At 40.7% G+C, this 144,179-nt stretch overlaps 1 long non-coding RNA gene across 1 annotated transcript; it reads right to left on the bottom strand.

Annotated features, from left to right (window-relative positions):
* Nucleotides 1-42,906: 42,906 nt before the first annotated feature.
* LOC138815462 (uncharacterized) lies at nucleotides 42,907-131,941 on the bottom strand. Its single transcript, XR_011368327.1, has 6 exons — nucleotides 131,839-131,941; nucleotides 73,151-73,290; nucleotides 71,234-71,414; nucleotides 44,173-44,379; nucleotides 43,643-43,749; nucleotides 42,907-42,928 (listed from the first exon to the last, which is right to left on the bottom strand). It is a non-coding gene; the product is annotated as an uncharacterized lncRNA (long non-coding RNA).
* Between the last annotated feature and the right edge of the window lie 12,238 nt (nucleotides 131,942-144,179).

Here is a 144,179-nt window from a genome sequence, read left to right as displayed (position 1 = left end):
ATTACTCAAGCTCATTCAAAACTTTGGCAAAGTAGCAGGTTATAAAATTAACCCCCAAAAATCAATGGCTTTTCTGTATGCCAACAATGAGAAAAGTGTGGCTGAAATTAGGAAAGCAACTCCATTTGTAATAGCCCCACAAAAAATCAAATACCTAGGAATTAACTTAACTAAAGAAGTGAAGGACCTCTATGATGAAAACTTTAAAATCTTGAAAAAGGAAATCAACACAGAACTTAAAAAATGGCAAAACCTCCCATGCTCCTGGATTGGCAAGATTAACATCGTGAAAAGGGCAATACTTCCCAAGGCTATCTACAAATTCAACGCGATACCTATCAAAATTCCACCCTCATTCTTCAAGGAAATAGAAGAGGCAATCCAAAAATTCATATGGAACAATAAAAGACCCCGAATAGCAAAAACGCTCCTCAATGGAAAGAATATTGCTGGAGGAATATCAATACCAAATTTCAAACTCTACTATAAAGCCATAGTAATCAAAACAGCTTGGTATTGGCATAAGAACAGACCTCAGGACCAATGGAATAGAATTGAAAACCCAGAAATGAACCTACAGACCTATAGCCATCTAATCTTCGATAAGGGAGCTAAAACAATAGAATGGAAGAAAGACAGCCTCTTCAGTAAATGGTGCTGGCAAAATTGGTTAACTACATGTAGAAAACTAAAGCTAGACCCTTATATATCACCCTGCACCAGAATCAACTCCAAATGGATCAAAGACCTTGAACTCAAAGCAGACACTCTGAAAACATTACAGGATGGAATAGGAGAAACCCTAGGTCTCCTTGGCTCAGGCCGAAACTTTCTGAATAGAGACCCGGAAGCACAACAAATCAAAGAAAGGTTTGACAAATTGGATTGCATAAGGTTGCAGAGCTTCTGCAGGGCAAATGACATAGCTAGCAAGATCAATAGAAAGCCCACCGATTGGGAGAAGATCTTTACTAGCCATACAACGGACAAGGGTCTCATATCTAAAATATACTTGGAACTCAAAAAATTAAACCCCCCAACAACAAATCCTCAAAGAAACAACTGCCCAATGAATAAGTGGGCGAAAGACTTAAAGAGAAGCTTTCCTGAAGAAGAAAGAAGGATGGCCAATAGACACATGAAGAAATGTTCAACATCCCTAGCCATAAAAGAAATGCAAATCAAAACAACATTGAGATTTCACCTTACTCCAGTTAGAACAGCAAAAATCAAGAACTCTAACAACAACAGATGCTGGAGGGGATGTGGACAGAAAGGAACCTTACTTCATTGTTGGTGGGAATGTAAACTTGTTCAACCACTTTGGAAAGCAGTATGGAGGTTCTTCAAAAGACTTCACATAGATCTCCCCTATGATCCAGCAATCCCACTTTTGGGCATGTATCCAAATGTTTACAAACAAGACCACACTAAAGCTACCAGCACAACTATGTTTATTGCAGCATTATTTACCATAGCTAAGATATGGAACCAACCCAGATGCCCCTCAGTAGATGAATGGATCAAGAAAATGTGGTATATATACACAATGGAATTCTATGCCTCCATCAGAAAGAATGACATTTCCCCATTTGTTAGGAAATGGAAAGGTTTGGAAAAAATTATATTAAGTGAAATAAGCCAGGCCCAAAGAACCATAGGTCCCATGGTTTCCCTTATTTGCAATATCTATTATAGGTATGAGTCAAGCGGAAAAGGTCAGATAATGTGATATTAGGAAAATGAATCCTTAAATATGTATTTTAATGTTTTTGTTTCTTTCATGCATGTTTTCTAACGCATTTATAAGATTATTTCTTTGTTGCTTTGTATGTCCCTCCCCCACAGTGTAACCCCCGCTTTCACTATATTTGATGTCACTATAACATGTGGAGGAGATTTGGATAAACAAGTCATTTAAGGATTCAGGTGGACCTGTTGCAACAATGAGCAGTACAAAATGTCATGTCAAAACCAGCTTTACAATGTCGGTGTGGGGGTGGAGGGGGGTATAATTGGGTGGGGGGAGGGGGGAGGCTGGGAAGGGAGGTGAAGGGTAAACAAAAGAGGAGGCTGCAATGCTTGGTAAGAAATGTATGCATTATCCTGCCCATGTAATTGTAGCCCCTCTGTACAGTATATTCTCAAATAAAATAAAATAAAATTAAAAAAAATAAATGAAAAAGCTGATGTGTAACTGAAAAAAAATAAAAAAATAAAAATTATATGAAGATGCACATTTATGTGGTACTTATATTAATTTATGAAATAGTTACATAAGATCACATTAATGATATTCAATATTTTATGTTCAATGTTATGCTCATGAGTCTGCCTTTGGCAATATTAATTGAGATCTCCAACAACAAATGGAATTTCATTGTCAAATACTACAAATAGATTACTGATGCTAGTACCAAAATGAAAGCTGGAACAAGAAAGCTGAAAGTTTGAAGGGAAGGGATCAGTGGTAAGGGCGATGATGAAAGAGAAATTTTTCACCATATAATCTTGGAAGAATAGAATGTGTTTTGTTGAATTACTAGCTTTTTAAACCTTCTTAGAAAGCAGAACATTATTTTTTATTCTTGCTTTTTGGAAGCTCTTTAATGAATGGTTTAACCAAAAATTATCAAAATTACTATGAAAATTGAATTATGTGAATTATCAGATTAACATTATATTCAAAGTTGCCTTGAGATGCAGGAAGATTGGATTCTTTTCTATTAAATTAATGGAATAAGCTTCCTTTGAATGGTTGGACAGTCCATGACACTTGTTCCAAAACAATAAAAGATACTGGAGAGAAAAAAAAAGAGGAACGAGACTCAAGGCACCTGAAATTAGCATGTTCTCATTTGGATTTTAATGGTTTTTTTCTACAAAGAATAAGAATTTCATCTTAACAAAATAATTTCAAAATGGATGTGCTACAGGATAGCTTCTAAATGTAATATTTAATGTTGTTGGATTACTTGAAGACAAATGTTTACAGAAAACTTTAAATTCAAGAAAAAGTGTAATGTTCCAATAAACACCTAGAAGGAATATAATTTAAAAATTCACGGTTCAAAGCAAACCCTGGCAGGAAAGACTGTGAGTCACTTGTCTCCAAACAGGAAGTGGCACTGTGGCTCAAGTGGAAGAGATCTTCTCTTGAGCTGAAGAACTCAGGGATATGCTAAAACCCAGTCCCTGAGTTCAAGACCTAGGACTGACAAAAAGAAATTTAAAAAATTAAAGCATTAGGGCTGAGAAGGTGACTCAGTGGTAGAGTGCTTGTCTTGCATGAATGAGGTCCTGGTTTCAATTCCTCTGCACCACATAAGCAGAAAAAACTGGAAGTGGCGCTATGGCTCAATTGATAGCCTTGAGCTGAAGAGCTCAGGGACCATGCCCAGACCCAGAGTTCAGGCCCCCCTACCAACAACAACAACAAAAAAAAATTAAAGCATCAACCAACCTGAATATGTTGACCAGAATAATGAGTGAGGCATTATCCGTTTACATAACTTAGTGACTTGAAACCTAGTTTACCAGGGGAGGTGGTGGGCAATTTGTGTGTTTGATGAAACCTGCGAAATTATTTTGTACTCTCCCAAGGATGGAGAAAGGAGGGAATGGGGGAAGTAGGATAGGTGTTTTGCGGCCTTGCTTTTTGGTTCAGTGATTGTTTTCTGGAGTCAAATTCAGAGAAATACTGCTTGCAATCCTAGTTGCATGGGGAATGAAGAAGCCATTTCCTGGAAGTGGTTTTTGCACTGCCCTTGGCCCGGTTCCAACCACCACTGGATAATCCAAGTCCCATTTGAGGGCCAAGATACCTTGAAGACTACTAATCCACTGAGCAGGTGGACTTAACCACAGCCAGAAAAGGCAAAAAATTCAATGCGGAGGGCAGCACTGGAAAAATCCTGTACAGAGGGGGTTCAGTTACATGAGTAGGGTAATGAGTACATTTCCTATCGAGCATTGTTGCCTCCTCCTTGGTTTTTTCCCCTACCATCCCTTCCCTCCCCACCTCTCCAACTCCTCCTTCCACTATCCCTGCCTGACAGTGTAAATTCATTTTCTACATAGTGTCCTGTACATCTCTTCGTCACAATGGGTCAACCTGCAGCCCCATTTAAGCATTTTGCTACATCCTTTTAACTCCCCAAATTACAAAAGTGAATATACAAGATGCACAACATTGGAATCAAATACAGTGAAAACAGGGGTTATATCGTGGGGGGGATGAACCTACAAAAGAAACACATAGTGCCTTATAAGTATATTAAAAACAAAACCAAGACTGACTTGGGGTATATTTCAGTTAACATCATCTTATATGATCATATGTACATAACCTTTGATCTTCTCTGCTTGTCCTAGACATGTACTAGTCCTTGCAAATAAGGGAAACCATGGGACCTCTGTTTCTCTGGGCCTGGCTTACTTCACTTAATATAATTTTTAACAAGTCTTTCCATTTCCTAACAAATGGGGCAATGCCATTCTTTCTAATGGAGGCATAGAATTCCAGTGTGTGTGTGTGTGTGTGTGTGTGTGTGTGTGTGTGTGTGTGTGTGTGTGTGTGTGTGTGTGTGTGTGTGTGTGTGTACATACATATATATACACACATATATATGTATATATATTATATTTTCTAGATCTATTCATCTACTGAGGGGAATCGGAGTTGGTTCCATATCATAGCTATGGTGAGTAATGCTGCAATAAACATGGTTGTGCTGGTAGCTTTGGTGTGATCTTTTTTGTGATCATTTGGGTAAATGCCCAAAAGTGGGATTGCTGGGTCATAGGGAGCTCTATGTGGAGTCTATTGAAGTACTTCCATACTGCTTTCCAAAGTTGTTGAACAACTTTACACTCCCACTAACAATGCAGTAGAGTTCCCTCCAGCATCTGTAATTATTACATTTCTTGATTATAGACATTCTAACTGGAATGAGGTGCGATCTCAATGTTGTCTTGATTTGCATTTCTTTTATGGCTAGAAAACTTGAGCATTCCTTCATGTGTCTAAAGGGCATTTTTACTTCCTCTTCAGAGAAATCTTTCTTTAAGTCTTTAGCCCACTGAGTTATCAGGCAGTTGTTTCTTTGAGAATTTAATTTTTGTGTCCTAAGTATATTTTAGATATAAGACCTTGTCCATTTTATGACTCATGAAGATCTCCCAGTACGTGGGCTGTCTACAGTTCGTGTTAGCTTTTACCTTTGCCTTGCAGAAGCTCTGCTGTTTCATGCAATCCCATTTGCCCAACTTTTCTTTGATTTGTTTTGTTTCTTGTTTTCTATTAAGAAAATTTTGGCTTGCACTAAAGAGCCCTAGAGTTTCTCCTATTCCTTCATGTAATGTTTTCACAGTGTCTGCTTTTATTTTGAGTTCTTTTATCCATTTGCAGTTGATTCTGGTGCAGGGCGATATATACGAATCTAGTTTTAGTTTAATAGGTGTTTAACCAATTTTGCCAACACCATTTACTGAGAAGGCTGTCTTTTCCCACTCTATGTTTTTTAGCCCTTGTCAAAGATTAAGTGGCTATAGGTCAATGGATTCATTTCTGAGTCTTCAGTCCTTTTCCATTTGTCCTCAGGTTTGATCTTGTGCCATTATCTCTTTGTTCTTATTACTATGGCTTTTTAGTAGAGTTTGAAATTTGGAACTGATATTGCTCCAGTACTGTTCTTTCTGCTAAGGATTGACAAACCTACAGCCAGCATTATAGTTAATGGCAAAAAGTTAAAATCATTTCTTACAAATTCAGGAATGAGATAAGGATGTCTTCTCTCTCCATTCCTCTTCAACTTAGTATTTGAATGCCAGCTGGGGCAATAAGACAAGATGCAAACTTAAAGGGGATCTAAATAGGGAAAGATGAAGTAAAACTATCCCTCTTTGCAGATGACATGAGCTTGTATTTAAAGAACCCCATGGACTCCACTCCCAAGTTACTTGAGCTGATCAGAAACTTTGTCAAACTAGCAGAATATAAAATTAACCCTCAAAATTCAATGGCTTTCCTGTATTCCAATAACGATAAGAGTGAGGCTGAAAATAGGAACACAATACCTTTTTAATATCCCCCCCCCAATACCTAGGAGTTAACTTAAGAGTGAAGGACCTCTATGATGGAAACTTTAAATACCTGAAAAATAAAATTAAGGCAGAACTAAGGAAGTGGGAAACCTCCCACACTCCTAGATTGGGAAGAGTAACATCATTAAATTGGCAATACTGCCAAAGGCTATATCCAAATTCAATGTGATACCTATCAATATTCCAATCTCACTTTCAATGAAATAGAAGAAGCAATCCAAAAATTCATATGGAAGAATAAAAGACCCCGAATAGCAGAGAGGATTTATGTGATTCTCATTTGGTATTACCACTTTTATTCTACAAAGTAATCTATGGATTTTAACTTTCTTCCCTCCCTTTGGATAAACCTCACAAAAACCCTGGCTCTAGCTCCCAAGACACCTAACTCTTAGGTCTGGACAATTGTTCCTAGATAGTGAATTACTTAGTTGTATTTTGAATGCATAAAACATGCATATAAAACTAGCATATTTTGATCTCATGAGAAAACTGCCTTTTCCCTCTCTCAAATTCATTTCCTGATAGGCATTTTTAGAAAGAATATATTTTCATTTTTAGATGAAAGTATTGTAGGAAACTATGTTCATAATCTGGCTCCTCCTGCACCTCAACACCTAAACACAAATGTCACAAAGCATTTATAAGAAACAATACAAAGACCAAACACTGGGAAATGCTCAGATGCAGAAAGTTTTACAAAACCCAGAATATAACTCTGCTGTCTGAGGCAGGGGCTCTCTGTGTAAATTAACAAACCCCAAAAGAGCAGCCAGGAGTACCGGACATGAGTGTCCCTGGCTGATAATCCAAGGACAAGGAGCATGGAAGGGCACCCTGAGCCTGCAGGAGAGTGTCTGGAGGAAAGTTTCCTTGCCAGCCTGAGTACAAAAGTTAGCATCACCCCACCTGGGCCTGTATTTCTTGTCTTCTCCCCACAGCTGAGCACAATCGTCCACTGCTCCACGGATGATACTGTACAAGCTGATTCCCAGAGTGGCTTCTGTTTTGTCTGCACTCCTTTCTAGGTGGGTGCTCCCCCGCCCTGCCGTGTGTGTGTGCTATCACGGGCTGATCCTTAGGGCCCAGTCCCATGGGGCTGGTGGGTGCTAGATGTGGGTCAGTGGCACTGTGTCATTCACGCAGCAGCTTCCCTAGTCCAACAGCAGGTACACCCTGATATCCTCCCACAGAATCAGGCGAGATGCCCAGAAGCACCTGAGTTGGGCAGGCTGCCACTAGGATCCTACTTCATCAGAGGGACCAGGATGCCAGATGAAGTGGCTGCTTCCTCAATTAGTAATTATTTTATGGAGCAGTTATAAACAAATTGACCCACATTACTGTATGATATATAATGATATATCCTTGAGTCTCTAGTCTACAAAATCATTGAACTTGATACTAGCAAGAATGGATTTTATTGTATGCGTTTATAAGGCCTAATGGCAAACTGAAATAAAAGTACAACAAAACTCTTATCCAAAAAACACATTCTTAAATCTCAGAATTAAAAAAAATTGTATGTAAGTGGTGCAAATAAAGTTATACTAGAATAGTAAAATACACACAAAAATACTACATTCGTTACATTCCAAAGTAAAATAAGGAGGGGGGACCAAGATGGTGACGGGGCAGTAGGGAAACGCCACAGATCTCCCCAACAAAAAAGAGAGTTGAGTTCCAACGCTTAATCTCCCCAAGAGACCGACAACAACAAAAAGACGAACACTCAGAGAAAAATCAGAGGTGGAAAATAACAAAAAAAGAAAGAGAGGAAAAGAAGAATTTCAGAACAGAGAAGAGTGAAGACCCCTCTCCCAACCTTTACTGGCCGCATGGCAATGCGCCAAGCTGCCGGACAGCCAGCCCAGTGGGGGCTGCCGGAGCCCCAGAGACACAGGGGGCCGCTTGCAGACCACCCGCACAGAAGCGGCCTGAGGTACCGTTTTGCAGAACAACTGTTCGCCAGGAACAGAGAAACCTACCAGCCGGGTGTCTCTAAGAGGATCCCACCCCCACCCCTCACTCTCCACCCAAGCATAGAGGCTACATCCTGCCAAAGCCACCCGGCACTGGCAGCATGACAAAGGAACCTGTCTGCAGACCAACCGCGCAGAAGCTGCCGGAAGCACTAGACCCGCCCGTTCTTGAGCGCAACAACCCGGCAGGGGCCTCCCGGGTCCCAGAAGCACAGGGGGCTGCTTGCAGATCACCCGCACAGAAGCCACCTGAGCATGGACACTGTGGCCCCAACAGCTTCGATAGAGGCAGAGACAGAAAAGAATCACACAGAGCCACCACCGCCCAGCCCAGCCCGCAACCACCCCAACTGAACTAGGATTGCAAAAACAACTGATGACCTACACCACACAGAAACAACCAGCTCCAGGGTGAGTACCCCACAGGGGACAGTGCATCCCTCAAGGTAGACCAGAGCTGGAGGGAATCCCCAGACCCTGACCTAGACTCCCTACACCAACACCCGAACCACAGGACCCACTAAAATTGGGAACTGTTTGAGAGCTCCACCAGCCCATGGAGCACATTCCGATGGCCAGGCCAGAGAAAGAGTGCCCCTGGAAGGGAGCTTAAATGCCCAATATAACAGTAGAAGAAATTTGAACTGTGTCCTCCAGGCTGCATAACCTAGGTGGTATACACATCAGCACAGGCCTAACAAGTGCGCTCCAGGCTGGGGCCGGAACCAGGCCCGGGGATCTGGCGCCTGAACAACACAACCAACTCCTCCCAACTGAAGTAAAAAGCTGAGCATACGCCTCAACAGAGGGGAGAAAATCAGGAAACAGCACTCCCCGGAAAGCACGCCTGTGACAACAAAAGACCTGGAGGCCCAGGACAAGAGAAGCCCAAACCCCACCAAAACTCCACCCATATACCCTAGGCTGGGAATTGGGCAACACAGGCTGCCAGCACCTGATAGTAAGCAGGAGCTCAGACTGATAAGGCGGCTCAGCAATAGAGTGATAGTCTTGGATGTATGAGGCCCTGGATCTGATTCCTCAGCATCACAAAAGCAAAAGGTTCAGAAGTGGTGCTGTGGCTCAAACGGTAGGGTGCCAGCCTTGAGCTGAAGAGCAGAGGGACAGCACCCAAACCTAGAGTTCAAGCCCACAACCAGCCCAAAACAAACAAACAAAAACGCATCAGGAGCCCATAGCAGACTCCAGTATTTGGGAGAGTGCATCCAGAGCATCTGATCTTCCCAAGAGCCCCCGTAGGAGCAAACACAAGCAGTCTAGGCTGCTCAACCCTTCCAAAGGCGGGAATTGCCAGCAATCTACAGCAGAGAGCTGAGAATAGGCTCCCAACAGAACCCAGATCAGGCACAGACTCTCTCTACCAATACAGAATCAGCAACCAAGCAAAGACAGACACACCAAAACAAAATTGAAGAGTAGTCTCCTGAACCCCCATGCGAAAATCACAGAGAAAAATCACAAGGTTTACTACCACCCAGGACAGCAAGCTCACCTCAAAAGCCAGCAGCCACACAGGGGAGAGCCCCAGTGGGAGCAAAGCAGGAATGGAAGACAAAAGCTACATCCAAGGGTTGCTGGAGGCAATGACTCAAGAAATAAAGCGAGAAATTGATCAGAAATTGAAAGAGCACAAGGATGAACTATCAAAAGAGATACAGGATATCAAACAAAAGTTGGATGTAAAAATAGAAGCTGCACAAACCTCAGTAAGAAGTGAGATAAGGGCCAAATTAGAGGAAATACATACTGAGATCAGTACTCTGAGAACCAACATCGAATCCATAAAGGGATCCATTTCCTCCATGCAAACCACAATAGAAGCCACTGTCAACAGAGTTAATGAAATGGAAGGTAGACTGTCAGATACATAAGACAGAATACACCAACTGGACCAAAAAGTAACAGATTTGGAAAAATCACTCAAATTAAACCAAAGGGAAATTCAAGAGCAAGCAGATAATGCCAAGAAGTTTAACCTTCACATAATCAGAGTGGAAGAAGGTGAGGAATTACAGAGCAAGGGAATGCAACAAATTTTTAACAAGATAATCAATGAAAATTTTCCCCACCTCAAAAACGACCATCTTAACTACATTCCAGAAGCTTATAGAACACCCAACAAGCAAGATCCCAGGAGAAACACTTCTAGACACATTATAGTAAAAATGATAGATCTGAATAATAAGGAAACAATCCTGCATGCAGCAAAAATGAAGAAGGAGCTATACTACAACGGGAAAAAAATTAGAATCACTGCAGAGCTCTCCACACAAACAATGGATACTTAAAGATGTCCTACACATAGAAAACCAATAAGACCACAATAAAGGCCAATAAATGGCATCCAAGGGAATAAAATTAGAACTCAACACTAAAAGCCACCAAAGAAAAGTCCTGTAACACATGGAGGCTAAACAACACACTGTTGAATCACCAATGCGTCATAGAAGAGATTAGAAAGGAAATGCAAATGTTCGTGATATTCAACAAAAATGAACACATAAATTACCAGCTTCTCTGGGACACAGGAAATGCAGTTCTCATAGGCAATTTTGTACCTCTGAGTTTCTACATCAACAAATTAGAGAGATCTGAAAACAACAATTTAATTAGACATCTGAACCTTCATGAAAAAGAGCAACAAAATAAACACCAATCCAGTAGATGGGAAAAAATAATTAAATTTAAATCAGAATTAAACTAATTAGAATCCAAAAAAACCTAGAAAGAATCAACACAACAAAGAGTTATTTCTTCAAAAAGTTAACAAAAATTGACAGACCCTTAGCAAACCTTATCAGAAGAAGAAGAGCACACAAGGAAATAAACAAACTCAGATATGAGAATGGAAACATCACCACAAAAACAACCAAGATCCAGAACATTATAAGGGAATACTTCTCAAAGCTTTTGCTAATAAGTTTGAGAATCTGGTAGAAATAGACCTTTTCCTAGCAAATATTGACATGACAAAACTAAACCAAAATGAGTTAAACCAACTTAACAGACCCATATCAAGCATTGAAATAGAAACATCAATAAGAGTACTCTCATCTAAGAAAAACCCTTGACCAGATGGATTTACAGTGAAATTCTACAAGGACTTCAAAGCAGAGCTCACACCAATACTCCTCCAACTTTTCAATGAAATTGAAAGAGAAAGTGCACTACTGAACTCATTCTATGAAGACATCATAACCCTCATCCCAAAACCAGGCAGGGACTCATCAAAGAAACAGAACTACAGACCCATTTCTTTGATGAACATTGATGCAAGACTTCTCAACAAAATTTTGGCCTACCGACTTCAATTCATCCAAAAAATCATACAACAAGATCAAACAGGATTCATTTCAAGGTTGAAAAGCTGGTTAAATATATGCAAATCAATTAATACAATTTATCACATCAACAAAAGCAAGGATAAGAACCACATGATTATTTCAATAAATGCAGAAAAAAAACATTTGACAAGTTCCAAAACCCCTTTATGATGAAGGTTCTGGAAAAATTAGGAATCCAGGGAACATTCCTCAAAACAATAAAGGCTGTATATGACAAACCTACAGCCAGCATTATACTTAATGGTGAAAAACTAAAGCCATTTCCTCTTAGGAACGAAACAAGGATGACCAATCTCTCCACTTCTCTTCAATTTAGTATTAGAATACCTAGCTACAGCAATAAGACAAGAGGCCATCATTAAAGGATCCAAATAGGTAAAGATCATGTAAAACTCTCCCTCTTTCCAGATGATATGATCTTATATTTAAAGATTCCCACAGAATCCACTCCCAAATCACTCATGCTCATTGAAAACTTTGGCAGAATAGCAGAGTATAATGTTAACCCTCTAAAATCAATGGCTTTACTATAAGCCAACAATGAGAATAGTGTGGCTGAAATAAGGAAAACAACTCCATTCGTAATAGCCCCACAAAAAATAAAATGACTAGGAGTTAGTTTAACTAAAGATGTAAAAATCTTTATGATGAAAACTTAAAAACCTAAAAAAGGAAATCAAAACAGAACTTAGAAAGTGGAAAAACATCCCTGGATTGGAAAGATGATCATCATGAAAATGGCAACACTTCCCTAGGCTATGTACAAATTCAATGTGATACTTATGAGTATTCCAACCTCATTCTTCAAGAAAATAGAAGAGGCAATCCAAAAATTCATATGGAACAATAAAAGACCTCGAACAACAAAAACATTCCTTAATAGAATAGTGCTGGAGGAATATCAATACCAAATTTCAAACTCTACTACAGAGCCATAATAATCAAAACAGCTTGGTATTGGTACCAGAACTGATCTCAGGACCAATGGAATAGAAGTGAAAACCCAGAAATAAACCCACAGACATATAGCTATCTAATTTTCGATAAGGGAGCTAAAAAAATAGAATGGAAGAAAGGAAGCCTCCTCAGTAAGTGGCTGGCACAATAGGTTAATTACTCATAGAAAAATAAAGTTAAATGCTTATATATCACCCTGCACCAGAATCAACTCCAAATGGTTCAAAGACCTGGAGTCACAGCAGACACCTTAGGTCTCCTTGTCACAGGTCAAAATTTTCTTAATAGAGACCCAGAAACACAACAAATCAAAGAAAGGTTGGACAAATGGGATTGCATGAAATTGCAGAGCTTCTGCATGGCAAAGAGTAAATCTAGCAAGATCAATACAAAGCCCACGGATTGGGAGAAGATCTTCACTAGCCATACAACGGACAAGGGTTTCATATCTAAAATGTACCAGGAATTCACAAAAGTAAATCTAACAACAAATCCTCAAACAACTTCCCAATAAATAAGTGGGACTTAAAGAGAAACTTCTCTGAAGAGGAAAGAAGGATGGTCAATAGACACATGAAGAAATACTCAACTTCCCTAACCATAAAAGAAATGCAAATCTAAACAATATTGAGATACCACGTCATCCCAGTTAGAATGGCTATAATCAAGAACTCTAATAACATCAGAAGCTGGAGGGGATGTGGACAGAAGGGAACCTTACTGCATTGTTGATGGGAGTGTAAATTTGTTCAACCACTTTGGAAAGCAGTATGGATGTTCCCTAAAAGACTTCACATAGCGCTCTCCTATGATCCAGCAATCCCACTTTTGGGCACTTACCCAAATGATCACAAACATGATGATACTAAAGCTTACCAGCACAACTATGTTTATTACAGCCTTATTTACTATAGCTAAGATATGGAACCAACTCAGATGCCCCTCAGTAGATGAATGGATCAAGAAAATGTGGTATACTTACACAATCGAATTCTTGGCCTCCATCAGAAAGAATGACATTGCCCCATTTGTTAGGAAAAAATTGGAAAAAATTATATTAAGTGAAGTAAGCCAGGCCCAAAAAGTATAGGTCCCACGGTTTCCCTTATTTGCAATAACTAGTATATTTGTGAGACAAGCAAAAACGGTCAGATAAGTTGATGTTAGGTGAAATGAACCCCAAGATAAAGACAAAAATGTTTTTTTTTGTCTTGGTATTGTTTCTAGCTTATTTATAAGATGATTTATTTGTTGCTTTGTATGTCCCTCCCCCATGTTATAACCCGTTTTGACTGTATTTGATGTTGGTATAATTTGTGGAGGAGAAGGGAAAAACAAATTCTTTAAATAGGGATACAAGTGGACCCATTGTTTGGTGCATGGGTTGGTTTTGGGTGGGAGGGGATGGGAAGGGATGGGAAAGGGAAACAAAGTAGGGGGCAACAATGCTTGATAAGAAATGTAATCGTTACCTTTCTCATGTAATTGTAACCCCTCTATATGTATTTTCACAATAAAAATCATGAAATAATAAAGTAAAAATCCATGTCAATTTTTTGTGTTGTTGTTGTTGGTCGTGTGGCTTGAACTCTGGGCCTTGGCGATATCTCGCAGCTCTTCAGCTCATTGATTCCACTGAATCACTTGAGCTACATTGCCGTTTCTACTTTTCAAGTGGGTCATTGGAGATAAGAGTCTTACAGACTTTTCTGCCCAGGCTGGTTTTGAACCACCATCCTCAATCTCAGACTCCTGAGTAGCTAGGATTACAGGCATGAGCCACCAAAGCCCAGATGCAAGTCAATTTGTAAAAAGCAAGCTTATTGAAACTTCTGGCTTTTTCCAATAAACAATCTTACTTTTTAGCATTAGTTTATAACTATGAGTTATTTTTGATGTAACTGTAAAGTTTTTAATAGAAACAAACATAATTTTTACTATTGCTCAGTATCTCACAAAATCCCTTGTAATTGACTTTCCCCAAAGTCAATTATTACATACTATTACTCACTATTATTACACTCTATATTACATATAGTGTGAAGCAAAAATAGTTTGGACCATTTCATTTAAATTATTAGATGGTATTTTAGCATTATAAATTCGCATCTGTGATTTTAAAAGAAGGAAAGTATAAAAGTGTAGTGTGTCCTAATTAATGCAAAATTCATGAGTTCATACAGACAAAATTATTTTCTTTCCACTAAAGGTTTGAAAGAATACTATTGGAAATAGTGAGGCAAGAGGAGGAAGAATTCCAATCATGTCAAAGAATGTCTCTGTTATTCTGCTACCCCTTCCACTAACAAGACCTACCCGGTACCAGATGTCACAAAACTTCAAGTATCTCTCTTAGAAATCTATTTGGAAAAGTTCTAAATCACTGATTATTTATGTACTATCTGTTATATGAAACAAAATATAGACATATAACAATTGAAATAAAATGCACACATATGTTGAAGTCACCACACCTGGAAAAACAACCAACAAAGTAGAACTCCCCCAGGAACAAAAACATGTTGTGTCCGGTTGTTTTGAATCACAAAATCCTCAAATACATGTTATCCTTGAGTAGCTCCATAAAGATAACTGTCTCAGAAGTACAGTTGTGTTAATTTGTAATTAAATTCATCTAGATGAACCTAATATAGCAAATCATGTGCATGGATCAAATTGTTTAAAACAAATGTGACTGTATGTGGAGTGAGAGCTGCACATATTTAAAAGAATAAAATAAAAATCATCACATACTTAAAAAATTCAGAAATGCAACCAATAAGTCCAATAGTATCCATATTGAGACCTAAATCCTACTGATTTAACAAGAACAAAATATGCAAATAATAGAATCTGAGCCGTGTACCTGAGTGTACATAATTTTAAACTACTCCAAATTACACTTTGTAGAAGACTGAATGCGGGTTAATTAAAGGAAAAGATCAACCCATTATATAAATGACATTAAAAAAATCTCATGAAAAGAGAGAAGTAGTGGTGGTCAAAATCTTTCTAGTACAGACAAAATTGCATGCCTATTTAGTTAGATCCAAAAAAGATCCAAGATACTCAAAGTGATTTGAAACTTTGGCAAAATAGCAGGATACAACTGTAACATTACTATAAATGTTGACTCTGGCATGGAATTAATTTCCTCTTTGATCTGACAAATGATTATATGAAAGAACAGAATTTCAAATAAATATCAAGACCTAACTAAACATATAATCAGAAAAGTCATCATGCAAGCCATATTGCAACTGGGATAAAAGAAATACCAGTTATGCTGATTCTGTATTTATTGTAAATGTTGATTTTTTCATAAATTATTTCCTTTAGCTTGCATTTTTAAAATACTGTGTTAATTATGTATATCTTGGTGACTAATTTTGGATTCCTCCTTCAATTTAGTTCTGAGTATAATGTCTAACTTCAGTTCCTAACCCAAGAAATGATGTTGATTACAAAACAAATCTAATTACCACTGTTTTATTTATTTATTTTTTGGGGGGGTCCAGTCGTGGGGCCTGAACTCTGGGCCTGGGTGCTATCTCTCAGCTCTTCAGCTCAAGGCTAAGGCTCTACCACTTGAGCCACAGCACCACTCCCGGTTTTTTTTCCTTTTGCTTATGTGGTGCTGAGGAATCAAACCCAGGGCCTCTTGCATGCAAGGCAAGCGCTCTACCACTGAGCCACCTTCCCATCCCACCACTGTTTATAATACACAAAATCTCATAAGCCTGACACCAGTAAGCATTGGTTAACATTTTGATATCGTGGTCTCATGACTGATGAGGCTTACCTGCATGAGTATAGTTGTGCCTAGATTCCTCAGCCTAAATTTATCCACTGTTAAAAAATGTTTATATCTTTATTTGTCACCCATTGGAGATTAAACCTGAGTATAAACCTAAGAAAAATGATAAGGTGAGAATTTATCTTTATAGATATAAAGTAAACAAGATTCAGCATAGAGTAACTCACTAGTTTAAAGTCAACCTATTTCTCCAAAACTTTCTAAGCATTTCCTTACAATGTGTATTATTCTCAAGGGAATGAGGAATGTGAGAAGAGGACTAACCTAGCATTATCTTTAAATGCACATAATTTGGATTTACCTCTTTATTTTGCTATAGTCATTTTTGATTTAAAAAACTGTTTGAATAATTGATTTTCAGGTCAGCTATAATATATCCTTGTTGCATATTCCAAAGTACATTCAGAAAATTCTATATAGCAATTAAGTAAAGAAAGTCCGGGCAGAAAAAATGGCATCTCTATACTATGTGACACCCAATACTTAGGTAATTCATTATGCCCCCATTTAATGAATGTGATTGTTTAAATCTTCTTCAAGTATTAATTAAAATCAATCAGTGTCCTATAAAATAATTGTGTATAATTTTATCCTAGAATCATTCAAGAACTGCCCATTCAATCATGACATACATCACATTCCATTGGTATTCATATGGATAGGAATGAGTTTCTTAGGATCTCCCACCTGCCATTTGGAGGTGGCAGGACCAGGATTCAAACTGTAGGCTCCAGCTCCCACCACTTCAACCTGAGGATAGGGAACTCACCGGTCTGTCCAAGAACATCAGCAAGACCAGTGATTAGGCAGGTACCAGTGGCTCTCAGCAGTCCTCCTTGATACTTACAAGGCTGTGATAGGAGGATCATGGTCAAAGTCACCCTAAGCAGAAAAGTCCTTGAGACCCCTGTCTAACTTCAGTGCCAACAAAGCCAGAAGTAGAGCCGTATGGCTCCAGTGGCAGAGGGCTAGCCTTGAGCAAAAGCAGCTCATGGACTGTGCCCAGATCCTGAGTTCAAGGTCCGGGACTGGCAAGAAACAGACATACACAACAATCTGTGCAGCCATCCAGCTATACAGGTCACCCTTTTGTCCCCAACTCAATTGGACAGAGTTCCCTGGGAAAGGGGCTAGAGGGCCACTGTCATCTTGACTCTGCCCATTCTGGGTGCATCACAGGATTCAGCCACACCCCCATTATTTCATGGTTCTTTCTGACCAATGGGATACAAGAATTATTGCCACGCCCACATTCCATGCTGTCTTATAGATGGACTAGGTTCTGTTAGCACACTTGGAGGCTGAGATCCACAGGGGGAAAATCCTTCCACAGGAGCAGCAGGCCCGCTGTAGGCACCCGGGCCACCAGGCAGCTCAGTGCCAGACTAAGCTGGAGCCACAGGCCCTCTCCCCCATGAGCTGTCACCACAATATGTGTGGGGATGGGAAGCAGGACATATGGGTATCTAAGAAGAAAATCTGCTTCATCCATGACCTGCCTGATGAGGTGGACTTCCAGAGTCCAGCAAGTGAGCTCCACCATGGATACAGCCAGCTATCAGCACACATCTGAACCATCGAAGAGTCCCCTTTGGTGTGTAAAGAGCAGATGTTGGTCCTGCATGAGCTGTGCTGGGAGAAAGCCGAGTGCTTGCACTGGCTGTCCCAGGAGAAGATGGAGAAGAGGAGAGTGCTGCAGGAGCTGCAGTTGCTCCCAGCAGGGGAAGGCACAGACAGCAGTCTCCAGATGCCAGCACAGGCTGAGCCCCCAACCACCAACACCGCTTCAGATGCCTCAGGGCCGGTGGTGGGTGAAATGAGGGAGGAGCAGAAAGGTTTTGAAGAATTGCAACTTGAAGACAGCATGGAAACTGCCAGAGGAGAGGTCAGGGTTCCCGAACCCATAGTGGACTCCCCCAAGAAGCATATCCTGCCAAAGATGCCCCACATCCAGATCCACCCACAGCTCCCAGGCTCAGGGGAGGAGTGCTCCCTCACTTTCTTCTGTAGACTGATGCAGATGATGACTCTCTATGTGACATACTGACTCTCAAAAGCCTTGGCAGCCACCAGAAGTAAGTGGCCAGGTGCCCTTCTCTCAGGACTCCATCTGCCAGGTGACAGGAAGTTAAACTGGGGGTCGGGTAGGGCATAGGCTGCTGGGACTTGGCCCAAACTCAAGGGACATCTAATGGCCCATTGGTGGCCAGGAAAGAGGCCCATGTTATGCTTATCACAAATAATAAATTATTTACAAAGCAAAAAAAACCTGTCCAACAAAGATTTGTTCTTCTAGTCCTGGGGCTTGAACTCAGGGCCTGGCCACTGTCCCTGAGCTCTTTTTTGATCAATGCTGGCCTTCTATCAGTTGAGCCCCACCTCTCCTTCCAACATTTTCTGTGTGGAATCGAACCCAGGGCTTCAGGCATGATCGGCGACCACTCTACCACTGAGCCACATGTTCAGCTAAGATGATTCCCCCCCCAAACCCATATGGCCATTCCTCAGATAAATAGGGCTAGGATGAATATGAAGCACAAGTCTGGTTCACAACAAAATACTCCCCCGCCCCCTCTTCCCAAACCCTTAGTTGAAGTTTCTCTTCTAACATTGAGGGATGAGAAAGGGAGAAGGGAGTCCTGAGAGAGTACCAACAACAATGGCCCCCTGAGTCCTACATCCTCTCCCACACGTGGTCCTCCAGATTCTGATCTTACCTGATTCAATGTGGAGTCTACACTGTCTCCCCACCACTGCAAGGCTCAGGATGAGCTAAATGTCAGCCCTGGCCTCAGCCCACACCCAGGGTGGAAGCTCCTAGTCCCAGACCCACTTCCACCTCTGACTGCCACGAGTTAGGCCAGACCCACCACTCACCACTATGTTGGCGGTGATGACCTCATGCATGGATTACAGGAAGACAGTCTATGGCAAAGAGCAGAAGCAGCAGGGTGAGGAGGGCAGAAGGAGGAGGGATGATTGCTGTGGGACCTTCCTTGGAGCCCTCCTATCAAGCCACAGCCATGCTGACACAAAGCATGGACAAGGCCAAGGGGTGAGACGAGATGGAGGAGCACGGGACTAAAGCAGGTACTGTTTTGTCTTGGAGCACTTGAAAATTCCAATTATATTTGGCCCATGCCAATCCCAAAGCCAACATGCAATGCCTCTCCTTGTTGTTGTTGGCCGTGAGCGCTGTCCCTGAGCTCTTTTTCTCAAGGCTGGCACTCTACCACTTGAGCCACAGGACCACTTTTGTTTTCTGACTGTTCATCAAGGATAAGAGTCTCATACATTGTCCTGCCCAGACTCGCTTGGCACCATGATCCACCAGATCTCAGCTTCCTGAATAGCAATGATGCCAGGCATGAGCCACCAGTGCCCAGTATATGATGCCTTTTGAGGCATCTTGGCAAGTCTGTAAATGAGCCCCAAAGGGCCTGGATAGAACATGACCCACTCAAGGAGCTGGGATGGGGGAAGGCTGACCTCCTAGCAATTCTGTTTCCCAAAAATTAAAGATGTCAGGTGGTATATGCATCAAAGACCTAGGCCAGCAGCCACCAGGCTTAGTGGGGAAAAAGTAGAGAATACCCAAAGATTGTAGTGTAGGAATTTCTGATTTTGTATGCATGTGGGGTGTGTGTGTGTGTGTGTGTGTGTGTGTGTGTGTGTGTGTGTGTGTGTGTGTGTGTGTGTGTGTGTGTGTGAGTGTGTGTGTGTGTGTGTGAACTCAGGGCCTAGGCTCTATCCCTGAGTTTTCTTGCTCAAGGCTAGTGCTCAGCCCCTTGAGCCACAGCCCCATTTGCTTTTCGATGGTTAACTGTAGGTAAGAGTCTCAAGGACTTTCCTGTCCAGGGTGGTTGAAGCATGATGGGGGCCCCAGGGAAGCAAGAGTAAACACAACTCGCAGGTACAATCTCTATGGTGGGCGACTCCTGCTCCCTGGTGGCCAGACGCAGAACATGCGGCCCCATGCCATCATCCTCAAGAGTTCAATTTGGGGAAGTGACCAGGGCCAAGCTGACTTTTGCTCACCCTGATTGTTGATGCCAGAGCAGGTCTGTTCCACCCTAGGCCAAGAGAGCTCCAGGAGGCCCTGCTTACCAGGGACACAAGGAAGGGAGAGGTCAGCTCCAGGCTGAGCTAAGAACCTTTGCCTACGGATACCCCAACTTGGCCTTACTTATCACCATACGACCTGTCAAAGAACAACCCCACAAAACAAAATGGGAGCTGTGCCTCCAAGTGGTAGAGCTCTAGCATTGAACCAGAGAGCTCAGGGACAGGGCCCCCAAGCTTTGAGTTCAAGCCTCCCAGCTGAACTTTCCCCATAAAACACAGGTTAGCTAAATGTGAACTAGTAGGATTTGTGAAGTGTTTAAGAATGGTGATACTGAAGAAAGCACCCTAATTCTAATGACAGCTGAACTTGTGACATACAGCTTTGTGGTGAGTCCTTCAAAAGGCACAATTTCTGGGTCCTTCCTGCATGGGGGTTTTGTGCTGAGTCCCCAAAATGGTGCTGTTTGCTGAATCATCCCAAAGGGTGCTATGTGCTGAGTCCCTGAGAAGAGTGGGCTGTCCTGGGTTTTTCAAAGGGTGCTGTGTGCTGAGTCCATCACACAACATACTGTAAGCTGAGTCCTTCAAAATGTGTGGTATGCTAATTCATTCCAAAGGGTCGTGCTATGTGCTGAGCCCTTGAGAAGAGAGGGATGAGTTGAGCTTTTTGAGTGCAGTGTGCTGAGTCCTTTACACAGGGTACTCTGTACTGTCTTTCAAATGTTGCTGTGTGCTGAGTTCTTCCACAGTGTGGTATGTGTTGAGGCCCTCAAAATTGTTCTATGTGCTGAGTTTTTTTTTGTTTTTTTGTTTGTTTGTCTTTTTGGGGTCCGGTCATTGGGCCTGAACTCTGGGCCTGGGCGCTCTCCCTCAGCTCTTCAGCTCAAGGCTAGCACTCTACCACTTGAGCCACAGTGCCACTTCTGGCTTTTTTCCTTTTTGTTTATGTGGTGCTGGGGAACCGAACCCAGTGCCACCTGCATGCAAGGCAAGTGCTCTACCACTGATCCACCTTCCCAGTCCATGTGCTGAGTTTTTGAAGGGTGCTGTGCACTGGGTGTTTTACACAGGGTGCTTCATACTCAGCCCTTCAAAGGTTGCTGTGTGGAGTATTAACATGGTGTGATGTGTGGAGTCTTAACATGATGTCCCTGGGAAACAGTGCTACGTGCTGAGTTTTTCAAAGTATGCCATGCACTGAGTCCTTTACACTGCGGGCTATGGACTCCCTCCTTCAAAAGGTGCTGTGTGCTGAGTACTCTACCCAGCGTACTGCATGTTGAGTCCTTCAAAGGGAGCTGTGTGCTGAGTCCTTTACACAGGGTGCTTTGAGCTGTTTTTGGAAGTGCGTTGTGTGCTGAGTCATCCCAGAGGGTGCTATGTTCTGAGTCCTTGAGACGTAGTTATCCCCAACAATCACACACACACAAACACAAACACACATACATGCATGAGTGTCACCATGCAACTGCTTGGTGAGTGGAGTGGAGGAGGAAGCCTCAGGGCCCAGTCAGGGCTGTGACTGTGGGTGGGGGACTGGGCCCAGGGGAGGAGGGGGCCGAGCCCAGGTGCCCACTTTGGTGGCAGCAATGGCCAGGGACCCAAGGGTTCAGGGTCATGTGTGCAACAGGGATGGGGTGGCCCAGGAGAGGACTGTGGGGCCAAGAGAGAGCAGAAAAAAGAGTTAGCATGAACACAAGCACCAGTGGAAACGGCTTCAGTGGTGGTGGCCGCCCAGATCATAGCGTGGGATGCTGAGCCTGCATGGCAGGCACTTCGCTGGACGCAGCCCCTCAGAGTCGCGGCAGCCATGGCGGCAGGGAGCACAGCAGAGCAGAGGCTACTGAGATGGAGACATAGACGGTGGCGGAAGCCGCCTTCACAGGGCAGGAGGCCACTGAGGCGGCGGTGGTGGCTGAGGAGAAGGAGCAGAGGCTGCACACAGCCCCACCACGTGCCTGCAGATGCCTCCTCCTCCACCCAGCAGCACCGTGTTTCAAACATGGAGCTGACAGCACCAAAACTCGGAGCCTCTTGCAGGCACCTAGGGGAGATGGTGTGCCCCTGGATGGCTTGTGGCCTTGACTTGGTCCAGGCCTGTGGTCCTCAGACTCGGGGCACACACCCGGAGTTGCAGCTTCTCCCAGCAGCACATGTGAATGGCCGCCCTGCATGCCTGCACCCCACGACCCCTGCACCCTGCAACCCCCCTACTCTACCCTTCCCCTACCCGTGAGGACCAGGAACCGTTCCTCTCACCTCCCCTCTCCATCCCCCCCTGGACATCCCCTGCGCCCCACAGTCCACCCTGGCTCTGCCACAAATGCACTCCAGGGGTGGGGGGTGGATGTGGGTGTCTACCCAGGGATCCCACCCTCATCCTTAGTGGCCAGTGTTCCAGGAAAAGGGGAGCTGCAGGGATGGGTGGGGAGGGGGCACCACAGAACCCCTGGCCTGGAGCAGTGGGAGCCACATAGCCACGCATCTGCACCCTTCCCTGCTGGGAACCTGGTGGCTTTAGTCAGAGGTGGGAAGCAGCACCTCCACACCTGCCTTCTAAGGTCTTTTCCTTTTCACTGGGAGGGGGTGTTAGATGCAGAACATAGGCCCCCTTGATGTGTGAACCTTTGTCTTCTGTGCTCAGTCACCCTTTCACCTGAGGACATTCCCAGAAGAGCTCACTAGAGAGGTGAGGGCACTGGGGTCAGATAGAAGGTGGGTATTTGGCAGAGAAACACACCCCCTCTGACAAACATACACCTGGCTTGTACCCCCAAACCTGGGGGGGGCTGACAACCCCAGTTTTCAACAGTTCTGACTGGGTGATCACATTTCCCAGCTCTGCCAACCTCTGCTAGTGTTCCCAGGCCATCTGGTCTCCTTGTCCTACCCAAGAATCTGCCAAGTCACCCAGAAGTATCTAGGCTGGAAGTAGGGAGTCCATCCATATATATAGCCTTTAGGACCCCAACAAAGTCCCCAACAACGACCCCACCCCAGGTCAGACACGTCTCTGGAGGCACCATGACCTCCTACTTTGTTTTCTGTCCAGGCTCTGAGGAGCCACCTGTCTCCAGACTCCTTCACCCAGCGTCCTAGGGTTTTGGTGAATGGGGATTCAAGGCTGGTTGTTGCCAAGGGGAAGGGTCTGGCCCTAGAAAAAGGGGGAGGCAGGGTGGTTCTGCATTATTAGAGCATTGTTCCCCTTGGGTGGGAGCCCCTGGTTCTGACAAGGGAACCCCCGTGCTCGAGCTGGTACATGCCCAGATGAGAAACCAACAAACTCAGGAGAGGCACTGCTCTGAGTCTGTATGCTTATGTGTGTGAGTGAAAGAGAGAAAGACAGAGAGACAGAGAGAAAGAGACAGAGACAGAGAAAGACACAGAGAGAGACAGAGAGAGAGAGAGAGAGAGAGAGAGAGAGAGAGAGAGAGAGAGAGAGAGAGAGAGAGAGAGAGAGAGAGAGAGAGAGAGAGAGATCATCTTTCTCAAGGTACAGCCTGTCTGTGCTCAGGTGAATAATCAGTTGTCAAATTCATGGATAAGTCTTCTGTCACTGGTTTGGATTTTTGTGTGTTTGTGTTTCTCTCTCTCTCTCTCTCTCTCTCTCTCTCTCTCTCTCTCTCTCTCTCTCTCTCTGTGTGTGTGTGTGTGTGTGTGTTGGGATAGCAGGGAGATGAGAACAATGAAAATATATTTGTCACTGTGTCTAAAAAGAGCAAGAGCATTTTATTTGTTGTTCTTTAATCACTAATGTCCAGTATGAGCCCAGCCACAATTTTTGTATTCTCTTTCACCGTTTCATGGCTCCTTTAGGGAAGGTTTCAGTAGATGTTCCTTTCCACCTCTTTCTTCCCCTTTCCTGCAGTCCACAGTAGCTGCTGGACCTGTGTTGGTCTCCCTTAGGAGGCCTGTGTGAACTGCAGACCAGAGTGGACACCTGCCCTTCTGTCTTCAGCCAGAAGGCTCATGAGGCTACTGTGACAACAGCTGCACTCTTCCAGCCAGACAATATGCTCTGGTGTGTATAATTGGAGCTAATTCAAAGTTGGGAATGTGTCTGCCAAACATAAATAGGGAATGAGATGGGGGGGAGTAGGGCAGTGGCTGTGAAGCTAGGAGGGTTGGGAAGTGTCAAACGGTGTGACATGGCAGATGGTTCACCGTGACCGAGAATGAGAGGGGAATCTTACCCAGGCATTGGCAGTGTCTGTGGGCATCAGGGAAGGGGGCTCCGGGCACCCAATGGTGGTGTGGATACCCTCCCGGGGCAGTGCACTGGTGGGCAGTCCTCCCTGGAGTTCTGCAGACTCCAATCTGTGCCCTCCTGGGCTGTTTCCAGCTGGGCAATGATAAGCAAGTGTGTTCCCCATGCTGGAGCCTGCTTGGGATCAGGACATGGCAGTTAGCTAGGGCTCTCTGAATGCCATTTTCTGTAACCTGCTGTAGGCTGTCTGCAAGGAAAAGGGGACCACTGACTTTGGAACCCTTTAAGTTTGATTGGGACAAGTGAAATACCAGATTTTCCAGGGTTTTTTTTTCTTGAAGCTGGCAATTTCTACTAATGCCTGGGATTCTGGATTGGTCAAATTAGATGTACCATTTCAGCCACCAAACAATGACGTTCAAAGTGGCACAAGCAGAGTTCCCAAGCCAGATGGTCTCCTGCTATGAAGGTCATGCCTTGACTGCCTTTCTCCGGCAGCTGCTGATTCTCCTCCGGCTCTCTCTAGGGTGACCACTACAGTTGAGGATGTCATGGGGAGCACAGACTGTGACCTCACCATCCGCAGCAACCTGCCAGCTGTGAACAGAGACAATTCCCCAAACCTGTACGGGACTCTGGGAGATTCAGAGACCCGGGATGCCTCAAGGATCCTTTCTCTGCAACATGAAATTTGGGGGCCGGATATGGTGAACCATCCTTTCTGGCCCCAGGGAGTGGAGAAGAGGGCTCTTGAGCCGGGCATTCACTTCCCAGCAACCTTGTTCACACCAGAGTAGGGAATTGAGTTCCACAGAGCAGGTCAGTGGCTGGATAGAGATCTTTGAGAAGATAGGCATCCCAGAGACCCCGGAATCCAGTGAGTACATCATGGCTCACATCCTTGGAAACAAAACAGTTAAGTGGGTGGCACCAGGAGGGTAGGAAAGGAGAGAGAACAGTGAGAAAGCTACATCAGGCTTTGCCCCCACCAAGGATGCTTACCTGAATTGAATGGGACTTTTCTGTAGTATTGTTGTAGGCAAATGCTCATTTATTTATACAACAAACGGTTACAGTGTGTGCCAGGGCCGGAAGGGAAGGGGGCGGCATAGACAATGAAAGGTTCCAGTGCTGGTTCCACAGCACATGAAGAAATCTTGGTTTGAGTTGGATGCCGGTGCTTCACACCTGTCATCCTAGCTACTTAGGAGGCTGAGATGGGAGGATTGAGGCTTAAGGCCCAGGCAGGAAAGCTTGTAAGACTCTTATCGCCTAGTAACTACCAAAAAGAAAACGCCAGAAGTGGATGAGTGGCTCAAGCCATAGACTGTTGGCTTTGAGTAAAAAGGCTCAGGGACAACACCCATGCTCTGAGTTCAAGGCTTAGGAGTGACACAAAGAGAGGAAAGAGAAAGAGAGGAGGAAACAATGGAGGGAGAAAAGGAGGAAAGGAAGGAAGAAGGGAGCATGCAAGCTTTGGTTTGGAGTCCCTGGATCAAGGGAGCCAACCATTCACAATCTCTGTGGGGTCAGTTTAAGAGCCAAAATCCAGTATGTAGGACCAAGCCACAGACCCCTCAGTCACTTCATGACATCTAGAATCTGTATGGTCGCTGACTGCAGAGGGAAACAGTCTCGGGTAGACCATAGGGTTCAGGGTGGGTCACAGAGTTTCAATCTCCCCTGTCTCACCGAGTTTATTTTCCTGTCAGATAAGAAAGTGTCCAATGGCTAGAGAGGTATAGAGTGAAAGAGTGTCAAGAGGGGTTGTCAAGGGATAAGCATTGCAACGGACCAGCTCGGCCGGAGCACTGGGACCGATGGGACAGGGATCTCGGGATAGGTGGGCAAAGGAGTTGGCGAAGTGACAAACAGACATAGACTCAAAAGAGTTGCATCTGAGTGTATCTTTATTGAGGAGAATTAACATTTTTATACAGTGTGTGATCGTGACATAGATTTTTTGTTTATTTAAGCACGTAATCAAATTTTTAAAGGCAAAGCATTGATGAATTACATGAAAATTAATGACTATTCCACCAACTGTTTAAGCTAAGTGGTGCGAAACAAGTCTAGCATATTGTTTAATAGAATACGTCATCTATTCAGCCTTTTTTATGTTTAATAATTAACAAACCTAAGACAGGGCTGTACTTACATTATACTCTTTTTTTTTTTTTGATGGATTTTTTTTTTATTGTAGAGATACTATACAGAGGGTTACAGTTACATGAGTGAGGTAATGAGTACACTTCCACTTCCTCTTGAACATTGTTACCCCCTCCATTGTTTTCCCCCTACCATCCCCTCCCTCCCTCCCTTCCCCAAGGTTCTTTTTTTTTTTTTTTTTTTGATCGTGATTAAGTGATTACTTAATTTCCGGAAATTCACAGTATTGTGGAATAATGATGCTCATTTAAAGTCACAAGTTCATTCTAACTTTCCTGGAGCAAATTGTCTATCACAGTCTGTAATATATAACGGTGCTCATATGTTATATACCATATATGTGATCAGCAGCATGGGGATATTTAGTAGTGGTTCAAGCAGATGAGTGGGAGTTCTTTGTTTCTTTTTTTTTTTTTTTTTTAATTTTTTTTATTGTAGAGATACTATACAGAGGGTTACAGTTACATGAGTGAGGTAATGAGTACACTTCCACTTCCTCTTGAACATTGTTACCCCCTCCATTGTTTTCCCCCTACCATCCCCTCCCTCCCTCCCTTCCCCAAGGTTCTTTTTTTTTTTTTTTTGATTGTGATTAAGTGATTACTTAATTTCCGGAAATTCACAGTATTGTGGAATAATGATGCTCATTTAAAGTCACAAGTTCATTCTAACTTTCCTGGAGCAAATTGTCTATCACAGTCTGTAATATATAACGGTGCTCATATGTTACATACCATATATGTGATCAGCAGCATGGGGATATTTAGTAGTGGTTCAACCAGATGAGTGGGAGTTCTTTGTTTCTTAAGTCCTGTTAGTTTTGTCATATCACCTAATATTTTGGATTCATCATCCACTTATCAGGGAGACCATGTACTGTTTGTCTCTTCGTTCTTGGCTTACCTCGCTCAACATGATTCCTTCTAGCTCCATCCATTTCCCTGCAAATGCCATTATTTTGTCATTTCTAATGGCTGCATAATATTCCATTGTGTATAGATACCACAATTTTTGGATCCATTCATCTGTGGTGGGGCATCTAGGTTGTTTCCATATCCTAGCTATTGCGAACAGTGCTGCAATAAACATGGAGGTGCACGTGTCCTTGTATATTGGTTCCTGTTGTTCAGGGTAGATGCCTAGAAGTGGTATGACTGGGTCGTAAGGGAGGTCAATCTTTAGCTTTCTAAGGACCCTCCAGACTGCTTTCCAAAGTGGTTGTATGAGTGTACATTCCCACCAGCAGTGTAATAGCGTTCCTCGTTCTCCACATCCCCTCCAGCATTTGTCGTTGGCTGATTTGTGGATGTGGGACATTCTGACTGGGGTAAGGTGGTATCTCAGGGTTGTCTTTATTTGCATTTCCTTCACCACCAGGGATGATGAACATTTCCTCATGTGTTTCTTTGCCATTTTTATTTCTTCATTTGAGAAGTCCCTCTTTAGTTCCCTTGCCCATTTAGTAATTGGTTTGTTGGGTTTGGGAGGGATTAGTTTCTTGAGTTCCCTGTATATACAGGATGTTAACCCCTTGTCTGATATATTGCTGGTAAATATTTTTTCCCAATTAGTTGGTTGTCTTTCTAGCTTGGTTGCGATAGCTTTATCTGTGCAGAAGCTTTTTATTTTAAGGTAGTCCCATTTGTCGAGTCTCTCTCCAATTTGTTGTGACCCTGGGACTCTGTTCAGGAAGTTCCTTCCTGTGCCTATTAGTTCAAGTGTCTCTCCTACTCTGTCCTGCAGTAGTTTCAGAGATTCAGGTTTAATGTTAAGGTCTTTAATCCATTTTGAGTTGATGTTGGTGCATGGCGATAGGCTGGGGTCCACTTTTAGTTTTCTGCATGTGGCCGCCCAGTTTTCCCAGCACCAGCGGTTGAAGAGGCTGTGTTTCTTCCATTGTATGTCTTTGGCTCCTTTGTCGAATATCAGCTGGCTGTAGGCCTGTGGATTTATTTCTGGATCTTCTATTCTGTTCCATTGGTCTTCGGGTCTGTTTTTGTGCCAGTACCATGCTGTCTTTGTTATTATAGCTCTGTAGTAGAGTTTGAAGTTCGGCATGGATAGCCCTCCCATATTGTCTTTATCCCCTAGAATTGTTTTGGCTATTCTAGGTCTTTTGTTGTTCCATATGAATTTTTGGACTGTTTTCTGTATTTCAGAGATGTACGTCATTGGGATTTTAATAGGAATTGCGTTGAATTTGTATATTAGTTTTGGAAGTATTACCATCTTTACTATATTAAGTCGGCCTATCCAGGAGCATGGGAGGTCTTTCCATTTCCTAGTGTCTTCTGCAATTTCTTTCTTTAACTTTTTATAGTTCTCATTAAATAGTTCTTTTACATCTTTGGTTAGGTTAATTCCTAAATATTTTATTTTTCGGGAGGTTATTGTGAATGGGGTTGCTCCCTTTATTTCCCTCTCTTCCTGTACATTATCAGTGTATAGGAAGGCAACTGATTTTTGTGGGTTTATTTTGTATCCTGCTATTTTGCCAAAGTGATTTATGATTTCTAAGAGTTTGGGGATGGAGTTTTTGGGATCGTGGAGGTATAGTATCATGTCGTCTGCAAAAAGGGATAGTTTAACTTCTTCTTTTCCTATGCGGATCCCTTTAATGTCTTTTTCTTGCCTTATTGCCCTGGCTAAGGGTTCTAGGACTATATTGAAGAGGAGTGGAGACAGTGGGCATCCTTGCCTTGTTCCTGATTTTAGGAGAATTGGTTGTAGCTTTTCCCCATTAAGTATAATATTGGCTATTGGTCTGTCATAAATGGCTTTTATTGTTTTTAGAAATGTTCCTTCTATTCCTATTTTCTCCAGAGCTTTTAGCATGAATGAATGTTGAATTTTGTCAAAGGCCTTTTCTGCATCTGTAGCGATAATCATGTGATTCTTGACCTTGGCTCTGTTGATATGTTGGATTACATTTATTGACTTACGTATGTTAAACCATCCCTGTGTCTCTGGGATGAAGCCTACCTGGTCATAGTGAATTATTTTTTTTATGTGTTTCTGGTTTCTGTTAGCTAGAATCTTGTTAAGGATCTTTGCATCTGTGTTCATCAAGGAGATTGGCCTGTAATTCTCCTTTTTGGTTGGGTCTTTGCCTGGTTTGGGGATGAGTGTGATATTGGCTTCGTAGAATGAGTTTGGGATAGCTCCTTCCTTCTCTGTTTCTCTGAAGAGCTTGAGGAGTATGGGTATTAGTTCTTGTTTGAAGGTCTTATAGAATTCTGCTGTGAATCCATCTGGTCCTGGGCTTTTTTTTGTTGGAAGACTTTTGATAGCTTCCTGTATCTCATTATAGGATATTGGCTTATTTAATTGGTTAACTTCTTCTTTGCTCAGTTTGGGCAACTTGTATTTCTCTAAAAATGCATCCATTTCTGCCCGATTTTCTTCCTTTAGAGAGTATAGCTTTTGAAAGTAGTCTGTTAGAATTGTTTGGATATCTTGGGTACGTGTGGTGATGTTTCCCGTGGCATCCCTAATCCTATTAATATGGGTTTCCTCTCTTCTTTTTTTAATTAATCTAGCCAATGGGCCATCAATTTTGTTTATTTTTTCAAAGAACCAGCTTTTTGTTTGGTTTATTTTGGTTATGGTTTTCTGATTTTCTAATTGGTTAATCTCTGCTTTTAATTTGGTTATCTGGCTTCTTCTAGTAGCTTTAGGTCCCATTTTTTCCTGTTTTTCTAGCTGTTTTAATTGCAACATGAGATTATTTACTTGGTCTGTCTCCATTCTCTTGATGTGGGCACTGAGGGCAATGAATTTGCCCCTCAGGACTGCTTTTGCTGTGTCCCACAAGTTTCTTTGTGAGGTGTTTTCATTTTCATTGAGTTGTAGGAAATGCTTTATTTCTTCTCTGATCTCTTCTGTTATCCAGGCATTGTTAAGGAGTGTGCTGTTCAATTTCCATGTATTGGAGAAATTTCTGCGGTATGCTTTGTTATTGAGAGCTAGCTTGATTCCACTGTGGTCAGATAGGATACAGGGGATTATGTCGATCCCTTTGTATTTGCTTAAGTTCCTTGCATGAACTATGATATGGTCTATTTTGGAGAAAGTTCCGTGAGCTGCTGAGAAGAATGTGTACTGTGTTGTTTTAGGGTGAAATACTCGGTAGATGTCAGTTAATTCCGCTTGCAGTATGGCCTCTCTTAATTCGGTAGCTTCTTTGCCAATCCTCTGGTTGGTAGACCTGTCCTTTGGTGAGAGTGGTGTGTTAAAGTCTCCTAGTATTATCGTATTGGGATCTATTTTATTCTGTAAGTTTGAGAGCATTTGTTTGACATATCTGGGTGCACCAATATTTGGGGCATATAAGTTGATGATGGTTATATCCTCCTCTTGGATTGTTCCCTTTATTAATATGTAGTGTCCGTCCTTGTCTTTCTGTACTGATTTTAATGAAAAGTTTATTTTGTCAGATATCAGGATAGCTACACCTGCTTTCTTACTGGGGGCGTTTGATTGGTAGATCCTTTTCCACCCCTTCACTCTGAGTTTGTTTGTATGTTTGGCTGAGAGGTGGGTCTCCTGAAGGCAACAGATGGATGGGTCTTGTTTTCTGATCCAGTCCTCAGTTCGTTTTCTTTGAATTGGCGAATTCAGCCCATTTATATTAAGAGAAAGTATAGAGAGATGCATTGTTGTCCCTGCCACTCCGTTTTCCTAAGTTTTTCTTTTTTCCTTTCCTCCTGTGCTTGCTCAGTTAGACTTTGAGTAACGCCTGTTTGGGGCAGGCCCCAGTTCCTGGCTGCTTTCTTCAGGTTGTGTCCCCCCTCTTAGAATTCTTTGTAATGCTGGCTTAATGTTTATGTATTCATTTAGTTTTTCTTTGCTATTAAAAGTTTTCAGTTCTCCATCAAATGTGAATGCTAGCTTTGCCGGGTAGATCAGTCTGGGTTGGCAGTTATTGGCTCTCAGGGCTCGTATGGTGCTTTCCCAGGCTTTTCTTGCATTCATTGTTTGTGTGGAGAGATCTGCAGTAATTCTTATTTTTTTCCCATTGTAGTATAGCTCCTTCTTCATTTTTGCTGCATGCAGGATTGTTTCCTTATTATTCAGATCTATCATTTTTACTATAATGTGTCTAGAAGTGTTTCTCCTGGGGTCTTGCTTGTTGGGTGTTCGATAAGCTTTTGTGATGTAGTTAAGATGGTCGTTTTTGAGGTGGGGAAAATTTTCATTGATTATCTTGTTAAATAGGTGTTGCATTCCCTTGCTCTGGAATTCCTCACCTTCGTCCACTCCAATTATGCGAAGGTTAAATTTTTTAGCATTATCTGCTTGCTCTTGAATATCCCTTTGGTTTAATTTGAGTAATTTTTCCATATCTGTCACTTTTTGGTCCAGTTGGTGTATTCTGTCTTCTGTATCTGACACTCGACTTCCATTTCGTTCACTCTGTTGACAGTGGCTTCTATTGTGGTTTGCATGGAGGAAATGGATCCCTTTATGGATTCAATGTTGGTTCTCAGAGTACTGATCTCACCTCTCAATGAGGTATGCATTACCTCTAATTTGGCGTTTATCTCACTTCTTACTGAGGTTTGTGCAGCTTCTATTTTTGCATGCATCTCTTGTTTGATACCCTGTATCTCTTTGGATAGTTCATCCTTGTGCTCTTTCAATTTCTGATCAATTTCTCGCTTTATTTCTTGAGTCATTGCCTCCAGCAACCCTTGGAAGTAGCCTTTGTCTTCCATTCCTGCTTTGCTCCCACTGGGGCTCTCCCCTGTGTGGCTGCTGGCTTTTGAGGTGAGCTTGCTGTCCTGGGTGGTAGTAAACCTTGTGATTTTTCTCTGTGATTTTCGCATGGAGGTTCAGGAGACTGCTCTTCAATTTTGTTTTGGTGTGTCTGTCTTTGCTTGGTTGCTGATTCTGTATTGGTAGAGAGAGTCTGTGCCTGATCTGGGTTCTGTTGGGAGCCTATTTCCAGCTGCTATTCTGACTTACTTAGGATTCTCAGCTCTCTGCTGTAGATTGCTGGCAGTTCCCGCCTTTGGAAGGGTTGAGCAGCCTAGACTGCTTGTGTTTGCTCCTACGGGTGCTCTTGTGAAGAACAGATGCTCTGGATGCACTCTCCCAAATGCTGGAGTCTGCTATGGGCTCCTGATGTGTTTTTGTTTATTTGTTTTGGGCTGGTTGTGGGCTTGAACTCTAGGTTTGGGTGCTGTCCCTCAGCTTTTCAGCTCAAGGCTGGCACCCTACCGTTTGAGCCACAGCACCACTTCTGACCCTTTTTGCTTTTGTGATGCTGAGGAATCAGATGCAGGGCCTCATACATCCAAGACTATCACTCTATTGCTGAGCCGCCTTAACAGTCTGAGCTCCTGCTTACTATCAGGTGCTGGCAGCCTGTGTTGCCCAATTCCCAGTCTAGGGTATATGGGTGGAGTTTTGGTGGGGTTTGGGCTTCTCTTGTCCTGGGCCTCCAGGTCTTTTGTTGTCACAGGCGTTCTTCCCGGGGGAGTGTTGTTTCCTGGTTTTCTCCCCTCTGTTGAGGCGTATGCTCAGCTTTTTACTTCAATTGGGAGGAGTTGGTTGTGTTGTTCAGGCGCCGGATCCCCGGGCCTGGTTCCGGCCCCAGCCTGGAGCAGCTTGTTAGGCCTGTGCTGGTGTGTATACCACCTAGGTTATGCAGCCTGGAGCGCACTCGTTAGGCCTGTGCTGATGTGTATACCACCTAGGTTATACAGCCTGGGGGACACAGTTCAAATTTCTTCTACTGTTGGTAGTCTTGACCCAGGGGCGCTGTTCCTGGCTTGGGCATTTAAGCTCCCTTCCAGGGGTGCTCTTGCTCTAGCCTGGCCAGCTGAGTGTGCTCCACGGGCTGGTGGAGCTCTCAAACAGTTCCCAGTTTTAGTGGGTCCTGTGGTCCGGGTGCTGGGGTAGGGAGTCTAGGTCAGGGTCTGGGGATTCCCTCCAGCTCTGGTCTCCCTTGAGGGATACACTTCCCCTGTGGGGTACTCACCCTGGAGCTGGTTGTTTCTGTGTGGTGTAGGTTGTCAGTTGTTGTTGCAATCCGCGCTGGGTTGGGCGGTGGTGGCTCTGTGTGATTCTTTTTCTGTCTCTGCCTCTGTCGAAGCTGTTGGATCAAGAGTGTCCACGCTCAGGCAGCTTCTTCTCGGTACCTCTGGGGCCCAAGTGACCCCGCCGGGTTGTTGCGATCGTGATCGGGCGGGCGGGTGGTCTGCAGACAGGACCCTTTGTCGCGCCGACTGGCTTTGGCGGGATGGAACCTCTCTGCTCGGGTGGAGAGTGCTGGATCGTTGCGATCGCGATCAGGCGGGCCGGGTGGTCTGCCGCAGGTCCTTTTGTCACTCTGCTGATGCTGAGCGGCTTTGGCGGGATGGAGCCTCTCTGCTCGGGTGGAGAGTGAGGGGTGGGGGTGGGATCCTCGTGGAGACTCCCGGCTGGTAGGTTTCTCTGTTCCTGGCGATCTGCTGTTCTGCAAACCAGTACCTGATGTTCTGAGAGTGGTCCCCTGTGTCTCTGCTGTTTCTCTGGGGCTCCCCCAGCCCCCGCCGGGTCGGCTGGCCGGCGGCTTGGCGCACTGCCGCGCGGCCAGTAAAGGTTGGGGGAGGGGTCTTCGCTTTTCTCTGTTTTGAAATTCTTTTCCTCTCTTTCTTTTTTTGTTATTCTCCGCCTCTGGTTTTTCTCTGAGTGTTCGTCTTTTTGTTGTTGTCGGTCTCTTGGGGAGATTAAGCGTTGGAACTCGAACTCTCTTTTTGGTTGGAGAGAGCTGTGGCGTTTCCCTACTGCCCCGTCGCCATCTTGGTCCCCCCTCACATTATACTCTTTTTAATTTTATCCAATTAATTTCATCTTTATAAGCTCCTGTATAAGGAAATGGTTCTTGGTTGGTTCAGGAAATATGTCACTAACTTTATATTTTGTGTGAAAACACCATCTATTCCCTATAACGTAAGTTGGACTAAACTTAATCATAACTGTTGGGAGAATCTTTCTTTTTCTTATATAATCAGAGGTCCCTTCTTTTTTAGAACTCTCTAAACTACTGGGATAACTCTTTCTAACTTAGTTTAGTTTATTGATTTTGTCTGTTGGACATATCTAGAAATGTTAAGTCTCTATATTTACTATTTGTGAGCTGCAAAACCGCTTGTGAAGTTGTAGGAGTTTCTGGAGGCAACGTCACATCAGATGATAGATTGATTGGGGGATTGCCCACATTTAATCTTTGGCCTTAGTCTTTATTACTTAGAGAAGCCATCTCTATTGGACTTGAAAAATACAACATGCTCTGTTCACGGATCAATAGAAAAATAGCCAAAATGAGAATAAAGGCAACGAATGTACAGCCAAGAAGAATATAGTAAGAATAAGGGTAGAGGCTATAAAGGTGCAGCCAAGTGTATGGGAAGCCTTGAACCAACACTCCTTTCCTGGGGGCATGCTTCCTTGAAGCTCTTTGTCCAACACAATCTCTCACGCAGACTCCGCAGAAGGTGGGGTGGCACCCACTGGTCACAGAAAGATGTCCACTCAGCTGGAAATACCAGGAACCACTGGAAGTGAAGAAACTTAAGCGTTTGACCTTGTTTCTCTGGCCAGAGATTATTCATTGAACTTGCAGTCCCTTATTCTGTTGTCCATGTCAAATCAGAAGCCATTTATCCACCACAGGCAGCTTTATGGAAGTGCTCTGCCCACCTGCGCCGGCCTCTCTTTGCTGAACCCAGCTAAGGACTCATTGCAGACACATCTTCATGGCTGCTTTGCCTGCTGTGATCTCTGCTCCTTTCCAAACGCTTGCTTCGGCAGCTTTCTCTCCATTGTGCCTCTCGGACTGGGTTCCCATGGTGGTTGGATACTGAGCTGCTTGTTAGAGGAGGAAACAAGAGTTGTTGTATACAATGGCAGGTCTGAATTGGCCTGGAGGCAGGACAGACGCTCTCCCAGGTGGGACTTGTCAGGGCACAGGGCAGGCATCCTGCCACTGGGCCCTGGGACACTGTGGTGAGCAGCAGTCACACTGGAATGTCTCTTTCTCAGACAACAACGGGTTAAGTCTGACCAGATTGTCTTTTTTAGGGAATCCAGTTCTCCACCATCTCCTGGGGGATGCCTGGGGCTTGAGTCTATGCCAAGCTCCACTTCTGTCCAGAACCTTTCATTCCAAAAGTTTCAACCAAGTGTATGTGGCATGGCAAAGCATGAAGATGAAGAGGGAGGACGATCCCAGATCAGGCATGTCAGGCCATTGTAGCCATGACCTCAAATGACAACCTAGACCATCAGTGATAGAGCCTTCGACACAGCCACATGGCACTTAAAATCCTGGCACTCTGGGTTCACCATTGACGACCTGGTTGTCGTTGGCTACAGGATGCCTGTGCAGTACATCCTTGGGGAATGGGAATTTTGCTGGCTCAATCTGAAAATGACACCTGCAGTGTTCATTCCTGGACAAGAGACAGAGGTAGACATGCCACTGGCACAGGACAGCCAGGAAATGAGGGCGGGAGTCAGACCCGTGTTGCTCTGAGACTTCCTCTAGGGAACTCTAGGGCCCCGTGACTGCCACTCTCTGAGGTAGAGGTGGGTCTCTTTGCTGGCTCAGCCTTTATTCTAGAAGACAGATGTAGGATTCAGAGAGGGCCGACTGAAGGTCGAGGCTGGTTGGAAAACCAGAGGCACTGGGTTCTGAGCAGGGTTGTTTCTTTGAGGATACTCACAACCCAAGATCATTCCTGGGATGGATCAGCCCATTTCTCCTTCTCGAGAGAGAGGGACCTAGAGCCCTCCAGTCTGCATCCCATGGCTGAGAAATCTATTCATTCCCATATCCTTGGTTGGATAACTAGACCTCAACTGACTGCCCAGTGTTGAGGCAGGACAGGGAGAGATCTTGAGTCCTTGATGAGGTCATGGTCAGTATGAGATGTTTTTTAAAATTTTTTTATTGTAAAGATACTATACAGAGGGTTACAGTTACATGAGTGAGGTAATGAGTACACTTCCTCTTGAACATTGTTACCCCCTCCATTGTTTTCCCCCTACCATCCCCTCCCTCCCTCCCTTCCCTGAGGTTCTTTTTTTTTTTTGATTGTGATTAAGTGATTACATAATTTCCGGAAATTCACAGTATTGTGGAATAATGATGCTCATTTAAAGTCACAAGTTCATTCTAATTTTCCTGGAGCAAATTGTCTATCACAGTCTGTAATATATAACGGTGCTCACATGTTATATACCATATATGTGATCAGCAGCATGGGGATATTTGGTAGTGGTTCAACCAGATGAGTGGGAGTTCTTTGTTTCTTAAGTCCTATTAGTTTTGTCATATCACCTAACATTTTGGATTTAGCATCCACTTATCAGGGAGACCATGTACTGTTTGTCTCTTCATTCTTGGCTTACCTCGCTCAACATGATTCCTTCTAGCTCCATCCATTTCCCTGCAAATGCCATTATTCTGTCATTTCTAATGGCTGCATAATATTCCATTGTGTATAGATACCACAATTTTTGGATCCATTCATCTGTGGTGGGGCATCTAGGTTGTTTCCATATCCTAGCTATTGCGAACAGTGCTGCAATAAACATGGAGGTGCACGTGTCCTTGTATATTGGTTCCTGTTGTTCAGGGTAGATGCCTAGAAGTGGTATGACTGGGTCGTAAGGGAGGTCAATCTTTAGCTTTCTAAGGACCCTCCAGACTGCTTTCCAAAGTGGTTGTATAAGTGTACATTCCCACCAGCAGTGTAATAGCGTTCCTCGTTCTCCACATCCCCTCCAGCATTTGTGGTTGGCTGATTTGTGGATGTGGGATATTCTGACTGGGGTAAGGTGGTATCTCAGGGTTGTCTTTATTTGCATTTCCTTCACCACCAGAGATGATGAACATTTCCTCATGTGTTTCTTTGTTTTGGCTATTCTAGGTCTTTTGTTGTTCCATATGAAATTTTGGACTGTTTTCTATATTTCAGTGATGTACGTCATTGGGATTTTAATAGGAATTGCATTGAATTTGTATATTAGTTTTGGAAGTATTACCATCTTTACTATATTAAGTTGGCCTATCCAGGAGCATGGGAGGTCTTTCCATTTCCTAGTGTCTTCTGCAATTTCTTTCTTTAACTGTTTATAGTTCTCAATAAATAGTTCTTTTACATCTTTGGTTAGGTTAATTCCTAAATATTTTATTTTTCGGGAGGTTATTGTGAATGGGGTTGCTCCCTTTATTTCCCTCTCTTCCTGTACATTATCAGTGTATAGGAAGGCAACTGATTTTTGTGGGTTTATTTTGTATCCTGCTATTTTGACGAAGAGAGTTATGATTTCTAAGAGATTCGGGAAGGACTTTTAGGGATCGTGGAGGTATAGTATCATGTCGTATGCAAAAAGGGATAGTTTAACTTATTCTTTCCCTATGCGGATCCCTTTAATGTCTTTTTCTTGCCTTATTGTCCGGGCTAAGGGTTCTAGGACTATATTGAAGAGGAGTGGAGACAGTGGGCATCCTTGCCTTGTTCCTGATTTTATGAGAATTGGTTGTAGCTTTTCCCCATTAAGTATAATATTGGCTATTGGTCTGTCATAAATGGCTTTTATTGTTTTTAGAAATGTTCCTTCTATTCCTATTTTCTCCAGAGCTTTTAGCATGAATGAATGTTGAATTTTGTCAAAGGCCTTTTCTGCATCTGTAGCAATAATCATGTGATTCTTGACCTTGGCTCTGTTGATATGTTGGATTACATTTATTGACTTACGTATGTTAAACCATCCCTGTGTCTCTGGGATGAAGCCTACCTGGTCATAGTGAATTATGTTTTTTATGTGTTTCTGGATTCTGTTACCTAGAATCTTGTTAAGGATCTTTGCATCTGTGTTCATTAAGGAGATTGGCCTGTAATTCTCCTTTTTGGTTGGGTCTTTGCCTGGTTTGGGAATGAGTGTGATATTGGCTTCATAGAATGAGTTTGGGATAGCTCCCTCCTTCTCTGTTTCTCTGAAGAGCTTGAGGAGTATGGGTATTAGTTCTTGTTTAAAGGTCTTATAGAATTCTGCTGTGAATCCATCTGGTCCTGGGCTTTTTTTTGTTGGAAGACTTTTGATAGCTTCCTGTATCTCATTGTAGGATATTGGCTTATTTAATTGGTTAACTTCTTCTTTGCTCAGTTTGGGCAACTTGTATTTCTCTAAAAATGCATCCATTTCTGCCCGATTTTCTTCCTTTAGAGAGTATAGCTTTTGAAAGTAGTCTGTTAGAATTGTTTGGATATCTTGGGTACGTGTGGTGATGTTTCCCGTGGCATCCCTAATCCTATTAATATGGGTTTCCTCTCTTCTTTTTTTAATTAATCTAGCCAATGGGCAATCAATTTAGTAAATTTTTTAAAGAATCACCTTTTTGTGTGGTTTATTTTGGTTATGGTTTCATGATTTTCTAATTGGTTAATCTCTGCTTTTAATTTGGTTATCTGGCTTCTTCTAGTAGCTTTAGGTCCCATTTTTTCTTGTTTTTCTAGCTGTTTTAATTGCAACATGAGATTATTTACTTGGTCTGTCTCCATTCTCTTGATGTGGGCACTGAGGGCAATAAATTTGCCCCTCAGGACTGCTTTTGCTGTGTCCCACAAGTTTCTTTGTGAGGTGTTTTCATTTTCATTGAGTTGTAGGAAATGCTTTATTTCTTCTCTGATCTCTTCTGTTATCCAGGCATTGTTAAGGAGTGTGCTGTTCAATTTCCATGTATTAGAGAAATTTCTGTGGTATGCTTTGTTATTGAGACCTAGCTTGATTCCATTGTGGTCAAATAGGATACAGGGGATTATGTCGATCCCTTTGTATTTACTTAAGTTCCTTGCATGAACTATGATATGGTCTATTTTGGAGAAAGTTCCGTGAGCTGCTGAGAAGAATGTGTACTGTGTTGTTTTAGGGTGAAATACTCGGTAGATGTCAGTTAATTCCGCTTGAAGTATGGCCTCTCTTAATTCGGTAGCTTCTTTGCCAATCCTCTGGTTGGTAGACCTGTCCTTTGGTGAGAGTGGTGTGTTAAAGTCTCCTAGTATTATCGTATTGGGATCTATTTTATTCTGTAAGTTTGAGAGCATTTGTTTAACATCTCTGGGTGCATCAATATTTGTGGCATATAAGTTGATGATGGTTATATCCTCCTCTTGGATTGTTCCCTTTATTAAAATGTAGTGTCCGTCCTTGTCTTTCTGTACTGATTTTAATGAAAAGTTTATTTTGTCAGATATCAGGATAGCTACACCTGCTTTCTTACTGGGGGCGTTTGATTGGTAGATCCTTTTCCACCCCTTCACTCTGTGTTTGTTTGTATGTTTGGCTGAGAGGTGGGTCTCCTGAAGGCAACAGATGGATGGTTCTTGTTTTCTGATCCAGTCCTCAGTTCGTTTTCTTTGAATTGGCGAATTCATCCCATTTATATTAAGAGAAAGTATAGAGAGATGCATTGTTGTCCCTGCCACTCCGTTTTCCTAAGTTTTTCTTCTTTCCTTTCCTCCTGTGCTTGCTCAGTTAGACTTTGAGTAACGCCTGTTTGGGGCAGGCCCCAGTTCCTGGTTGCTTTCTTCAGGTTGTGTCCCCCCTCTTAGAATTCTTTGTAATGCTGGCTTAATGTTTATGTATTCATTTAGTTTTTCTTTGCTATTAAAAGTTTTCAGTTCTCCATCGAATGTGAATGCTAGCTTTGCCGGGTATATTAGTCTGGGTTGGCAGTTATTGGCTCTCAGGGCTCGTATGGTGCTTTCCCAGGCTTTTCTTGCATTCATTGTTTGTGTGGAGAGATCTGCAGTGATTCTACTTTTTTTCCCATTGTAGTACAGGTCCTTCTTCATTTCTGCTGCATGAAGGATTGTTTCCTTATTATTCAGATCTATCATTTTTACTATAATGTGTCTAGAAGTGTTTCTCCTGGTGTCTTGCTTGTTGGGTGTTCGATAAGCTTTTTTGATGTAGTTAAGATGGTCGTTTTTGAGGTGGGGAAAATTTTCATTGATTATCTTGTTAAATAATTGTTGCATTCCCTTGTTCTGGAATTCCTCACCTTCGTCCACTCCAATTATGCGAAGGTTAAATTTTTTAGCATTATCTGCTGGCTCTTGAATTTCCCTTTGGTTTAATTTGAGTGATTTTTCCATATCTGTCACTTTTTGGTCCAGTTGGTGTATTCTGTCTTCTGTATCTGACACTCTACCTTCCCTTTCATTCACTCTGTTGATCGTGGCTTATATTGTGGTTTGCATGGAGGAAATGGATCCCTTTATGGATTCAATGTTGGTTCTCAGAGTACTGATCTCACCTCTCAATGAGGTATGCATTACCTCTAATTTGGGGTTTATCTCACTTCTTAATGAGGTTTGTGCAGCTTCTATTTTTGCATGCATCTCTTGTTTGATACCCTGTATCTCTTTTGATAGATCATCCTTGTGCTCTTTCAATTTCTGATCAATTTCTCGCTTTATTTTTTAAGTCATTGCCTCCAGCAACCCTTGGATGTAGCTTTTGTCTTCCATTCCTGCTTTGCTCCCACTGGGGCTCTCCCCTCCGTGGCTGCTGGCTTTTGAGGTGAGCTTGCTGTCCTACATGGTGGTAAACCTTGTGATTTTTCTCTGTGATTTTCGCATGGGGGTTCAGGAGACTGCTCTTCAATTTTGTTTTGGTGTGTCTGTCTTTGCTTGGTTGCTGATTCTATATTGGTAGAGAGAGTCTGTGCCTGATCTGGGTTCTGTTGGGAGCCTATTTCCAGCTGCTATTCTGACCTACTTAGGATTCTCAGCTCTCTGCTGTAGATTGCTGGCAGTTCCCGCCTTTGGAAGGGTTGAGCAGTCTAGACCGCTTGTGTTTGCTCCTACGGGTGCTCTTTTGAAGAACAGATGCTCTGGATGCACTCTCCCAAATACTGGAGTCTGCTATGGACTCCTGATGCGTTTTTGTTTGTTTGTTTTGGGCTGGTTGTGGGCTTGAACTCTAGGTTTGGGTGCTGTCCCTCAGCTCTTCAGCTCAAGGCTGGCACCCTACCATTTGAGCCACAGCACCACTTCTGACCCTTTTTGCTTTTGTGATGCTGAGGAATCGGATCCAGAGCCTCATACTCCAAGACTATCACTCTATTTCTGAGCCACCTTAACAGTTTGAGCTCCTGCTTACTATCAGGTGCTGGCAGCCTGTGTTGCCCAATTCCCAGTCTAGTGTATATGGGTGGAGTTTTGGTGGTGTTTGTGCTTCTCTTGTCCTGGGCCTCCAGGTCTTTTGTTGTCACAGGCGTGCTTCCCGGGGAGTGTTGTTTCCTGGTTTTCTCCCCTCTGTTGAGGCGTATGCTCAGCTTTTTACTTCAGTTGGGAGGAGTTGGTCGTGTTGTTCAGGCGCTGGATCCCCGGGCCTGGTTCCGGCCCCAGCCTGGAGCGCGGCCAGTAAAGGTTGGGGGAGGGGTCTTCGCTTTTTTCTGTTCTGAAATTCTTCTTTTCCTCTCTTTCTTTTTTGTTATTTTCCACCTCTGGTTTTTCTCTGAGTGTTCATCTTTTTGTTGTTTTCTGTCTCTTGGGGAGATTAAGCGTTGGAACTCAACTCTCTTTTTGGTTGGAGAGAGCTGTGGCGTTTCCCTACTGCCCGTCGCCATCTTGGTCCCCCCTTATACATAAGCTTTAAAATGTTGCTTCCCCCCTGTTTTTCCTTTTTTGTTTTTCTTTTTCATGGTCATGGGCCTGGGCACTGTCCCTAAGCTCTTAAGATCAAGGCTAGCACTTTACCACTTGAGCCACAGGGCCACTTCCGTTTTTCTGGCTGTTAATTGGAGGTAAGAGTGTCACAGATTTCCTGCTAAGGCTAGCTTTGAACTACCATACTCAGATCTTAGCTCCTGAGTAGCTAGGATTACAGACATCAGCTACTGGCTCCCAGCTAAAATGTTACTTATTTTAAGTTCTGTGATTTAGTTGAGGGAGTAGCATGCGTGTGTAGAAAGGTAACTTACAAATAATCTCCAAATAATTTCAGAGTTTCATTTTCATAATACTTATTGCAATGATTAATAACAGAAGCTCACAAAGTAACAGAATGATCCTTCATTTTCCCCTTCCTATAGGTATTATTGGAAGAAAATGAGTGAGATCCAAGTCTAAGACAATATGTACTTGAAATTATAAAAAATTATTTTGATGACACATAAACAACCAGATTACACAACATCATTTTCATTTTTTAAAGAAAGGAATGTCATACAGGTATATTTATTGGCAGGTTTTTTCATCTGAAAAACAAAGAAAAAAGTATCATAAAAAAGCTGATGGGAATCAGCAGCTATGTAAGTGTAATTGGAGAGTTTAAGACATGAATTTATTCAGGTAAAATAATTATTTGGGAAAGGTATCTGTTCACTGAGTTTATTCATCATTAATTTTATTCATGTATCACTTAATATATAAACACATACATGTGTGTGTGTGTGTGTGTGTGTGTGTGTGTGTGTGTGTATCAGCAGTATCCGTCCAGTGAACTGTTTGGTTAGGTAATTTCATGTTAAGTTCATCAAAAAGATGGACTTCCATAAACTTTAACAACCCTGCAACACCACTGCACATGCAAACTTAAGGGTTCACCATTGTAAGCCAGACCTGTGTTTTACCAAAGCATATACAAAGCGTATATAGTTTGTTATTTTTTCATTTAGGCTTGACACAAAATGTGTTTGTCCCTAGAAATAAATGATGGTATTATAACTACAATAATTTATTGTAAATCTTTACATTGAACACATGTTCAACATGAGTTGTTCGTTCTTTCTTTTTCATATTTTAATTTTAGGAAGTTGATTTGAGTTTTGATGTTGTGTTTGCCAGACAGGTACTCCACCACTGGAGTCACTACACCAATCCTTTTTGTTTAAGTTACTTTACTCATAGATTAGCAATTTTTGCACCTAGCCTAAAAAGCAGGGATCATAATTGCATTCCAATATCCCTACCTAGTAGGTGGATATGGGTGATACTTTCCTTCCTAGAATGTCTCAGAAGTGTGATCTTCTCAAATTCTACCACTTTAGTTAATAGTGTGTGATCCAGTTCTGCCTATCTGTAGAAGACAGAAATAAATGATTACCGGTAATTTGAGTTAATCATTGGCTAATATAGGTGATTTGATATTAAAATGTAGGGTAAGTTTAAAAGTATAATCACAGTAGTCATATTTTGCTAAGTAAATTTTGTTTCACATTAAAAACACATCTTAACCAGAATTAATGACTTATTTTGCTGTCTGTCAACTGGTATGTCATTTGGGAAACCTCATGTCTTCCATGCATGATAAAGGACTTTGAATGATCTGATGTACTGGCTCACATCTATAATCATGGTTAGCAATCAGAAATAAATAGATCACAATTTGAACATAGCCTAACCAAAAATTTAGGAAGTCCCAGCCTCAACAAACTAGTGAATCATGTTGAATCATGCCATTAATCTCAGTATCACAAGAGGCTAGGTTTCTGCCCAGTACCTGAGTCACTTAGGTAACTGGTTCACTTCGAGGCAGTCACCTCTTCTGATGCAGAAACTGGGCTAAGATTTAGCCAAAAGGAGGGAGGAGTCTGCCCCACCTTCCCAGAGTGGACCTCACAGAATGCAGTGAAAACATGCTTGCTTTCCTCCTCCAAATAGCTTGAGATGGCATGCTGCTGAGTGTACATTATTTGATTCCAGTGATCTGTGGTAGAGATGTAAGGAAACATTAAACTAAATTTCATATTTGCCCATTGAGCTACTCTTCCCAGCTTGTGAGTTCAATTCAGCAAGTGTTCATTATTTGAGAGTTGAGAATACTGGGGTAGGGGAGAGAGGGAGGTTTAGTGAAGGAGAGGAGAGATTGGTAGAGAGAGGGAGAGAGGAGAGATGGGGAGAGAAAAGAAAGGAAGGAAGGAATGAACAAACGAACAAAGGAACAAAGAAGGAAGGAAAGAAAGAAAGAAGGAAGGAAGGAAGGAAGGAAGGAAGGAAGGAAGAAAGGAAGGAAGGAAGGAAGAAATGATTGAGAATGAATGGTTTGGAGTCAGGAATTACATGGCAGAGGTACTACTTGTATTTGGTATTAGGTCTGCCCCAGGCCATGCAGACCCTATGCAGACACCTCCCCATTTCTTTGCTAAGTTTCCACCCTTTATGTGTTACCTAGTTATCTGGGACTCCTGAAGGCAGCCACCTCACCCCTCCCCCCCATTAAGTCACAACCTGGTCAGCTACTGGTCACACTTTCCATCTGACCAGAGGAGAGTCCCAGGCCCCGAGGTCACATCCAGATCCAATGTGGTCAGACTTTTCCCCAACCTGGGCATACCTCATCTGGTCTTTGGCTTAGATACGACTTGGCCCTAGGTTGGGTCACCAACACCCCCCCCCCTTTTCTACATGCCTCTCCACCATGTATGGCATGGGCAGCAGTTCAGTAAATAAACTACTTTAGGGGCTGGGAAAGTGGCTCAGTGGTAGAGCACTTGCCTTGCATGCATGGGGCCCTGGGTTCGATTCCTCAGCACCAAATAAGCAAAAAGAAAAAAGCTGGAAGTGGCACTGTGGCTCAAGTGGTAGAGCTAACCTTGAGCTGAAGAGCTGAGGGACAGCGCCCAGGCCCAGAGTTCAGGCCCCACAACTGGACCAAAAATAAATCAATACATAAAAATAAACTAATTTACCTGACTGAATACCATGTGTTGTTTTCTTCATTGGCTACCTAATGAAACTTACCTAATTAATATACCTTACACTTCACAGTTTCTAGTTATGAATCCAAGGATATTTTTCTGACACATTTGAGTTCAGTATCTACAAAACATATGTACTAACTCATCATTTACCAGTATAAATCTGCCTGAAATCTTTTTTTTTCAATTTTTTAAATTGTGAAAATAACGTACAGAGAAGTTACAATTACATGAGCAAGATAATGAGTACATTTCTTATGAAACATTGTTGCCTCCTCCTTTGTTTCCCCTTCCCATCCCTTCCCATCTCCCACCTCCCACGCCAAAATTGTAAAGTTCGTTTTTTGACATAATGTGTTGTACATCTCATTGTTGCAATGAGTCCCCCTGTATCCTTATATGAAGAATTTGTATTTTCCCTTTCCCTCTACAAAGTGTACCAACATCTGAATCTTTAATAGCAGCATAATTAACCTTAAAGTTTATTTTGTTTGGTTTGCTTTCTTTTCTTTTTTTGCTTAAAGTAATCAAAGATTTGCTGGGCCAATCTGAAAAGATCTCTGCCTTCATACTTTCTAATCACCCTGGGCTATGTGATATCTGCTCAGATGATGGGATTTGAAATTCTGGAAAGCAGATGCACATCATAAGGCCCTATGGCTTTGGAATTTCCCACATTCTTTTTTAAATGTAATTGTTACTCAGGTGTGTACAGTGAGTTTACCATTTCACAAAACATGTGTACATTTTTCTTGTAGGCAATGCTATCCTTTCCTTAGCTTTCTCCCAGTTTCTGTTTTTTTGTTGTTGTTGTTTTTGATTGTTTTTGTTTTTGTGCCTGACTTGCAGCTTGAACTCAGAATTGGGTGCTGCCCTTGAGGTTTTGTAATCAAGGCTACTCTACCTCTGGAGCCCCGGTTCCCTTTATGGATTTTTGATTGTTAATTGGAGAGAAGGGTCTTACAGATTTTCTCACTGGAGCTGGCTTTGAACTGTGATCATCAGCCTCCTGAGTAGCTCGGATTATAGGCCTGAATTCCCAGTGTCCAGCTACTGAAGTGTTGGTTGCATGCTTCCCTGGTTGTGTTACAATTTTCCTCGACTCTTGCACTAATACTGAATATTGCCTGGCTCAAATCTGAACTGGTGGAAATGCTTGTATTTTGAGGAAGGCAGGAATAGGAAACTATAGGCTATAGGGACATATACGCTAATCAAATTATTTGGAACATGGCATAAAGACAAGTAAGTTTACTGCCAGTTGACTTTGTCCTGTCTTTACTGTTAATTCTGCATGGCCTGTGAATGAAGTCAGACATACCCAAATGGCCACTGGCAGAAAGAAGTTCACTCGTCCTGTTCTAAAAACAAAACAAAAAACAACCAAAAAGTACTACGTATGAGTGTAGCAATGTCCTCCAATTAGAGACCAGTCTGCCCTAGTTTATGAAAAAAATGTCTTTTGTTCAAGTGCTGCTACTTTTTCTAACTACAAATATAATTAAATCTGCAGTAGTCTGTAGAATTGTATACCACAGCTTTCATTTTAGTTCACAAGAAATTCAGACATTAGATGCTGGCAAAATTGATTAACTACTTGTAGAAAACTAAAGCTAGATCCTTATATATCACCCTGCACCAGAATCAATTCCAAATGGATCAAAGACGTCAGAGTCAAAGCAAACACTCTGAAAACATTACAGGATGGAATAGGAGAAACTCTAGGTCTCCTTGGCACAGGCCAAAATTTTCTTAATAGAGACCTGGAAACACAACAAATCAAAGAAAGGTTGGACAATTGGGATTGCATGAAATTGGAGAGCTTCTGCATGGCAAAGGATTTAGCTAGTAAGATCAATAGAAAGCCCACGGGTTGGGAGATCTTCACTAGCCATACAACAAACAAGGGTCTCATATCTAAAATATACCTGGAACTCAAAAAATTAAATCCCCCAACAACAGATCCTCAAAGAAACAACTGCCTCATAAATAAGTGGGCTAAAGACTTAAAGAGAAACTTCTCTGAAGAGGAAAGAAGCATGGCCAATAGACACATGAAGAAATGCTCAACCTCCCTAGCCAAAAAAGAAATGCAAATTCAAACAACATTGAGACACCACCTCACCCCAGTTAGAATGGCAAAAATCAAGAACTCTAAATAACAACAGATGCTGGAGGGAATGTGGAGAGAAGGGAACCTTACTGCATTGTTGGTGGGAGTGTAAACTTGTTCAACCACTTTGGAAAGTAGTATGGAGGTTCCTCAAAAGACTCCACATAGAGCTCCCCTATGACCCAGCAATCCCACTTTTGGGCATTTACCCAAATGTTTACAAACAAGATCACACTAAAGCTACCAGTACGACAATTTATTGCAGCATTATTTACCATGGTTAAGATATGGAACCAACCCAGATGCCCCTCAATAGATGAATGGATCAAGAAAGTGTGGTATATATACACAATGGAATTCTTTGCCTCCATCAGAAAGAATGACATTGCCCCATTTGTTAGGAAATGGAAAGACTTAGAAAAAAATTATATTAAGTGAAGTAAGCCAGGCCCAAAGAAATATAGGTCCCATGTTTTCCCTTTTTTGCAGTAACTAGTATATGTTTGAGTCAAGCAGAAAAAGTCAGATAATTTGATGTTAGGGAAATGAACCCTAAGATATGTATTCAAATGTTTTTTTTCTTTCATGCGATTTTTTCTAACACATTTATTTATAAGATTATTTCTTTGTTGCTTTGCATGTCCCTCCCCCACGGCTTTACCCCTGCTTTCACTGTATTTGATGTTGGTAAAATTTGTATAGGGGAAGGGCAAAAACAAATCGTTTAAATAGGGATACAGGCGGACCCATTGCAACAATGATATATACAAGTTGTTATGTCGAAAATGAACTTTATAACTTTGGTTGGGGGGAGGATTAGGTGGGAGGATTGAGGGAGGATGGGAAGGGATGGTAAGGGGAAACAGAGGAGGCTACAATGCTTGATACGAAATGTTCTCATTATCTTGCCCATGTAGTTGTAACCCCTCTGTACTGTATTTTCACAATAAAAAAATTCAGACATTAAAATGCTTTTTTTTGTCAGTTGTGGGGCTTGAACTCAGGACCTGGACACTGTCTCTGAGATTCTGAGCTCAAGTTAGTTAGCACTCTATCAATTGAGCCACAAAGCCACATTTGCTTTTTCAGTAATTAATTGGAGATTAGAGTCTTATGGGGACTTTTCTTCCTGGGCTGTCTTTAAACTGTGATCCTCATATCTCAGAATCATGAGTAGCTGGGATTACAGGCATGAGACACTGGCTCCTGGCTTCAAATAGTCATTTTTAAAATGATGAACTGCTTGGTGCCTCTGGCTCACATATATAATCCTAGCTATAGGTAGGATTACAGGTATAAGAAACAAGAACTACGTGTGTTGTTTATGATGGTTTGTATTAGCATGTTTTAATACTGTTTGTTTCTTATACTACATTGCTCTTATTTTTATTTTCACCTAGGTGGGGGTTATAGGTGCTGCCAGTGTTGAACCTTCTTTGGTTGAGATGGAGCCATATGGAAGTTCTTGCCTAGTATGGCATGAAATTGAAGTCCTCCTGCTCTCAGCTCCCCATGGACATGAGATGATAGATGTATTCCATTACGCATAGCTAGGTTTTGGGAGCATTGAAGGTAAAACTACACTGGTCTGAAACTGATGTCCCAAATAGCTAGCTTTACAGGCAAAACCTTGTATTCCGTTTCACTTTGAAGAATTGTAGGTACATACTTAGAGAGTACAATGATAGCACACTACATGTTTAATATATTAAATAGTCAATATAATTAGCAGGTTTATCTCCTAAAACATTGAAGCTAATGAATTTGGTAACCTGACTCTGCTAGTTATTTTGGAATATATCATAAACATGAATAAACTGATAATGTGCAGTAGAAGATTGGAAGTTGATAGAGATCGAGACAAATTAGACTATATTTAGTAAATATATATTTATCTATTGCTGCTCTGAAGAACATTATCATATATTCACGATGACAATACCACCACATATCCATCATGACAATAATTTTCCTGCAGTGTAGAATGTTCCATTTCATAATCTGCCATCGTTTATCTTTTTTACATTCTCCTAATAAGTATGAATGTTTTCCAGTTTATTATAATGTTTTGAAATTATTATATGATGGATTAAAAAATTTGGAGAGTCTACTGAAATTATCTCATTTTGTCTGGTTTTGTGATGCTAAATCATTAAGAACACAGATTCCTGAAAGTTATGCTAGCAGACTATATCACTAAATTGTATTCTAAGTATATCTTATTATTGTATTTTGATATAGGTTTTTACTGTTGCTGTTTTATGATATAGAATGTTATGAAGCTGGACTGAAACTTGCAACCCCACTGCCGCCAGTAACAGTTTTATCACCAGGTTCTGGAGGCTCATAATTAGAACTCTAGCTAATCAGGAGGTTGAGACCTGAGATTTAGTTCAGACAGCCTGAGCAGGAAATTTTATGAGTCTCTCCTCTCCAGTTCACTACAGAAAACTTGCAGTGGAACTGTGGCACAATTGTTAGAGCACTACACTCAAGGGAATGATGCTCGGGAATGTCATATAGCCCTTGAGTTCAAGTCCTAAAACACACATATGCACAAACACACATTCACATACATTCACACACCCTCCCACACACATGTACACACACAGATTCGCAGGCAATGTTATATCTTAAATTCTTATCCGGAGATTAGACAACAGCCCACTTATTTGTGAAAGTTTTTCCTGATTATTTTGAATGAGGAGGATAGTTCGTGGGACACAGATGACAAGACTTTAGTGAGGAATACTTTATAAACGACTAGCTTATAAAAAGGACAGGAAAATAGCTTTTATCTTTAAATCTTACATTCCTTCAACTATTGTATTTTGAATTATGAGAAGACAATGCAGCACCTCTTCCCTTCTCCCCCTCACCTCTGTCATAAGATATGAGAAAATTATCAAGAATAGTCTTTTATCTTACAAGAATGAACACCCATAAAAATGTCTGACTATAGGTGTAAGGTTTGTTTTTCAATACTTGTACGATTTTCCACATGACAGCACACACGGGCTTCAAGAGCAAACAGAAGATTAGGAAATAAAAACCTAACAATGTCCTAAGAAGTAGATGTCAAAAATACATCCAAGAATCAAATGGCAGGCTGAGAAGGCCCTGAGAGGCAAAATGATTTGTGAAGGATGAAAGGAATAGTGACAAATAAGGCATGGGTCTGACCTAGGAAGGGTTCCTTGTGGCTGAGATCATGCTGGCTTGTAGGCCTAGCTGAGGATGTTTGGATTTGATCATGTCCACATGTGTACAGAGTGATGTTGGAGGGGAGATTTCAGCCTCCAGGTTGTCTTTGGAATGTTCTTATGTGAGCAAGCAACTCTGATCATTGGGCTCTGAGAGATGACACTGCCTCCCTTACAATGGAATAGAATATGGAACTCTGAGAGACAGGCAACTGTAACCGACAGTCAGCTCAAGCCAGCTCACGTGGCCTGTAGCTCGGGAACAAGAAAGATGTTCCTGTGTTGTTTTCAAAGTTCAAGAGACTCAGGTCTCAGGCATGAGTGGTATGAGTGCTGCACTCGATGATACAGACATTGGATCAGTGCCAAACCATGAATCCAATGTCTCAGGCCTTTTTATAAAATAAACCAAGGGAATCACAAGGCAACTCAGGCCAGGTGTAAGTATGACAGGAAACCTATTTAATCTCATCCTAGCCTACAGTACAACCTTCTTCTTGTGTGCTTTTATATGTGTATACTGAGAAAAATTTACTATGCACTTTTCAATCCACTCTGTTACTCACTTTGAAGTGTACTCCATTTTCCATGTTTCAAAGATCCACTCTTTTTACCACCTCAGTGTGACAATGAGTCAGCCCAAAACCTGAATGTGCCTTATAATATATGCAGCTTGGATTCAGGCTTGTTGTAAATGTTGGCAATGGACCTGTTCCCTGCCTACCAGAAAGGTGATTTCTTCTGTGTTGGAAACTTCCTCCACCACTATAGAGAATTGGGAACAATGGAGCAGTTGCTGGATATTCTGTTTAAAAAATGAGTGTTCTTCTTTCAAACCCAGGGCTGATGATACCCCCCCCCGGCAGATTATTGGAATACTTGATACTTCTCTGAAACTGTTTCACTGAGGTCTTATCACAGGAAATTGGCTTGAGACAAAGAAGTGCACTCCAAGTTAATTCTTTAGGACTGGGCTGCCAGAATATTTCATTTGCCTCAGGAGCTAGTGGAGCCTTAGCAGTTTGCTTGCTGAGAGACTAGGATTAAAGAAATGAGTCAGCCCCACCCAAAGTCCACCCTCACCTAGGAAATCACTATCTTGTAGGCCTTTGAGGGAATATAGAAAGAAGCAAGGATGCAACTTGAATTTGGGGCCTGAGTGCTGTCCCATTCCTAGCACTCTACCATTTGAGCCCCAGTTCCAGGTCTGGCCTTGGACTGGTTACTTGAAGATAAGTGTCTTTAGAATTTTACAAACTAGACTGGGTTCAAACTGTGATCCTCAGATCTCACCCTCCTGATTAGTAGGATTAGAGGCATGAGCCATTGTGCACTTATTTGGACAGATGCATATAAACATCCTCACAGAATTTCCTTGAAATTGTATAGACATACCTCCACTTTTTGTCTGTCATGTTTACATTGCCATTTGGGACTTAGCCAGTCCCATGTGTGTCCTGTTAGTTCAGAAAAGGAGAAGCATAGAGTTAGCATCCTCCTCCCCTTCCATTGGTATAGATCCTTCTACTGTAACTGGGAGGAAGATGAAAAAGATGAAGAAGTAAGTAGATGTTGGCACAAAGATAAGTTCAGTCCTTGAAAACTGGGTATCTTTGAGGTTTCTGAATCAAAGTCAACTTTCTTCTTTGCACACCAGTTGTGATTTTTACCAGGGGGTTGAGGCTTGCCACTTCAGTGGATAGCAGATTACACAGTTGTGGATGTGTTTGTGGCTTTGGACTCTCATGGATGACAAGGAGGACTGTGTATAACAAGTCAGATTCAGTGGGGAAACAACTTTCTCTTCCTAGCACATGCAGAATTATAGAGGATTGTATTTGAGAAATTCCTAGAAGTGGGTTGTGAGGAACATCCTGCTTGCAGGAGTCTCTTCCCACTTCCCAAAATGCACGTCCTGCCAGAAAAATGCTTTAGTACAAGGCTCAGGATGGGGAGGGCGGGCTCTCATTTTCCTTATCACCAATATGCCCACAGCATGATTTGTTCCATCTTCCCTATGAGGATGCTCTTCTGCCCTGATGATTTCTATGACTACAAGAACCAAGAAACCCTGAAAGAACTTACACAGTATGTCAAGCTAAACATGCCCTCTTCAGACTTGCTCTTCTGCTTATATATTCTTCTGGAGCTTACAAATTCAGATGGAGGAATGCATGACCCATGAGACCAAGAAAAAGAGGGAGAAGTCCTTGTTTACATGCCTTAGAGCTGGTGAGTAGGAATGGAACCTGTGTCTCTAGAGATGTGCATGATTGGTCAAGAGCCTTTAGTACACCCTAGCTTGGCAAAATATCCTTTTATGGATATTCTTTAGATAATATCTGTTCTCCTTTTGAAAGAACTTGGGAGGGGGGACCAAGATGGCGACGGGGCAGTAGGGAAACGCCACAGCTCTCTCCAACCAAAAAGAGAGTTCGAGTTCCAACGCTTAATCTCCCCAAGAGACCGACAACAACAAAAAGACGAACACTCAGAGAAAAACCAGAGGCGGAGAATAACAAAAAAGAAACAGAGGAAAAGAAGAATTTCAGAAGAAAAGCGAAGACCCCTCCCCCAACCTTTACTGGCTGCGCGGCAGCGCGCCAAGCCGCCGGCCAGCCGGCCCGGCGGGGGCTGTGGGAGCCCCAGAGAAACAGCAGAGACACAGGGGGCCACTTTCAGAACATCAGGTACTGGTTTGCAGAACAGCAGATCGCCAGGAACAGAGAAACCTACCAGCCGGGAGTCTCCACGAGGATCCCACCCCCACCCCTCACTCTCCACCCGAGCAGAGAGGCTCCATCCCGCCAAAGCCGCTGGGCATCAGCAGAGTGACAAAAGGACCTGCGGCAGACCACCCGGCCCGCCTGATCGCGATCGCAACGATCCAGCACTCTCCACCCGAGCAGAGAGGTTCCATCCCGCCAAAGCGGCTCTGCGCGACAAAGGGTCCTGTCTGCAGACCACCCGCCCACCCGATCACGATCGCAACAACCCGGCGGGGTCACTTGGGCCCCAGAGGTACCGAGAAGAAGCTGCCTGAGCGTGGACACTCTTGACCCAACAGCTTCGACAGAGGCAGAGACAGAAAAGAATCACACAGAGCCACCACCGCCCAACCCAGCCCGGATTGCAACAACAACTGACGACCTACACCACACAGAAACAACCAGCTCCAGGGTGAGTACCCCACAGGGGAAGTGTATCCCTCAAGGGAGACCAGAGCTGGAGGGAATCCCCAGACCCTGACCTAGACTCCCTACCCCAGCACCCGGACCACAGGACCCACTAAAACTGGGAACTGTTTGAGAGCTCCACCAGCCCGTGGAGCACACTCAGCTGGCCAGGCTAGAGCAAGAGCACCCCTGGAAGGGAGCTTAAATGCCCAAGCCAGGAACAGCGCCCCTGGGTCAAGACTACCAACAGTAGAAGAAATTTGAACTGTGTCCCCCAGGCTGTATAACCTAGGGGGTATACACATCAGCACAGGCCTAACAAGCGCGCTCCAGGCTGGGGCCGGAACCAAGCCCGGGGATCCGGCGCCTGAACAACACAACCAACTCCTCCCAATTGAAGTAAAAAGCTGAGCATACGCCTCAACAGAGGGGAGAAAACCAGGAAACAACACTCCCCCGGGAAGCACGCCTGTGACAACAAAAGACCTGGAGGCCCAGGACAAGAGAAGCCCAAACCCCACCAAAACTCCACCCATATACCCTAGACTGGGAATTGGGCAACACAGGCTGCCAGCACCTGATAGTAAGCAGGAGCTCAGACTGTTAAGGCGGCTCAGCAATAGAGTGATAGTCTTGGATGTATGAGGCCCTGCATCTGATTCCTCAGCATCACAAAAGCAAAAAGGGTCAGAAGTGGTGCTGTGGCTCAAACGGTAGGGTGCCAGCCTTGAGCTGAAAAAGCTGAGGGACAGCACCCAAACCTAGAGTTCAAGCCCACAACCAGCCCAAAACAAATAAACAAAAACACATCAGGAGCCCATAGCAGACTCCAGCATTTGGGAGAGTGCATCCAGAGCATCTGTTCTTCACAAGAGCACCCGTAGGAGCAAACACAAGCAGTCTAGGCTGCTCAACCCTTCCAAAGGCGGGAACTGTCAGCAATCTACAGCAGAGAGCTGAGAATCCTAAGTAAGTCAGAATAGCAGCTGGAAATAGGCTCCCAACAGAACCCAGATCAGGCACAGACTCTCTCTACCAATACAGAATCAGCAACCAAGCAAAGACAGACACACCAAAACAAAATTGAAGAGCAGTCTCCTGAACCTCCATGCGAAAATCACAGAGAAAAATCACAAGGTTTACTACCACCCAGGACAGCAAGCTCACCCCAAAAGCCAGCAGCCACACAGGGGAGAGCCCCAGTGGGAGCAAAGCAGGAATGGAAGACAAAGGCTACTTCCAAGGGTTGCTGGAGGCAATGACTCAAGAAATAAAGCGAGAAATTTATCAGAAATTGAAAGAGCACAAGGATGAACTATCCAAAGAGATACAGGGTATCAAACAAGAGATGCATGCAAAAATAGAAGCTGCACAAACCTCAATAAGAAGTGAGATAAACGCCAAATTAGAGGTAATGCATACCTCATTGAGAGGTGAGATCAGTACTCTGAGAACCAACATTGAATCCATAAAGGGATCCATTTCCTCCATGCAAACCACAATAGAAGCCACTGTCAACAGAGTGAATGAAATGGAAGGTCGAGTGTCAGATACAGAAGACAGAATACACCAACTGGACCAAAAAGTGACAGATATGGAAAAATTACTCAAATTAAACCAAAGGGATATTCAAGAGCAAGCAGATAATGCTAAAAAATTTAACCTTCGCATAATTGGAGTGGACGAAGGTGAGGAATTCCAGAGCAAGGGAATGCAACACCTATTTAACAAGATAATCAATGAAAATTTTCCCCACCTCAAAAACGACCATCTTAACTACATCACAAAAGCTTATCGAACACCCAACAAGCAAGACCCCAGGAGAAACACTTCTAGACACATTATAGTAAAAATGATAGATCTGAATAATAAGGAAACAATCCTGCATGCAGCAAAAATGAAGAAGGAGCTATACTACAATGGGAAAAAAATAAGAATTACTGCAGATCTCTCCACACAAACAATGAATGCAAGAAAAGCCTGGGAAAGCACCATACGAGCCCTGAGAGCCAATAACTGCCAACCCAGACTGATCTACCCGGCAAAGCTAGCATTCACATTTGATGGAGAACTGAAAACTTTTAATAGCAAAGAAAAACTAAATGAATTCATAAACATTAAGCCAGCATTACAAAGAATTCTAAGAGGGGGGACACAACCTGAAGAAAGCAGCCAGGAACTGGGGCCTGCCCCAAACAGGCATTACTCAAAGTCTAACTGAGCAAGCACAGGAGGAAAGGAAAAAAGAAAAACTTAGGAAAACGGAATGGCAGGGACAACAATGCATCTCTCTATACTTTCTCTTAATATAAATGGGCTGAATTCGCCAATTAAAAGAAAACGAACTGAGGACTGGATAAGAAAACAAGACCCATCCATCTGTTGCCTTCAGGAGACCCACCTCTCAGCCAAACATACAAACAAACTCAGAGTGAAGGGGTGGAAAAGGATCTACCAATCAAACGCCCCCAGTAAGAAAGCAGGTGTAGCTATCCTGATATCTGACAAAATAAACTTTTCATTAAAATCAGTACAGAAAGACAAGGACGGACACTACATATTAATAAAGGGAACAATCCAAGAGGAGGATATAACCATCATCAACTTATATGCCCCAAATATTGGTGCACCCAGATATGTCAAACAAATGCTCTCAAACTTACAGAATAAAATAGATCCCAATACGATAATACTAGGAGACTTTAACACACCACTCTCACCAAAGGACAGGTCTACCAACCAGAGGATTGGCAAAGAAGCTACCGAATTAAGAGAGGCCATACTGCAAGCGGAATTAACTGACATCTACCGAGTATTTCACCCTAAAACAACACAGTACACATTCTTCTCAGCAGCTCATGGAACTTTCTCCAAAATAGACCATATCATAGTTCATGCAAGGAACTTAAGCAAATACAAAGGGATCGACATAATCCCCTGTATCCTATCTGACCACAGTGGAATCAAGCTAGCTCTCAATAACAAAGCATACCGCAGAAATTTCTCCAATACATGGAAATTGAACAGCACACTCCTTAACAATGCCTGGATAACAGAAGAGATCAGAGAAGAAATAAAGCATTTCCTACAACTCAATGAAAATGAAAACACCTCACAAAGAAACTTGTGGGACACAGCAAAAGCAGTCCTGAGGGGCAAATTTATTGCCCTCAGTGCCCACATCAAGAGAATGGAGACAGACCAAGTAAATAATCTCACGTTGCAATTAAAACAGCTAGAAAAACAGGAAAAAATGGAACCTAAAGCTACTAGAAGAAGCCAGATAACCAAATTAAAAGCAGAGATTAACCAATTAGAAAATCAGAAAACCATAACCAAAATAAACCAAACAAAAAGCTGGTTCTTTGAAAAAATAAACAAAATTGATGGCCCATTGGCTAGATTAATTAAAAAAAGAAGAGAGGAAACCCATATTAATAGGATTAGGGATGCCACGGGAAACATCACCACACGTACCCAAGATATCCAAACAATTCTAACAGACTACTTTCAAAAGCTATACTCTCTAAAGGAAGAAAATCGGGCAGAAATGGATGCATTTTTAGAGAAATACAAGTTGCCCAAACTGAGCAAAGAAGAAGTTAACCAATTAAATAAGCCAATATCCTATAATGAGATACAGGAAGCTATCAAAAGTCTTCCAACAAAAAAAAGCCCAGGACCAGATGGATTCACAGCAGAATTCTATAAGACCTTTAAACAAGAACTAATACCCATACTCCTCAAGCTCTTCAGAGAAACAGAGAAGGAAGGAGCTATCCCAAACTCATTCTACGAAGCCAATATCACACTCATCCCCAAACCAGGCAAAGACCCAACCAAAAAGGAGAATTACAGGCCAATCTCCTTGATGAACACAGATGCAAAGATCCTTAACAAGATTCTAGCTAACAGAATCCAGAAACACATAAAAAAAATAATTCACTATGACCAGGTAGGCTTCATCCCAGAGACACAGGGATGGTTTAACATACGTAAGTCAATAAATGTAATCCAACATATCAACAGAGCCAAGGTCAAGAATCACATGATTATCGCTACAGATGCAGAAAAGGCCTTTGACAAAATTCAACATTCATTCATGCTAAAAGCTCTGGAGAAAATAGGAATAGAAGGAACATTTCTAAAAACAATAAAAGCCATTTATGACAGACCAATAGCCAATATTATACTTAATGGGGAAAAGCTACAACCAATTCTCCTAAAATCAGGAACAAGGCAAGGATGCCCACTGTCTCCACTCCTCTTCAATATAGTCCTAGAACCCTTAGCCAGGGCAATAAGGCAAGAAAAAGACATTAAAGGGATCCTCATAGGAAAAGAAGAAGTTAAACTATCCCTTTTTGCAGACGACATGATACTATACCTCCACGATCCCAAAAACTCCATCCCCAAACTCTTAGAAATCATAAATCACTTTGGCAAAATAGCAGGATACAAAATAAACCCACAAAAATCAGTTGCCTTCCTATACACTGATAATGTACAGGAAGAGAGGGAAATAAAGGGAGCAACCCCATTCACAATAACCTCCCGAAAAATAAAATATTTAGGAATTAACCTAACCAAAGATGTAAAAGAACTATTTAATGAGAACTATAAAAAGTTAAAGAAAGAAATTGCAGAAGACACTAGGAAATGGAAAGACCTCCCATGCTCCTGGATAGGCCGACTTAATATAGTAAAGATGGTAATACTTCCAAAACTAATATACAAATTCAACGCAATTCCTATTAAAATCCCAATGACGTACATCACTGAAATACAGAAAACAGTCCAAAAATTCATATGGAACAACAAAAGACCTAGAATAGCCAAAACAATTCTAGGGGATAAAGACAATATGGGAGGGCTATCCATGCCGAACTTCAAACTCTACTACAGAGCTATAATAACAAAGACAGCATGGTACTGGCACAAAAACAGACCTGAAGACCAATGGAACAGAATAGAAGATCCAGAAATAAATCCACAGGCCTACAGCCAGCTGATATTCGACAAAGGAGCCAAAGACATACAATGGAAGAAACACAGCCTCTTCAACCGCTGGTGCTGGGAAAACTGGGCAGCCACATGCAGAAAACTAAAAGTGGACCCCAGCCTATCACCATGCACCAACATCAACTCAAAATGGATTAAAGACCTTAACATTAAACCTGAATCTCTGAAACTACTGCAGGACAGAGTAGGAGAGACACTTGAACTAATAGGCACAGGAAGGAACTTCCTGAACAGAGTCCCAGGGTCACAACAAATTGGAGAGAGACTCGACAAATGGGACTACCTTAAAATAAAAAGCTTCTGCACAGATAAAGCTATCGCAACCAAGCTAGAAAGACAACCAACTAATTGGGAAAAAATATTTACCAGCAATATATCAGACAAGGGGTTAACATCCTGTATATACAGGGAACTCAAGAAACTAATCCCTCCCAAACCCAACACACCAATTACTAAATGGGCAAGGGAACTAAAGAGGGACTTCTCAAATGAAGAAATAAAAATGGCAAAGAAACACATGAGGAAATGTTCATCATCCCTGGTGGTGAAGGAAATGCAAATAAAGACAACCCTGAGATACCACCTTACCCCAGTCAGAATGTCCCACATCCACAAATCAGCCAACGACAAATGCTGGAGGGGATGTGGAGAACGAGGAACGCTATTACACTGCTGGTGGGAATGTACACTCATACAACCACTTTGGAAAGCAGTCTGGAGGGTCCTTAGAAAGCTAAAGATTGACCTCCCTTACGACCCAGTCATACCACTTCTAGGCATCTACCCTGAACAACAGGAACCAATATACAAGGACACATGCACCTCCATGTTTATTGCAGCACTGTTCGCAATAGCTAGGATATGGAAACAACCTAGATGCCCCACCACAGATGAATGGATCCAAAAATTGTGGTATCTATACACAATGGAATATTATGCAGCCATTAGAAATGACAAAATAATGGCATTTGCAGGGAAATGGATGGAGCTAGAAGGAATCATGTTGAGCGAGGTAAGCCAAGAACGAAGAGACAAACAGTACATGGTCTCCCTGATAAGTGGATGATGAATCCAAAATGTTAGGTGATATGACAAAACTAACAGGACTTAAGAAACAAAGAACTCCCACTCATCTGGTTGAACCACTACTAAATATCCCCATGCTGCTGATCACATATATGGTATATAACATATGAGCACCGTTATATATTATAGACTGTGATAGACAATTTGCTCCAGGAAAGTTAGAATGAACTTGTGACTTTAAATGAGCATCATTATTCCACAATACTGTGAATTTCCGGAAATTAAGTAATCACTTAATCACGATCAAAAAAAAAAAAAAACCTTGGGGAAGGGAGGGAGGGAGGGGATGGTAGGGGGAAAACAATGGAGGGGGTAACAATGTTCAAGAGGAAATGGAAGTGTACTCATTACCTCACTCATGTAACTGTAACCCTCTGTATAGTATCTCTACAATAAAAAAAATTAAAAAAAAAAAAAAAAAAAAAAAGAAAGAACTTGGAAGCAGCCACTCATTAGAAACACCCTAACTTGGGGGGGGTGTTCCAGGAAGATGGCGGAGGAGAAGCTGGAATCTAAGCAAGCTCTCCCATAGAAAGCAGTTTTAGAGTTCCAGTGAACAGTCTTAAGCCAGAGAATTACACCAAGTGTGCCATCACAGGACAGAGAGTTAGGCCAGAGAGGGGAAACCCAGGCAAGGAGACACTTCTGAGCTCTTGCCAGCAGCTGCCGCGGCAGCGGCAGCTGTGGAGGTGGCGGCGGGTGAGCACAGGAGCCATACCTGAGCCACAGAGAGTCTGGGATGAAGAAGCCAGACGCAGCAGGCGAGCGGATTCTACTCAACACCAGCAAGAACTGACAAGGAGTGGACATCTTCATCCTGCAGTTTGCAGACCAGAGACAACCCAGGAACCAAGACTCGGCATGAGTAGAAGCCTGACATCTTCACTCCTTCTCAGGGAGCAGAGGAGGGAAGGCCACCCCTACCCCCAGCACCAGAGATCTCCATCTTGGATACCGACAAAGCTCAGTGGAGCTGCTAGCTCCAACTCAGGCATTGGAAGAAATCTAGAGTCCTTTAGCAGGTCACAAGAACCTAACTTGAACTGCCAGACTCAGCTCCACCCAGGGAAAAGTCACACAGCTCGGGCACCAGCCCTAGGAGTGACTTTCTTCACTGGGTAATCAGAGCCAGAGGCTGCCCCTTCCTCTAGCAGCCTCAACAATCAATTGAAATTCAGTAAACAGAAACCCTGAGAATGGCTCCAGGCTGGGCTCTGTGAGTTTTTCAAAAACTAGCCCCCGGGAAAAGCTACTGTCTGTTGAAAGGCCTCAACTCTACCCAGAACCTAGCCTCATCACTGCATCCCCCTCTTTTGTGATACTCGAAGTAGATCTGCCTCCAAATGAACTAACCTGGGAGGAGGATCGCCAAATCCTGGGTAAAGCAGAGCATTTGTCTGCCTGTTCGAACAAACTGACTTAAGAAACCAACCAAGCCACAGGACCACAAGCAGACCAGAGACTCCAACAAAAGGCTGGCTACAGACACAAGGGAGATACAGGATTTTTCCCACCCCTCCCAAAAAAAATCAAAGAACTTTTCTTCTTCTTCTTCTTCTTCTTCTTCTTCTTCTTCTTCTTCTTCTTCTTCTTCTTCTTCTTCTTCTTCTTCTTCTTCTTCTTTAAAAAAATTTTTTTTGGTACCTTATATAAAATTTTTTTTTTCTTTTCCAAAACTTTTTTTAATCCTTAATTTTTGCCTTTTTTGAAAAAAAATTGTTTTCCAGAAATTTTTTTTCCTCTTATAATTTTTATTTTAGGGATACGTGAGTGTGCGTTTTTCTTTCTTTTTTTGTTTTCTTTCTCTCTTTTTTCTATTTTAATTATCTCTTTCTTTTTTGTTTACCTCCACTGAACTTCTCATCTTTTTTCTTCTTTTCTTATCCTTTTCACGTTCTCTTCTCTTTCGTTCTTCTTTATGTGACTTAATTCTTGTCCTGCACATCCTCAGATAAACCCTTAGTTGACTATTAGACCCTATCCCCCATTGTGTACACACTTAATCCAGAAATTTATCACTCAATTCAAAACCTCTAAGACTTAAATTCCTTAATAGCAGTACTACCTCTTTATACCTATATAATATTTTAAGCATTTTTATTTTTAGGTTTTTCACATCTCCTTTATGTCCCTCCCCTTCTCTCAATATATTCACCTTCTTCTCTAAATAGATAGTTATCGGGTCTACATAATTTTATTAATTTTTACTTTTCTATTTCTTCTGGTCTCTTTTCTTTTCTCTTTCCTTTTCTTCTTTTTTTCTCCCTCTCTATTTTCATCCTACCCTACCTATTTCCTGCTTTGAGATTAGGACTTAGTAAACTCTCTTTGAGCCTCCCCACATCAATCTATTCCTAATTTTTATCCATATCTCTCCCTAACCCTAATAATTTCTGGTCTTCCAAATTCTTCTTTGCAGTTCGTAGCCCATTAATGTATAGTTGTTTGATGTTGAATAGAGGTATCTGTTGAAGTAGATTGTATCTGCAGACTATTGACTGTGCAAATACAGACTTTGGTTGATGCTTGCCTTAAGATAGTGTTCTAGCACAAAACTGGTGCTATTTTCATCTCAAATGGGCAGAGTAAGCCGGAAAAACACAAAAAAATGGCAAATCCGGGTATCTCAATAACCAATCTTGATAATCAGGGGACAGAACAGATAATGAATAATCCAGAGGACAATTTCTAAATAGCTCTACAAACACTGCTGGCAAACATGATAAAGGAAAAGATTGAAAACATAATAAAGGAAAAGATTGAAAACATAAAAAGGACTCTGTATGAGAGTGATAGGGAGACAGAGGAGGCAATCCAAAAGTTTATACAGGAATATCACAAGCATGAGGAAGCTACTCAAAAATTGATAAAGGATTTGCGTGAGCAGCTTGAGAATACTCAAAGAGAAAGGCAGGAATGGTGTGAGCAGGCTGAGAACACTCAAAGAGAACTACAGGACTCCCACGAACGGGAGGAAGCTAATCAAAGTGTAATGCAGGAATTGAGAGAGCAGGAAGAGAATACACAAAGATCACTAAAGGCATTCATGGAATCCATTAACAAAGAGCTGAAGGAAGTCAGGGAGACCACAGAGGGAATGCTGAATGGAGCCCAACAGAAGGAATGGGAGTACAAGGAAATCATAAGCAATCAACTAAGTGATTTGAGAATAAACACTGAACACCAAATTAAGGAAGTAAAGAACTTCATACAAGATCTAAAACAAAGCTTCAACAAAGAATTTGAAGCCATCAAAGCTGACCAATTAGAAGGAAAAGAGATAAAAAACAAAGTAGAAAGCTTTGACAGCAGGTTAGACCATGCAGAAGATCGAATCTCGGGGATTGAAAACAGCCTAGATATTATAGAGAAAGAACATAAAACCATCCAAGACAAGTCCAATAAATATGACAGATCTATCCAACACTTGGAAGACACCAACAGAAGGCCTAATCTAAGGATAATGGGTGTAGAGGAGCACCTAGAAACAGAAGTTAATGGTCTAGGAAATTTGTTTAACAGGATCCTAGCAGAGAACTTCCCAAACATGCAAAAAGATAGGCCTATTCAGATACAAGAAGCTTTTTGAACTCCAAATAGAATAGGACATCCCACCGTCACATTATAATCCACACAGGAACAACTCAGACCATGGAAAAGATCCTTAAAGCTGTCAAGGAGAAAACATTAATCACCTATAAAGGGAAACCAATTAGAATCACCTCAGATTTCTCAGCAGAGACAATCAAAGCAAGAAGAGCCTGGAATGATGTATGCCATGCCCTAAAAACAAACAACTATCAACCAAGAATACTGTACCCAGCTAAACTCTCCTTCATAACTGAAGGCCAAATAAAAACCTTCCATAGCAAAGAAAAATGGAAACAATACATCTCCACCAAACCAGCCCTACAAAAGATTCTTAAAGATGTCCTATACATAGAAAACCAACAAGACCACAATAAAGGCCAAGAAACTGCACCCAAACTGAGAATCCAAGAACGATAGGAAGAACCTAGTTTTTGCAGGCGCCAAGAAGGTGGATAACATGGCAGGAACCCCCAAATACCTCTCAGTCCTTTCTATCATCATTAACGGACTGAACTCTCCAATTAAACGACATAGACCAACTAATTGGATTAAAAAACAAGACCCTTCTATCTGCTACCTTCCGGAGTCACATCTTGCCCATAAAAACAAACACATTTTCAATGTTAAAGGCTGGAATAAAATCTACCAAGCAAATGGACCCCATAAACAGGCCGGAGTTGCAATCCTAATATCAGATAAAATAGACTTCAAATTAAAATTCGTGAGAAGAGATAAAGAAGGTCGCTACATACAAATTAAAGGATCTCTCCTTCAGGAGGATATTACAATTCTAATATCTATTCGACAAACAATGGAGCACCCAAATTTACCAAAGAAACACTACTTTCCCTCAAATGCCATATAGATCCAAAGACATTAATTGTTGGGGATTTTAACACACCACTCTCCCCACTAGACAGATCAACTGGGCAAAAACTCAACAGAGAAACCGCAGATCTAAACAGCTGCATAGATCAACTAGACTTAACAGACATTTACCGAACATTTCACCCAGCAGCATCAGAATACACGTTTTTCTCAGCAGCACATGGAATATTTTCCAAAATAGACCACATTTTAGGCCACAAAGCAAACCTGTCTAAATTCAGAAACATTGAAGTTATACCTTGCATTCTCTCTGACCACAAGGGAATAAAATTAGAACTCAACACCAAAAGCCACCAAAGAAAGTCCGGTATCACATGGAGGCTGAACAACACAATGCTGAACCACGAGTGGGTCATGGAAGAGATTAGAAAGGAAATTCAAATGTTCATGCTATTCAACAAAAATGAACATACAAACTACCAGCTCCTCTGGGACACAGCAAAGGCAGTACTCATAGGCAAGTTTATAGCTCTGAGCTCCTACATCAAAAATTGGAGAGATCTGAAACCAACAATTTAATGACACATCTAAACCTCCTTGAAAAAGAGCAGCAAGGTAAACTCAAATCCAGTAGACAGAAAGAAATAATTAAAATTAAATCAGAATTAAATGAATTAGAATCCACAAAAACTATAGAAAGTATCAACAAAACAAAGAGTTGGTTCTTCGAAAAACTTAACAAAATTGACAGACCCTTAGCAAATCTTATAAGAAAAAGACGAGCACACACCCAAATAAATAAACTCAGAGATGAGTATGGAAACATCACCATGAGAACAACCAAGATTCAGAACATTATAAGGGAATACTTCTCAAAACTTTATGCTAATAAGTTTGAGAACTTGACAGAAATGGACCTTTTCTCTAGCAAATATTGACATGCCAAAACTAAACCAACATGAGTTAAACCAGCTTAACAGGCCCATATGAAGCATTGAAATAGAAACAGCAATAAGAGACCTTCCAGCTAAGAAAAGTCCAGGACCAGATGGTTTTACAACGGAATTCAACAAGGCTTTCAAAGCAGAGCTCACACGAATACTCCTTCAACTCGTCAATGAAATTGAAAAAGATTTCAAAAGATCCCCAAACCAGGCAGGGACTCATCAAAGAAAGAGAACTATAGACCCATTTCTTTGATGAACATTGATGCAAAATTTCTCAACAAATTTTGTCCAATCAACTTCAATAATTCATCCAAAAAATCATACACCACGAGCAAACAGGATTCATTTCAGGGATGGAAAGCTGGTTCAATATACGCAAATCAATTAATAATATTCATCACATCAACAGCAGCAAGAACAAGAACCACATGGTTATCTCAATAGATGCAAAAAAAGCATGCGACAAGATTCAACATCCTTTTGTGATGAAGATTTTGGAAAAATTAGGAATCCAGGGAACATTCCTCAATACAATAAAGGCTGTATATGACAAACCTACAGCCAGCATTATACTCAATTGTGAAAAACTAAAGCCATTTCCTCTTAACTCAGGAACAAGACAAGGATGCCCACTCTCTCCACTTCTCTTCAATCTAGTATTAGAATGCCTAGCTACAGCAATAAGACAAGATGCAGACATGAAGGGGATTCAAATAGGGAAAGAAGAAATAAAACTCTCCCTCTTTGCAGATGACATGATCTTGTATTTAAAGAATCCCATAGACTCCACTCCCTAATTATTCAAGCTGATTCAAAACTTTGGCAAAGTAGCAGGGTATAAAATTAACCCCCCAAAATCAATGGCTTTTCTGTATGCCAACAATCAGAACAGGGTGGCTGAAATTAGGAAAACAACTCCATTTGTAATAGCCCCTCAAAAAATAAAATACCTAGGAATTAACTGAACCCAAGAAGTGAAGGACCTTTATGATGAAAACTTTAAAATCTTGAAAAAGGAAATCAAAACAGAAAATAGCAAATGTCAAAACCTTCCATGCTCCTGGATTGGAATGATCAACTTTGTGAAAATGGCAATACTTCCCATGGCTATCTACAAATTCAACGTGATACCTATCAAAATTCCAATCCAAAAATTCATATGGAACAATAAAAGACCCCGAATAGCAAAAACGCTCCTCAACGGAAAGAACACTGCTGGAGGAATATCAATACCAAATTTCAAACTCTAGTATAAAGCCATAGGAATAAAAACAGCTTGGTACTGACATAAGAACAGACTTCAGGACCAATGGAATAGAATTGAAAACCCAGAAATGAACCTACAGACCTATAGCCAACTAATCTTTGATAAGGGAGTTAAAATAATAGAATGGAATAAAGCCAGCCTCTTCAGTAAACGTTGCTGGCAAAATTGATTAACTACTTGTAGAAAACCAAATCTAGATCTTTATATATCACCCTGCACCAGAATGAACTCCAAATGGATCAAAGACGTCAGAGTCAAAACAGACACTCTGAAAACATTACAGGATGGAATTGGAGAAACCCTAGGTTTCTTGCCTCAAGCCAATATTTTCTTAATAGAGACTCGGAAATACAAGAAATTAAGAAAGGTTGGACAAATGGGATGGCATGAAGTTGCAGAGCTTCTGCATGGCAAAGGACATAGCTTGCAAGATGAATAGAAAACCCACGGATTGGGAGAAGATCTTCACTAGCCATACAACGCACAAGGGTCTCATATCTAAAATATACTTGGAACTCAAAAAATTAAATCCCCCAACAACAAATCCTCAAAGAAATAACTGCCCAATAAATAAGTGGGCTAAAGACTTAAAGAGAAACTTCTCTGAAGAGGAAAGAAGGATGGCCAATAGACACATGAAGAAATGTTCAACCTCCCTAGCCATAAAATAAATGCAAATCAAAACAACATTAAGGTACCACCCCACTCCAGTTAGAATGGCAAAAATCAAGAACTCTAACAACAACAGATGCTGGAGGGAACGTGGACAGAAGGGAACCTTGCTTCATTGTTGGTAGGAGTGTTGAACTTGTTCAACCACTTTGGAAAGCAGTATGGAGGTTCCTCAAAAGACTTCACACAGATCTTCCGTATGACCCAGCAATCCCACTTTTGGGCATTTACCCAAATGTTTACAAACAAGACCACACTAAATCTACCAGCACAACTATGTTTATTGCAGCACTATTTACCATAGCTAAGATATGGAAACGACCCAGATGCCCCTCAGTAGATGAATGGATCAAGGAAATGTGGTATATATACACAATGGAATTCTATGCCTCCATCAGAAAGGGTGAGTTTGCCCAATTTGTTAGGAAATGGAAAGGCTTGGACAAAATTATATTAAGTGAAGTAAGCCAGGCCCAAAGAAACATTGGTCCCATGGTTTTCCTTATTTGCAATATCTAGTATATGTATAAGTCAAGCGGAAAAGGTCAGATAACATGATGTTAGGAAAATGAGCCCTTCATTATGTATTTTTTTTGTTTATTTTATTTTATTTTATTTGAGAACATACTGTACAGAGGGGTTACAATTACATGGGCAGGATAATGCATATATTTCTTACCAAGCATTGCAGCCTCCTCCTTTGTTTACCTTTCACCTCCCTTCCCAGCCTCCCTCCTCCCCCCCCCTACCCAATCATACCCCTCTCCTCCCCCACACCGACATTGTAAAGCTGGTTTTGACATGACATTTTTTTTAATTTAATTTAATTTTATTTGAGAACATACTGTACAGAGGGGCTACAATTACATGGGCAGGATAATGCATACATTTCTTACCAAGCATTGCAGCCTCCTCCTTTGTTTATCCTTCACCTCCCTTCCCAGCCTCCCCCCTCCCCCCACCCAATTATACCCCCCACCCCCCCACACCGACATTGTAAAGCTGGTTTTGACATGACATTTTGTACTTGTCATTGTTGCAACAGGTCCACCTGAATCCTTAAATGACTTGTGTTTTTAAATGTGTTTTTTCTTTCATGCATTTGTTTCTAACGCATTTATAAGATTATTTTTTTGTTGCTTTATTTGTCCCTCTCCCACAGTATAACCCCTGCTTTCACTATATTTGATGTCGGTATAATTTGTGGAGGAGATGGGGAAAAACAAGTCGTTTAAGGATACAGGTGGACCCGTTGCAACAATGAGAAGTACATGTTGTCATGTCGAAAACGAACTTTACAACTTTGGTGCGAGGGGGAGGGGAGGATTGAGTTGGGGAGCCGGGGGAGGCTTGGACGAGATGTGAAGGGTAAACAAAGGAGGAGGCTGCAATTCTTGATAAGTAATGTACTCATTATCTTGCCCATATAATTGTAACCCCTCTGTATGTTCACAAAAAATAAAAATTAAAATTAAAATTAAAAGAAAGAATTAAATTTTTAGGGGCTGGAAAGGTGACTCAGTGTTAGTTCGCTTGCCTTGCATGCATGAGGCCCTGGGTTGGGTTCCTCAGCACCACATAAGAAGAAATAAAAGACGGAAGTTGCACTGTGGCTCAAGTCGTAGGGTACTAGCCTTGAGCTGGATAGCTGAGCGACAGCACCCAGGCCCACAGTTCAGGCCCCATGACCAACCAAAAAAAAAAAAAGAATGAAATGTTTAATTCCTTATTATATTAAGTCAGAACTATTGCTTACACATGAAACACATATTCCTGGATCAGAAAGGAATAAAGAAAGATCCCTACTCAATCATGCTTTGCTCACAATACCTAGAAACTTCCACTCTTTGCTCATTGTATAAAAAAGAAAAAGAAAAAAAAGAAATGTACTCATTACCTTGCTCATGTAATTGTAACCCCTCTGTATGTTATTTTCACAATAACAAAAAGAAAAAGAAAAATATATGCATGAAAAAAGAAGGATACAAACAGGAAATATGAAGACTTACCAATAGTTCATCTTTAATATTATAACTATTATTTAAATAACATTAAATGACCATACTCTTTGTCTCATGAGTTATTCTTCATAACTAAACTGAGGCAGTTTGCACAGCTTTCCATGTGCACTAGTGTTGTTTTTTTTTAATTTAATTTAATTTAATTTGTGAACATACTGTACAGAGGAGTTACAATTACCTGAGCAGGATAATGTGTACATTTCTTACCAAGCATTGCAGCCTCCTCCTTCACATCCCTTCCCAGTCTCCCCCCTCCCCCCAATCCTAATCCTTCTCCTTCCCTCCCTTCCCTCCCCCCCCCCGCACCGCCGTTGTAAAGCTCGTTTTGGACATGACAACTTGTACTTCTCATTGTTGCAACAGGTCCACCTGTATCCTTAAACAACTGGTTTTTCCCCATCTCCTCCACAAGTTATACTGACATCAAATATAGTGAAAGCAGGGGTTATACTGTGGGGGAGGGACATACAAAGCAACAAAGAGATAATCTTATAAATGCGTTAGAAACACATGCATGAAAGAAAAAAAACATTACACATCTAAGGGTTCATTTTCCTGACATGACATTATCTGACCTTTTCTGCTTGACTCATACATATACTAGATATTACAAATAAGGGAAACCATGGGACCTATGTTTCTTTGGGCCTGGCTTACTTCACTTCATATAATTTTTTCCAAGTCTTTCCATTTCCTAACAAATGGGGCAATGTCATTCTTTCTGATGGAGGCCTAGAATTCCATTGTGTATATATACCACATTTTCTTGATCCATTCATCTACTGAGGGACATTTGCATTGGTTCCATATCTTAGCTATGGTAGGGACTTACTGTGTAGCTTAGGCTGCTCTAAAGCTTACAATCCTCCTTGGTGCTGGGATTACAGGCATGTCTACCATTATTGGCTTTACTCAGTAACTCTATTTATAACATTTTCTGCAAGAAATTCATTCATGCTCATGAAGATATGTGGCTTAAAGCTGTTCACATTAGTATTCTACTGTACAAAATATAAATAATATAGCTGGACATGGTACTATGCTACCACATGGTAATGCCAGCCAATACTCAGGAACCTGACACAGGAGAATTACGAGTTGAAGAAAGCCTGGTCTACACTGCAGAACCTTGTTTCCAAAGTTAAGAAATTCTATAAATATAAATCTACTATGAAACATACAATATGTTAAATTTATATAATGGAACAAATAGATCTTTGTTAATGGAAATAAAATCTTGGCAGAAATTTTAAATACATACATATGTATATATATTTTAATTTGGAGAAATAAAATTTCAAGTGGTATTATCTGCATCTTTCAGTCTGTCACCTATCTATTTACTGACACATTGATTTCTGTTTAGTCTTCACAAAACACTGTTTTCTCACATAAGTACCAAAAAATGAAAAAGAAAAAGTACAAAAAATGCATTGTCATAAATACAAATGTAGTTTAATCCCTACCATAATAATTTGGAAAACGTGCATTAAGTTATTGACATTGAATACTGCTCAAGAAAGGGAGTCTAGGGGAATGTACATTGTGTGTATGTGTGTGTGTGTGTGTGTGTGTGTGTGTGTGTGTGTGTGTTTTCCATGAGTGAGTCCAAAGTAGACTAATTATACTTGGTTAGTCTTTTTGCTCAAAGCTGACACTCTACCACTTGAGCCACATCTCCACTTCTGGATTTTGGGCTGCTTTAACCCAAGATGCTCAGTTTTTGACCTCTAAAGTAGCTAGGTTTTCAAACATGAGCCACTGGCGGACAGTAACTACGTTAACATTTTTTGCATGTTTGGATAAATTTTAAAGTAAGACATATATGTTACATTTGAGAATGCTGGGAAATAGTAATGAATGTTTAACAGAATTTAAAGCATACAAAGCTGAGAATGGCAAGTAGCTGAGAATAGGCTGGAATAAATCAAACTTACCTATGACAGTTTTCAGTCTGTGCCCAGAAATGATTGCATTGTTGAAGTTCAAGGCCATCAGATAGCTGAGCTCCAGCTGGCTGCTATGCTCATGAGGCCAGCTAGTGCTATCCACAAGAATGTGGTGGTGTTGGATGGCAGGAGCAGCTTCAAGTTCAGAACCTGAAATATTTCAATTAATCTAGAAGGGGAAACATAACAGGACAAGGAATGTGATTAACAGTGCAGAATGCAAAAAACATCCAGTCCAAGGAAGACAGAATAACTCTTTCTATATCTGAAAAGAGTATTCTCTCACAAAGAATCTTGTGCCGACTATGGTGGTCAATGTTTGTAATCTCTGAACTTGGGAGGCTGATTTAGAAGTTAGCTTGAGACCAGCCCAAGTTTTAGGCCAACAGAAGGACACATAGTAAAATGCTATTTTAAAACAACAACAACAACAACAAAAGACCCAATGACTGGGAATGTGATTAGTGGTAGAGTGCTGGCCTCGCATGCATGACGCACTTGATTTGATTCCTCAGTATGACATAAGCAGAAAAATTGGAAGTGGTGCTGTGGCTCAATTGGTAATGTGCTAACCTTGAGCAAAAGAAACTCAGGGAGAGTGCCCAGGCCTTGATTTCAAACCCCAGGGCTGACAAAATTAAAAAAAAAAAACCAAGTGCAAAATGCTGTTTGTTGAAATAAATATGTTGAAGAATTCTTTTTACTCACTAGAAAATTGTGGTGCTGAGAATTCATCATGAACTTGGTTAGGAAAAAGTAAATTAATGATATATTGTCTGGCATTGGACAGGACATAGTGAGATCTAAAAATGATTGCTGCCTATGGTTACTTGATACAACTAATGTTACAGATACACTTGCCAGATTGTAAATTTTTAAAGATAGAATAATGGGTTTTTCTTTTTCAAAATAATTTTACTGCTGGCTGCCAGTGGCTCACACCTGTAATTCTTGCTACTAAGGAGGCTGAAAACTGAGGGTCTCTGTTCAAAGCCAGCACAAGCAGGAAAGTCTGTGAGACCCTTATCTCCAACTAAAGGTTCAGAAAATGTGAAGTGGCACTGTTGCTCAAGTGGTAGATTGCTAGCCTTGAGCTGAAGAGCTGAAGGACAATGCCTAGACCCAGAATTCAAGCCCCACAACAGACAAAAAATAATAATAGTAATAATATTAATTTTATTATTACAATTAAGGTGTTATATATAAAGGCTACCATTACAAAAGTTTGTGTATCTGCTCAAAGAAACATATATCCATATTCATTGCTAACAGCCAGGATTTGGCCATCTGCTTTCCAGCTGATCTCTGGGTGTAGAGGCAATGTGTAATACAAAGTAATACAAACCAGTTCTGACTTTAAATTATTTTTCTCTGCACATCTTAAAAATCAATGCTGACACATGAAATAAAAAATCCTTAAGTTTAAAACATTCTTCTAGACAAGTTAAAGAAATCGTGAGAACAAGTATTTTAATAATTATTTCAGAGAACTTGAACTCTGGACTTGGGTTCTGTATCTGAAATTTATTACTCGAGGCTAGTGCTGCCACTTTGAGCCACAGTGCCACTTCCAGTTTTTTTTGTGGTTAATTGAACAGAAAAGTCTCACCAACTTTCCTCTCCAACCTGGCTTTGAACTAGGCTCTAGACATCTCAGCCCTCAGAGTAGCTAGGATTATAGGCATGAATCCCTAGCACCTGGCTAGAATAATTGCTCACCTTTGACAGACGCCAGTTAGTATTCAATGCCAGTCATGTTTAACTTTGTAAAATAAAGTTAACTGAAATGCCTTACAGTAGAAATAAGGAATAAATTGTGTCTGTGGGTTACAAAGAACTTACAAAAAGCTACATATTTTCCTTGTTTTTTTATCTTCCAAAATTGTGTGGTTTCCAGAATCATACCTTATCTTTCCTTGCTGATTTCTTTATTTTATTTCATACAGGGCCACAGGTTCTTCAACTATCATTTATTTATATGAAGAGCTTGCACATATCTATTTCAGTCCAAATTCCTTGTAAGCATCTCTCATCCATATGTTCAACTGCCATAAAAAATTGTGAAGCACTAATTGTCTCTTTCCATTACTGGATATTAATGTGTAAATAAAATTTAGGAAAATAAAGAATAGCATCAATAAATATAACATGATTTTCATAGTAATGCTAAACATAAATTCAATGTTTATTATTTTCTGAGCAATTTAATAAAAACTTCAAGGAAAAGAAATCAACTTTTTTGAGTGCTAATATTTTGGTTTAAACTCAGGACCTTACCTTCTCACTTAAGCTTTTTCCCTAAAGGATGGTGTTCTATACTTGAACCACAGCTCCCCTTCCAACTTTATTTGGGGGATTATATAGAGATAAGAATCTCATGGAATAAAAACTCATTTGTGTCCATATCTTAGGGTTCATTTTACTTAACATCATCTTATATGGTCATATGATACCATGTACTAGTTACTGCAAGTAAGGGAAACTACAGACGGGACCTATGGTTTTGATCCTAACTTCAATGAGAAGGCAGGGATCTGGACATCTCACTTCAGTGTCAGCTCAGATAGGAAAGTCTGTGAGATTCTCATCTCCAATTTACTGCCAAAGAAAGCTGGAAGTGTATTCGTGGCTCGTAGCCTACAGCAAAAAGCTCAGGAACAGAACCCAAGCCTTGAGTTCAAGCCTTAGAATAGTGCATATACATACACAAGGGAAGTAAGTCACTCAAGTTCTCAATCTTCAATTTCCCTAATCCTAACTGTAATCCTGGTCAGAACCCTAAGAGTAATCTTCATGATAATAGTAACCCAATCCTAAAATTAATGGAAAATACTCGAGTTTAGATACATCCTTACAGATACGCACTGTCTTTGAAATGATTTGCAGTTTGCTCCAAAGACTACAGATTCCTAGACTTGGACTCTGATATCTATCTTGTTCCCTATTACGAATCATTAACCTCAAATCCTCATATCATGAAAAATACCATAGTTTCCACTAATCTTAACTTGTACAGAACTCCTATATCTCCAAAAAGAAGTCGCAGGTTTGCATAAAATCTACTCTAGTTCCTAACCCTTACTATATATCTAAACCTTACTAGAAACCTAACTCTAAATTTAACCCCATTGAACCCTGCATAGGAAACTTAGAGAAACTCTGTAGTTTTTGTTAAATTTCAAACATATTTTACTTGAAAATGTTAACAAAAAATTCAATTTTATTTAAAGCTTACCCTTCCCTAACCCTAAGCCTAACCTGAATTAGAAAAGTAACCCTAACACTGGAACTAATGTGCTTTGGATTTTAAAAGCCACACAAATACATTAGTTTTTATTCATCCTAACTTTGATTCAACTTATCTTTCTTAAAATAGTTTGTAGTTTTGCTCATTATCTTTCCATTATTGTAACCCTAACTCTAACTGGAATATTCAGGTTAACCCTCACACTAATCATACCCTAATCTTAATATTATTAGCCGTTTCCTATTTCACATTCATCCTAATTATAACTCGACTTATTCGAAGATTTACTTACAGTTGTACCCTAACTTTCCATTTCCCTAATGCTTACACTAAGCCAGCTGGAACTGAAACCTAACTTTCACCCTAATGATAGTCGAATTCTAATGTTTAAGAAAAAGACTAGTTTTTAATCATACTAATGAATACTCCAGTTTGCACTCTGGAAATTAGTTTCAGTATGCCCTAATTCCTACAAATTTTCTGACTCTACCTCTGAAGTTATCTTGTTCTCTATCATGAACGATTATATTACTTGTCCTCAAATTCTCTTATCAGGAAAAATTTTTTTATGTTAGAATATTTAATATTTATTGCCCTGTTCATAAAGTTTTGCTTCAGAAACAAAAACTATATAAATATCTTTAAAGAAAACATAAGATCTTATTTTTCACATTACTATAAAGTATGATATCAAAATTATAAACATTTTGGTAAAAATCAGCGTTTTGTGTCTTCTTCATAGATGATGGTAATTCAGAGATTATTGAGTCAAAATCCAAATGTGAAGTTTAGGGTTAAACCTATTCTTAAACTTTTTTATTTCATTGCAAAACCAGTTGAAAATTTTCCTGTCAGATTTGAGCCACTGTACCTAGTTTAAATCTTGATACTCTTAACTTAGATTGTTCCACAATAACTATTTCACGTTGGACAGTTAAGTCCCAGGCTTTTTTTTTAAATTTTATTTTATTTTATTTGAGAACATACTGTACAGAGGGGCTACAATTACATGGGCAGGATAATGCATACATTTCTTACCAAGCATTGCAGCCTCCTCCTTTGTTTACCCTTCACCTCCCTTCCCAGCCTCCCCCCTCCCCCCACCCAATTATACCCCCCACCCCCCCCCACACCGACATTGTAAAGCTGGTTTTGACATGACATTTTGTACTTCTCATTGTTGCAACAGGTCTTATCAGGAAAAATTTTGTAGTTTCCATTCATCCTACCTTTTCCACAAACCCTGTACCCTAAAACAGTTTCAGATTTACTTACCCTCTAGTCCATTACTTAATGCTAACTCTCAACCTAAACCTGGCTGGAAAACTCTCATTAATCATTACAAGAATGATCACTGAGAAATAAATATAATGATAATGCTCTAGTTACTATTCAGTCTCATATTTTTGCTTCTACTTGTTAGTGAGGACTGAATTTTATACTAAAAACTTTCTTATTCATAACAGTCATCATAATCAGACCAAAATACTGACCTTAATCTTAATCCTAATTGTATGACAATACTAACACTAACACAAGTACACTAGTTTTCACTCATCCTAACTTGATTCAAATAAGCCTTCCAAAAATGGATTTCATTTTTTCGAATATCTTAGTCATTTTCTAACCCTAACTTAATCTTAACTGGAACATTGACAATAACCATAAGCCTAATTGTAAGTAGATTCTAATATTAATAGCAATACTCTAGTTCACATTCATTCTAATTACCAGGCTTATTCTAAAATTTACCTTCAGTTTGAGCCTCATTTTCTTCTCCTTCACTCTAACGCTAACCATGGCTCGAATCCTAACCATAACCTTGATACTAATAGTATCCCAATTCTAAAATTTATGAAAAATGCTCGTTTTCTGCAATCCTAACTGAAATTCCACTTATAATTCTTGAAATAAATTTCAGGTTTTCTGTAAACCCTACAGATTTTCTCACTCTTAATTCGGAATATATCTTGTTCCATAACAGGAATCATTATACCCATTGATCTCAATTCCTGATATTATGAAATAAATTGTACTTCCATTATCCCAGTATTTCCTGAATTCCTAGAACCTAAAATAAGTTCAGCTTTACTCATCATTTAACACATTTCTTTTTTTTTTTTTTTGTCGGTCGTAGGGCTTGAACTCTGGGCCGGGGCACAATCCCTGAGTTGTTTAGCTCAAGGTGTGTGCTTTACCACTTGAGCCACAGCACCACTTTTGGGTTTTCTGGTGGTTAATTGGAGATAAGTACACGTACTTTCCTGCCCGGGCTAGCTTTGAACTGTGATCCTCAGAAATCAGCTTCCTGAGTAGCTAGGATAATAGGTGCAAGCCACTAATTTACCCCATTTCTTTACTCTATCCTCAACCCCGGTTAACCAGAAACCTAATCTTAATCACCGTCTGATTTAACACCAAATGGTTAATGTAAGGAAAATTGTCTAGATTCTATTTAATCACACATTTTTTGCTTCTACTTCTTAGTGTAAAAGTAAAATTGACAGTAAAGCTTATCCTTCCCTATCCCTAGCTAGAACAAACAAAGTATCTCACACTTTAAACCAAATTATATCTGAATGTTTAAAGTAACACTGGTTTTCATTCATTCTAACTTTGATGCCCTTCATTCTTCTTAAAATATGTGGCAGTTTTACACAATATCTTATATCTTTTTTCTCATCCTAACCCAACTCTAACTGGAACACCTTGCCTAATTCTAAGCCTACATATATCTGAATCATCATGTTAAGAAGAAGCCTTTTCACATTTATTCTAACTCTTGCTCAGCATGTAGGTCTAAATTTTAATTGCATTTTGAACCTAAAATTTTTAAGTGTTTTCCTATGTACTGGCAGGTTTTATTTTTCATTATTCTTTTAAAAAATTTATTTTGTTGTAAAGATGCTTTAAAGAGGGATTAAGTACACTTGTAACATAAGGAGTACATTTCTTGTTGAGCATTGTTACCCCCTTCTGTCTTGTTCTCCCACTATCCCATCCCTCCCCACTTCCCTTACTCCTCCCTCCCCAGGGTGTAAAGTTCATTTTCAACATAGTGTCTTGTGCATATCATTGTTGCAATGGGTCATCCTGTGTTGAACCTAAATTTTCTATTTCTCTAATTCTAATTCTAATTCTGTCTGGGATCCTAACCCTAACCATAATAATATTGATAACTCAAGTCAGAAGTTAACAAAAAATATTGAAGTTTTTATTCATCCTATTAATCCACTGTAGATCTTGAATTAAGTTGCAGTTTAGCTTAAATATTCCAAATTAGTTTATATGCACGTATATGAAGATGTAATTTTATGTGAAAAGCAGAAGATCTTTGGAGAAAGGAGCAATGAAAAGGAAATAGAAGGAGTATAATCAAATGCTTTAAATATATTATAGAATTGCCACTTCTGATAATTAATAACTATTAAGAAAATAACTAAAAATTAATAAAGAGCACACTGCTTTCTCGTGTTCCTTAAGAGAGCCATGATATGTCTTGTGAAAGAAATACTTGTGTTAGATAAACTTTGTTCATGCATAATTTATATTGTTATTGGCCAATTATTTAACTTAATGAATAAAAATATATCAAATAATATCCCATGACAAAAAATATAAAACAATTACTTAGCAATTGTTTGAGAAAAAGTTATAGTCATGAGTTTTAGGAAATTGAATTTCTATTTCCCAGAAAGTAATGAATTAGGTTTACTAATCTAGTATTTATAGTAAATTTAGAGAACATAATTGGCATGAAAAACAACTAACTGTACATCTTCTTTCTTGAATGAGTGATATTTTAAACATTGTCTTTTATTCAAATGAATACTTAGGTTTACATTTCAAAATAAATGCAATTTTATCTCCTTTCAGAACAAGTACTTACCCTGCAATTAAATGTACTAGCATATTCAAGTATTTAAAAGCTAAATTTTCTATGTTTGATATGTAACTCTACATATTCAGAACTACATGACTTTTTATTCATAAATGGCTAAACTCAGATTTTTGCTTCATCAATATAAATTGTTTCATGAGGTTGTAGTGAAGGCTCCAGTAACCAGAGTGGTCAAAACCATTTCCTGAATTCTAAATTTTAAATCTAATCATTTTAAGCCTTTGATTATATCATTTATTGTCTCTTCAGAGCAATTAAGCTAAAATAAATACTACTTTTCAAACATTTCACTCACATTGTAAATAATATTAACATAGGTAAAAATACACTAATTATTTCAGACTCATCATATTTGGTGATCTTAGTGTGAAAAATGAAGAGAGTAGAAGGACTTTATACTCAATAAATATTTTTGGTTAAATTAAATCATATATCTGGATTTCTAATTTGAAGTTTAAACACATGGAAACAGGAAAACAGTAAAAAAATAATTACTTTGGGATCATTTTTCTTCTTAAAATTATGAAGCAAAAATATCTCTAAGAAATATATTTTTCAATAAAATGTTTCAACCCTTAGTAAAGTGCATTATACTTTAATATGAAGTTTTTCTCAAAATAGAAATTTTGCACTAATCTAATGTATGTATTTATGCACAAAATGCTGTGACTTCTAGTCTTGTTATGTGATTTTATGTATATTTTTAGTTGTGACATGATTCCTACTTACATTTATTACAAACATCTGTAATTATACAAATCATGCCTATACACACTATTTTACATAAGATAATATTCAAACAAAATTATCTTTTTGCCTGTTTCCAACAGGGAAGGATGATGTGCTGAAGTATATTAAATGAAAGCACTCTAATGAAGAGTCTTTATGGAACGGAAATTTGCAACATGAGAATGGAATCATGAGCATTTTCTACTTGGCTGAAAAGGAATTCTTGCTTCTACTTTCTTACCTTTTAATCACATAAGGAAAGCCACAAAATTTGAAGTTCATATGAAGGAATTGCATTCCTAAATGATGTGGCAACCCTGCTCAAAAGTTTGATCTTTTCACTAGTTCTTTGTGCTTGCTGGCTGATCTATTTCTGTATCATATCTTTCATATTATTAAGCATATTAGTAATTCAGCTGTGAGTACATTGAAAGAGAGTCCTGAAAATCACAACTATTGCTGTGTAATAATCAGAAGAGAGGAAAAAGATTATAATAATCTCCAATACCTCCCTTTGGCCTTCAATATACCAATTAATTACCAAAACAATCCTGTAAGATGTTAGTTTATTTTTTTCTTTTTAATTAGAGATTAAGCAAGTGCTTTTAGCAGTTAAAAGTGATGACAGTGGTATCAGAGCCTGATATGAGCACCTTCTCCATAGCAAGTAATGCTCTATGGACTGTAAATATGGAAGATACACTAAAATTCTCTCTCTCTCTACACACACACACACACACAAACACACACACACACACAGAGCTGCCACCAGACACATCAGAGATCAGTTCCATTCATTTGTAATAATAGTTGATTGATGTTTGCTCCATTGCTTTATCTTGGCTTCAAAATCTTGCCTGGACCTTTATCTTTCTCTGAGATCAAGTACCTAGATCTTAGTATACTCTGTCTGTATATTCATAATATGTTCCTGGCTGCTTCAGGCCAAATCACAATACCCTGAATACAGGATCCTCAAACTTGACATCAAAGCAAACTCCATGAATTTATACTACTATTCCAAAATACTAAAATTTATTGGATCTAGAAATGAAAAAAAGACATAACTTGTTACTTTAGTAGCAATTGACATCATGCAAGTAGAAGAATATTGATCAGGACCTGAGGTAAGAGAAATTGGACTATGTCTAAAATGTAGAATACAGGATCTGTATTACAGATACAAAATCTTGTTCAATAGGCTCATGAATTGAAAACTTGTAATCTTATATTGGAAGCAAAATTTACATATACAATTTTCCAGTTATTTTGCTTACATATCACTTCTGATCACATATCCTCTTATGAATGTTTATCATATCTTTGAATAAATCACACAATTTGCGTGTACTTATCATCTTAAGGAAAGACAGTCTGATTTTATATCTTTCCTTATTTTTTGCTTCCCTGTTTGCTGAAAAAAATGTATCCCTGGAAACAGGATACTGACAGCAAATCTGGGTGTAATTTTCATTTTTTAAATTTCAAATATAATATAAACTTTGTTATGACTAGCCATTTTCTAACAATGAGTGATATTCATGAGCACTAATATTTTGGTGCCTTTAAATAAATTGAGACGATGTTCTGGTACCTCTTGGTTCTAATTGACTTAATCATTGGATCATTCATGTGCAAACATTTGCATTGTACTTTTTAATTTTTATATATATAATAGTCCCCAAAGTTTTACTTTAAAGTGATAATGGGAGGGTGTCTTCATGTTCAAAACTTTATATTTATTTCAATTAAAGTACTGAAAACACATGATGTTCACTGGAGCAATATGATGAGAAACATGAGAAAGATGAGAGACATATTTCTAGAAAAATATGAGAACATATTTCTAAAGAGAAGGGATATATTGATTAAAACATAGAAAAGAGTAAAATAGGAGGAGTTCCGGGAAGATGGCGGAGGAGAAGCTGGAATCTGAACAAGCTCTCGCATAGAAAGCAGTTTTAGACTTCCAGTGAACAGTCCTAAGCCAGAGAATCACACCAAGTGTGCCATCACAGGACAGAGAGTTAGACAAGAGAGGGGAAGCCAAGGAAACGCACCAGCTGCCGCTGCGGCGGCAGGGTCGCGGCGGCGACCACCGCCGCGGGGTCATACCTGAGACACAGAGAGTCGGGGACGAAGGAGCCAGACGCAGCGGACGAGCAGATTCTACTCAACACCAACAAGAACCGACAAGGAGCAGACATCTTCATCCTGCAGTTTGCAGACCAGACGACCCAGGATCCAAGACTCGGCGTGAGTACAAGCCCGATGTCCTCACTCCTCAGGGAGCAGAGGAGGGAAGGCCACCCCTCCCCCCCAGCACAGGTGATCTCCATCTTGGATACCGACAAAGCTCGGAGGAGCTGCGAGCTCCAGCTCAGGCCTTGGAATAAAACGAGTCATTTAGCAGGTCACAAGAACTTAACAGCGAAGTGACCTGCCAGAATCAGCTCCATCCAGGGAAAAGTCACCCAGCTCAGGCGCCAGCCATTGGAGTGCCTTGCCTCACTGGGTAACCAGAGCCAGAGGCTGCCCCTCCCTCTAGCAGCCACCACAATCAATTGAAAAACAGAAACCCTGAGAATGGCTCCAGGCTGGGCTCTGTGAGCTTTATCACAAAACAGACCCAGGGAAAAGCTACTGTTTGTTGAAAGGCCTCAACTCTACCCAGAACCTAGCCTCACCACCACATCCCCCTCTTTTGTGATTCTCAAAGCAGATCACCCTCCCAGAAAACTAACCTGGGAGGGGGATCTCAAAATCTTGGGTAAAGCAGAGCATTTTTCTGCCTCTTCCAAGCAACCCACTTAAGAAACCAATCAAGCCACAGGACCTCAAGCTGACCAGAGACTCCAACAAGAGACTGGTTACAGACAAAAGGGAGATACAGGATTCTTCCCACTCCTCCCCCCCCCCAAAAAAAATCAAAAGACTTTTTTTTCTTTTTTCTTTCTTCTTCTTTTCTTTTTTTTGCTTGTTTTTTGTTTTTTGTTACCATATATATATATATATATATGTAAATTTTTCCCTTCTAAAACTTTTATTAATCTTTAATTTTTTCCTCTTCTGAAAAAATAATCGTTTTCCAGTAACTTTTTTTTTTCCTCATCTTATAATTTTTATTTTAGGAATAAGTGAATGAGCGTTTTCCTTTCTTTTCTTGTCTTCTTTCTCTTTTTCTTTCTTTCTTAATTATCTTTTTGTTTTTTATCTAGCTCTACTGAACTTCTGATTTTTTCTTCTCCCTTTCCCATCCTTAAAGTTTTTCACATCTCCTCTATGTCCCTCCCCTTCTCTGAACATATTCACATTCTTCTCTAAATAGACGGTCTTTTAACCTCTATAATAACATTAATTTTTACGTTTCTATTTTTTTCTGGTCTCTCTTTATTCCCCTTTCCGTCTCTTTTTTTTCTCTCTCTCTCTACTTGCATCCTACCCAACCCATTTCCTGCATTGTGATTAGGACATAGTTAACTCTCCCTGTGCCTCCCCACACCAATCTATTCCTATTTTTTACCCACATCTCTCCCTAATCCTAATAATTTCTGGTTTTCCAAATTTTTTTCTGCGGTTCGAAATCCTTTAACATATAGTTGTTTGATGTTGAATAGATGTATCTGTTGAACTAGATTGTATCTGTAGACTATTGACTGTACAAATGCAAACTTTGGTTGATGGTTGCTTTAAGATAGTGTTCTAGCACAAAACTGGTGCAATCTTCATCTCAAATGGGCCGAGTAAGCCGGAAAAACACAAGAAAGATGGCAAATTCGGGTATCTCAATTCCCAATCTTGATAATCAGGGATTAGAACAGATAAAGAATAATCCAGAGGAGAGTTCCCAAATAGCTCTATAAACACTAATAGCAAACATGATAAATGAGAAGTTTGACGATGTACAAAGGACTCTGTATGAGCTTGATAGGGAGAGAGAGGAGGCATCCCAGAAGTTTATACAGGAATATCATAAGCGTGAGGAAGCTACTCAAAAACTGATACAGGATTTACGTGAACAACTTGCGAATATTCAAAGAGAAAGGGAGGAATGGCGTGAGCAGGCAGAGAACACTCAAAGAGAACTGCAGGAATCCCACGAACGGGAAGAAAGAGAACTGCAGGAATCCCACAGACGGGAGGAAGCTAATCAAAGAGTAATTCAGGAATTGAGAGACCAGGTAGAGAATACACAAAGATCACTAAAGGCATTCATGGAATCCATTAACAAAGAGCTGAAGGAAGTCAGGGAGACCACAAAGGGAATGCTGAATGGAACCCAACAGAAGGAATGGGAGTCCAAAGAAACCATAACCAATCAACTAAGTGATTTGAGAACAAACACTGAACACCAAATTAAGGAAGTAAAGAAATTCATACAAGACCTAAAACAGAGCTTCAACAAAGAACTTGAAGCCATCAAAGCTGACCAATTAGAAGGAAAAGAGATTAAAAACAAAGTAGAGAGTCTTGACAGCAGGTTAGACCATGCAGAAGATCGAATCTCAGGGATTGAAGACAGCCTAGATATCATAGAGAAAGAACATACAACCATCCAAGACAAATCCAAGAAATATGATAGGTCTATCCAACACCTGGAAGACACCATCAGAAGGCCCAATCTAAGGATAATGGGTGTAGAGGAGCACCTAGAAACAGAAGTTAATGGTCTAGGAAATTTGTTTAACAGGATCCTAGCAGAGAACTTCCCAAACATACAAAAAGATAGGCCTATTCAGATACAAGAAGCTTTTAGAACCCCAAATAGACCAGACCAGAATAGGACATCCCACCGTCACATTATAATCCACACAGGATCAACCCAGACCAAGGAAAAGATCCTTAAAGCTGTCAAGGAGAAAAGGTTAATCACCTATAAAGGGAAACCAATTAGAATCACCTCAGATTTCTCAGCAGAGATAATCAAAGCAAGAAGAGCCTGGAATGATGTATGCCATGCCCTAAAAACAAACAACTATCAACCAAGAATACTGTGCCCAGCTAAACTCTCCTTCATAACTGAAGGCCAAATAAAAACCTTCCATAGCAAAGAAAAATGGAAACAGTACATCTCCACCAAACCATCCCTACAAAAGGTTCTTAAAGATGTCCTACACATAGAAAACCAACAAGACCGCAACAAAGGCCAAGAAACTGCACCCAAACTGAGAATCCAAGAACCATAGGAAGAACCCAGTTTTCGCAGCCCCCAAGAAGGTGGATAACATGGCAGGAACTCCCAAATACCTCTCAGTCTTATCTCTTAACGTTAACGAACTGAACTCTCCAATTAAGCGACATAGACTGGCTAGTTGGATTAAAAAACAAGACCCTTCTATCTGCTGCCTGCAGGAGTCACATCTTGCCCTTAAAAAGAAACACATTTTCAAGGTTAAAGGCTGGAACAAAATCTACCAAGCAAACGGCCCTCATAAACAGGCGGGAGTTGCAATCCTAATAGCAGATAAAATAGACTTCAAATTAAAATTCGTGAGAAGAGATAAAGATGGTCGCTACATACCAATTAAAGGATCTCTCCTTCAGGAGGATATTACAATTCTAAATATCTATTCGCCAAACAATGGAGCACCCAAATTTATCAAAGAAACACTACTTTCCCTCAAATCCCATATAGATCCAAAGACATTAATTGTTGGGGATTTTAACACACCACTCTCCCCACTAGATAGATCAACTGGGCAAAAACTCAACAGAGAAACCGCAGATCTAAACAGCTGCATAGATCAACTAGACTTAACAGACATTTACCGAACATTTCACCCAGCAGCATCAGAATACACATTATTCTCAGCAGCACATGGAACATTTTCTAAAATAGACCACATTTTAGGCCACAAAGCAAACTTGTCTAAATTCAGAAACATTGAAGTTATACCTTGCATTCTCTCTGACCACAAGGGAATAAAATTAGAACTCAACACCAAAAGCCACCAAAGAAAGTCTGGTATCACAAGGAGGCTGAACAACACACTGCTGAATCATGAGTGCGTCATGGAAGAGATTAGAAAGGAAACTCAAATGTTCATGCTATTCAACAAAAATGAACACACAAATTACCAGCTCCTCTGGGACACAGCAAAGGCAGTACTCAGAGGCAAGTTTATGGCTCTGAGCTCCTACATCAACAAATCGGAGAGATCTGAAACTAACAACTTAATGACACATCTAAACCTCCTTGAAAAAGAGCAGCAAGATAAACTCCAATCCAGTAGACGGAAAGAAATAATCAAAATTAAATCAGAATTAAATGAATTAGAATCCAAAAAAACTATAGAAAGAATCAACAAAACAAAGAGTTGGTTCTTCGAAAAACTTAACAAAATTTACAGACTCTTAGCAAACCTTATCAGAAAAAGGAGAGAACACACCCAAATTAATAAACTCAGAGATGAGAATGGAAACATCACCACGGAAACAACCAAGATTCAGAACATTATAAGGGAATACTTCTCAAAACTTTATGCTAATAAGTTTGAGAACTTGACAGAAATGGACCTTTTCCTAGCAAATATTGACATGCCAAAACTAAACCAAGATGAGTTAAACCAGCTTAATAGGCCTATATCAAGCATTGAAATAGAAACAGCAATAAGAGACCTCCCAGCTAAGAAAAGTCCAGGACCAGATGGTTTTACAGCGGAATTTTACAAGGCCTTCAAAGCAGAGCTCACACCAATACTCCTCCAACTCTTCAATGAAATTGAAAGAGAAAGCTCACTACCGAATACATTCTATGAAGCCATCATAACCCTCATCCCAAAACCAGGCAGGGACTCATCAAAGAAAGAGAACTATAGACCCATTTCTTTGATGAACATTGATGCAAAACTTCTCAACAAAATTTTGGCCAATCGACTTCAACAATTCATCCAAAAAATCATACACCATGATCCAACAGGATTCATTTCAGGGATGCAAAGCTGGTTCAATATACGCAAATCAATTAATATTATTCATCACATCAACAGGAGCAAGAATAAGAACCACATGGTTATCTCAATAGATGCAGAAAAAGCATTTGACAATATCCAACACCCCTTTATGATGAAGGTTCTGGAAAAATTAGGAATCCATGGAACATTCCTCAATACAATAAAGGCTGTATATGACAAACCTACAGCCAGCATTATACTCAATGGTGAAAAACTAAAGCCATTTCCTCTTAACTCAGGAACAAGACAAGGATGCCCACTCTCTCCACTTCTCTTCAATCTAGTATTAGAATGCCTAGCTACAGCAATAAGACAAGATGCAGACATAAAGGGGATCCAAATAGGGAAAGAAGAAATAAAACTCTCCCTCTTTGCAGATGACATGATCTTGTATTTAAAGAATCCCATAGACTCCACTCCCAAATTACTCAAGCTGATTCAAAACTTTGGCAAAGTAGCAGGTTATAAAATTAACCCCCAAAAATTAATGGCTTTTCTATATGCCAACAATGAGAAAAGTGTGGCTGAAATTAGGAAAGCAACTCCATTTGTAATAGCCCCACAAAAAATAAAATACCTAGGAATTAACTTAACCAAAGAAGTGAAGGACCTCTACGATGAAAACTTTAAAATCTTGAAAAAGGAAATCAACACAGAACTTAAAAAATGGCAAAACCTCCCATGCTCCTGGATTGGCAAGATTAACATCGTGAAAATGGCAATACTTCCCAAGGCTATCTACAAATTCAACGCGATACCTATCAAAATTCCACCCTCATTCTTCAAGGAAATAGAAGAGGCAATCCAAAAATTCATATGGAACAATAAAAGACCCCGAATAGCAAAAACGCTCCTCAACGGAAAGAACACTGCTGGAGGAATATCAATACCAAATTTCAAACTCTACTATAAAGCCATAGTAATCAAAACAGCTTGGTATTGGCATAAGAACAGACCTCAGGACCAATGGAATAAAATTGAAAACCCAGAAATGAACCTACAGACCTATAGCCATCTAATCTTCGATAAGGAAGCCAAAACAATAAAATGGAAGAAAGACAGCCTCTTCAGTAAATGGTGCTGGCAAAATTGGTTAACTACATGTAGAAAACTAAAGCTAGATCCTTATATATCACCCTGCACCAGAATCAACTCCAAATGGATCAAAGACCTTGAACTCAAAGCAGACACTCTGAAAACATTACAGGATGGAATAGGAGAAACCCTAGGTGTCCTTGGCTCAGGCCGAAATTTTCTGAATAGAGACCCGGAAGCACAACAAATCAAAGAAAGGTTGGACAAATGGGATTGCATAAGATTGCAGAGCTTCTGCAGGGCAAAGGACATAGCTGTCAAGATCAATAGAAAGCCCACAGACTGGGAGAAGATCTTTACTAGCCATACAACGGACAAGGGTCTCATATCTAAAATATACTTGGAAAAAAAATAAAATATACTTGGAACTCAAAAAATTAAACCCCCCAACAACAAATCCTCAAAGAAACAACTGCCCAATAAATAAGTGGGCGAAAGACTTAAAGAGAAGCTTCTCTGAAGAAGAAAGAAGGATGGCCAATAGACACATGAAGAAATGTTCAACATCCCTAGCCATAAAAGAAATGCAAATCAAAACAAAATTGAGATATCACCTCACTCCAGTTAGAACAGCAAAAATCAAGAACTCTAACAACAACAGATGCTGGAGGGGATGTGGACAGAAAGGAACCTTACTTCATTGTTGGTGGGAATGTAAACTTGTTCAACCACTTTGGAAAGCAGTATGGAGGTTCCTCAAAAGACTTCACATAGATCTCCCCTATGATCCAGCAATCCCACTTTTGGGCATTTACCCAAATGTTTACAAACAAGACCACACTAAAGCTACCAGCACAACTATGTTTATTGCAGCATTATTTACCATAGCTAAGATATGGAACCAACCCAGATGCCCCTCAGTAGATGAATGGATCAAGAAAATGTGGTATATATACACAATGGAATTCTATGCCTCCATCACAAAGAATGACATTGCCCCATTTGTTAGGAAATGGAAAGGTTTGGCAAAAATTATATTAAGTGAAGTAAGCCAGGCCCAAAGAAGCATAGGTCCCATGGTTTCCCTTATTTGCAATATCTAGTATAGGTATGAGTCAAGCGGAAAAGGTCAGATAATGTGATGTTAGGAAAATGAACCCTTAAATATGTATTTTAATGTTTTCGTTTCTTTCATGCATGTGTTTCTAACGCATTTATAAGATTATTTCTTTGTTGCTTTGTATGTCCCTCCCCCACAGTGTAACCCCCGCTTTCACTATATTTGATGTCATTATAACATGTGGAGGAGATGGGGACAAACAAGTCGTTTAAGGATTCAGGTGGACCTGTTGCAACAATGAGAAGTACAAAATGTCATGTCAAAACCAGCTTTACAATGTCGGTGTGGGGGGGGAGGGAGGTATAATTGGGTGGGGGGAGGGGGGAGGCGGGGAATTGAGGTGAAGGGTAAACAAAGGAGGAGGCTGCAATGCTTGGTAAGAAATGTATACATTATCCTGCCCGTGTAATTGTAGCCCCTCTGTACAGTATGTTCTCAAATAAAATAAAATTAAATGAAAAAAAAAAAAGAAAAGAGTAAAATATGTTTCATGCTTGAGACTGCGTAAATTACATATGAATGTTGCTCAAGATGCGACGGAGAGATGAATTCATATTTATATTACTGAGATTTACATCACAATATAAGAAATATATGTATTTTAAGGAATTGGTCATTGAAAGCCCTAGATACCTAATCGATTAAGAATGGAATTGAAAATTGCAGATGAAAACAAACCAATATGCAGGTATTATGATTTTATAATACTAATATGAAATAACTGAAGCTTTTGTCTTCTGAAAAAGAATGGTTAGCCTATAATTTCAATGTAAGGAATCAGTTGTAATGAGTCTAAAATCTTTTCCTCCAAGATATCCAAGAGTACTATACTCATCCTCTAAAGAGTAAATAAGTAATTATTTTCCTTAGTTTTGCTTAATATTAATTTACTTGTAGCAAAAGGTTAAAATGTCTGCTCTCTTTCTTTCAATGTAATAACATACATTTCATAATATTACTGTCTCTTCATAGAAGCCTGAAATCACTATTTCAAAGTAATACAAACAGAAACACAAAAATAACCGGATACAACCATCACAAATCCTAAATTATGTGAAAAAAGCCACAATATCAAAAATAAACCTGAGGAAGTGGAAAAACAATGGCAGAATAACAACAGAAAATTACCCTAGCTCTAGCTAATGAAACAGAGATTTAGAGTCCTAGCAGGTACTCCACTTCTAGCAGGTCAAACCAAGTCAGGTATAATTATATATAGATATATAATTCAAAAGAAGATTTTTATACTGTTTTCACAAGGAAACAGAAATCTATGATAAGTTACCTAGCCAGGCAGGTGACTGCTGTGAAAAAAAAGCACAGCTGCACTGTGGAAATAAAAGGGCCACATGGGAAAAAAGCAGGAACAGAGACAGCCACATCCAAACACAGACACAATTCACCTTACCACTGGACAGTTCGAACTGTCTTTGGAACCACAAGTATTAACATGACAACATTTCACCACAAATGATCTCTAATCCTATACTTAACGGTCTAGACAAAAACCTAAGTCTAGAAAAACAAATCACAACAGAAGACCAAACCAACACCTGGCAAATCAACCAAGAACATAGAGAGTCACCTGTTAAGATCATAGATCCCCCAAATGAAAGCCAATAAATCCTCCAAATGGACAAAATAAATCAGAAAAATACAAGAAAACTGATGCCAAGGTAGTATACTTCACACAGGAAATGACCAGACATTAGAACAGACAGTTGAGGACCTAGAAGATAGTATTCAAAATACATTAAAAGTAATGCTGAAAAATGTGATTAACGAAAAGATACAAAACCTCCACAAGGAAATTTGTGAACAAGATGAGACCAACCAAAGATTAGCAAAATAATTCATGTAGACTACAAACAGAAAGATAAATAAATTCTGAGAAGGCAAAGGAGTCCAAGGAAAAAAATACATACCTAGTTAAAAGGTATGAGAGAAGATACAGTGCCCCTACCCAAAGAAAAGATGTAAACAAAGTCCACACAAGACCTAAAACAAAGCTTTAATAAAGATAGAAGCCCTAAAAATGACCAATTAGGAGACAGAGAAATCCAAAACAAAATAGAAAGTCTCTACAGCGAAAAGATGACATAGAAGATAATGTTGGGCGTCAAAGACAGACTAGGTCTAATAGAAAAGAGGAGATAATCATTTAGAACAAATCCAAGAAACAAGAAACGGTCTTGCTGGAAGTTCCAGATTCAGTTAGAAGATCAAACTTGGGGGAGATAGGTATCAAGAAGGAGAAGAGCAGGAAACAAAATGGATGGGAAACATATTACAGAATTCAAGCAGAGAACATGCCAAACATCCAAAGAGATAGGCTCATTCAGAGAAGAGAAGCCTTTAGAAAACCAGAGAATACCAGAACAGAACAACCCACCACCACATCATAATCCATTAGAGGATCATAAGAGATCAAGGAAAGGATTCTTAAAGCTGCCAGGAGAAAAGACTGATTATTTATAAAGGATATACATTCAGAATAAATAATGATTTCTTAGCCGATATGATAAAAAGGAGAGCCTGGCATGATATATGGCAAACGTTAAAGGCAAACAACTACCAACCGTGAATATTGTCCCAAGCAAATCTCTCCTTTACATTTAAAGGATATATAAAAAATATTTCATGACAAAGAGAACTTGAAACAATTTATCTCCACCAAATCGGCAAGATTGAAATTAATCAAATATATCCTACATAGAGAAGGTCAAGAAGAACAGCAACTGGTTATATAAAATGCTCCCTACCAGAGAAAAAAGTAAATATAATAAGAATAGATGAGGCACAGCTCCTAACAGCAGGTGTATGAAATAGCAGGAATTATTAGATATTTCCCAGCCTCAACTCTCAATATCAATGGACATAAATTTCCAATTAGAAAACACAGATTAGGGGCTGGGAAGGTGGCTCAATGGTAGAGTGCTTGCCTTGCATGCCTGAGGCCCTGGGTTCGATTCCCCAACACCACATAAGCAGAAGAAAAAAAGTCAGAAGTGGTGCTGTGGCTCAAGTGGTAGAGCACTAGCCTTGAACTGAAGAGCTGAGGGACAGCGCCCAGGCCCAGAGTTCAGGCCCCACAACTGGACTCCCCCCCCCAAAAAAAAGAAAACACAGATTAGATAGTAGTTTCAAAAAACAAGACACATCCATCCAGTTTCCACTAGAGATACATTTCATTGACAAAAACAAACACATACTCAAACTGAAAGGCTGGAAGGAAAATTTTCAAGCAAATGGACAGCATAAACAGGCCACAGTAGAATTACTAACATAAAATAATATAGAATTCAAATTAAAATTAGCAGGAAGAGACATTACATATTGATAAAGGCAGCTCTCCATTAGGAGGATATATCAAGTTTAATATCATTGCCCTGAATCCTGGAGCAGCCCACATCATCAACCAAATACTACATAACCTTTAAACACATCTCAACCCATCATTGTCATGCATGGATTGGTTATTCAAGAGAAACTCAACCAAGAAACTGAAGACCTAAATAATTGCATTGACCACCTAGCCCTAAGAGACATCTACAGAATATACACTCAGTGTCAGTATATACATTCTTTGCAGCAGGTCATGGAAGATTCTCCAAAATACAACCTATCCTATGTCACACAGAAATTCTGTCCAAATTGAAAGAAAAATTAATTGAATTCCCATACCTTGTCAGACCACAGCAGAATAAACTTACAATTAAACAGCTAAAGTAAAAATAATTGTCAAACCCATGAAGACTGAACAACATATTGCTGAATGACCAGTAGGACACTGAAGAGATTAGCATAGAAATCTGAAAGTTTCTGGAATTTAACAAAAATGAACACACAAAATACCAGCTCCTCTGGGACATATTAAATGCAGTACTTACAGAAAAATTTATAGCTTTGAATGCCTACATCAAGCAATTGGGGAAATCTCAAATCAGTATTTTTGTTATGTACCTAAAGCTCTTTGAAGAGAGGAACATGTCCAAACCTAAGTGGGCGGAAACAAATGAAAAAATTAAGTCAGAAATAACTAAATAAAGACAAAATAAAACATAGAAAGATCAACAAAACAGAGCTGGTCCTTTCAATAAATTAACAGACTTGACAGACCCTTACCAAATCTGACTTAAAAGAGACCTTATATAGATAGAAAGATAAGTAAAAACACACAGATTGGGAGAAGGTCTTTAGTTGCTCTGCAACATACAATGACCTCAATCTCAAATATTCTTAGAGCTCCAAAAGTTAACCCCCCAAAAAAACAAATCCTCATAGAAACAACAACCCTCATAATATAAGTGGGCTTAAGATTTAAGGAGAGACCTCTCTGAAGAAGAAATATGAATGGCCAATAGATACATGAAAAATATGCAACATTTCTGGCCATAAAAGAAATGCAAATCAAAGCAAAATTGAGATTCCACCTCACCCCAGTTTGATTGACCATTACGAAGAAAACTAATAATATCAGATGCTGGGCTGGTGGGATATGGCCAAAAAGGAACATTACTATACTCACTATTGGTGGAAATGTAAACTTGTTCAAATACTCTGTAAAAAAAAGTATAAAGGTTCCTCACTAGAGCTCCCCGATGACCCAGCAATGATGGATCAAGAAAATGTCATATATATTCACAAGAAAATTCTATGCTTTCATCAGAATGAATGAAATTGCCCCATTTGTAAGGAAATGAAATCATTTGGAAACATAATAATTCAAACAAGCCAGACCCAAAGAATCATAGGCTACATATTTTGACTCATTTGGAAAAACTAGTATATGTCTAGGATATTCCCAATAGCTCAATAGCAATATGCATATCACCATAAAATGATGCTTATCGAAATGAGCTCCAAGAAATGGATACAAGATGATTGTATAGTGAACTGTTTTTAGTTATTTCTATTTAGTTTTTACCCTTTGGTTTATTCCCTGTAGTTACTGTTTTTGATTTCTGTACCCTTTGTCTTATACATAAGTTAATCTGATTTGGGGAAGGGAAGGGAAATCACAGAAATGGTCGACAAAGATTAACCAAAGCAACAGTGATATGCACTAGACGCTATGTTAGAAATAAGCTTTACAATTTTGTGGGAGTGGGATGTCAGGGTTGGGGGAAGCACGAAAAAATAAGGAAGGGGTAACACTGTTAAAAATGTACTCATTACTTATGTAACTGTAACCCATCTCTCTGTATATCACCTTCATAATAAAAAAACAAAACAAAAAGAGAACTCATCCAAATACAGAAAATCAGAGACAAAAATGAGACAACACAACAGATATAAGCAAAATTGAGAAGTTATAAGAGAGTACTTTGAAAATCTTACGTCAATCACCTGGAGAATCTTGGAGAAATTGATGCTTTCCTATACTGGATCTGAAGCAAGAAGTAACACATAAGAAGAAATGAAAATGAAATGTCAGTAAACCACTTCCCATTCCAGAAAAATCTAGGCCTCAATGAATTTACCATGAAATTAAGGCCTGCAAAGAACTTACAATACACAGATGTAACTCTTCAATGGATAGAAAGGGAAATGGAATTATCAAACACATTCTATGAAGCTAGAATTAGACTCTTCCTCAAATCACATAGGGACTCACCAAAGAAAGAGAACTATGAACCCAACTCTTTGATAAGCAATTATGCAGAACTTCTTAATAAAATTCTCACCAACTAATTTCAGCAACTAACAAAAAATAATATTGTATGATCAAATAGGATTCACCCTAGGATACAATTGGATTGAATATTCTTGTCAATAATCATAATACAAACCATCAGCAGAAGCAGGGACAAGAAACACATGATCGTCTATAGGGATGTAGTAATAGCTTTTAACAAGCTCCAATACCCCTTTATGATTAAAAGGTCTGAGAAGCTAGGAATGCATGGAACATTCCTCAATATAATACACACACACACTCACACACACACACATATGACACACACACACACATATATATATATATGAAACACATATCACACACACACACACACACACACACACACACACACACACACACACACATATGACAGAGATAATTAGCATTTACCTAACCGTGGAAGCACGGAGACATTAACATCAGGAATGAGACAAGGATGTCCACTCTCTGCACTACTCTTCAATATGGTAGTGGACTTTCTAGCAAGAGCAATAGGCAAGAGAAAAACATAAAGGGGATCCAAATAGGGCAGAAGTAAAACTATCCCTTTTTTACAGATGAAATATTCCTGTATTTAAAGGACTCTATAGCTTCTTCCTCCAAGTTACTAAAGGTGACACTAGCCTTCAGCAAAGCATCAGGGTATAAAACCACAAGAGTCAGTAGTTTTTCTGTGTTACCAACAATGGGAAGATCCAGGCTGAAATCCAAAAAACAACCTCATATGTATTAGTTTCAAAATCAAATCAAATCTAAACTAAACAAAACAACAACAGGAATTAATTAATTTAATTAAAAATGTGAAGGACCTCTACTGTGAAAACTTTAAAAATCTAAAAAGGGAAATTGAAGGAGACTCAAGGAAATGGAAAATCTTTTAATGCTCCTGGTTGGAAGAATTTACATGAAGAAACTGCAATACTACCCCCAAACAATTGACAATGCAATACTCATCAAAATCCCAACTATATACTTCAATACAATAAAGAAAGCAATCCAAATTTAATACGGAATTACAAAATTACAGATGAAACAGAAGGCTTAGAAATGAACTCATGGGCCTATAGTGGTCTTACACACACACACACACACACACACACACAGAGAGAGAGAGAGAGAGAGAGAGAGAGAGAGAGAGAGAGAGAGAGAGAGAGAGAGAGAGAGGCATTCTATTCACCCATCAGAAAGGATGACTTTTCACCAGTCTTAAGGAAAATGAAAGGCTTGGTAAAATTATACTAAGAGCAAAAAGAACGGAATGCAGACTCAGAGCAATATAAGTTTCATGGATTCATTCATTTATGGTAGCTAGAAGGTGCCTACAAATCTACAAATAAACAAGACTGATTCTATCTCGTCCCAGTTAGAATGGCCATTATCAAGAAAGCTAACAATAGCAAATGTTGACATGGATGTAGCCAATTGGGAACTCTATTACACTGTTGGTGGGAAATTACACTTGTTCATCCACTGTGGAATGCAATACAGAGTTTCCTGAAAAGACTAAATATAGATCTCCCTTAAGACCCAGTAATTCCCCTCATCGGCAGTAATTCAATAAATAACAAACAATCTCACATGAAAGCTACCTGCATAACACAGGCCCAGAGTTCAAGGACTTGCAAAACGTTACCACTGCTGTTATTTGTTTCTTCAAATATGAACTTTTGACATGAGAAACCAAGTCATTCTATTTGCAGTAGCTAGGATAGGACTTAAATGTTGTGGGTGATAAAAAGGCTTCTTTGTTGAATGTTAGGAAAAGAGGTAGGCAGTCCAAGAAAAGGGAGATTTTTTTTGTTGTTAGTCTGAAGGGCTTGAAGTCTGGGCTTGGGCACTGTCCCTGAGCTCTTCAACTCAAGGTGAGTTCTCTACCTCTTGAGCCACAGTGCAACTTCTGGTTTTCCTGTGGTTAAATGGAGATATGAGTCTCAGGGACTTTCCTGCCCAGGGGGCTTTGAACCACAGTCCTCAGCTTCCTGAGTAGCTAGGATTACAGTTGTGAGCCACTGGCACCAGGATAAAAATGGGGGAATTTTAGAAAAGAAAATCCACCTCTTTACCTGTGTCTAAACCTCAGATATCACTATTAGAACACTCCATCCTCAACTCATTTCATCAGATATTTGTAAAGTTTCTCTTTCCCTTTATGTAGGAATACTGCAGTCAATATCAACTCAGCTGTGGGACTGGATCAATTGTATGTTAATTTCTAGCACCTAAATCAAGAACTGTTACATCAAAACAAATGAACCCCTCAGTTGGAATAATTGTTTTCTCTTTTTATTACAAATCTGTGCTTTATTAATTCCTAATGTGATACTCGACCTCCTAACAGACTGATGATATTTTCTTTCTCTTCAGCAATTGTCCTTCTCCCACATGTGGTCAAATATTTAAGATTTCAAAGATTTCCATTGATAATTCATTAAGTTGACCTCTAAGATAATGTGCATTTCTGGAATTTGGTCTGCTGTCTTGTTCTTACATGCACAGGCTTTCTATGATTTATTTGTTCTACAAGCAATTCTACTTTCCAATCTTCGTGTGATCAATTTTAGTCCCTCTCCTCAGTCTTTCTGACCCTCTCTCTGGAGTCTCATTTGAGTCTGTCTCATAAAAAATATATTATCAACTAAATGACTCTCAACTTCTGTTTCTGGCCTGACTGCATGTAGTCTGTGATAGCAGCCCTGACTGGCTGTGCTTACTGGAGTGTTTTTTGTTTGTTTTGTTTTGTTTTGTTTTGTTTTTAGAAGTCTAGGATCACTATTGAAGGTAGTAGCTTTTCTGAGCCTTTGTGATCCCCTGGCTTAGAGTCAATGGGTTTTTCTCCTAAAGATACAAAGAACAGGTGACTAAATTCCTGTTTAAATTGTCTCAAAATGAGGCAATCTGGCATCCTTGCAAAGCCATAAAAAATCCTCTATAACCAATTACAGAAATGTTATATCAAGATGGCTTGTTAAGATGACTGTTCATTGGAAATGTTCATCTCCAAGTCACCACCATACAACTGATCACATTCCTGGGAGCAGACTTTTGGAAGAAAGGTTCCCCTTCCTTCCTTATCTTATTATAGATCAAACCATAATATTCTGCAGTTGTGGTCAGCCTGGAGCACTTTTTCCCAAGAATATTCTGTAGTGTAAAAGAGGACCAACTATCAAAATAAAGGTGAAAATACTTGTCTACTACAGAATGATTTATTGTGCTTATATCTATTGTTATTTTAACAAAAAATCTATTGTTATTTTCATTACTTTAAACACATGGATAATTTATATTGGGATTAGACAAGTGGCAAAGGATTAATAGAATAAAGATTCCATTTACTTTCATATATCCAATATAATACACTTAACCCCTTATGAAAAATCAAATCCAACTGTAGAAACAATGTCAAAAATATAAAATAAGCCTTAATATGAATAAGGACTTTTTAGAAATTCAGCTGCTAGATTTCTCATGGAGAGCTTTCATAACACTTTGTGAAGCACAAGTCAGAACCTCACTGAAGTGTAGATGGTTTTCCCTCTCCTTTCTGTCATGCTCTGTCATTATCAATCAACATATAGCTAATCTTGAATAATCCTCTAATAACAAAATGTTGATGGAGTGTTTATATGTAGAAAATCTGGGAAGGCTAACTTTTTCCAATTAGGACAGTCTGTATTCTATGACCCAGCAGAGAGAAAACTAGGTAAGCATCCATTTGCAACCTTCTGAATAATTCTGATTCTGCCCACATCAGTTATCTATCCATACCTGTGCACAAGTAAGAAGATTTTAAAAGCATTTAGTATTTAAAATTTAAACTTAAATATAGAATGAAATTAGTTCCAATGCATAACATTAAGATATTTAGAAACAACTGAGAAACCTAAAGGTCTATAAGATTTATTTTTATTGGAAGTGAAGGAATATTGGAATTTGATTCTCTACTGTTTAAGCAATTTGCAGCAGACTTGATACTTATTAAATTTTGTATATTGAAAGGAATACAAGCCTCAACAATATGTCAATACTATCCTCTTATTTATCTCTAAAGGTTTATGCTTCTGGTCTCTTAATATTCAAACTTCAAAAAATTTTATCTGTAGCAAGTTGTGCAAAGGGGTTTCACTTCCTCATGTCAGTGTTGAATAGAGTGTATGTGCATTTCAATGTTCAGTGCATCTGGATCATTGTCAAATTTTCCATTTTTCTTCCTTCCCTTACCCCAAACCCACCTATCCCTTCAAATTTCCTACTTATAGTCTCACATATGTACATTGAGTGTTATGACTGTATTAGTCCACCATTTCATTCTCCAGCCTTCTTCTCTACTCCCTTTAAGCCAAGATCCCCTTTTAAGACTTGTTTCAACTTCATGGTATTTTGTTAAATATCTCTACCATTGGCATTTGGCTATGGGCTTGCCACATCCTCTCTTCCATGTTTGACCACATAAATGAGTATATTTCTCCACATTTCTAATCTCTGAATGGCTGAGATAGGTCTCTTTTACTATTCACCTTCTGTCCTAAATTTAGAATTGCACCTTCAGGGCCATCCTATAGAGTTTTTTCTTCTCTACACACTGAAGATGGAAAGGTAATAATTTCCATGCTCTTAGCATTATGCTATCCATCATGAATTTCCATGCTTATCACTTCAGCAGTCTATGTTTAAGGAAGATCTTCAATTTCTGATGATAGGAGCATGAGTCAGTTTTAATTATGCAGATTCCACTATGTAGTGAGCCCTAAATTTTCAATAAATTTCGAGTAACTTTTTATTAATAATTTAAAAAGTTTTATTTCAGTATTTGAAATGCTGCCCCAATTATTTTAAAAGTTTCACAATATGTTAGACTGAACTTTCCCCCCCATTTTCCCCACTAGTTCAGGTTAAGTCTCCTTTGGCTTTATTGTTTGAGAGGCCAAGGGATGAGGGTAAACAGAGAGATGATCATTATTCAGATATCTCCTTCCTCTTCTGTTTCTGCTATTCTTGTTGAGAGGAAGACTGGAGCAGGGAACAAGAGTGATGCTTGACTTCACCATACAAGGGAGCATTCCTGGCATGTCAATTATTGTTTCTCAGTATAACTTAAACTGCTTACTCTTGCCTTCTCTGTAACAGTAACCGAACTGTGGCTTCCTTGGTGCAGGAGGAAGCACACTAACAGGTTACTACCTGTAAATTGGTATCTTATATCTCAGCTTACTACCAAAAATATAAAGCTTTGGCTACATAAATGCAAAGGTGCTGATTGTCCAACAATACCTTAGTGAGCAGTAGACAATTCTACTCAGCTGCCCTCTTCTCTCATATCCTCCTCTTAATTCCCCTCCACTCATTTACCCTTCCATCCCTTCTTTCTTTGTCTCTCTTTCCTCCATATTAATCTCTATCTTCTCTCTTTTTCTTTTCCAGTAGCAAGTGATTTGGTTTATCAGACAACACATAAATAATTGAACAAATATTTATTTCTCCTCTTTTTGTGATTATTTATTCTTAAGAAGTGAGTTCTAGCACAGCACCAGTGGCTTACACCTAGATACACAGTAGGTTCAAATTTGACAATTGCAATTCCAAGCTATTTTAAGTAGATAAACCTAAGACATTCTTTTCTGCACTTGTGGTAAAAGGAAGAAGTGAAGGTGTGGCTCAGGTGGTATAGAGCAAACATTGAGAATTAAAGCCCAGATAGAGCTCAAGGCCATGAGTTCAAATCCCAGTACCAGCACAATATAAAAAAAACTGAGTCCTTTGTCTTTGAAAAGGGATATTTCTCCAAAAATTCATACCCAGGGAAATGTTCAAGGTCCAAGACTCTTTGTAAGTCTCTTTCACATCTTAAACTGATTCCTCTGCTTGATTCACATTATGGAAAATAGTAGTCACACTTCACATTAAAAAGTATGTGCATTGCTGACAGTTCTTACCATTTTTAATGTAAAGGAAGCATGAGAGAGGAATTCACCTCACTTGTGTGAGTTAGGTTTGACTCACTGACAGACTTTTGTAAGTAAATGAGGGTCTGTTTACACATAAAGAAGTCTATACAGATGGTTTTCTAGGAGAGAGAACAAGGTAGCTGTGGTCCAAGTTTGAATCAGAGTAAGTTTATTCCGATGATATGGCAAAGAGAAGCTCATCTCATAGAACTCTATGCAGACAGTAATTTCAAAAGGATTAAAAACCCATGTCTATGTTGTGAACATCCAAGTTTTCACAAACAAAAAGCAGTTTCCTTAGCCATGAAAATATAAGTTAGAGCAAAAGGAAATATGTTAAATATAGTTAATGGCTGAGTGACATGTGTAAAAGAGTTCTGTAATTACAACTAAACTATAAATTTTTCATCATGTCCCTAACAAGAATCTCAAAGATAGGCCTGGCTAAATCTGTCGTAGAGGACTGGGTTCATGCAATTGTCAGTTTTGTTTAGAGTCCAATATCTTCTACAGTCGCTTGGGCTGCAAACCGCTCACACCACATGCAGTGTCTGGAAAAACATGCTGTCTTGCTAGGCAGCTAAGGGATTTTTGTGCCACTGTGAATATTTATCGTTTTTCTTATAATTATACCTGTCAGTATGAAGTCATTTCACAATAAGAACAATAGTTACTGTACCCTTTGTCCCACTAACAAATCTCAGATGTAAATATAGCCTATAGCCCGTGGCTCATGCCTATAATCCTAGCTACTCAGGAGGCTGAGATCTGAGGGTCACAGTTCAATGCCAGCCCAGGCAGGAAATTCCATAAGATTCTTATCTCCAATAAACCACCAGAAAACTGGAAGTGGAGCTATGTCTCAAGTGGTAGAGCTCTTGCCTTGAGCTGAAGAGCACAGAGACAGCACCCAAGCCCAGAGTTCAAGTCCCAAGACTGACCAAAAAAAAAGTATGTATATATATATGTATGTATATATATGTATAAATGATGAGATTAATTACATTTAAATATAAATCAATATTTATGATATACATTTAAAATATATATATATGATATATTTATAATATATACATATATTTATATATAAGATCATATTATATCTATATGTTTATAAATATATTTGTAATTAATGTCCAAAGAGTACATCTGAAGATTTTGGGGAAAATGTAGTGTGTCTAAAGGCTTATTACTGATCCATCATACTTTCAATCATTTTTTCCACTTATTACAATGTCTGGAGTACCAAGACAATGATTATTTTATTCCTTACAATTTTGGATTAGAAACACCTACTTACTTGGTATGAAACCTACCAAAATATGATCTTGAAATCACACACCACAAACTGGACATCTACATCAATTTAGCAACTTACAGGTCTCAAACATTTATTTGAATCCTGTATCTCGTATACATTGTTTCCTTGGGGTCAGCTACATATACAAACATGCCTAGATTTTCATCCTCACATGACATAGTAAACATAACACTGTAATAAAAAATAATATGATACTGAAAAAACACCTTCGCAAAAGTAATTAAATTTTATTTTTTAAATTTAATACACTATTGAAATACTGATGAAAGAGCAGCTGAGAGAATGTTTCAAATATTAGAGTGCCTGCCTAAAGAGCATGTTTCTCATTCCAAGCATCATTATTTACATCCTTCCTCCTCCCACATAAAAAATAAATAACTACAGAATTAACCTACATGTTCCTTAATCACTCATTGAAGAAAGAAATTGTAATATATATATATATATATATATGTATATACACACAATGATGTACTATTTAGCCACACATAATTATGAAATCATATTATCTTCAAGAAAATAGAACTGGAAACATTCATATTAAAGCAATAAGCCATTCTGTGAAAAACAAATACTAGATTTCTCATATGCAGACTCTAGACCCAGAAAATAAAATGAATGACCCAGGTGTAATAGATAGAACTGATTAAATTTGGAAAAAAGTAAGAGAGGAGATAAAGAGAAATGCTGTGGAGTAAATATGTTCAAATATTTCATAAGTTAGTATGATGACATAATAAAACATAACTATAAAAATAGGCTAATGAAATTAATAAAAGGAATAAAATTTAGCAAGCTACATTATATGAACATATGTGTATAACACAATAAAATACCTTGTGAAATTAATATTTGCTAATAAAAAGGCAAAAATTAATTCCAGTTTTTATAGATTCATATGTTAATTTCCATTTTTTGCCCAGATATTTCCCTGATAAAGTAAAAGGAGAAATAGGTTTTGTTCATTTAAATTATTCCAGTTAACTACTGTCAATGTGAAATTGTTCAACTTAATTATTATATTAGAATATTTCCAATGTACTCTTCAAAATATTACCCTATAGGTATATACTTTTTGCTATTTATTGAATATGGTTCCTTTACTTAATTAGTATAGACCATTTTCTGAATGTAGTTTGGTTTATGCAACTAAGATATATAATACCTGACCAGGAAATCAATTATTCAAACAGTTTTTTATCAAAAATGCCTATAACAAAATAAAGAGGTAAATCCAAAGTATGTATATTTGAAGACAATACCTGTTTAGTCCTCTTCTCACATTCCCCATTCCCTTCTTGAGAATAATACACATTGTAAGGAAATGCTTTAAATGTTTTACAGAAATAGGTTGACTTTAGACCAATGAGTTACTCTATGCTGTATTTTTATTTACATTATATACAAAAAAGCTAAATTCTTACCTTATCATTTTCCTTAGACTTTATACTCATGTTTAAGCTCTGATGGGTGACAGATAAAGATATAAACATTTTTGAACAGTGGCTAAATTTAGGCTGAGGAATTTATGTACAACTATACTCTTGCAGATAAGCCTCATCAGTGCTGAGACCACGATAGCAAAATGTTAACCCAAGGTCTTAACAGTCTCTGAGCACCCTGAACATCCCACCCCCAAGATGTCACTACCATCCTGAGACCAAGTGTAGACAAATCTCAGGACATCTCACACATCTGGAATGGCTCATAACACATCTTGGCATTTCCTAACTGTACAAACCACTATGCAAAAAACTCAGCTACCTTATTATTGGTTGTAGGTCATGGGGTTTGAACTCTAGGCCTGCACGCAGTCCCTCAGCTCTTCAGCTGAAGGTGGGCGCTCTACCACTGGAGGTACAGCACCACTTCTGGCTTTTGGGTGGTTCACTGGAGATAAAGTCTCACAGATTTTCTTGTGCAAGCTGGCTTTGAACCGCAATCCTCAGATCTCAGCCTCCTGAGTAGCAAGGATAACAGTTATAAGCCACCGGCAGGGACCGGCTTCAGCCTCCTTCTTTTTTTTTTTTAATTTTTTTATTGTAAAGATTCTATACAGAGGGTTACAGTTACATGAGTGGGGTAAAGAATACACTTCCTCTTGAACATTGTTACCCCCTCCATTGTTTTCTCCCTACCACCCCTCCCTCCCTCCCTTCCCCAAGGTTCTTTTTTTTTTTTGATTGTGATTAAGTGATTACTTAATTTCCGGAAATTCACAGTATTGTGGAATAATGATGCTCATTTAAAGTCACAAGTTCATTCTAACTTTCCTGGAGCAAATTGTCTATCACAGTCTGTAATATATAACGGTGCTCATATGTTATATACCATATATGTGATCAGCAGCATGGGGATATTTAGTAGTGGTTCAACCAGATGAGTGGGAGTTCTTTGTTTCTTAAGTCCTGTTAGTTTTGTCATATTACCTAACATTTTGGATTCATCATCCACATATCAGGGAGACCATGTACTGTTTGTCTCTTCATTCTTGGCTTACCTCGCTCAACATGATTCCTTCTAGCTCCATCCATTTCCCTGCAAATGCCATTATTTTGTCATTTCTAATGGCTGCATAATATTCCATTGTGTATAGATACCACAATTTTTGGATCCATTCATCTGTGGTGGGGCATCTAGGTTGTTTCCATATCCTAGCTATTGCGAACAGTGCTGCAATAAACATGGAGGTGCACGTGTCCTTGTATATTGGTTCCTGTTGTTCAGGGTAGATGCCTAGAAGTGGTATGACTGGGTCGTAAGGGAGGTCAATCTTTAGCTTTCTAAGGACCCTCCAGACTGCTTTCCAAAGTGGTTGTATGAGTGTACATTCCCACCAGCAGTGTAATAGCGTTCCTCGTTCTCCACATCCCCTCCAGCATTTGTCGTTGGCTGATTTGTGGATGTGGGACATTCTGACTGGGGTAAGGTGGTATCTCAGGGTTGTCTTTATTTGCATTTCCTTCACCACCAGGGATGATGAACATTTCCTCATGTGTTTCTTTGCCATTTTTATTTCTTCATTTGAGAAGTCCCTCTTTAGTTCCCTTGCCCATTTAGTAATTGGTTTGTTAGGTTTGGGAGGGATTAGTTTCTTGAGTTCCCTGTATATACAGGATGTTAACCCCTTGTCTGATATATTGCTGGTAAATATTTTTTCCCAATTAGTTGGTTGTCTTTCTAGCTTGGTTGCGATAGCTTTATCTGTGCAGAAGCTTTTTATTTTAAGGTAGTCCCATTTGTCGAGTCTCTCTCCAACTTGTTGTGACCCTGGGACTCTGTTCAGGAAGTTCCTTCCTGTGCCTATTAGTTCAAGTGTCTCTCCTACTCTGTCCTGCAGTAGTTTCAGAGATTCAGGTTTAATGTTAAGGTCTTTAATCCATTTTGAGTTGATGTTGGTGCATGGTGATAGGCTGGGGTCCACTTTTAGTTTTCTGCATGTGGCTGCCCAGTTTTCCCAGCACCAGCGGTTGAAGAGGCTGTGTTTCTTCCATTGTATGTCTTTGGCTCCTTTGTCGAATATCAGCTGGCTGTAGGCCTGTGGATTTATTTCTGGATCTTCTATTCTGTTCCATTGGTCTTCGGGTCTGTTTTTGTGCCAGTACCATGCTGTCTTTGTTATTATAGCTCTGTAGTAGAGTTTGAAGTTCGGCATGGATAGCCCTCCCATATTGTCTTTATCCCCTAGAATTGTTTTGGCTATTCTAGGTCTTTTGTTGTTCCATATGAATTTTTGGACTGTTTTCTGTATTTCAGAGATGTACGTCATTGGGATTTTAATAGGAATTGCGTTGAATTTGTATATTAGTTTTGGAAGTATTACCATCTTTACTATATTAAGTCGGCCTATCCAGGAGCATGGGAGGTCTTTCCATTTCCTAGTGTCTTCTGCAATTAATTTCTTTAACTTTTTATAGTTCTCATTAAATAGTTCTTTTACATCTTTGGTTAGGTTAATTCCTAAATATTTTATTTTTCGGGAGGTTATTGTGAATGGGGTTGCTCCCTTTATTTCCCTCTCTTCCTGTACATTATCAGTGTATAGGAAGGCAACTGATTTTTGTGGGTTTATTTTGTATCCTGCTATTTTGCCAAAGTGATTTATGATTTCTAAGAGTTTGGGGATGGAGTTTTTGGGATCGTGGAGGTATAGTATCATGTCGTCTGCAAAAAGGGATAGTTTAACTTCTTCTTTTCCTATGCGAATCCCTTTAATGTCTTTTTCTTGCCTTATTGCCCTGGCTAAGGGTTCTAGGACTATATTGAAGAGGAGTGGAGACAGTGGGCATCCTTGCCTTGTTCCTGATTTTAGGAGAATTGGTTGTAGCTTTTCCCCATTAAGTATAATATTGGCTATTGGTCTGTCATAAATGGCTTTTATTGTTTTTAGAAATGTTCCTTCTATTCCTATTTTCTCCAGAGCTTTTAGCATGAATGAATGTTGAATTTTGTCAAAGGCCTTTTCTGCATCTGTACCGATAATCATGTGATTCTTGACCTTGGCTCTGTTGATATGTTGGATTACATTTATTGACTTACGTATGTTAAACCATCCCTGTGTCTCTGGGATGAAGCCTACCTGGTCATAGTGAATTATGTTTTTTATGTGTTTCTGGATTCTGTTACCTAGAATCTTGTTAAGGATCTTTGCATCTGTGTTCATCAAGGAGATTGGCCTGTAATTCTCCTTTTTGGTTGGGTCTTTGCCTGGTTTGGGGATGAGTGTGATATTGGCTTCGTAGAATGAGTTTGGGATAGCTCCTTCCTTCTCTGTTTCTCTGAAGAGCTTGAGGAGTATGGGTATTAGTTCTTGTTTAAAGGTCTTATAGAATTCTGCTGTGAATCCATCTGGTCCTGGGCTTTTTTTTGTTGGAAGACTTTTGATAGCTTCCTGTATCTCATTATAGGATATTGGCTTATTTAATTGGTTAACTTCTTCTTTGCTCAGTTTGGGCAACTTGTATTTCTCTAAAAATGCATCCATTTCTGCCCGATTTTCTTCCTTTAGAGAGTATAGCTTTTGAAAGTAGTCTGTTAGAATTGTTTGGATATCTTGGGTACGTGTGGTGATATTTCCCGTGGCATCCCTAATCCTATTAATATGGGTTTCCTCTCTTCTTTTTTTAATTAGTCTAGCCAATGGGCCATCAATTTTGTTTATTTTCTCAAAGAACCAGCTTTTTGTTTGGTTTATTTTGGTTATGGTTTTCTGATTTTCTAATTGGTTAATCTCTGCTTTTAATTTGGTTATCTGGCTTCTTCTAGTAGCTTTAGGTCCCATTTTTTCCTGTTTTTCTAGCTGTTTTAATTGCAACATGAGATTATTTACTTGGTCTGTCTCCATTCTCTTGATGTGGGCACTGAGGGCAATAAATTTGCCCCTCAGGACTGCTTTTGCTGTGTCCCACAAGTCTCTTTGTGAGGTGTTTTCATTTTCATTGAGTTGTAGGAAATGCTTTATTTCTTCTCTGATCTCTTCTGTTATCCAGGCATTGTTAAGGAGTGTGCTGTTCAATTTCCATGTATTGGAGAAATTTCTGCGGTATGCTTTGTTATTGAGAGCTAGCTTAATTCCACTGTGGTCAGATAGGATACAGGGGATTATGTCGATCCCTTTGTATTTGCTTAAGTTCCTTGCATGAACTATGATATGGTCTATTTTGGAGAAAGTTCCGTGAGCTGCTGAGAAGAATGTGTACTGTGTTGTTTTAGGGTGGAATACTCGGTAGATGTCAGTTAATTCCGCTTGCAGTATGGCCTCTCTTAATTTGGTAGCTTCTTTGCCAATCCTCTGGTTGGTAGACCTGTCCTTTGGTGAGAGTGGTGTGTTAAAGTCTCCTAGTATTATCGTATTGGGATCTATTTTATTCTGTAAGTTTGAGAGCATTTGTTTGACATATCTGGGTGCACCAATATTTGGGGCATATAAGTTGATGATGGTTATATCCTCCTCTTGGATTGTTCCCTTTATTAATATGTAGTGTCCGTCCTTGTCTTTCTGTACTGATTTTAATGAAAAGTTTATTTTGTCAGATATCAGGATAGCTACACCTGCTTTCTTACTGGGGGCGTTTGATTGGTAGATCCTTTTCCACCCCTTCACTCTGAGTTTGTTTGTATGTTTGGCTGAGAGGTGGGTCTCCTGAAGGCAACAGATGGATGGGTCTTGTTTTCTTATCCAGTCCTCAGTTCGTTTTCTTTTAATTGGCGAATTCAGCCCATTTATATTAAGAGAAAGTATAGAGAGATGCATTGTTGTCCCTGCCATTCCGTTTTCCTAAGTTTTTCTTTTTTCCTTTCCTCCTGTGCTTGCTCAGTTAGACTTTGAGTAACGCCTGTTTGGGGCAAGCCCCAGTTCCTGGCTGCTTTCTTCAGGTTGTGTCCCCCCTCTTAGAATTCTTTGTAATGCTGGCTTAATGTTTATGTATTCATTTAGTTTTTCTTTGCTATTAAAAGTTTTCAGTTCTCCATCAAATGTGAATGCTAGCTTTGCCGGGTAGATCAGTCTGGGTTGGCAGTTATTGGCTCTCAGGGCTCGTATGGTGCTTTCCCAGGCTTTTCTTGCATTCATTGTTTGTGTGGAGAGATCTGCAGTAATTCTTATTTTTTTCCCATTGTAGTATAGCTCCTTCTTCATTTTTGCTGCATGCAGGATTGTTTCCTTATTATTCAGATCTATCATTTTTACTATAATGTGTCTAGAAGTGTTTCTCCTGGGGTCTTGCTTGTTGGGTGTTCGATAAGCTTTTGTGATGTAGTTAAGATGGTCGTTTTTGAGGTGGGGAAAATTTTCATTGATTATCTTGTTAAATAGGTGTTGCATTCCCTTGCTCTGGAATTCCTCACCTTCGTCCACTCCAATTATGCGAAGGTTAAATTTTTTAGCATTATCTGCTTGCTCTTGAATATCCCTTTGGTTTAATTTGAGTAATTTTTCCATATCTGTCACTTTTTGGTCCAGTTGGTGTATTCTGTCTTCTGTATCTGACACTCGACCTTCCATTTCATTCACTCTGTTGACAGTGGCTTCTATTGTGGTTTGCATGGAGGAAATGGATCCCTTTATGGATTCAATGTTGGTTCTCAGAGTACTGATCTCACCTCTCAATGAGGTATGCATTACCTCTAATTTGGCGTTTATCTCACTTCTTATTGAGGTTTGTGCAGCTTCTATTTTTGCATGCATCTCTTGTTTGATACCCTGTATCTCTTTGGATAGTTCATCCTTGTGCTCTTTCAGTTTCTGATCAATTTCTCGCTTTATTTCTTGAGTCATTGCCTCCAGCAACCCTTGGAAGTAGCCTTTGTCTTCCATTCCTGCTTTGCTCCCACTGGGGCTCTCCCCTGTGTGGCTGCTGGCTTTTGAGGTGAGCTTGCTGTCCTGGGTGGTAGTAAACCTTGTGATTTTTCTCTGTGATTTTCGCATGGAGGTTCAGGAGACTGCTCTTCAATTTTGTTTTGGTGTGTCTGTCTTTGCTTGGTTGCTGATTCTGTATTGGTAGAGAGAGTCTGTGCCTGATCTGGGTTCTGTTGGGAGCCTATTTCCAGCTGCTATTCTGACTTAGGATTCTCAGCTCTCTGCTGTAGATTGCTGGCAGTTCCCACCTTTGGAAGGGTTGAGCAGCCTAGACTGCTTGTGTTTGCTCCTGCGGGTGCTCTTGTGAAGAACAGATGCTCTGCATGCACTCTCCCAAATGCTGGAGTCTGCTATGGGCTCCTGATGTGTTTTTGTTTATTTGTTTTGGGCTGGTTGTGGGCTTGAACTCTAGGTTTGGGTGCTGTCCCTCAGCTTTTCAGCTCAAGGCTGGCACCCTACCGTTGGAGCCACAGCACCACTTCTGACCCTTTTTGCTTTTGTGATGCTGAGGAATCAGATGCAGGGCCTCATACATCCAAGACTATCACTCTATTGCTGAGCTGCCTTAACAGTCTGAGCTCCTGCTTACTATCAGGTGCTGGCAGCCTGTGTTGCCCAATTCCCAGTCTAGGGTATATGGGTGGAGTTTTGGTGGGGTTTGGGCTTCTCTTGTCCTGGGCCTCCAGGTCTTTTGTTGTCACAGGCGTGCTTCCCGGGGATTGTTGTTTCCTGGTTTTCTCCCCTCTGTTGAGGCGTATGCTCAGCTTTTTACTTCAATTGGGAGGAGTTGGTTGTGTTGTTCAGGCGCCGGATCCCCGGGCCTGGTTCCGGCCCCAGCCTGGAGCGCGCTTGTTAGGCCTGTGCTGATGTGTATACCACCTAGGTTTATGCAGCCTGGAGCGCACTCGTTAGGCCTGTGCTGATGTGTATACCACTTAGGTTATACAGCCTGGGGGACACAGTTCAAATTTCTTCTACTGTTGGTAGTCTTGACCCAGGGGCGCTGTTCCTGGCTTGGGCATTTAAGCTCCCTTCCAGGGGTGCTCTTGCTCTAGCTTGGCCAGCTGAGTGTGCTCCATGGGCTGGTGGAGCTCTCAAACAGTTCCCAGTTTTAGTAGGTCCTGTGGTTGGGGTGCTGGGGTAGGGACTCTAGGTCAGGGTCTGGGGATTCCCTCCAGCTCTGGTCTCCCTTGAGGGATACACTTCCCCTGTGGGGTACTCACCCTGGAGCTGGTTGTTTCTGTGTGGTGTAGGTCGTCAGTTGTTGTTGCAATCCGCGCTGGGTTGGGCGGTGGTGGCTCTGTGTGATTCTTTTCTTTCTCTGCCTCTGTCGAAGCTGTTGGGTCAAGAGTGTCCACGCTCAGGCAGCTTCTTCTCGGTACCTCTGGGGCCCAAGTGACCCCGCCGGGTTGTTGCGATCGTGATCGGGCGGGCGGGTGGTCTGCAGACAGGACCCTTTGTCGCGCCGAGCATCTTTGGCGGGATGGAACCTCTCTGCTCGGGTGGAGAGTGCTGGATCGTTGCGATCGCGATCAGGCTGGCTGGGTGGTCTGCCGCAGGTCCTTTTGTCACTCTGCTGATGCCGAGCGCCTTTGGCGGGATGGAGCCTCTCTGCTCGGGTGGAGAGTGAGGGGTGGGGGTGGGATCCTCGTGGAGACTCCCGGCTGGTAGGTTTCTCTGTTCCTGGCGATCTGCTGTTCTGCAAACCAGTACCTGATGTTCTGAAAGTGGCCCCCTGTGTCTCTGCTGTTTCTCTGGGGCTCCCACAGCCCCCGCCGGGCTGGCTGGCCGGCGGCTTGGCGCACTGCCGCGCGGCCAGTAAAGGTTGGGGGAGGGGTCTTCGCTTTTCTCTGTTTTGAAATTCTTTTCCTCTCTTTCTTTTTTTGTTATTCTCCGCCTCTGGTTTTTCTCTGAGTGTTCGTCTTTTTGTTGTTGTAGGTCTCTTGGGGAGATTAAGCGTTGGAATTCCAACTCTCTTTTTGGTTGGAGAGAGCTGTGGCGTTTCCCTACTGCCCCGTCGCCATCTTGGTCCCCCCTCATGAATAGGCCTATCTTTTTGCATGTTTGGGAAGTTCTCTGCTAGGATCCTGTTAAACAAATTTCCTAGTCCATTAACTTCTGTTTCTAGGAGCTCCTCTACACCCATTATCCTTAGATTAGGCCTTCTGATCATGCCTTCCAGGTTTTGGATATATCTCTCATATTTCTTGGACTTGTCTTGGATCGTTGTATGTTCTTTCTCTATAATATGTAAGGCTGTCTTCAATTCCTGAGATTCGATCTTTGCATGGTCTAACCTGCTGTCGAGACTTTCTACTTTGTTTTTTATTTCTTTTCCTTCTAGTTGGTCAGCGTTGGTGGCTTCAAATTCTTTGTTGAAGCTTTGTTTTAGATCTTGTATGAACTTCTTTACTTCCTTAATTTGGTGTTCATTGTTTATTCTCAAATCACTTAGTTGATTGGTTATGGTTTCCTTGGACTCCCATTCCTTCTGTTGGGTTCCATTCAGCATTCCCTTTGTGGTCTCCCTGACTTCCTTCAGCTCTTTGTTAATGGATTCCATGAATACCCTTAGTGATCTTTGTGTATTCTCTTTTTGCTCTCTTAATTCCTGTATTACTCTTTGCTTAGCTTCCTCCCGCTCATGCCATTCCTGTAGAGTGTTCTCAGCCTGCTCACGCCATTCCTGCCTTTCTCTTTGAGTATTCTGAAGCTGCTTACGCAAATCCTGTATCAGTTTTTGAGTAGGTTCCTCACGCTCATGATATTCCTGTATAAACCTTTGGATTGCCTCCTCTCTCTCCCTATCATGCTCATACAGAGGCCTTTGTATGTTTTCAATCTTTTCATTTATCATGTTTGCCAGCAGTGTTTGTAGAGCTATTTGGGAACTCTTCTCTGGATTATTCATTATCTGTTCTCTTCCCTAATTATCATGAGTGGGAGTTGATATACCCGGATTTGCCATTTTTTTTGTGTTTTTCCGGCTTACTCTGCCCATTTGGGATGAAATTATCACCAGTTTTGTGCTAGAACACTATCTTAAGGCAAGCATCAACCAAAGTCTGTATTTGCACAGTCAATAGTCTGCAGATACAATCTACTTCAACAGATACCTCTATTCAACATCAAACAACTATATATTAATGGGCTATGAACCGCAAAGAAGAATTTGGTAAACCAGAAATTATTCGGTTTAGGAAGAGACATGGGTAAAAAATAGAAATAGAGTGATGTGGGAAGGTACAGGGAGTGTTAACTAAATCTTAATCTCAAAGCAGGAAATAGGTTGGATAGGATGAAAGTAGAGAGAGAGAAAAAAAGAAGAAAGAGAAAGGGAAAAAAAGAGACCAGAAAAAATGGAAACGTAAAAATTTAAAATATTATAGAGATTCTAAAATAAACTATTCAGAGAAGAACATGAATATAATGAGACAAGGGGAGGGATATAAAGGAGATGTGAAAAACTTAAAAATAAAAATACTTAAATTATTATATAGATATAAAGGGGTAGTACTGCTATTAAGGAATTTAAGTCTAAGAGGTTTTGAATTGAGTAATAAATTTGTGGATTAAGTGTGTACACAATGGGGTATAAGGTCTAATAATCGACTAAGGGTTTATCTGAGGATGTGCAGAATAGCAATTAAGTCACATAAAGAAGAATGAAAGAGAAGAAAAGGTGAAAAGGATAAGAAAGAAAGAAAAAAGATCAGAAGTTCAGTAGAGCTAAACAAAAACAAAATTAAAAAAAACAAGGAAAAAAAAGAAAAACGCACACACACTTATACCCCTGAAATAAAATTCTAAGAGGAAAAAAAATTACTAGAAAATATTTTTTTTCAAAAAAGGTAAAAATTAAAGATTAAAAAATTTTTAGAAAAAAAATTTTTATAAAAGGTACAACAACACAAAGTTGTTTGATTTTTTTGGGAGGGGTGGGAAAAATCCTGTATGTCCCTTGTGTCCATAACCAGCCTCTTGTTGGAGTCTCTGGTCTGCTCGTGTTCCTGTGGCTTGGTTGTTTACTTAAGTCAGTTTCTTTGAACAGGCAGAAAAATGCTCTGCTTTCTCCAGTGTATTGTGATCCTCCTCCCAGGTTAGTTCAGTGGGAGGGAGATCTACTTTGAGTACCCACAAAAGAGGGAGATGGCTTTTTCCTCGTGTTTGGAGATGCTGTGATGAGGCTAGGTTCTGGGTAGAGTTGAGGCCTTTCAGCAAACAGTAGCTTTTCTCGGGGGCTGGTTTGTGAGAAACTCACAGAGCCCAGCCTGGAGCCACTCTCATGATTTATGTTTACTGAATTTCAATTGATTGTCGAGGATGCTAAAGGGAGGGACAGCCTCTGGCTCTTATTACTGGGTGAAGAAAGCCACTCCTGGGGCTGGCGCCTTGACCTGGGTGACTTTTCCCTGGGTGTAGCTGAGTCTGGCAGGTCAGGTTAGGCTCTTGTGACCTGCTAGATGACTCTAGATTTCTTCCAAGGCCTGAGTTGGAACTAGCAGCTTCTCCGAGCTTTGTCAGTATCCAAGATGGAGATCTCTGGTACTGGGGGGGGGTGAGGGGTGGCCTTACCCCCTTTGGTTCCTGAGAAGGAGTGAGGACATCATGCTTCTACTCCCACCAAGTCTTGGTTCCTGGGTCGTCTCTGGTCTGTGAAGTGTATGATGAAGATGTCTGCTTCTTGTCGGTTCTTGCTGGTGTTGAGCAGAATCTGCTTGCCCGCCGCGTCTGGCTCCTTCGTCCCAGACTCTCTGTGAATCAGGTATGGTGGCTGCAGTGGCCACCCCCACCTCTGCCACCGCCTTCTCCGGCTGCTGGCAATTGCTCAGGGCTGTCTCCTTGCCTGTATTTTCTCTCTCTGGCCTATCTCTCTGTCCTGTGAAGGCACACTTGGTGTGATTCTCTGGCTTAGGACTGTTCACTGGAACTCTAATACTGCTTTCTATGTGAGAGCTTGTTTAGCCTCCAGCTTATCCTCCGCCATCTTCCCGGAACTGCCTGGAATTTATTTTCATGGCTTCATTCAGTCTGTTCTGCATTGTAATGAGCTAATTCAGCTCTGTAAAATCACTTTAGGTAGCAAAAATATTAACACAATGTATATCAAAAGTTTTGGCCTCACTCAACTGCTGAAAGCAGTATGCTCACCTACGGCTTCTAAGAACACTGTTTTCTTACCTTTTCCATTTACTCAATTCTTTTCTTTGTTGTTGTTGTGTTGCATTTTTAGGGGCGGGGGTCCAGTCGTGGGGCCTGACCTCTGGACCTGTGTGCTGTCCCTCAGCTCTTCAGCTCAAGACTAGTGCTCTAACACTTGAACCACAGCGCAACTTCTGGCTTATTTTTCTTTTTGCATATGCGGTGCTGGGGAATCGAACCCAGAGCCTCATGCATGCAAGGCAAGGGCTGTACCACTGAGCCACCTTCCCAGCCCTGTTCAATTCTTTTCTGAACCCAAAACTTTTTGCTTATGTAATAAGAGAAATCTTCACTATCTCATGTTAATAAGGATATTATTTTTTGTGAGCTACTTAGAAATGTGAAATAATTGATTTGAAGTATCCAATCAGATTTTTTTTCTGTGTTTCACTGCTTCACGTGCAAAGACATTGTAGAAAGTGTTACAAACAGAAAAGTGTAAACCCAATACCTTCTTTCATTGTGGAGGACAATTTCTTCCTAAATATTTTGGCCCAAATTATGTTTTTCAGAGAATTACTGTGTGGTAATTAAAGGTTAATTCACATATTTTATTTCTTTTTTTTAAAGAACTTTGAATTCAAATTCCACTACAACCTTGTCTCACACAGTGGGAGTATATTTCCTGTGTTAGTTCAATTCTCAAGGGAACCTTCAGGATTTACAGCAGGGTTTCAGAGGTTTGTTTGTTTAGTGTGAAAAAGAGCCATCTTCACCCACATTGCACCCTCTTTACTAAGTCTCCATGGATTTCTTTGCATGAAAGCCGATTCTCCCAGGCAATTTTAAATTTTCTTAATTGGCTGGGTTGTTAAAAATTATGAAAGATTAAAATTTACCTGTCATAACTTTAAAACTCCTTTGAAATTCCTTTATCAGAACTGCAAATTCACCTATCCTCATTCTACCTTAACCATCAAAAAGTTAACATGTTGTTGTCATGATATAGTATTCATGCAACTATTATTTTCTAGTCACTTTGTTATGCGTATATGACCATATAAGCATATGCTGAGCAAAATGAACTCCAAAATATGGAAACAGATTTTTTCATTTGTGGTTGTTGTTTTTGATGTACTATGTGATTTCTGTTTTCATTGAGTTTTCCCATATGGTTTATCCCTGCTATATTTGATTTTGTATTGTGTATACATTTACCTTAATTAGGGAAGGGAAGAGGAACAACAAAATGGTGATACAAAGGACAAGGGGAAAACCAATGTAATAGCAATACTCACAAGACAATATGTTGGAAATGTACATTACAACTTGTGAGAGGTGAAGGGGTAAAGGAAAACTGTGAGAAAAATGAGGGAGGAGTAACAAGTTTGAAAAGTTATGTATTCACTACCTTACAATTACTGTAACCCCACTGTACATCACTTTGATAATAAAAATTTAAAAATAAGCTGCATAAATTATAATTTCACTGTCTTGGTATAATAAATATTATTCTTTATGTAGTAACTTCTTAAAAACCAATACTATTTGGCATCTAATTTGAATTAGTTACCCCTTCTTTATCAGAGGGTCATCAACTTGAATGTAACCCAACTAAACAAAATTTTCACAATATACTTCCCAATATTTTGAAAAAAGAATAAATTTAGTACTTTCTCATACTAAAACTGAAAACAGTTTAATTCTATCGAAACCCATAACTTTAAAAAGTAAATAAGTTGTTAAGAAGACAGAATATATGTGTTCTTCAAAATTCCTACGACTAATAACTTCTCATTTTTGAATTCTCAACTTCCATACCTGAGAGATTCAAAACAGTACGTTTGCATGTATGAAATTCTGCAACAGATGCAGTTTCCAATGGGGTGTTACAGATTGAGAAATCAACAGAAAAATAGTCACATTCTGGTAGAGGATACAACTATGAAGCATCTGTAATAATTAATTCTTCAAGAGTAAGCAATTGTTTATCAGAGTAAGCTATTATTTCTATGACCATCAATCCCAAGATTTATACCGTAATGTCATCCTACCCCAACAGTTTCCAACTTGTAAGCTGCACCTTAAAATTCCTTCTTTCACATCATGAATAGCTTATTTCTATTGTGAAAAAATACTACACCTCTGCTAATGTGATGCTCTCTTTGTTATGGAAAGAACAACTCAATAAACTGAGCTGCATCATTTTTACCCAGTGGTATTCTTGAGATCAGAACACTTGCAAATATTATTTATATTTATACTTTTTAAACTATCATAGATATTCAGGATGCTAAGATAAGAAATTTATGGTTAAAGCCCACCCAGGCAGGAACGTTTCTTGGAATCTTATCTCCAATAAACTTCTCAGAAAAAGCCAGACACAAGTGCCACTGAGGTTGATGTGGTAGGGCACGAGCCTTGAGCATAACCAGGCTCAGATAGTGTCCAAGCCCAGAGTTCAAGCTCTAGGACAAACCAATGAAACAAAAACAAAAATGAAAACAAACCCCAAACCTAGCATTTTTCTCAATGTATACAGAGGCACGTAACTAAGGAAATCGCTTCCTGTGTTACATATAGGTAGAAGAAAGAAGATGTCACACAATTACTCTCTTCATACCATATTATTCCAAACCCTCAAAAATTGCAGTTTTTCTAAATTTATAAATTAATATCATCCATTTGCTGGCAACTCTGTCTAAATTATTCACATTATCATATTATACATGAATGTTCGAATTATCTATTAACTAAGTTCTAATTATAACTCTCTTGAAAGTATATTCTAGGAAAATAGAATGTCAGAATCATTTGTGAATGTCAATTAACCCTTCTCCTTAAAAAGAATTTTGTAGTATCCTATAGAATATCAAATTACAAACAAAATCAAAATATGTATTTTAAATCTAAATTATAATTTAGCAAGGTCTACAAAGTCCTACATTAGATGAACTTTGCTATTTCTCCAGGTTTAAGCTTTTGTAATCCTTCATCATTTTTTTTGGAATCCAACATAATGATGCTTACTTACTTTTGCAAATTTTTGGATGGGAATCATGAACCAATTTGCATCTAGGAATGTTCTGTAATGAAGAGAGCATTTAAAACACAACTGAGGACTATATATGAGTTGCATTTCAATAGGAAACTTGACCTTTTGAAACATAATGACGAAATTAGCCCAAAATTGAACTGTGTATTCCTTTCTTGTTGTTTGGCTTGTTTTATTGAGACAAAATTATACTACCTGGTCCATGGAAGGTATGGCTATGTAATTCCACTCTCTAATCTCCTGTCTTAGTCTAAGTGCTAGAATTCCAGACTTGTATCACATTGTCCTGTCATAGTTTGTTGGTTTATTTAATCTAGAAACAGACTAGCAAATCTGAACTTCTCTTATAATCTTATCCACTAGACTGACTGCTCAGACTGTTTATATACTATTTTCAAAGATGTTCTAATATTTGACACAGGATATGAAAATTTTCAGATGCACCTGCAGGGGTCTCTGATTCCTTCCTCCATGGATCTCATCCCGTTAATAATGAATACTTGACTCTCTTACTATCTCTGGTCCCTCCCTTTGTAATAGTCTCAACTTTCTTGAACAAAGTTCACTGGAGGGTTTTCTAATATTAAAAATTATCACTTGATTCTAGTCTTACTCAGGATATATTTTCCATTGTTTTCTAACTTTTCTACATATTCTGAGAGTTGTCTCATTTGTGTATTCATGTGTGCACATATAAGTGCCTCTGTGTGTATGTGCATGTTTGTATCTATGTACACAAAAGCCTCAAGCTCTTAATCAGTAATCTTGCTCATGATTGGTATTCCACCTTTTGGCTGGTTAATTATAGGTAGTGTCTCAAAGCCTGGTCTGCCCAGGCTGTATGCAAACTGAACTTCCCAGACTGCTTTACATTCTTAGGTATTATCTTTCCAGGAGTATCAACTTTTAAACTAGAAACATTTTTGCGATTATAAAGACTAAGCTGTAGCTCATATTTTTAACTCAAGAATTCATATAAAGATAGATGATGGGGCTGGGAAGGTGGCTCAGTGGTAGAGCGCTTGCCTTGCATGCATGAGGCCCTGGGTTCAATTCCTCAGCACCACATAAGCAAAAAGAAAAAAGCCAGAAGTGGCGCTGTGGCTCAAGTGGTAGAGTGCTAGCCTTGAGCTGAAGAGCTGAGGGACAGCGCCCAGGCCCTGAGTTCAGGCCCCACGACTGGACCCAAAAAAAATTAAAAAAAAAAGATAGATGAATGTACACATTATATATCCTGAGTGTACACTGTTAGAAATGTGATCACAAGCTGATTGATAATAAGATCTGAGGATTGGGGATTAAAGCCAACCTGGGTAGGAAAGTCCTGGAAACTCTTTTCTCAAATAACTACTAGAAAACTGGAAGTGCCACTGTAGCTCAAGTGGTAGAGCATTAGCCTTGAATTGAGTATCAGAGGGACAGCGCCCAGTCCCAGAGTTCAAGCACCACGAAAAACAACACAAAAAAAGAATATAAGAAAAGGAAAGAAAAGAAATGTGATCTTAGGTTCATTGCTAGTATTATCCCTGTTCTCTCAAGATGGACTCTTTTTCCAGTTAAGTCCATACTCTTATATCTGACTTACATTGGCAACAGAATCATTCTTCCATTCTACTTTTTTACCAATTTACGTGATTAGCAAGCATGATTTAGAAAGGGAGTGGCCTCATGCTTCATATTCCACTTAGGAGTAATGCTTTCTCTATATCACTCCCATAAATCTACATACTGTACGTGGCTTTATTGTTTCAATGTTGCCTTATTTGTAGAGTCTTCTATATTGTATTGAACGCTTATACTTAAACACAGAATTTCTCTATTATTGCTATTGTTTCTTACTGTTAAATCATATGTTAAATCATACTGTTAAATCATAAATTAATGCACAGCACATACATTCAGAAAAAATGATCTGAGAACCCCCTTCCCATTTAAAATTCACCTTAATTTACAGAAGACTAAAGAAGTTTGAACTCAATGTACTCATGGATAATGTATTCATAAGCAACATAAATTTAATATTTTCTCTTTATTAAGTTGTCTCTGAAACACGTGTTACCTCATGTTCAAAGGTGTCCTTGTGCTATTTCAATGAAGCCATAGAGCAGCACCATAGATTGTTACTGGAAGTAAGTGGAAGTTACTGATACTGGATGTGGAAACTGATCCCAGGAGAGGAATTGAACATTAAGGAATGACAAAGTTCAAGTTAACTTGTGCTTTCCTTTATACTGTACAAGAAAAGAATACAAGGCTTGAAGGAAACTCTGTCCCTGACTTTTTTGAGTGTTCTTTACTCATATAAAACTTGTCTGTAAACTTATAGTTGAGAGTATTTAAAAATGAAACAATGTGTCATTTGAAGGCCAGCATAGAACTAAAGGAAATAACTTTGTTTTAAAAGTGTTCTACTGCAAAGAAACTAAGATATGGAGGTCTTAAAGCGTCTTATGCATGTTTCACTCCTGAAATGATTCTCTTGTTGCAGGAGTCAGTTATCAATTCCTTTAGTCTGGTCCTGAGTTTTCCATAGCAATAAGGATTCCAAAACAGGAGGATCCATTGAGTATGATCAGCAAAAGCAGCCTCTTCTCAGACCAGTATTCCTGTAAGGAGGGTCCCAAAGAAATACTTGGATTTTATTTTGTTTACTTGTTTGTTTAGTTGGTGCTGGTTCTGGGGCTTGAACTCAGGGGCTGGACCCTGCCCCTGTATAATTGTATTTCCTGCCACCTGCCCACAAAGCTAGTACTCTACTGCTTTAGCGAAAACTCCACTTATTTGGTGTTTAATTACAGATAAAAGTTTGAAAGAGTCTCCTTCTTCCTGGGTTGGCTTCGAACTAAGACAGTAAGAAAGTCAAGTGACATCTAATCTATGGACTTCTCTTTTGAACCAAGAAATATTAGATGAAGTTTATTATAAAGATAATATTTGACAATTTTAAAAGAAGAGATTATGTCCAGCAAGTAAGCCATAACTTAAATAACTCAGCAAAAGTAGGGACACTGAATCATTTTGTAATACTTTTCTCTATTTGGAGGATTACTATTGACTTCATCAATACTTTGGGGGAAAGTTAAAGTCATATTTGCACTTTTTTGTTGGTTGTGGGACTTGAACTTGGATCCTGGACGCTGTCCTTCAGCTCTTCAGCTCAAGTTGAGCACTCTGCCACTTTAGCTACAGCACCACTTCTGGGTTTCTGGTGGTTAATTGAATATAAGGGTCTCATGTACTTTCCTTAACAGGTTGGCTTGAACCACAATCTTCTGGTCTCAACCTCCTAAGTAGCAAGCATGAGCCACCAGCACCCGGCTCATATTTGCATTTAGTGCAGTAAATGACACTAAGTAGACAAACAATGGAAATCTGAATCAAATGATGTGACATTGCAGCTTTTCAGAATAATTGAGGGAGCAATAAATATGTCCTCCAGAGTTCCGGGAAGATGGCGGAGGAGAAGCTGTAATCTGAACAAGCTCTCCCATAGAAAGCAGTTTTAGAGTTCCAGTGAACAGTCCTAAGCCAGAGAATCACACCAAGTGTGCCATCACAGGACAGAGACTTAGACAAGAGAGGGAAGACAAGGTAAAAAGAAACACCTGAGTGCTCGCCAGCAGCCGCGGCGGCGGCGGCAGGGTCGAAAGCGCGGAGACCCCAGCCGGGGGCCATACCTGAGCGCTCACACAGAGAGTCCGGGACGAAGGAGCCAGACGCAGCAGGCGAGCGGATTCTACTCAACACCAGCAAGAACCAACAAAGAGCGGACATCTTCATCCTGCAGCTTGCAGACCAGAGACGACCCAGGATCCAAGACTCGGTGTGAGTAGAAGCCCGACGTCCTCACTCCTTCTCAGGGAGCAGAGGAGGGAAGGCCACCCCTCCCCCCCCAGCACTGGTGATCTCCATCTTGGATACCAACAAAGCTCGGAGGAGCTGCCAGCTCCAACCCAGGCCTTGGAATAAAACGAGTCATTTAGCAGGTCACAAGAACTTAACGGCAAAGTGACCTGCCAGACTCGGCTCCATCCAGGGAAAAGTCACCTAGCTCAGGCGCCAGCCATTGGAGTGGCTTCCCTCACTGGGTAACCAGAGCCAGAGGCTGCCCCTCCCTCTAGCAGCCTCAACAATCAATTGAAAAACAGAATCCCTGAGAACGGCTCCAGGCTGGGCTCTGGGAGATTTTTTTTTTGCACAAAACAGCCCCAGGAAAAAGCTACTGATTGTTGAAAGGCCTCAACACTACCCAGAACCTAGCCTCATCACTGCATCCCCCTCTTTTGTGATTCTCAAAGCAGATCACCCTCCTAGAAAACTAACCTGGGAGGGGGATCTCAAAATCTTGGGTAAAGCAGAGCATTTTTCTGCCTCTTCCAACAAACCGACTTAAGAAACCAATCAAGCCACAGGACATCAAGCTGACCAGAGACTCCAACAAAAGGCTGGTTACAGACAAAAGGGAGATACAGGATTCTTCCCACCCCTCCCCCCCAAAAAAAAATCAAAGGACTTTTTTTTTCTTTTTTTTTCCTTTTTTTTCTTTTTTTGTTTGTTTTTTGTTTTTTGTTACCTGATATATATATAAATTTTTTTCTCTTTTAAAACTTTTATTAATCTTTAATTTTTGCCTCTTCTGAAAAAATAATTGATTTCCAGTAACTTTTTTTTCTCCTCTTATAATTTTTATTTTAGGAATATGTAAATGAGCGTTTTCCTTTCTTTTCTTATCTTCTTTCTCTTTTTCTTTCTTTCATAATTATCTTTTTGTTTTTTGTCTAGCTCTACTGAACTTCTGATATTTTCTTCTCCCTTTCCCATCCATAAAGTTTTTCACATCTCCTCTATGTCCCTCCCTTTCTCTAAACATATTCACATTCCTCTATAAATAGATGGTCTTTTAATCTCTACAATAACATTAATTTTTACGTTTCTATTTTTTTTCTGGTCTCTTTTCATTCCCCTATCCCTCTCTTCTTTTTCTCTCTCTCTCTACTTGCATCCTACCCAACCCATTTCCTGCATTGTGATTAGGACATAGTTAACTCTCCCTGTGCCTCCCCACACCAATCTATTCCTATTTTTCACCCACATCTCTCCCTAATCCTAATAATTTCTGGTTTTCCAAATTCTTTTCTGCGGTTCGAAGTCCTTCAAAATATAGTTGCTTGATGTTGAATAGATGTATCTGTTGAACTAGATTGTATCTGTAGATTATTGACTGTACAAATGCAAACTTTGGTTGATGGTTGCCTTAAGATAGTGTTGTAGCAAAAAACTGGTGCTATCTTCATCTCAAATGGGCAGAGTAAGCCGGAAAAACAAAAGAAAAATGGCAAATTCGGGTATCTCAATTTCCAATCTTGATAATCAGGGGTCAGATCAGATAATGAACAATCCAGAGGAGAGTTGCCAAATAGCTCTACAAACACTGGTGGCAAACATGATAAATGAGAAGTTTGACAACTTACAAAGGACTCTGTATGAGCGTGATAGGGAGAGAGAGGAGGCATCCCAGAAGTTTATACAGGAATATCATAAGCGTGAGGAAGCTACTCAAAAACTGATACAGGATTTGCGTGAACAACTTGAGAATACGCAAATAGAAAGGGAGGGATGGCGTGAGCAGGCTGAGAACACTCAAAGAGAACTGCAGGAATCCCACAAACGAGAGGAAGCTAAACAAAGAGTAATACAGGAATTGAGAGACCAGGTAGAGAACACACAAAGATCACTAAAGGCATCCATAGAATCCATTAACAAAGAGCTGAAGGAAGTCAGGGAGACCACAAAGGGAATGCTGAATGGAACCCAACAGAAGGAATGGGAGTCCAAAGAAACCATATCCAATCAACTAAGTGATTTGAGGACAAACACTGAACACCAAATTAAGGAAGTAAAAAGATTCATACAAGACCTAAAACAGAGCTTCAACAAAGAACTTGAAGCCATCAAAGCTGAACAATTAGAAGGAAAAGAGATTAAAAACAAAGTAAAGAGTCTTGACAGCAGGTTAGACCATGCAGAAGATCGAATCTCAGGGATTGAAGACAGCCTAGATATTATAGAGAAAGAACATACAACCATCCAAGACAAGTCCAAGAAATATGATAGATCTATCCAACACCTGGAAGACACCATCAGAAGGCCTAATCTAAGGATAATGGGTGTAGAGGAGCACCTAGAAACAGAAGTTAATGGTCTAGGAAATTTGTTTAACAGGATCCTAGCAGAGAACTTCCCAAACATGCAAAAATATAGGCCTATTCAGATACAAGAAGCCTTTAGAACCCCAAATAGACCAGACCAGAATAGGACATCCCACTGTCACATTATAATCCACACAGGATCAACTCAGAACAAGGAAAAGATCTTTAAAGCTGTCAGGGAGAAAAGGGTAATCACCTATAAAGGGAAACCAATTAGAATCACCTCAGATTTCTCAGCAGAGACAATCAAATCAAGAAGAGCCTGGAATGACGTATGCCATGCCTAAAAAAAAACAACTATCAACCAAGAATACTGTACCCAGCTAAACTCTCCTTCATAACTGAAGGAAATTGAAACAATACATCTCCACCAAACCAGCCCTACAAAAGATTCTTAAAGATGTCCTACACATAGAAAACCAACAAGACCACAATAAAAGCCAACAAACTGCACCCAAACTGAGAATCCAAGAACCATAGGAAGAACACAGTTTTTGCAGCCCCCAAGAAGGTAGATAACATGGCAGGAACTCCCAAATACCTCTCAGTCCTATCTCTTAACGTTAACGGACTGAACTCTCCAATTAAACGACATAGACTGTCTAGTTGGATTAAAAAACTAGACCCTTCTATCTGCTGCCTGCAGGAGTCACATCTTGCCCGTAAAAACAAACATATTTTCAATGTTAAAGGCTGGAACAAAACCTACCAAGCAAACGGCCCTCATAAACAGGCGGGAGTTGCAATCCTAATATCAGATAAAATAGGCTTCAAATTAAAAATCGTGAGAAGAGATAAAGAAGGTCGCTACATACTAATTAAAGGATCTCTCCTTCAGGAGGATATTACAATTCTAAATATCTATTCGCCAAACAATGGAGCACCCAAATTTATCAAAGAAACACTACTTTCCCTCAAATCCCATATAGATCCAAAGACATTAATTGTTGGGGATTTTAACACACCACTCTCCCCACTAGACAGATCAACTGGGCAAAAACTCAACAGAGAAACCGCAGATCTAAACAGCTGCATAGATCAACTAGACTTAACAGACATTTACCGAACATTTCACCCAGCAGCATCAGAATACACGTTCTTCTCAGCAGCACATGGAACATTTTCTAAAATAGACCACATTTTAGGCCACAAAGCAAACTTGTCTAAATTCAGAAACCTTGAAGTTATACCCTGCATTCTCTCTGACCACAAGGGAATAAAATTAGAACTCAACACCAAAAACCACCAAAGAAAGTCCGGTATCACATGGAGGCTGAACAACACACTGCTGAATCATGAGTGGGTCATGGAAGAGATTAGAAAGGAAATTCAAATGTTCATGCTATTCAACAAAAATGAACACACAAATTACCATATCCTCTGGGACACAGCAAAGGCAGTCCTCAGAGGCAAGTTTATAGCTCTGAGCTCCTACATCAACAAATTGGAGAGATCTGAAACTAGCAATTTAATGACAAATCTAAACCTCCTTGAAAAAGAGCAGCAAGATAAACCCCAATCCAGTAGAGGGAAAGAAATAATCAAAATTAAATCAGAATTAAATGAACTAGAATTTTAAAAAACTATAGAAAGAATCAACAAAACAAAGAGTTGGTTCTTTGAAAAACTTAACAAAATTGACAGACCCTTAGCAAATCTTATCAGAAAAAGAAGAGAACACACCCAAATTAATAAACTCAGAGATGAGAATGGAAACATCACCACGGAAACAATCAAGATTCAGAACATTATAAGGGAATACTTCTCAAAACTTTATGCTAATAAGTTCGACAACTTGACAGAAATGGACCTTTTCCTAGCAAATATTGACATGCCAAAACTAAACCAAGATGAGTTAAACTATCTTACCAGGGCCATATCAAGCATTGAAATAGAAACAGCAATAAGAGACCTCCCAGCTAAGAAAAGTCCAGGACCAGATGGTTTTACAGTGGAATTTTACAAGGCCTTCAAAGCAGAGCTCACACCAATACTCCTCCAACTCTTCAATGAAATTGAAAGAGAAAGCTCACTACCGAATACATTCTATGAAGCCATCATAACCCTCATCCCAAAACCAGGCAGGGACTCATCAAAGAAAGAGAACTATAGACCCATTTCTTTGATGAACATTGATGCAAAACTTCTCAACAAAATTTTGGCCAATCGACTTCAACAATTCATCCAAAAAATCATACACCACGATCAAACAGGATTCATTTCAGGGATGCAAAGCTGGTTCAATATACGCAAATCAATTAATATTATTCATCACATCAACAGGAGCAAGAACAAGAACCACATGGTTATCTCAATAGACGCAGAAAAAGCATTCGACAATATCCGACACCCCTTTATGATGAAGGTTCTGGAAAAATTAGGAATCCATGGAACATTCCTCAATACAATAAAGGCTGTATATGACAAACCTACAGCCAGCATTATACTCAATGGTGAAAAACTAAAGCCATTTCCTCTTAATTCAGGAACAAGACAAGGATGCCCACTCTCTCCACTTCTCTTCAATCTAGTATTAGAATGCCTAGCTACAGCAATAAGACAAGATGCAGACATAAAGGGGATCCAAATAGGGAAAGAAGAAATAAAACTCTCCCTCTTTGCAGATGACATGATCTTGTATTTAAAGAATCCCATAGACTCCACTCCCAAATTACTCAAGCTGATTCAAAACTTTGGCAAAGTAGCAGGTTATAAAATTAACCCCCAAAAATCAATGGCTTTTCTGTATGCCAACAATGAGAAAAGTGTGGCTGAAATTAGGAAAGCAACTCCATTTGTAATAGCCCCACAAAAAATAAAATACCTAGGAATTAACTTAACTAAAGTAGTGAAGGACCTCTACGATGAAAACTTTAAAATCTTGAAAAAGGAAATCAACACAGAACTTAAAAAATGGCAAAACCTCCCATGCTCCTGGATTGGCAAGATTAACATCGTGAAAATGGCAATACTTCCCAAGGCTATCTACAAATTCAACGCGATACCTATCAAAATTCCACCCTCATTCTTCAAGGAAATAGAAGAGGCAATCCAAAAATTCATATGGAACAAAAAAAGACCCCGAATAGCAAAAACACTTCTCAACGGAAAGAACACTGCTGGAGGAATATCAATACCAAATTTCAAACTCTACTATAAAGCCATAGTAATCAAAACAGCTTGGTATTGGCATAAGAACAGACCTCAGGACCAATGGAATAGAATTGAAAACCCAGAAATGAACCTACAGACCTATAGCCACCTAATCTTCGATAAGGGAGCTAAAACCATAGAATGGAAGAAAGACAGCCTCTTCAGTAAATGGTGCTGGCAAAATTGGTTAACTACATATAGAAAACTAAAGCTAGATCCTTATATATCACCCTGCACCAGAATCAACTCCAAATGGATCAAAGACCTTGAACTCAAAGCAGACACTCTGAAAACATTACAGGATGGAATAGGAGAAACCCTAGGTCTCCTTGGCTCAGCCCGAAATTTTCTGAATAGAGACCCGGAAACACAACAAATCAAAGAAAGGTTGAACAAATGGGATTGCATAAGGTTGCAGAGCTTCTGCAGGGCAAATGACATAGCTAGCAAGATCAATAGAAAGCCCACCGATTGGGAGAAGATCTTTACTAGCCATACAACGGACAAGGGTCTCATATCTAAAATATACTTGGAACTCAAAAAATTAAACCCCCCAACAACAAATCCTCAAAGAATCAACTGCCCAATAAATAAGTGGGCGAAAGACTTAAAGAGAAGCTTCTCTGAAGAAGAAAGAAGGATGGCCAATAGACACATGAAGAAATGTTCAACATCCCTAGCCATAAAAGAAATGCAAATCAAAACAACATTGAGATATCACCTCACTCCAGTTAGAACGGCAAAAATCAAGAACTCTAACAACAACAGATGCTGGAGGGGCTGTGGACAGAAAGGAACCTTACTTCATTGTTGGTGGGAATGTAAACTTTTTCAACCACTTTGGAAAGCAGTATGGAGGTTCCTCAAAAGACTTCACATAGATCTCCCCTATGATCCAACAATCGTACTTTTGGGCATTTACCCAAATGTATACAAACAAGACCACACTAAAGCTACCAGCACAACTATGTTTATTGCAGCATTATTTACCATAGCTAAGATATGGAACCAACCCAGAAGCCCCTCAGTAGATGAATGGATCAAGAAAATGTGGTATATATACACAATGGAATTCTATGCCTCCATCAGAAAGAATGGCATTTCCCCATTTGTTAGGAAATGGTAAGGCTTGGAAAAAATTATATTAAGTGAAGTAAGCCAGGCCCGAAGAAACATAGGTCCCATGGTTTCCCTTATTTGCAATATCTAGTATAGGTATGAGTCAAGCGGAAAAGGTCAGATAATGTGATGTTAGGAAAACGGACCCTTAAATATGTATTTTAATGTTTCCGTTTCTTTCATGCATGTGTTTCTATCGCATTTATAAGATTATTTCTTTGTTGCTTTGTATGTCCCTCCCCCACAGTGTAACCCCCGCTTTCACTTTATTTGATGTCAGTATAACATGTGGAGGAGATGGGGACAAACAAGTCGTTTAAGGATTCAGGTGGACCTGTTGCAACAAGGAGAATTACAAAATGTCATGTCAAAGCAAGCTTTACAATGTCGGTGTTGGGGGGGGAGGGTTGTATGATTGGGTGGGGGGGAGGGGGGAGGCTGAGAAGGGAGGTGAAGGGTAAACAAAGGAGGAGGCTGCAATGCTTGGTAAGAAATGTATGCATTATCCTGCCAATGTAATTGTAACCCCTCTGTACAGTATGTTCTCAAATAAAATAAAATAAAATTAAAAAAAATAAATATGTCCTCATTTTCCATTTTGTTACATTAATGACTCATGAGCTATGGGATCCTTACATTAGCATCCTCTTCCATCTGTGTAGGTGTATTTAGTATCAGGAAGTGTTCATAGGGAAATAGAGAAAGACAGATTTTTAGAGAGCAAGGGAAATCAGGTATGAAAGAACAGCATAGAAGGAGATACATTTATCACACAGAGATTAAGAACTAGCCTAAGAGATTGAGATTGCTAAAGACAATGAAGAATAAGCCTAGTTGATAACTAGTTCTTCAATAACCAAAAATGGTTTCCTGGAATGGTTTCTGCTATACCTTAGTTACTATCATTTATTCCTTCCATCTGGAGTTCCTCTTTCTCTTCTGTCACAACTCTTAATTAGCCTTTGCTTTTTGGTGCCATGACCGGCCAAAAAGTTTTCCAAATCTCACTTAGACTACCCTTCTCATTGTGATTAGCAGTGACCACTCAAAAGTCTGGAATCCTTGAATTTCCAGAATTAATCTTCACCTGACATCTAAGCACATTCCTGGTATTAATTTCCATTACCTAATGAACAAAACTTCTTTTTTTATAACACAGTATCCTAATATAGGTAAAATACATGAATTAGGGACTATTGTCAGGAATCAGTATGGAAAGAGCAATTATATATTCCAAGTATGGGCTCTTTATTTTGCATTTATTAACTAAATGTTGTTGTTGTTGTTATTGTTGTTTTGCTAGGACTGGGGCTTAAACTCAGGGATAGGGAATTATTCCTCAGGTTTTTTTTCTCTCAAGGCTAACACTGTACCACTTGAGGCACGGCATCACTTACAGTGTTTCTTTTTCTGTTTATGTGGTACTGAGGAATTGAACCCAGGGTTTCATGCATGCTAGGCAATCAGTGTACCATGAAGCCACATTCCCAGAGCCCTAAATTACTTTCTTAAGATGGTATTACATTTTCATTCCATAAATTTGTATCATAATTTTGGCCAGAAATTTTTGCCAGAAAAGGACGTAGAACACAATACTAATTCCAATAAGGCTAGATGGAAAATAAATAACCTTATGGTCTAGCCAGTGCACAGAGGGGCTTACCTCATGAAGCTGATATAACAGACTGAGCGAGAGAGCTCCTAACCCACAGCCCACCTCCAGAATGAGAAGGCCACCTTGGTTCCAGCAACATGGGGACGCTGGACCACCTCCTCCAGCACCCATTCAATAAGTTCCTCTGTGTGTGTGTGTGTGTGTGTGTGTGTGTGAGAGAGAGAGAGAGAGAGAGAGAGAGAGAGAGAGAGAGAGAGAGAGAGAGAGAGAGAGAGAGAGAGAGAGAGACAGAGACAGAGACAGAGACAGAGACAGAGAGAGAGACAGAGAGAGAGACAGAGAAATACAGAAACAAAGACACACAGAGAGAGAAGAGAGAGAGAGAGAGAGAGAGAGAGAGAGAGAGAGAGAGAGAGAGAGAGAGAGAGAGAGAGAGAGAGAGAGAGAGAGAGAGAGAGAGAGAGAGAGAGGTCAGAATTACACTTAAGCCAGGTGCCGATGGCTCAGGACTATAACCCTAACTACACAGGAGGCTGAGATATGAGGATCATGGTTCATAGCCAGCCCGGACAGGAACATCTGTGAAACTCTTATCTCCAAAGAACCACCAGAAAACCAAAAGTGGTGTTGTGACTCAAGTGGTAGAATGCTAGCCTTGAGCTGAGGAGCTCTGGGACAGCGCCCAGGCCCAGAGTTCAAGCCCCACGACTGACAAGAAGTGGACTTCGCACCACAAGACGTGGACTGAATAGCACCCACTGTCCTAGGGAGCATGGCAGAGAAGTTAGGCTGAGCTTCCTGTTAGCAGGATCATGAGTAGGTCACCCGTATTCTCCATGCCTCGTTTTCCCCAGGGGCAAAATTGAATACAGTAAAGGATCCCCTTCCTCAGGTGGGTAGGGTAATGAAGAAAGACAGCCATGTTTTGTTTCATAATCCCACACCTGTTGCACGATAAATAACAGACCCCATCATAGCCCTTTCCAGGTAACTTTCTGTCATATGCTCACAGAATTCCTGAGAACCGTATCTGACAGCAGCTCCCTCTGTGCCTGGCCCTGCTCCAGAGAGCCCTCTGTATTAATCCCTTGTTTCCTGACAACTGTCCCATGAGGAGATTGAGGGCCTATGTTCGAGGCCCAACCCAGAGCTTCACCTGTGGTCATGAATTGGCTGCCATGGACTGAGTTAGGGACAATCCATATAAACCAATGACTGAGCATGGCTCCACATGTCTACCATCCCAACTACAGGGGACCAGGCCTGGTGGCGCATGCCTGCCACAGATAGGAGGACCTCCATCCAGCCCAGCCTGAGCACATATTAAGTCTCCATCTCGGAAATGCCCAAGACAGAAAAGCTTGGCTCTCATGGTAGAAGACATGACTGGCAAGCCTAAGGCCTTGAGGTCAAACTCTAATATACCAGAAAGAACCAGAGGCCCAGTGCCAGAGCTCATGCCTATAATCCTACTAATCAGGAGGCTTAGATCTGAAGATCACAGCTGAAGACTTAAAATAGGGTTGGCCTCTCCCATCAGACATCCTGATGAGAAGACCTAGAGTCTGACCTACTCTGTTGCTCTACATACTAGCAGGGCTCATATCCTTACTAAGTACTGGCCATGATCTTTGTCCCCCTGGCAAGCCACCAACCAGGCCCAAGGGAGTACACAGCTCCAGGCCACAGAGATCCCTTGTTCTTGTAATTAAACAGTGCTGAGTCCCCTTCAAGCGTCTCACCCTTCCAGGCACCCAGAACTCACCTGCAAAGCCCATGCACTCCCCCAAAATAGCAGGTAGAAGTTAACAAAGCATCCAGCCTCCTTGTTACACCCCACTTCTACACACATACACACACACACACACACACACACACACACACACACACACATCCATCCAGACCGATGACAGAAGACTCGTCCATGCAGCACCTGCAATTTACCAACTGATCACTCACCTGAGCACAGTCAGTCTATACAAGGAGAAAGATGATCTCTCTCTGTCTTTCTCTGTGTCTTTCTCTCTGTGTCTCTGTGTCTCTCTGTCTCTCCTCTCTCTGTCTCTGTCTCTGTGTCTCTGTTTTTTCTTTCTTTCTGTCACACACACACAAACACACACACACACACACACACACACACACACACACACACACACACACACACACACACACACACACACACACACAGACTCAGAGCAGTGCCTCTCCTGAGTTTGTTGGAGACCAGATGGACCAGGAGTACCAGCAGAAGATGGCAGAGCTGGGAAATGTGATCACTCCATAAGAACTGTTGCCAGCTGGAGGAGGGGAAGACAGGCTGGGTGTATGTGTGGGGGGAGGGTACTGCTCCCAGATATTCACCTTTTGCTATGACCCCCCAGCAACCTCACCTCCCTACCGGGCTTTTCTGAGACCCTCTTCAGGTGAAAGGGTGACTGAGCACAGAAGACAAGGGCTCACACAGCAAGCGGGGCCTATCTTCTGCATTCAACACCCCCACCCCCAGAAAATAGGAAAAGACTCCAGAAGGCAGGTGTGGACATGCTTCTCCCCAACTCAGACTAAAGCCACCAGGTTCCCACCGGGGAGAGAAAGGGTGCAGATGTGCTGCTGTGTGGCTCCCACAGCTCCAGGCCAGGAGCTCTGTAGTGCCCACTCCTCATTCAACCCTGTATCTCCCTGTTTCCTGGGACACTGGCCACTAGCGATGGGGGTGGGATCGTCGGGCCAACACACACCTTCACCCCTGGGGTGCATTTGTGGCAGAGTCCTGGCTGGACTGTTGGACATTGGGGAGGCGCAGGTATAGGTCTGTGGGGGGGGGAATGGGGTCGCAGGGTGAGGTCCTGTGAGGCAGCCACTCACATGTGCTGCTAGGAGAAGCTGTTGGTGGCTGCCCCAGGTGGGGCGAGCAATGATGGCAGAGCCTTGGTGGACACTCAGGCCTGGAGCAGAGAAGAGGGGGGTCAGGACCAGGTCAGGGCTGCAAACCGGGTGGTGATGCACCATTACCTGAGGACTCCAAGAGGCACCTCATGTCCGAGCCAGCAGCACCAGGTTTGAAACGCTGCTCCAGAGGGAAAGAGGGGAGGGGGCTGGGGCCCGGCCAAGCATGTGGTGGGGCTGAGCAAGACCTCTCCTCCTAGGCCTCGAGTCTCTTGATCACCACTCAGCCACCTCTACCTTCTTCAACTGTTGCTAGTGGTGTCAACCAGCAGAGAGTATCCAGGTGCTACCAGGCAACATGGAATGTGGGCGTGCCCACCATTCTTGTATCCCGTTGGTCAAAAAGAACCATTCCGGAATAGGGGTGTGGCCGGAATCCTGTGATGCAGGCAAATGGATGGAGTCAAGATAACAGCAGCTCCTTTCCCAGGAAACTCTGTCCAATCCAGTTGGGGAAAAGAGGATGATCTGCTTTAGCCAGATGGCTGCACAGATTGTTGTGTATGTCTGTATGTTGCCAGTCCCGGTCCTTGAACTCAGGATCTGGACACAGTCCATGAGCTGCTTTTGCTCAAGGCTAGCCCTCTACCACTGGAGCCATACGGCTCTACTTCTGGCTTTGTTGGCACTTGTAATTGGACAGGGGTCTCAACGACTTTCCTGCCTAGGATGACTTTGACCATGATCCTCCTATCACAGCCTTGTAAGTATCAAGGAGGACTGCTGAGAGCCACTGGAGCCTGACTAATCATTGGTCTTTCTGATGTTCTTGGACAGACCGTTGAGTTCCCTACCGTCGGGTTGAAGAGGTGGGAGCTGTAGCCCACAGTTTGAATCCAACTTCCAAATGGCAGGAGATCCTAAGAAACTCATTCCTATTCATATGATTACCAATGGAATGTGATGTATGTCATGATTAAATGGGCAGTTCTTGAATGATTCTAGGGTAAAATTACACACAATTATATTATAGAACACTGATCAATTTTAATTAATACTTTATGATGCATTTAAACTATTACATTCATTAAATGGAGGCATAATGGAATACCTAAGAACTGGGCGTCACATAGCATAAAGGTGCCATTTTTTCTGCCAGGCCTGGGATTTGAACTCATGGTCTGGGTAACACTGTTGCACAGTGTGGAAAGGGGAAACTTGCCTCCTTGAAGTCAAGAAATTCAAGTCTGTTCCTTAGGCCTGAAATTTGTGTATATGTTAAATATATGATTTATCTTTATATACATATGTTGACTACATATTGCGTTCAGTGTAGTTATTCACCTTACTTTTTGTTTTATTCATGTCTTGACTGTTTATTTTATTGCCTATTATGAGACATAGAAGAGTGATTACATTGATTACATAGGATATAGGTCTGCATATGTTTTTCACTTCATACCTGATATCCAGGACTTTCACAGAAAAGGAAAACCTGTGTCACCATCAGCTTCTTACTCCACAATTCATTTTTGGGAGTGCTGGCATCTGAATTCACAGCCTGCAAGGCCAAGTTCAGGGATGGGTGAGTGTCTGCATGCCATTCTGGGGCAAAATGAGCTGACACACAGTTCCCAGCACCTGAGATCGAGCCCCAGGTGTTGACAAAACAAGAACAGATTGACACGCAGATGGTAGTATGCTAATAAATATATATCTTTATAGAGTGCTAGAGATGTCTATCTATTATACTGTTATATAGACTACATTCCTACCAATTCTTAGGTATTTATTATGCCTCCATGTAATTAATGTGATTGTTTTCATCCTTAACAAACTAATAAGTAAATCAATCAGTGTCCTGAAATTATCGCATTCCTGTAAGTAATACTATTCTTTTAAGGCTTCATAAATACTAAATAAAATCAGTCTCCTGAAATCATGCTCAGTCTCCTGCGCATCATTCACGATCAACTCATTCAACGGTGACATTGATAGCATTCCATTGTTATTCCTATGGATGGGAACGAGTCTCAGTATCTCCTGCCACTGGTTGGTTTCAGGACGGGGTTTCGAAATCAGGGCCTACATTGCTGCGTGGGCCTATGGCTTCCCCAATAGTCCACCAATCTTCAGCAATGCAAGGTGAAGTACCCTTTGCAGCAGTGTCATTCAGACCCAGGAGGGTCACCGTGCAAAGGAAGAAAATGTAAAAAGACCATCTTGCCGCATTTTTTCTGTGAATTTTTTTTCACACAAGGCCTGGGGGTCTAGGATCCCAGGATCAACTGTGGGTCCAGTGGCTACACTCCAGCATAGGATGATCAAAGCTGAGGCAGAGTTGTCACAACCTGAGTTCAAGCCCCCTGCAGAGCAAATTCACCTCATTTATTCGGTCAGGCTTTGGATTTGAACTCAGGTTCTGGGTAAATTTACAGCATTGTGGAAGAAGGGGAAGCTCCCAGTACTTGAAGATAAGAAAGTCAGGCCTGAACTCTAGACTTGAATTCAAGCCCCAGCCCTGGAAAACATACTATTTATATACATTGTAAAGACTGTATTTGTACTTACCTATGGATGTTCAGTCCATACACGTTTGGTGTGGTTGTTCCTTGTATTTGTTTTATTCATTTATTTACCATTGATTTTTACTATTATGACACCCATTCCATTTATTACATTGATGACATCTTATCACATGGCATCTAGATTTGTAGACATGTTCTCTGTCATGCCTGACACCCAGGACTCCCAGAGAAAAGGGAACAAAGTTTCACATTCGGCTTCTTACTGCATGATCCAATTGTTGGTAGTGCTGGGATCTGAACTCAGGGCATAGCAGGAGCAATTGGCAAACAGTTCAAGGTGAACACACCAGCCTGTGAGCAACTAAGCAGTTAGGCCATTCCCAGGATCTGACATTGGTCCCCAGGGTGGGCCATGATAGTCATAAATTCATTATTTAAACATAGGATTTATATTTACACACATGTGTGCACAGCATCTTGCATTCGGTGCACTTCTCCTTATTTTGTGTTTAATTCATGGAGGTATTTTGTGTTTTACAGAGTATGGTGACAGGTACAACTGCTGACATGGATGAAAATCTGTTCCCATGGTTATAGGGTTGCCTATGCATTCTCCATCCTAGTTGAGACCCGGGACCTTCACAGGACAGGAAAACATGTGCAACGACTGGCTTCTGACAACAGAATGAAACTTTTGTCAGTGCTGGGATTTGAACTGAGGTCTGGGTAGCTCTGTTGTACTGTGAGGGAAGAGGAAGCTCACCATCTTTGAAGACTACAATGTCAGGCCTGGTCCAGGGCCTAATTTGAATCCTTAGCACTGGACAAAATAACAAGCCCACCTTTTTTAAACATAGGATCGCTCTTTACCTACAGATATGGTATGCATCTTGCATTCAGTGTAGTTATTCTTTTTATTTGGTGTCTTATTCATGGATATATTGTGTATTTTATTGAGCATGGTGACCAATATAACTGTACTGGCATGAATGACAACCTATTTCCATGGCTATAGAGTTGCCTATATAGCATTCTCCATCTTTGCTGAGACCAGGACTTTCACAGGACAGTAAAACAGGTGGGTCGATTGGCTTCTCACATCAAGGTGATTCTTTTGGCAGTGCTGGGATTTGAACTCAAGGCCTAGCAGGCCCAATTGTTGAATGGGTCATGGTGAACGCACCAGCCTGTGAGCCACTAAGGAGCTAGGCTGTTCCCAGGACCTGAGATCAAGCCCTGGTGGCGGCCAATATAGTCATAAATTCAAATTTTAAACAGAGGATCTATATTTCCATATATGGGTGGGCAGCAACTTGAGTAAAGTATAGTCATTCTCTTTATTTTGTGTCTTATTCATTAATGTATTGTGTATTTTGTTGAGTATAGGATGACAGATATAACTGTGGTGACCTAGATGATAGCCTATTCCCCTGAGTTTAGAGTTGCCTATGCATTCGTCATCCTAGCTGAGACCTAGGCTTGCACAGCACAGTAAAACAGGTGCAACTACTGGCTTCTCACATCAGGGTGAATTGTTGGCAGTGCTGGAATAAGAACTCAGGACTTAGGAGCCCCAACTGCCCAATGGGTCCACGTGAGTACATCAGCCTGTGAGCCACTAAGGAGCTGGGCCATTCCGAGGAACAGAGATTGATCCCCAGGGTGGCCACAATAGTCCTCAATGCATCATTGAAACATGGGATGCCTTTTCACATCCGTGTGTGGACTGCATTGTAGAGAGCTGCTAGAGGCCGCACCTGGAAGATGGCGCCGGCTTCCGCCCTCCGCCTTCCCGATGGCGAGTGCTCTCTTGGTAAACAACTCCTTATATGGCTAAGGCAAAGAATCTGGCTTGCTTCCGCGCACCTGAACCTATTGGTGGTTCCCACGTGGCGTATCAGGGTTGGCTACCCAGCGGGTACTTAAGGCTGTGGGGAATTCTCCCAGGGGTTGGGGTCAGAAGATTACTCAAAGGTTCTGAATAAACTGCAGAGAGAAGAGTCCGGTGTCGCGTCTTCCTTGCTGGTCGAGGCGGTAGCGACACGTGGTGGCCCGTACAGGGACTCAGCCATAACCCCAACGAGGACTCAGAACTCTCTGCCGTCAGGGTGGTGCACTGGTAAGTTCCCAGGTAAAAGGGGAATCCGCGACAGGAGCGGGGGGGATTTTTGCTCTTCTCTGTAAGATAGGGAAAGAGCGAGAACCCGGGGCTAGTCAATAGAGTAGCCAAAAGTGAAAGTAAAAGTTTGTTTACCAGCTTTAAATGTTTAAAACATGCGCGCTTCTTCTTCGCACCCAATTCTTTTGGCTCTCAATGAGCTACTGCACTCAAAAAAGTTAAAAATAAAAAAGAATACTTTAGAGAGATTTTTGAATGAATGTGACATCGTTGCCCCGTGGTTCGCTGTCTCCGGAAGCCTCACGGTGGCCTCTTGGGAGAAACTAGGGAGGGACCTAGATTTTGCCTCTGAAGAAGGAATGCTTAAGAGCGGAGTGAGACCAATATGGAAACTGATAAGAGGCTGTCTCGAGGACTAGCGTTGCAGTGAGGCGGTAGAGAATGGTCAGGCCGCCCTAGAAATGCTGCAGGAAGAAAGATCGGAAAGGGCAGACAGCGAAAAGGAGGAGATGGGGGGGGGTTATACCCCGATTTTGCCGAACTAGAGACCTCTGAGTCTACAGACTCAGAGGAACTACAATCACTCATAGAACAAATAGAAAAAACAAAGATAAGAAAGAGGAGGAAAGGGAAGGAGAGAGAGGACCCAGATAAAGACGAATGCACGCCCTCCGTGCACCGCCCCACACCTTTGGCCCCTCCGCTCTATGCGGAGGACCCCGGAAGTGGCAGCCCCGGCTGTTCTTTCAGCCCAGGCGTGTGGAAAGCGGTCAGAACCGAGTTACATCTAGCCTGCCCAATATTTCAGGATCCACAGGGACAGCGGTATCATGAACCCTTAGATTTTAAGGTTATAAATCTTTAGCTGAGTCTGTGCGGACATACGGAATCACAGCCTCCTTTACTGTAGCCCAGGTGGAGGCCCTAAACAGACATTGCATGACACCCGGTGATTGGAGTGGGCTCGCACGAGCTTGTTTGAGCCCAGGTCAGTATTTAGATTGGAAGGCCTTTTTGATTGAATTTGCTAGTGAAGAGGTTGCGGCCAATCAGGCTGGGGGAAACCCAGCTTGGGACAGAGATATGCTGCTTGGACAGGGGAGATTCGCCAATCAGCAGATAGGCTACCCGGTTCAAGTTTATGAACAAATCAATAAAATTGGCATAAAGGCATGGAAGGCCTTACCAAATAAAGGCGAGGTGAGTGGCAATCTCACCAAAATCCTGCAGGGCTCTATGGAGCCGTTTTCGGACTTTGTTGCCCATATGGTCGAGGCCGCTGGCAGAATTTTTGGTGACCCAGACGCAGCCATGCCATTAATTAAACAGCTTGTTTACAAGCAGTGCACTAAGGAATGCAGAGCCGCCATAACCCCATATAAGAATAGGGGACTAGAAGCATGGATGAAAGTTTGCAGAGAGCTGGGCAGACCACTAACTAATGCTGGATTAGCTGCTGCTGTGGTGCAATTAACCCAGAAGAAAGGGGGAGGCTCAGGTGCGTGCTTTAGATGTGGCAAGATGGGACACATAAAGCGTAATTGCCCTGAAAGAGGAAGTGTGATAGAAACAGGAAAGGGACAACAGCCTAAGCAGCCTGGGCTGTGCCCTAGATGTAAAAGGGGGAAGCACTGGGCAGTTGAATGCCGATCTGTGAAAGACATCAACGGTCGAACCTTAACGCAGGCCCATTCAAAAAACGGGCAGCAGGGCCCCCGCCCTCAGGGCCCGCAAATATATGGGGCAGTCAAGAACCAGGACAGGAGCTACTACCCAGAACAGTGGCCGACCCTCTGCCACCCCAAGGACCGCGGAGAGCCACTGCGGGCTCAGCAGGACTGGACCTCCGTGCCACCACCAGACTCGTATTAACTCCCCGAATGGGGGTCCAGTTAGTTGACACAGACTTCCAAGGACCCCTTGAGCCTGGCACGGTGGGATTGTTGATAGGGAGGTCATCCACAATTCTGCGGGGCCTTAAGGTGCATCCTGGTGTGATTGACCCAGACTATACTGGAATTGTAAAGATTATGGTTGAATCTCCTAAAGGAATTTTAGCCATCTCCCCAGGAGATAGAATTGCTCAGCTTTTGATTTTACCCAGTTTACATGACCATTTTGCGGCTCAGCCCAAGCTAAGAGGAAAAGGGGGTTTTGGATCCACGGGAACAGACTTAACATTCCTGTCTCTTGATTTGGACCAAAGACCAGTTCTTGAACTCAATGTTGATAATAAGAAAGTTTTGGGCCTTTTGGATACTGGGGCATACAGGAGCATTATTGCCAGAAAAGATTGGCCATCAGGATGGCCTGTACAAGCGTCCTCCCAAACCTTACAAGGTCTGGGATATGCTAAGGCCCCTGACATGAGTGCGAGACAGCTGCACTGGAGTGATGAAGAAGGACATTCCGGTATAATACAGCCTTATGTGTTAGAGCTCCCAGTTTCCTTATGGGGCAGAGACCTTATGAAAGAAATGGGATTTAAATTAAGTAATGACTATTCCCCTGCATCACAGGACATGATGGTGCGTATGGGTTATCACCCCAGTTTTGGACTAGGTAAATTTCTACGAGGGAACAAGGAGCCTATTAAAGTGTACCAGAGAAACCACAGGCAGGGCTTGGGTTTTTCCTAGGGGCCACTGGGGGAGGGATCCCCATATCCTGGAAAATGGAGGAGCCGGTGTGGGTGCCTCAGTGGCCACTTTCCTCTGAAAAATTAACTGCTGCCAGGACATTAGTACAGGAACAGTTAACCCAAGGACACATTAAACCATCAGTATCCCCGTGGAATACACCCATTTTTGTTATTAAAAAGAAGTCTGGAAAATGGCGTTTGTTACACGATTTATGAGCCATCAATAACCAGATGCAAATTATGGGCCCCGTACAACGAGGCCTACCTTTGCTTTCTTCCCTGCCGGCCTTTTGGCCCATTATTGTGATTGATATAAAGGATTGTTTTTTTTCCATTCCCCTACATGATCAAGACAGTGTGAGGTTTGTTTTTACTATTCCCTCCTGCAATCATGAGGAGCCAGATAAAAGATATGAGTGGGTAGTTTTGCCTCAGGGGATGGCCAATAGTCCTACTATGTGCCAACTTTATGTGGATGAAACTCTTGCCCCTCTTAGACAAAAATATCCCAAATTAAGATGCATTCATTATATGGATGATATTTTACTAACAGCAAAGAGTAAACATATGCTGGAAAAGGCGTATGTGGATTTGATTGAGATGCTAAAGTACAGAGGACTGTTTATAGCTCCTGAAAAGGTACAGCAGGACCAGGTTATAGATTACTTAGGAGCGAAAATATGTAAAAATTGCGTTACTCCACAAAAGGTAGAGTTGAGAAAAGATAATCTAAAAACCTTAAATGATTTTCAAAAATTGTTAGGAGATATTAATTGGGTTAGAAGCTATTTAAAGCTACCAAATTATGAGTTGAGACCCCTTTATGCTATATTACAAGGAGACTCTGCTTTGGATTCTCCTAGACAGTTAACCAAAAAGGCAAGAGAGACTTTACATAAGATAGAAGAGAGATTACAAAATGCCTGCTTACAGAGAATACAGGAAGACAAGAGTATTACCCTGTGCATACTCCCTACCTTGTCTCAGCCTACTGGGTTGTTGTGGCAAGAAGGCCCGTTGTTTTGGATTCACCCGAAAATATCACCGGCCAAGTCCATTGAATATTACCCTACTGCTGTGGCTGGTGTTGCACTCTCTGGAATTCAACAATGCTTACAGTATTTTGGAATTGCCCCGTCTACCATTATAGTTCCTTACACCAGCCATCAAGTTCAAACTTTGTGTGCTACTATAGATGATTGGGCTATTTTACAATGTAGCTTTACTGGACAAATAGACAACCACTTTCCAAAACATCCCCTTTTGGGGTTTTTCAAGGAACACCCAATTATCTTTCCTAAGGTAACGACTTCTCAACCTATTGTAAGTGCCCCTAATGTATTTACTGATGGCTCAAGAACGGGATGTGGTGTATACATGGTTGAGGCACAACGACCGGTACAACACCAGTTTCAGCCCGGTGCTCCTCAGATGGTAGAGTTGAAAATTGTTATAAAAGTTTTTGAAGCCGGGCGCTGGTGGCTCACGCCTGTAATCCTAGCTACTCAGGAGGCTGAGATCTGAGGATCGCGGTTCAAAGCCAGCCCGGGCAGGAAAGACCGTGAGACTCCTATCTCCAATAAACCACCAGAAAACCGGAAGTGGCGCTGTAGCTCAAGTGGTAGAGCGCTCGCCTTGAGCTGGAGAGCTGAGGGACAGCGCCCAGGCCCAGAGTTCAAGCCCCATGACCGACAAAAAAAAAAAAAAAACAAAAAGTTTTTGAAGCATGCCCGTTTTCTTTTAATTTAATATCTGATTCTGCTTATGTTATTAATGCTCTCAAGGTTTTAGAGGTTGCCGGACCTATTAAGAGTTCCAGTCCGGTTGGTCCATTGTTTCAACAATTACAACAGTTGATTTGGCAGAGAAAATCATGCTTTTATCCCTTGCATATTCGGGCTCATACGGGCCTGCCAGGACCCCTGGGCAAAGGAAATGATGTAGTGGATTAATGGACCAGACAAGAATGGGTATTTATTAGCTCTGTCTTAGACAGAGCCAAAACCTTTCATAAAACATTTCATGTTAATGCAAAAGCACTACAACAAAAATTTCAAATTTCTCGAGCCGATGTGAGACAGGTGATATTAGACTGTCCTTGATGTGTAATTTATCAGCATCCGCCTAGTGTTGGGGTTAATCCCCGGGGTTTGCTCCCGCTAAAAGTTTGGCAGATGGATGTAACTCACATCTCTGAGTTTGGACACCAAAAATATGTACATGTGTCTGTGGACACCTGTTCAGGTGTTATACATGCCACGCCCTCGGCTGGAGAAAAGGCACGCAATGTTATTGCCCATTGTTTGGAGGCCTGGGCAGCCTGGGGAAAACCTTATCAACTTAAGACTGACAATGGACCTGTGTACACAGGACAACAGTTTGCCTCCTTTTGTCATCAAATGGAGGTGCAACTTATACATGGTTTGCCCTACAATCCCCAAGGCCAAGGCATTGTGGAACGTGCTCACCGCACGATAAAAGAGTGCCTACAAAAACAAAAGGGGGGAATTGGCCATGGCCGTACCCCAAAGGAAAGACTTTCTCTTGCTTTATTTACTATTAATTTTTTAAATTTGGATGCTCAGAGTCAATCCGCAGCAGATAGACATAATGAACCTTATGGCCCAGCAAAAGGTATGGTAAAATGGAAGGATGTCTTGACAGGGCTCTGGTGTGGGCCCGATCCCGTACTGACATGGGCACGAGGCTCTGTTTGTGTTTTTCCTCAGGACCAACAAGATCCGGTGTGGGTGCCTGAACGCCTCACTAGAAAAGCCCAGTGTGAAGAGGCACGAGATGCGGGGGGTGATGGTCCTCCTGCTCATCCTTGCGATGGTGCAACCGGGAAGACCAGTACCGAGATGGGGAACCCTGTCTGTGTTCCCGAGACCGATGCCCATACGACATGATACATAACTGTTTCCTTGATTACAGCCTCTTCGGGTTCTGGTACCGTGACTGGTGTTGTGGCAACTGCTACGGGTTGCGGCGGCCAAAGTGTTAAACCTAAATCTTCTATTACTCACAGGCCTACCTCTGTGTGCGTGTATCCCCCATTTTTGTTCATTGTGAGTATGGAAGAACTTACCTCGTGCAGTAAACCAATGCTGGAATGCCTCAAAGTTTAAATATGCTTTAGTTACCCGCATGCCTCGTTGGGTGCCTGTGCCTGAGGATGCTCCTAATGCTATGACCCAATCATCTTAAGGAGAGGGGCTGGGAAGGTGGCTCAGTGGTAGAGCACTTCCTCTGCATTCATGAGGCCCTGGGTTCGATTCCCCAGTACCATATAAGCAAAAAGAAGAGAAAAAAGCCAGAAGTGGCGCTGTAGCTCAAGTGGTAGAGCGCTGGCCTTGAGCTGAAGAGCTGAGGGACAACGCCCAGGCCCAGAGTTCAGGCCCAGGAAAAAACCTATTTAAAAAACGCTGCAAATTTGTCTAAACAGTTGTCTAGTTATCTTTTAGGTAATTGAACTGGGGAGTTCGACAGCCTGATGGAACAGCTCAGGGTTGCCATCGTCATGGTGAACTCGACCTGAGTGGATGCCGGAATGGCGGAAGGGTTATCTTCATGGATCTCCACTGCTATGAATCATCTTAAGGAATGGGAGGGTTTAGGAGCCCTGACAGGCCTTCTGGTGTTAGCCTCCTTGGTATGACTGTGGTGCATTTGCCAAATTAGAGGTTCTCAGCATCGCAGTGCAGCCATGATTACCCAAGCCTTTACAGTCAGTGGAGCAGGTCAGTCCCCCCAAGCGTGGCTTGCCACCCTAAAACAATGAACACAGATTGCAAAGCCAAAGTACTGCAGTCGAGAGGCATGAGTTTTGCCCTTGAGGAGAGCATGTTTGATTGCACACGGGTTCGATTCGCCTTTTCCCGTCCTTGTGAAAAACGAATCAATGGACAGGCTGAGTCATCCCTAGAGAAGGTACCCTCTGGGAGAAGGCTTGTATGCAGTCCTTGCATTGTACAACCGGGATCAGACCTCTGTTCTCATCTGTGTTCTTTAAACAAAAAAGGGGGAACTGTAGAGAGCTGCCAGAGGCTGCACCTGGAAGATGGCGCCGGCTTCCGCCCTCCGCCTTCCCGATGGCGAGTGCTCTCGTGGTAAACAACACCTTATATGGCTAAGGCAAAGAATCTGGCTTGTTTCTGCGCACCTGAACCTATTGGTGGTTCCCACGTGGCGTATCAGGGTTGGCTACCCAGTGGGTACTTAAGGCTATGGGGAATTCTCCCCCGGGTTGGGGTCAGAAGATTACTCAAAGGTTCTGAATAAACTGCAGAGAGAAGAGTCCGGTGTCGCGTCTTCCTTGCTGGTCGAGGTGGTAGCGACACTGCATTGTGCATTTCATGTAGTTATTCTATTTTGAAGGCTATTCATTGATGTATTGCATATTTTCTTGAGTATATGATGACAGATATAACTGGGCTGACATGGATGACAATCTATTCTCATGGCCACAGGGTGTCCCATGCATTCTCCATCCCAGCTGAGAACCAGGACTTGCACAGGAAAGGAAAACAGGTGCAACAATTGGCTTCTGACATCAGGATGAATCTTTTGGCAGTGCTGGGATCTGAACTTGGGGCTTAGCAGGCCCAATTGGCAAATGGGTCCATGTGAGCACACCAGCCTGTGAATCACTAAGGAGCAAAGCCATTCCCAGGACCTGAGATGGAGCCCCCAGGTGTGGGGGTGAGGGGTCAGCACACAGCCGTCATCCATTCATAAGCTGAAGGTAGTATGCAAATAAGTACATATTTGTATCGAGCAGGGGAGACGGTGACCTCTGATGGAAAATCTACCATGTGTCTACTGATTCTTGGATCTTTCCAGATGCTTCCATTTCGTGAATGTGATGATTATTGTCATGCTTAATCGACACTTCTTTACAAATAATCAATACCACATGAGTTCTGCCTATCATTTTCTACTCACATCCTGCATGAAATACTCATTCAAGGATGAGCTCGATCGTATTCCATGACTCTTTCTGGTCCAGAAACAATTTCTCAGGATTTCCCGCCATTGCCTACTCATAGAGGGGCTGAATTCAAGCCTCAGGCGTGGAAAACCTACTTCTTATATACATTTTAAAGGTAGGATTTATACTTCTATACTGATATTCAGTACATATCATGTTTGGTGCGGTACGATTTATACTTCCATACAG

This window comes from Dipodomys merriami, unplaced genomic scaffold, assembly GCF_024711535.1.
Source record: "Dipodomys merriami isolate MVZ:Mamm:240054 unplaced genomic scaffold, mDipMer1.0.p SCAF_640, whole genome shotgun sequence".
NCBI lineage: Eukaryota > Metazoa > Chordata > Mammalia > Rodentia > Heteromyidae > Dipodomys > Dipodomys merriami.
This window is presented reverse-complemented; position numbering and strand designations above follow the sequence as displayed.